The 144179-nt window shown below is 35.9% G+C and overlaps 6 protein-coding genes and 1 pseudogene across 8 annotated transcripts; 3 read left to right on the top strand and 4 right to left on the bottom strand.

The window, feature by feature from the left end:
• Positions 1-1640, bottom strand: part of LOC131984381 (uncharacterized) — an 8537-nt pseudogene extending 6897 nt beyond the window's left edge.
• A 59605-nt stretch (positions 1641-61245) lies between these two features.
• Positions 61246-70854, top strand: LOC131985063 (E3 ubiquitin-protein ligase RING2-A-like). Of its 2 annotated transcripts, XM_059350097.1 has the most exons (7): positions 61246-61546; positions 63639-63739; positions 64564-64724; positions 65735-65950; positions 67979-68299; positions 68962-69202; positions 70508-70854. In XM_059350097.1, the coding sequence occupies exons 2-7, from the start codon at positions 63662-63664 to the stop codon at positions 70667-70669; spliced, it is 1179 nt and encodes a 392-aa protein (XP_059206080.1). In that variant the 5' UTR covers positions 61246-61546; positions 63639-63661; the 3' UTR covers positions 70670-70854. The 2 variants fall into 2 exon arrangements, with proteins under 2 accessions (XP_059206080.1, XP_059206079.1); XM_059350096.1 differs by lacking the exon at positions 61246-61546 and having other exon boundaries at positions 63619-63739.
• Positions 70855-75900: 5046 nt separating this feature from the next.
• rps18 (ribosomal protein S18) lies at positions 75901-81103 on the bottom strand. The gene is made up of 6 exons (XM_059350108.1): positions 80942-81103; positions 79772-79870; positions 79041-79127; positions 77887-77988; positions 77256-77347; positions 75901-76021 (listed from the first exon to the last, which is right to left on the bottom strand). Exons 1-6 carry the CDS (start codon positions 81086-81088, stop codon positions 75946-75948), a joined length of 603 nt encoding a protein of 200 aa, XP_059206091.1. The 5' UTR covers positions 81089-81103; the 3' UTR covers positions 75901-75945.
• A 17-nt stretch (positions 81104-81120) lies between these two features.
• Positions 81121-106211, top strand: vps52 (VPS52 subunit of GARP complex). 2 transcript variants are annotated; one of them, XM_059350092.1, is made up of 20 exons: positions 81121-81372; positions 82523-82601; positions 83369-83421; positions 84315-84390; positions 85120-85187; positions 87520-87695; positions 88905-89055; positions 89933-90033; positions 90172-90304; positions 91835-91892; positions 94364-94497; positions 97118-97273; positions 97398-97516; positions 98785-98908; positions 98996-99091; positions 99693-99800; positions 101017-101082; positions 101905-102016; positions 103198-103316; positions 105955-106211. In XM_059350092.1, exons 1-20 carry the CDS (start codon positions 81277-81279, stop codon positions 106099-106101), a joined length of 2172 nt encoding a protein of 723 aa, XP_059206075.1. In that variant the 5' UTR covers positions 81121-81276; the 3' UTR covers positions 106102-106211. The 2 variants fall into 2 exon arrangements, with proteins under 2 accessions (XP_059206075.1, XP_059206074.1); XM_059350091.1 differs by having other exon boundaries at positions 82520-82601.
• A 6591-nt stretch (positions 106212-112802) lies between these two features.
• On the bottom strand, positions 112803-123048 carry lgals17 (galectin 17). Its single transcript, XM_059350103.1, is given in 8 exon segments — positions 112803-113368; positions 114187-114240; positions 116105-116283; positions 117404-117494; positions 118578-118779; positions 118781-118944; positions 121508-121554; positions 122935-123048. Coding segments are annotated over 8 exon segments (858 nt in total). The 5' UTR covers positions 122961-123048; the 3' UTR covers positions 112803-113273.
• A 967-nt stretch (positions 123049-124015) lies between these two features.
• Positions 124016-137759, top strand: LOC131985069 (uncharacterized). Its single transcript, XM_059350107.1, has 5 exons — positions 124016-124336; positions 125564-125980; positions 128989-129099; positions 135882-135937; positions 137131-137759. The coding sequence occupies exons 1-5, from the start codon at positions 124297-124299 to the stop codon at positions 137275-137277; spliced, it is 771 nt and encodes a 256-aa protein (XP_059206090.1). The 5' UTR covers positions 124016-124296; the 3' UTR covers positions 137278-137759.
• On the bottom strand, positions 130809-134424 carry LOC131985067 (uncharacterized). The gene is made up of 2 exons (XM_059350104.1): positions 133923-134424; positions 130809-132778 (listed from the first exon to the last, which is right to left on the bottom strand). The coding sequence occupies exons 1-2, from the start codon at positions 134259-134261 to the stop codon at positions 132269-132271; spliced, it is 849 nt and encodes a 282-aa protein (XP_059206087.1). The 5' UTR covers positions 134262-134424; the 3' UTR covers positions 130809-132268.
• Positions 137760-144179: the final 6420 nt, after the last annotated feature.

Below are 144179 nucleotides of genomic sequence, written 5' to 3'. Positions count from 1 at the left end.
CTGTGGTTGTTGCTGCTTCAGTTGTGGTTGTTGTTGCAGCAGCTGTGGTTGAAGCTGGGGATATTGTTGTTGCCGTAGCACGTGTGGTTGAAGCTGGGGATATTGTTGTTGCCGTCGAAGCTGTGGTTGAAGCTGGGGATATTGTTGTTGCAGTCGAAGCTGTGGTTGAAGCTGGGGATATTGTTGTTGCCGTAGCAGCTGTAGTTGAAGCTGGGGATACTGTTGTTGCCGTAGCAGCTGTAGTTGAAGCTGGGGATACTGTTGTTGCCGTAGCAGCTGTAGTTGAAGCTGGGGATATTGTTGTTGCCATCGAAGCTGTAGTTGAAGCTTGGGATATTGTTGTTGCCGTAGCAGCTGTGGTTGAAGCTGGGGATATTGTTGTTGCCGTAGCAGCTGTGGTTGAGGCTGGTGATATTGTTGTTGCTTCAGCGGTTGTGCTCCGCTGTGCGTTGCCTGAGGCTGCTCAGCAAAAATCATGGATTGATAGTTTAACATTCAGATTTTTATCACACATTTTCCAACTTTTTTCTACAGAATATTTCATTGTCAGATATGAACTCAAACTTACCGACAAACAGAAGCAGGATGACACAAATCTTCATCATCATTATAGAACGTTTCATTGCTGTTTCAAAAATAAAACAATTTATTTTTGCTAGAGTCAGTTAATTAAGAACAACTGAAAAGTTATTTCGTGAGGACAACTTGATCTGTATCAAATCTATTGCTGAGAATGTAGAGCATTTTCAGAGTGTCATGTAATTTATAGCATTTTTTTAGAATATTTAGCATTAATAGTGACAGGACAATCCTAAATTGTTAATCCTAACATGTATTTTTCCTCTGTTACTGAAAGGAAACAGAAGTTTCATTCATGCACAAAAGGTAAAATAATCTCTTTGACAGCAACATACTTCATAGTTTTAGCTATAGCCACACATAATAATGTGAGCGTTTCGAAATTAAACACTTTTATCTATTTTTTCCCCAATGTCCCCCCCAAAAAATCGACACATAAAGAACAAGGAGAACAGTGACTACACAAGAAAAACTTGCTAAAAATATTATTATTATTATTATTATTATTATTATTATTATTATTATTACAGTTATTGTGATGATGAACTTAATCTGTAATAAATGTATTACTTAAATTCATGCATCATTGCAAATTGCTGGATTATAAGAATGTCATGTAATTAATAGCATTTGTTTAGCATATTTAGCATTGATAAAGAGGAATAATACATGTTAGGATTAACAATTTAGCATTGTCCTGTCTCTGTTACTGAAAGAAAACAAGATTTTTTTAGTGCATTAATGAAACTTCTGTTACAAGATAGAACCTTCTGTCAAAAACAAGCATACTTAAAAAAATAAAAGATTTTCCCACATTTTTATCCGTAAAAATCAACACATAAAGAGCCCCAAACAGTAAAACCAATGATTGTTGCATGAGGAAAAAGTTGGAAATCATTATTATTAATAGTATTATAACTGTTATTGTGGTGACAACAAGTTACATTTTTAACAAACATGCCAATAAAATACTTAAAATAAATAAAATACTGACCGATTTCATCCGTCATGTCTCAGCTGTGACTCCACCTGTTACTGTCCTCTAATGTTTGGACGTTCATGTCTGCAGACAGACAGAAACCTTTAAAACCTTTAAAACCTTTAAAACCTTTATATTCACACAAAGCAGAGAGACGACATGCAGCTCAGAACAAAGACATAAATCATCTCTTTTTCTCATCCAGATCTGTATAAGGTGTGGTCTCGTATTTAATAGCGTACTCATATTGTTTTTGATCCTATGTTTACTGTATAAAGAAACCGGTCGAGTGGCATTTTATTGAGGTATGACGTTGTATTTTTATATTTGTGGTCAGGATATCTGGGATGTCACTGTCACCATTTGTCTATTTTTCAGACATTTGTCATTGTGCATATTTTATTTATTACTTATTTGTGTGATGTATAAAATATGATACACTGTAAGTAAGTTGGATCACTTTTATGTGTTTTGAAGCACCAGAATTGGACGAATTGTCACTGTAACGGCTCTTTTTTGACAGTTTTTTTACATTACAACATTTTCAGCCTGTATTGGTCTTTTCTAGTGCAAAGTCTGGGCTGTGACACATTCATTACCTATATTTATCATATTTCAGCAGCAACCTGAACCACATTGATTGATTTTGTAATAATGCATTTATATCAGGGGTCTGAAACTTACCAAAATTACCAAAGAAAGACACAAAATTACGAAAAAAACACACAAAATGACAGAAAAAAACTAAATTACTTTAAAAAGAAACAAAATGACCAAAAAAAGACTCAAAATGACCAAAAAAAGACACAAAATTACACAAAAAAACCCACAAAATGATCAAAAAGACACAAAATGATCAAAAAAAGACACAAAATTACAAAAAAAAGACACAAAATACAGAAAAAACCTAAATTACTTAAAAAAGACACAAAATGATCAAAAAGAGACACAGAATTACTAAAAAAAAAAGACACAAAATGACAGAAAAAAAACTAAATTATTTTAAAAAAGACACAAAATGACCAGCAAAATACACAAAATTAAAAAAAAAAAAAAAAAAAAGACAAAATGACAGAAAAAAACTAAATCACTTCCAGCGGCCCCCAGGTAATTTGAGTTTAAGACCCCCAGTGAACAATATTGGGGCATTCGTGCTGCATTCAGGTGGTGTCGGAATAATCAGAAATATTAGTTTCTGAAGTTGAAAGAATGGCGTCCCAACTTCAGGAATGGGTCGTGAATCATCATCATCTGTGTGTTTTGTTTCAGAAGTCTCTGTTCTGCTGCGTATCCCTAAATTTGGGGGTTTATGTATAAAAACAGTTATCATTCCTTCACTGTTGACGGGAGTAAAAGAAGAGTAGATTCAGTAGAAACGTGACAGTGAGGTGAGAACAGCTGGTTTGTTGCTGAACATGTTTCTGTGATTCTGCAGCATCAACATCCACCCAGAGCCTCTCACGCAGCTCCACGCCGTGTGTTCACCCAAAATACAACAGCTGAGTCTCCTTTTACATGCAGCATCAACATTAGAGAACAGGATCCACATCATCTCACTGATTCTAATGAGTTAAGGCAACACATTGTTTAAAGATCAGTGGATAACTTCAGGCAACAACCACATCGTGTTTCTCATGTAGTACAAATTTGCCTTTTCCACCTACTGTATGTGGATATTTGTGCATCCTGAGGTCCCTGAACAGGCTGAATGACATCAACTGGTCTCAGTGTAAAGCTGAGACTCTGGTGGATTCACTGAGTCCAGTTCTCTTCATGATGTTAGTCATCAGTAGGAGCCGGTTTATTTCTTCAGTCTGGACCTCAGAGTATAAAATGAGCTGCTGGGACCTCTAGGAGAATCACAGACTCATGAAACTTCACAACCACAAACTAGAGACTTAGAGCAGGGGTCTCAAACTCAGATTACCTGGAGGCCGCTGGAGGCAGTATCAAAATGACCAAAAAAAGACACAAAATTACTAAAAAAAATAAAAATAAAAAAGACACAAAATGACCAAAAAAGACACAAAATTACTAAAAAAAACAACACAAAATGACAGAAAAAAACTAAATTACTTACAAAAAGACACAAAATTACTAAAAAAGACACAAAATTACTAAAAAAAAAAGACACAAAATGTTAAAAAAAAAAAGACACAAAATGTAAAAAAAAAAGACACAAAATTACTAAAAAAAATAAAAAAGACACAAAATGACCAAAAAAGACACAAAATGACAAAAAAAAACACAAAATGACGAAAAAAAACTAAATTACTTACAAAAAGACACAAAATTACTAAAAAAGACACAAAATTACTAAAAAAAAAGACACAAAATGACCAAAAAAAGACACAAAATGACCAAAAAAATACACAAAATCACTAAAAAAGACACAAAATTACTTACAAAAAGACACAAAATGTCTAAAAAATACAAATAATTACTAAAAAAAACACTAAATTACTTTAAAAAAAAGACACAAAATGTAAAAAAAAATTTTTTAAAAAAGACACAAAATGTAAAAAAAAAAGACACAAAATTACTAAAAAAGGACACACAATTGACAAAAAAAAAAGACATTGACATTGACAATAAGAGGGTTTCTCAGCAGTTCGTAGAACAGAAGTGTTCGTCATCCAGTCGCTGAAAAAAAAATGCAGAAAAATCTCCAAAATGACCAAAGATTTTTATCCCAAATCTCAGCATGGATTCTTCTCTGTTGTTTTAAAGGTCTTTATATATGGATTTTATATTCTGGAGGGTTTTTCTGACCATTTTTATCCATTTTCTATATGAATAAAATTGCATTATTGAGCACTAAATGTGTGTAACAAATGGAATCAACACCACACTAATGTTATGACCCTTTATACGCCATAATAGGTTTCAGTAAATAAATAATTAGTCCATTAATAAACAGCTGATTCCAGAGAGTGAAGTCACAGTGAGACTGACAGTTATGACACAATATAATAATAATAATAAGAGACACGCCCGTCAGTTAACAAAACGCTGGCAGAGTTTCTGGGTGAAGTTACAGCGCAGCAGCAGATATATCAGGCCTCACCGGTCGCTTCTTCATTTCTGGTTATTTTAATAAGAAGTTTCCATTTCCAATTTAGTTGTTGTTTTTTATTTCTGATTTTTGTAATTTTGTGTGTATTTTGTTTTTTTTTACATATAAAATAAAAAAATAATAATAAATAAGTAAATAAAGATTAAAATAAAACAAAAAAAATAAAAAATTAAAAAATAAAATAAAATAAAATAAAATAAAATAAAATGAAATGAAATAAAATTAAATTAAATTAAATTAAATTAAATTAAATAAATAAATAAATAAATAAATAAATAAATAAATAAATAAATAAATAAATAAAATAAAATAAAAAATACAAATATCACAGTTGATCAGTGCTGTAATGCGTCCTGTTGTTAGATCTGTGTGTTTAGAAAGTGAGAAATGAAACATGTAGGAGGTGATTTAGTGAGTTTTGGAAGTGAGATGAACTGTTGGTATATAAATATAAATACTGACTCAAGATTTAACAACTGAAAAAGTTGTTTTTGTTTGGTCTGAAGTTACTAAAAGTTCATAATTGAAGCTTGATTGAGTTTTAGTGTTCTGCTGCACAGAGCAACAAGAACCAGACCAGACGATCGTTTCATACAGACGGAAGCAGAAAGTCTCAGTCAGAGAAACTCTCTGAGGTTTTCTACGAGCTGAAAGAAGTTAAAGTGCTTCAAGTGGATCAATCCCTGAGGCTGTAACAACAAGCAGAGCCTCATTCAGTCAGACGGATTAACGTCTTAGTGTCTGACGTTAGTTTATCAACACCAGAACAAACATAGAGTCACATTTACTTTCTGCTTCGCTATGTGACCAACAATAAGAGAAGACGTTACAACGAGCAGAGAAAGATATAAACTTTAACCCAGATATAAACATTCTGTCATATTTCATGCTGCAGTACTTAATAAATCTGCTGTTATTGATTTTCAAATTACCAATATAGGACAAATTATGTAAGACAGGGGTCTCAAACTCAAATTACCTGGGGGCCGCTGGAGGCAGAATCAAAATCACCAAAAAAAGACACAGAATTATTTTAAAAAGACACAAAATGATAAAAAAAAGACTCGAAATTATTTTAAAAAGACACAAAATTAGCAAAAAAAGACACAAAATGACAAAAAAAACCACAAAATTATTTTAAAAAGACACAAAATGACAAAAAAGACACAAAATTATTTTAAAAAGACACAAAATTATTTTAAAAAGACATAAAATTATTTTTTTTAAAAAGACACAAAATTACCAAAAAAAAGACACAAAATTATTTTTAAAAAATAAACAAAATTACCAAAAAAGTAATTTAGGGGATCTTAACAAATTTCCATTATTTAATTAGAAAATAAACTGCATGAAACTATCGAAAATGAAGGTTTACTCTCCTATTAGTAGGAATATATATTTTTCCAGACAGAAAAGGGCAGGAAATGACGTTTTGAGTGCTTTTTGTGTCGCACAATGGCAAAAGTCTGCAAAAAAGGGTTTCAATTTGTCCTCCTGGAGGTTTTCAGCTGCAGAAGCCTTGACGCTGATAACGACATGCAACTGTGTGATAATATTCACTGAGAGCTCCTCTGGTTTGTTTATTTATCTGTAATTCATATGAGGTACGCTGACTCAGCATGCTGGGAAATGAGCTGAAAGTAATCCAAAGTATTTAAAAACAACTTTATTTAACTAATCTATTGGAATATGCTGTAAAATACATAACATACCATTAATTAACTGATCATTTTAACACATGAAATACATCAAAACGATGCTTTAAAAGGCACAAAGTGACCGAAAAAAAGACCAAAAAAGCAAACACAAAATGACCAAAAAAAACTTTTTTAAAAAGCACAAAATTACTTGTATAACTTTTTGTGGCCACTTTGTGTTGTTTGTTTTTTTTTTCATAATTACGGTCTTTTTAATTTAATTATTTTGGTAATTTTGTGTCTTTTTTTTTTATTTATTTTGTGTGTCTTGTGGCTCTTTTATGACTTTTTTGGCAACTTTATAGGTTTTTTTGTTGTCATTTTATGTCTTTTTTTATTTTATTTTTTGGGTCATTTGCATCAGAGTTGCAGGTTAAACCCGTAATTAAGAAATGGAAGCAGTATGCCACTTTTCATTTTAAATAAATATTGCCCAAAAATCTATCAGAAATATTATCTCTGTGCTGCTGAATTTCTGAGACTTAAAGGTTAAAAACAGACACGAGGACGGTCTGAACATTTGCAGACACAGAAACATTTCCTGGGTGTGTGAAGGTGTGTCTCTGTCTGTGTGAATCACACACACACACACACACACACACACACACACACATCACCAGTCAGATAGACAGTTCAGTGTTTGGGTCTGAGGGTTAAAATAGCAGAACATATTTACATATTTACACTCTCATCTGTGTGTCTGTTCCGTGTTTCTATTCCTGAACACCGTCAGCTGCTGCGTCACAGCTGACGACAAACAAACAAACAAACAAACAAACGTCTCACTTCAGTGTTCAGACGTCTGGAAACATTTTCATCTAAAGCAAACTCTAATTACCTGGGGGCCGCTGGAGGCAGGATCAACATGACAAAAAAAAGACACAAAATTACAAAAAAGACACAAAATGACTGAAAAAACGAAATTACTTAAAACAACAAAATGAACAAAAAGGACACAGAATTACCAAAAAAGACACAAAATTATTAAAAAAGACTCACAATGTGTGTTTTTTAAATAATTTTGTGTCTTTTTAAAATAATTTTGTGTCTTTTTTGGTAATTTTGTGTCTTTTTAAAATAATTTGTGTCTTTTTTAAATAATTTTGGGTCCTTTTTGGTCATTTTGTGTCTTTTTAGTAATTTTGTGTCTTTTTGGTCATTTTGTGTCTTTTTTTGGTCATTTTGTGTCTTTTTTTGGTCATTTTGTGTCTTTTTTTGTAATTATGTGTCTTTTTTAAGGTATTTTTTTCTCAGTCATTTTGTGTCTTTTTGGTCATTTTGTGTCTTTTCTTGGTCATTTTGTGTCTTTTTTTAGTGAGTTTGTGTCTTTTTGGTCATTTTGTGTCTTTTTGGTCATTTTGTGTCTTTTTTTGGTCATTTTGTCTTTTTGGTCATTTTGTGTCTTTTTGGTCATTTTGTGTCTTTTTTTGGTCATTTTGTGTCTTTTTTTGGTCATTTTGTGTGTTTTTTTTTTCATTTTTTGGTCTTTTTGTGTCTTTTTTTGGTCATTTTGTGTCATTTAGTGTCTTTTTTTAGTCATTTTGTGTCTTTTTTTTCATTTTTTGGTCTTTTTGTGTCTTTTTTTGGTCATTTTGTGTCTTTTTGGTAATTTTGTGTCTTTTTGGTCATTTTGTGTCTTTTTGTTCATTTTGTGTCTTTTTTAAGGAATTTAGTTTTTTTTCTGTCATTTTGTGTCTTTTTTAGTAATTATGTGTCTTTTTTAAGGTATTTTTTTTCTCAGTCATTTTGTGTCTTTTTTTGCTCATTTTGATATTGCCTCCAGCAGCCCCAGGTAATTAGAGTTTGAGACCCCTGTCATAGAAGGTAGTTTAAAAAGTCAAATAAATGCATGTAAATGTTAGAAGTGGAGGTGTTACGAGGACAACATGAGTCAGCGGTTCATATTAAAACAACTAACACTGAGTGAACAACGTCTTCCAGCCTCAGGAACTATAAACGTTCATAACTTTTCTCTCTGTGACACTTTGATTGATGGAGTCTTTGTTGACTTCACCTGATAATTACAGGTTGACACGTTGTGCTGGCAGCGTCTGATAATATCTCACCGCAGCCAGCAGACACAGCATGAAATACAGCTTGAAACCTCCGTCACAGTTCAGGAAATACAAGAGACACCGGAGCACCAAGAACCAGTCAGACCATCACAACACAACAGCTCATACTGGGACACGCTGTTCCAACCAGCAGCTGAAACTATTCTGCTTCTTGTTGAATGAATCCTCCTGTTAGTGCTGGATCTCTGCCAGGAATGTTGTCACTCTTGTCTTATATTTATTATATATTTATTCAGAGTCGGAGGCTCGACTTGACGTCATCCAGACCAGATAATGTAAACAGTCTTGGCCCTGGTATCACCCTAAAAAGACACAAATGACAACAACAAAACATAAAGTGGCTAAAAAACTTTGTCATAAAAGAGCAAAAAAGACACAAATGACCAAAAAATACAAAAAAGACACAAATGACCATAAACTACAAAAACAGAGATAAAATGATCAAAAAAAGACACAACATGACAAAAAACAAACCCAAAAAAGACACAAAATGACCCAAAAAAATACAAAAATTACACACATGACCGAAAAATACAAAAAAAGAAACAAAATTACCAAAAAAATACAAAAATGACACACATGACCAAAAAATACAAAAAAAGAAGTGGCCCAAAAAAGTCATAAAAGAGCAAAAAAGACACAAAAATACAAAAAAGAAACAAATTAGCAAAAACTACAAACTACAAATAGACAAAATGATTAAAAAAAATAAAATAAAAAAGACACAAAATGACCAAAAAAAAGGCTGCAGGCTGTTTGGTCTCCAGCAGCATCATAACATTATTATTATTATTATTATTATTATTATTATTATTATTAATACACAAACATGTAACCATGCAACTGTGATGCAAATGACCAAAAAACCCAACACAAAATGACCAAAAAAGACACCCAAAATGACTAAAAAAAAATACAAAGAAAATACACAAATTGACCAAAAAAAAATTACAAAAAGACACAAAATTACAATAAAAAAATAAAAAGTGGCCAAAAAAGTCATAAAAGAGCAAAAAGGACACAAAATGAATGAAAAATACTAGAAAAAGACCCAAAATGAGATAAAAAATAAATAAATAAAGACACAAAATGACCAAAGAAATACAAAAAAAGACATAAAATTACAAAAAAACTAACACATACAAAAACACATACAAAACAATACTAGAAAAAAAAAATATATATATATAATACAAAATTACCCTAAAAAAACTACAACAAAAACAACAAAAAAAGACAAAGTGGCCACTGTGATAAAAGCTGTCAGCTAAATGTGGTGGAGGAGAAGTTAAAAGTAACACAAATTGGAAAGATGCCAGTAAAATAGCAGTGGTTGAAAGTGAAAGCAGCAGCAGTGGTGTATTTCCATACTGGGTCTATATTTAAACTGGTTCTCTGTGTCCTTTGTGCTGGTTCACCTGCAGCTCGTCACATGGAAATATTTCTATATTTGCATTTTCTTTCGCTGTTTTATCTGGAATTGTGGTTGCAAACTTTGAATTTCTGAATATCTATTTTCCTCAGAATCTTCTCTGTGACTGTTGTTCAGTTGTTGTGGAGCAGAAGTAATGTGACCTTTTATAACTCAGGTTACAGTGTGTACAATGTGTTTATTAATAACTGTGTTTATTAATAACTGATCCATGACGTGGAGCTCTCAGCATCACGTTGTTTCTGTTACTCTTCCTGTTTTTATTCTACGTCGTTTATTTTACTGTTTTTAAAAGAACACAAGATCTATTTTAGCTCATCGTGACTAAATAAAGTGATGAGATCTAATCAGCACTGAACAAACATCATCCACAGACACACTTTAACTTTTAGTTCAACATTTGTTCATGTAAAGCAATTTTGTTCAGCGTTGGGTAAAAGACTAAAAGACTAAAAGAGAAGCAGTCGCTGTTCACTTTCTCTGGTAAAAGATGAAAAAATTACAAAAGAAAAGACACTAAATGAACCAAAAATAAATACAAAAAAAGACACAAAGTGGCCAAAAAAGAGCAACAAAACTCATAAAATGACAAAAAAGACACAAAGAAATTCAAAAAGTCATAAAAGAGCAAAAAAAAGATATGCTAAATTACAAAAAAACATGTAAAAAAGACCAAAAAAGACACTAAATTACCAAAAAACACATAAAAAATGACCAAAAAACACACAAAATTATCAAAAAACACATAAAAAATGACCAAAAAAGACAGAATTACCAAAAAAAAATCACATGTAAAAGGACTAAAAAACACACACACAAAAAAAAACACATGTAAAATGATCAAATGAGACATACAAAATGACTAAAACGTTTTTCACATGTCAAATTTGTCAGGAGATACAAATGGTGCAAAAGTTGAAATATAAAATCATACAAACTCCTTCTTGACACTGTTTTTTTTTTTTTTTTTACTTTTTTTCCAACATTTGTTAATGTTAAAATGTTTTGTTCAGCGTTGGTTTGAACTAAAAGACTAAAAGAGAAGAAGTCGCTGTTCACTTTCTCTGGTAAAAAATGTACAAATTACAATGACAAAAAATCCAAAGTGGCCCAAAAAAGTCATAAAAGAACAAAAACGACATAAAAATAACCAAAAATATACAAACAAATATATACAAAATGACCAAAAAAATAATTTAAAAGACGAAAAATAACTAAAAAGACACAAAAGTGACAAAAAAAGACCATAAAAGAGCAACAACACGTATAAAATGACCAAAAAAGACAAAAGTAATTCCAAAAGAAGTCATAAAGGAGCAAAAAAATACACAAAAAATTAAAATTTAAATAAAAAAAGACAGAAAATGACCAAATAAGACACAAAGTTGCCAGAAAAAGTCATAAAAGAGCAAAACAATACACAAAATTACCAAAATAACTAATAAAAGACACGAAGTGGCCAAAAATAGTCATAAAAGAGCAACAAAACAAATAAAATGACAAAAAAGAAGGAAGAAAAATCCAAAAAAGTCATAAAAGAGCAGAAATAGACACATAATGACCAAAAATAATAATAAAATATTCCAAATATCATGAGTTTTTGAATATGATAAAGGCCCCAAAAAAGACAATTCATTTGGGAGATGAATAATGATAATAATAATAATAATAATAATAATAATAATAATCCTTTGAATTACAATAGGGTCCTTGCACTTCCAGTGCTCTGTCCCTAAAAAGACACAATATTACAAAAAAGACACTAAGTGGCAAAAATAGTCATTAAGAGCAACAAAACACATAAAATAACCAAAAAAGATTAAATATATATTTTTTTAAGTCATAAAAGAGCAAAAAAAGACACAAAATGACGAAAAAATAATAAAAAATAAAGACAAAAAGAATAATAAAAGACATAAAAATGACCAAGTAACCCACATTTAGTTGTTTTATTAAACATGTTACGTTCTGTTGGGATCAATGCTTATTATTAATAATAATAATAATAATAATAATAATAATAATAATAGTATTCACATTTAATTAAGGGAGAACTTTTAAAAATCCAGCCAACAAGTTCTTCACAAAAGCAGCAAAATCAAACAGACAAATCATAGAAAACATCATCATCATCATCATTATCCTAATGACTGTAATTATAGATTTATATGGTAGTTAAAGAACAATAACAGTTTGAGTCATTAGATGTAACTGACTTGTTGTCAGCAGCAGATTTCCCAGCATGCATTGTGTTCAGCTGGTCTCTCCTCTCTTCATGATGATGATGAAACATGATTTTATATCTATTATCGTCTGTTTATTTCTGTTCAGTGACTCGTTGAGTCTAGTTGGATAAAAATAGAAACATAATAATGATTAGTATCAGCTCCGTCGTCACGGTGACGAGGCTCATCGTCACGGTGACGAGGGCGTGTTCTCCATGACGTCAGTTATTATAATGGAGACACACTGACCTGACAGAGATATTACAACAAAAATACATAAATAAATAAAATATAAATAAATGTGAATAAATAAATAAAATGTAAGTAATTGTGAATAAATAAATAAAATGTAAATAAATATATGAATAAATAGATAAATAAAATAAATAATAATAATGATAATAATCTGCTACTTTAAGGTTAATTAAAATGATTTGTCTGCAGAAAAAAAATGTAAAATATTTTGAACACACATTTTTGTTTAAAAAAATGTACATCTATTTTGTGTGGTATATTTATATTCTCCATAAATACATATAACAATAAATATTATTATCTCATGTTTGTTCCTTTTTTTTTTCTATTTTTATTCTATTTATTTATTTATTGTTTGATTTATTTAACCACTCAATATTCTTAGAATAGCTTACTTTATTATTATTAAATAGAATGTCAATTACTTAGAAAATTAAAAATCAAAATAAATTATTTGGGGGGTAAATATGAAATATATTCTATTTTAAAAAATAAAAATAAAATGATATATATTTTTTTTATTTATTTAAAAATAGACACTGTTATTCGCTCATGTATTTCATTTTTTAAATATATGTTTATATTAAAATATATTATATTGTATTCATAGATGTAAACAGATGTAATATATATATACATATATATATATATTACATCTGTTTATATTTGTACTTTCCACCATAGCTATAGTAAGTTTATATGTCTATATAAATAGGTTTTTTAATTATTCCCAGTGAGTGTTTTTGTGAAGCTGCATCTTATTTGTTACATAACTTCAGTGACGTCATGTGTGATGTCATCAAACATAAACATAAACAAAGATCAGCTGTCGTCAGGTTTTAGTGACGTTGAGAGGAAACGATGAGTCACAGCAGACGAACATCAAAGCTTTTCATCACTGAAGAATGTTTTCACATGTCGGATCCTAAATGTGTCTTCTGAATTATATTATTATATATTATATTATTATTATTATTATTATTATAAATACATTTTTTGATCTCTTTGATCTAAAAGTTTCAAAGGAAAAAAGTCACAAGGAAATCAACATTGTGTTAAAAAAATGACACAAGAAATTACAGTAAAACCACAAAAAACAATTGAAACGGCTCAGAATTAAAGTAGAATTTAAACAAAAAGGGAAACCTTCTTAAAAATAAACCAAACTAGTCTAACTGATACATATCATATGGATTAAATATGCAATATGAATATTAAGTCAATTGTTTTTATATGTAATTTCTAAAATTGATTTAAATTATTTTCTCTTTTTTATTCACGATTTTATTTTATTTTGTTGTAGTCAGGCCGCCATTGTAAATAAGAATTTGTTCTTAATGACCTGCCTGGTTAAATAAAGGTGAATGAATGAATTGTTGTTGTTGTTGTTGTTGTTGTTGTTGTTGTTGTTGTTGTTGTTGGGTGAGAAAATGCTGGTAAAGTTCCCCCGAAAAGTTAAAATTTAAAATAAATAAATTTTAAAAGTGCCCATAGAAAAATATAATAATAATCAACATCAGCACCAACCAACAATAAAGTTATATTTTGAGAACAAAAAAAAAAACAGCCAAAATCATAAAAGAGCAACAAAACACAGAAAATGACCAAAAACGACAAAATAATTCCACTAAAAAGTCATAAAAGAGCAGAAAAAAGACAAAAAGAAAAGTAAAAGACATAAAAAAAAGATCAAGTAACCCACATGTAGTCAGCACTAACCAACAATAAAGTTAATTTGAGCAAACAAACAAAAAAAGATAAATAACAACATCCTGGTCTCAGCTGACTCAGTCTGTTTCCTGTGAGGTAAATCCTTAAAACGAGGCTTTTAGTGACGCCTGGTGGCCGCTGCAGGAACTACACCATCAGTAGTCACCTGTTACACCAGGGGGCTCAAGCTCACGGCCCACGGGCCAATTGTGGCCCTCGTGATGATATTTTGTGGCCCCCACCTTGATATGAAAGTTTAATGTGAGTTTTATATGAATGGCACTTTACCATGTTGTGTTAATCACTTTTTTTTTGTAATTGTGTCTTTTTATGGTCATTTTGTGTCTTTTTTTGTAAATAATTTTGTGTCTTTTTTAATAATTTTGTGTCTTTTTTGGTTGTTCTGTGTATTTTTTTGGATATTTTATTTCTTCTTGTAGTAATTTAGTTTTTTTCTGTCATTTTGTGTCTTTTTTTGGTCATTTTGATACTGCCTCCAGCGGCCCCCATGTAATTTGAGTTTCAGACCCCTGTGTTACATGTATGTGGACACATTTATTTTTATTTAACATTTTCTTTCAAACTGGAGGAGAGAAAACATCCAAACAGACATTTAGGTGTTTATTTTACTTCACTTTGTCTATTTCTCACTGTTGATTTCTACTTAATTCAACAAAAGTTAGCATTACATAATTACATTTGCATTCTTAAATTAATAAAATTTCAGAAAATCTATGACACAAAAAATTTAAATAATCAACTTTTCGTGGTTATATATTTTTATTTAATATTTTGGTGTAATTTAAGTGCTTCTGAAGGTTTTTACTAAAGGCTTTGTTCACCTGATTTATGCTATTTTTATTTTTAAAAGTTGTAAAAATAAAAAAATAAAAAAAATAGCTTTAAAAAGATAATAAATTCTGATTGATGGAGTGAATTAAGAAAATCCCTCTATAAAAATAATTCCAGTTCTCAGATTTCAATGATTTCCTCTAGAAATGTATGAAAATCAGCACATATTTAATAAGATAAGGCCTCATGGGTGTATTTAAATATCAAATATCAAAAAATTGGAAAACTTATCACAAAAAAAATATGGTCTTAATGTAAACAATCAACTGGAGAAGTTTTATGGTGATAAACTGTTTATTACATTAAATTAATTTGTTTTCACACACAATCCTGTTAACTGTACTTTCATTTTCATTGTGATATGTTTGGAAGAGATTGGTATAATTATACATATATAATATAGTTTTTATATCTGTAATTCAGGTGTCTGTGTATTTTATCCCTCTCTCCTCTTCATGTCGTTTCTACCTGTTGTTTATTATTATTATTATTATTATTATTATTCTTATTAGTTTGTTCAGTCAATATTACAGATGTCGTTACTACTTTTTGCCACTAGATGTCACTAAATACCAAACTTTAAACTTCTAATGTGATCATTTAATACTGGTCTTAGTCATAATGATAGTAAGTTAAATATATGTGTGTTTTCGAATTTGGAATTCCTCACAGTTTTTATTTTATTTTATAGTCTAAATTATTTCATTTAACCTTTATTTTAATTAGGAAATACAAGTTTATCACCACAAGACAAGAAACACACAGATTTAAAGCAGCACAATCAACTAAAACAAGAACTCATGGAAGTGAAAATGAATAAATAAACATCAAATAAAATAATCATTAAAATATTCCTAATTACAGTAAATAACAGTAATATTATATAATGATATTTTTTTATTGTTGTGTATTTGTTAAACGTCAGGATGTAATAACACCATCTGACCACCAGGAGTCACCAGAGTAACGGTTATTAACCTGCAGCTGACACACACACACACACACACACACACACTCTCTCACACACACACACACACACACACACACACACACACACACACAATGTCACTCACTCTCACACACACACACACACACACACACACACTCACATACACACACACAAACACACATACACACTCTCACACACAGACACATTCTCTCACTTGCACACACACACACACACACACACACACACACACACACACACACACACAAACAGTTTTTTGAAGGTTTTAAATAAAGTTTATTTCAAGTCTACAATAGAAAACGTGTTTAAAGGCATTCAAGTTTATTCCACAATTACAAACAAGTCAGAGAAAAAAAGTTTTCGCAAAAAAGACAAAAAGTTTTAATAATTAAGGTTTTTGTCTGTTTATTCAGAGGAAATGTTCTGTTCAATATGTCTCTGTGAAGTTTAGTTCAGTGGAAAATTTCACATTAAGCAGATTAATAGCAGAGAAGTGAGGCTGCTGTGACGTAGAAACGAGACGTCATGATTAAATCACAGTCATCGATTTAATTAACGGGTTATCCCGAGCAGACGAGTCATCGACTCCTCCCTCCCTGTCTGCTCCTCGGGTTCAGACGAGGACACGAGGAGAGACAGGAAGTCTTCAGCATGGGTTAATGGGACAAATCCTGCAAGCACAAAAACATTACTGATAAATAAAAAAATACAATACTGTAGATATAATACAACAAAAAAAAAACTTCTGAGTAAAAATAAAGACTTGCTCATATAATATCCATCAGTTCAATCCTGAAGGTCCATCAGTTCAACATACTGATCTTATAATCAGTTTTAAGTCCAACATCTTTATTTCTTGCTACGTTATTTTCCTGTTTATTCTCTGTTTTATCCCCTGGGAGGGCTGTCCATATTTTGTCCGTCTTTTGTCCATCTTTATTGTCTTCCGGAGACCGTAGCAGGCTCAGTTTTAGTAATAAACTGGAGATACTGGTACCATATGAAACTAGAAGATCTCAGGAATCCATCAGTACTAAACATGTCAGAATATATCATGTGTTGTTTGGGATGTTGCCGAAATATCGCTGCAGAGTTATTTTTCATGCTATTTTTTTGATGGTGCATGGGGATTTTCAAAGTGATCCTGTGACCTTTGACATCATGCTATCCCAATGAATATAGGCTCTACTTTATGCTGATGACATGCAATTTAAGGCAAAAACACAGTTTTTCTCATGCATTAACCAGCAATGAGCAAAAAAGACACAAAAAGAGAAGACAGAACAACAACAAAAACCCACAGAAGACACAAAATGACAAAAAAGACACAAAAAAACTAAAAAAAACACACAACAGACACAAAAAACACACAAAATGACTTGAAAAAAGACACAAAATGACAATAAAAGACAAAAGGATTTTGAAAAGGATTCAAAAATAGCCAAATAGATAAAATAGCCCTATAAGACTCCATAGAGTTAACCCCAGCAGGCATTGTGTCATGTTGTGTAAGTGACCAGCAGGGGGCGCTGCAGGCGAATGACAAACATCGTCTAGTTTAACGTGGCAGCAGAATCTAGTGGCTTTAATCTGAGTCCACTTCTCCCACTTCACTAAAAGTTGTCAGAAATCTTACAAATCCACGATACAAACACTGTCATGATGAGAAAAAACTCTCCATAGTTTGATCAATTTTGGTGAGGAGAAAAAGTAACATGCCCATTTTCACAGGGGTCCCTTGACCTCTGACCTCCAGATATCTGAATGAAAATGTGTTAAATGGGTACCCACCAGTCTCCACTTTGCAGACATGCCCACTTTATGCAGTTTAGGGCAAAAACTACACCGTTTTTCTCATGCATTGACCTATTGTATGTGAATATGTCTGCATACTGGGGTTCCAAACAGTCTGAATTGCACAAATTGGGTATGGCTATTGGTACCCACGAGTCTCCCCCTCAAAGACATGCCCACTTTACTCTGATCCCATGCTGTTGGGGGCAGAAAGCATGCAGTTTTTCTCATGCAGTACATTTTCGCCTATTTTATTTGAGCATTCCTGAATGCTGGGGTCCCTAAACAGTCTGTGAGCTGCATAAATTGGTCTGACTGGAAAGCTGAGACTCTTGTGGATTCAATGAGCCCAATGTTCTTCATGTGTGATGATGTTAGCGATCATTATTTGTTATTGGTAATGGGGTCAAATTAAACTCAAAAGTTGGGCTCAATATTCACAAAGGAAAAGCAGACATGCCCACTTAATGCTAGTATTTTGCATTCATGCATTTCAGCACCCTGGGGTCCCTAAATAATTTAATTGCATAAATTGGGAGAGACTGCAAGACAAAAATCTGTGTGTGAACCCTGGCTGCTTTTCTCTGTTTCATCTGATACTTTATTAAATATTTGGGCTGTTTTTAGATGTGACCTGCCCACTTTATGCACTTGATCAGAATCTGTTTGGGGCAGAACCCATGCAGTGTTTCTCCTGCAGTAAAATGAGTTATTGTTTCCTCTTGTATGTGATTATTTGTGCATAATGGGGTAGTAGTAAGAGCATTTGTTGATGCAGGATAATCACTGTTTACAGACATGCCCACTTTATGCTAATAACATGAAGTTTAAGGCAAAAACTACAGTTTTTGTCATGCATTGACTATTTTATTTGAATATTTCTGCATACTGGGGTCTCTAAACTGTCTGTGAGTTGCATAAATTGGGTATGGCTGTCCCTTACAGACATGCCCACTTTATGCCAGTCCCAGGCAGTGTTTCTCCTGCAGTAAAATGAGTTATTGTCTCCTCTTGTATGTGAATCTTTATGTGTCCTGGGGTCCGTAAACAGTCTGTGAGCTGCATAAATGGGGTCTGAGTGTAAAGCTGAGACTCTTGTGGATTCAATGAGCCCAATGTTCTTCATGTTTGATGATGTCAGTCCCCATAGTACCATTTAATTGCAGCAAGAGCATTTTTTGATCTAGGATAATCACTTCTATGGGCAATGACGAGTCTCCTCTTTACAGACATGCCCGCTTTATACTAACCTCATGCATTCTAAGACAGAAACAATTCAGGTTTTTTCATGCATTTAAATCTGCTACTTTGTCCTATTGTATATCATATATATGTGTGTATACTGGTGTCCCTAAACAGTCTGTGAGCTGCATAAATCGGGTCTGAGTGTAAAGCTGAGACTCTTGTGGATCCAATGAGCCCAATGTTCTTCATGTGTGATGATGTTAGTGAGTGAAACTTGAGCTCAGTGTATAAAATGAGCTGCTGTGACCCCTAGGATAATCACAGCCTCATGAAACTTTACAACCACAAACTAGAGACCTGGAGTATCCAGACTAGAAACCTGGAGCATCCAGACTAGAGACCTGGAGCATCCAGACTAGAGACCTGCAGCATTCAGACTAGAGACCTGGAGCATTCAGACTAGAGACCTGGAGCATCCAGACTAGAGACCTGGAGCATTCAGACTAGAGACCTGGAGCATCCAGACTAGAGACCTGGAGCATCCAGACTAGAGACCTGGAGCATTCAGACTAGAGACCTGGAGCATCCAGACTAGAGACCTGGAGTATTCAGACTAGAGACCTGGAGCATTCATTGGATGGATGGCTGACACACTAGATCCACTATAAGGGGCTTTCTCAGCAGGCAACACAACACAAGTGCTTCCATACAATCGCATAAAAAATTGTCAATCTCAAAACATGGATTTTCTAATGGTGTTCCTTAAGATTTCTTGGGAAGTCTTGGGAGTTTTGACCTTTTTAATCAATCACAGTAAAAAGAACAACTTCTAAATGTGTGTAACAAATTATTTAAACCGGTAAACACTCCAGACTTGCTGCAGACAATAGCAGAGAAGTCTCTTTGTCTCTCTGAATTGTCTCTTTTGAATCCGCTGAGTCATGCAGTCATTCATTAAGTCATCAAACGTCAGGCCTCGTATAAATTAAGGACATATTTGATCGTTGTACATTCAGTGCTGCTAAAAGTAGGTGGAGCCCATGATGCCTATAGTTACACCTGACCGCCTGCATTCCTTCTGAAATTAACCAGCGTGACCTTTGAGGTGAGCCGGCCTGCACACGAGCAGCTAAATGTGGAGGACATTCAATCACATGCAGGAGACTGGCAGCAGGAATAGTAGATGTTGTGATCTGGTGGCGGTCCAACCAGCCTGCAGACTCTCCACCCAAAGAGTTCACATGGGGACGAATAGATAGACAGACAGACAGACAGACAGACAGACAGACAGACAGACAGACAGACAGACAGACAGACAGACAGACAGACAGACAGACAGACAGACAGACAGACAGACAGACAGATAGATAGATAGATAGATAGATAGATAGATAGATAGATAGATAGATAGATAGATAGATAGATAGATAGATAGATAAGCTGTTACATAACTGGATGCCAGTGCATGACAGAGCAGCAACAGAAACTTTATTACGAAACAACTTTTATGACATATTAAATCAACTTCACTTGACATCTGACAGCTGTGAGAACAATGTGTCGAAGCGACCTCATATGACATTCATACCTCATATAAAAACATTGGATGATCAGTCAGGAGAAGCCGGTCTGCTCAGAGGTTTAATGTCAGTGTGAAAGAGGAGGACATGCAGATATTTTTTGTAAAAGCTGCATTAAACTAAAACTAAAACGTTTAAACTGTGCCTGAACCTTGTGGCTTCCCCACTGGGGTCCCTCAGGGTTCAGTACTGGGTCCCATATTATATATATTCTGTTTTTCTACTGATCTACGCAGATGAAATGAGCATGTTTGATGATCTGAAGAAACTAAAACGTTTAAAATGGCGCATGAACCTTGTGGCCTCACCGACGGGGTCCCCCAGGGTTCGGCACTGGGTCCCCTATTCTTTTCTCTGTTTTTCTATCGATCTACGCAGATGAAATGAGCATGTTTGATGATCTGAAGAAACTAAAACGTTTAAAATGGCACCTGAACCTTGTGGCCTCACCACCGGGGTCCATCAGGATTCAGTACTGGGTCCCCTATTCTTTTCTCTGTTTTTCTACCGATCGATGCAGATGAAATGAGCATGTTTGATGATCTGAAGTTGGTTTCTTCTGGAAAATGATTCCACTCATCAACTTTCAGTCACCCCTCAGTCAACTTGAAATCTTCAAGTAGAGCCAGCAGAGTTTTTATTTGTTTGGCAGTCAGTGTGCATTCGGCACCGTCGTATTTTGAGGTCTGTGTTTCAAGACAGGTTCAGGGATTGCCAAAAAAAATTAAATGCATTTGTAAATGGAAATGTTTTAAATGACATTTAAAAGAGAAACTATCACACAAACAAGTCGTATTTACAGAAAATGAAAAGCATGAAGCATGAAGCAAAAGCAAAAGCAAATGTTCATTCTGAAACTGAGAGGAGACACATTTAGATATGTTGCTAAAAAGGAATTAAAAGTAATTGAAAAAGGAATTAAAAGTTGAATTTTGAATCTGAAACACAGGAGACATGGAAAAAAAGATGTAAATGACCAAAAACAAATAAAACATACTTGCACAACTTAGAAGCACAAACCTGATGAACTGTGTTTTCACAAAAAAGATACAAAAGTACTCCAAAAAGAAATAAAATTAACAAGAAAAAATATGTAGAATTACCAATAAAGACACAAAATGACCCCCAAAATGACACAAAATTACTCCAAAAAGACATAAAATTAACAAGAAAAATTATGTAAAATTACCAAAAAAGACACTTTACATAATTTATTTCATCTTTTAACTGTCTTTTACGACCCAGAACCAGGAACTGTTTGACCCTTAGAACCTTAGAGAAGTGCAAGAACGCAACTACAAGCTTCTTTCTTTCTTTCTTTCTTTTTTCTTTTTACAGCAGTGAACCTTACGATGTCCTGCAGTCGGTAGTCACTGCTTTTAGAAACGCTCCTGTGTTTATCATATCATGTGCACGCTAAATTGAATTTTGCACGTCATTTAAAACAGTGTAACGTCGTGTTATTTGTATGCAGATTAAAAAAGAGCGAGTTATACATCAGTTACAGTGCAGTGTGCAGGAAGAAATCCATACTCATATTTAAAAACATTTAAAAGGTTTGCATGACAAACAATAGAATCAAAGATAGAAAACAGCCTTTTGTTGATAATGATCAGTGTTGGTGACATGATAATGCAACTGCAGGAAGTCGTGTTTAGAAGAAGTAGACTAATCTGATAATTGTCTCTGCTTTCAGTCACAACCTGACGCACTATGGGAGTAAACAGCGTGTCTAATTTCTTTATAATTTACTCATTTAAGTCAACAATAGTAGGGTGTGTCTGCAGAGGTGAGGAATGTGAAAGTTGAACACAGAGTACGGTGTCACAATCAGCTGCAGGACAGAGACGATCCTTCACGCATCATTTCTCACGTCGTCAGTTTTTTTAATTTTTTTTTAACTAAAACTTTAAATGGAAAAAAAGTATAAAAAATAATTTTTAAAAAACGGTTTAAAGTCTGGCAGCAAATGTTGATGAAATACTTATCGTCATATTACAGTAAAAAAAAAAAAAAAATTCTACATATATAATTGTTAAAATACAGATATTAACTGCTTATTATCCCTTTAAAAAAATTATATATATATATATATATATATACCCACAGACATATATATATATATATATATATATATATATATATATATACACACACACACATATATGTATATATGTGTATATATGTGTGTGTGTGTGTGTATATATATATACACACATATATATACACACACACACATATATATATATATATGCATATAAATATATACACATATATATATATATATATATATATATATATAAACACATATATATACATATACACACATACACATCTATATATATGTGTGAAAAAATACAACAATGTATGGTTGTTAACTGTCATTTGTAACAGTGTAGCTCTGTAATAAACTCATTTATGATATCTTCACAATATTAATAATTGTATTTTTCAGGCCGATTCAAACCTAATAACAAAAACACTGTTTCAAAAATCTCAACTCAGAACTGCACCATCAGCTCTCACAAACAGCCAAGAAACATTTAACAACAGGAACACGTTAGAATGAACACAAATGGCTAAAATAAAGCGGATACAGTGTCAGAAAGTGTTTGTTTTTTTGAACGTTTTCCATTGCAGCTTACTAAAGACATGCCCTGAAATGTTTACCCATGATTACTCAAAATAATTATAAAAACAAACACTTTGGATTATGTTTGGAATAGACTGAAAGCTCCTTTGTTCTGGCTGAAAACACGCTGCTGGCTGTTGCACAAGTCAATAAGAAAATCTGGTTCTGAAGAAGGCACGCCTCGTATTCATTTCAGAGCAAATAAAACTAAAACGCAAGGGGAAAAAAGGTGTGTGTGTAAGGTGTGTGTTTTATTACAGTTGAGATTTTGAAACTGTGTTTGTGTTTTTAAGTTTGACTTCAAAAGAAAAAATCTGCAAGAAAAAAAGCAATTCTTAACATTGTGAAGATATCATAAGTGATTTACTTATGTAACCAATAACCAACTAAGTAATGTTTATAGATGGTTTATAGACCAATTATTAACCATTTACAACATGCTATACATATTTAATCTTTAAATGTTTTAAACCAATTTCTTAAAGGTATATGAATCATTTCAAAATCAATAACATACTTAATATGGTGTTAAAAATGTTAAAATGAGTGCAAGTAAAACTAACTAATAAACTATTAATTCTAATTTATTGGTTTGTTAATGGTAAAGTTACTATAAACTTACATTAATACACCATCTATTTGCCATTTATAAATGATTTATTAAGTTAAACATTAATAAAAATATGTATTTACCATTCTAAATGGCCTATATGCAGTTTATAAATGCTGGTTATTGTAAAGTGTTACCCATACAGAGCAGGGGCAACTTACAGGATCTACAGACCTACACTGTAAAAAATGTAAAATCTGAAAAAACTATCAAAAAAATTATTGTCAAATAACTAATCAACATATATATATATATATATATATATATATATATATATAATTTTTAAAATACAGATATTTACTGCATATTATCCATTTTATAAAATATATGTAGAATTATAAGTTGTTTTTTTACTGTAATGTGATAATAAGTATTTAGCAAAATATATTTAAAGAAAAAAGTAATTTATATTTTTTAATGGCATTTGCATTTAATGTAGAAAAAAAGCAAGAAAAACCTTATTTAATAAAATACTACAATACATTTCTAAAAGAAAAAAAAATATTTTCATCTATTTTTGTGCAACAAAACCCCCGAAATCAAAGTTATCTTTATTTTAGTCCAAGCACTTCAAATAATTAAAAATTAAGGTTACACTTGAGTCTTTCAAAATAAAAGTGGACTGTATGTGCTGAATATGCACGTGCATTGTTTCTGTCTGTTAAACTTTCCTGTGCATGAGACTTAAAAACAAACAGTCGTGGTTATATAATTGCTATTTAATTATTCTTGCCATTGTTTCCAGATTTCATCAATAACATACAATTAGCATAGCTGCCCTTTGAGCGATTATATAACCACGGCTGTTTGTTTTTATAATTCTTGTCACTCTTTCCAGATTTCATCAATGGCATTCAATTAGCATAGCTGCCCTTTGTGCTGAAGGTATGGCACGTTTCTCTGCTCAACACATGCTGCAACACGAGCACAGAGACTGAAGTGTTTCAGTTAACAGAGCTGGTGAAAGAACGAGGCAAACATCTTCACACACCTGCTTATAAATTATAGTGAGATCTACTGATTATTATATGCCGAGTCTGTTTATTTTAATTACCATGCAGGCATGTTTTGAGCTTTTTTCTGACTTTTTCTGGCAGTGGTAGTGAAGTTTAGTCCGTTTCAGTTGAACTCTGGTGGTTAAATCCTTGATCCGGTTTGTTTGGTCTCTTGTGAACGCTCCAGGCGTACTCTGGTTTAGACCAAAACAACCGGTCCCAGACCTCCTATGAGAGGCTCTCCAGTGTGGTTTGATTCACTCAGTTTACATGCAGTTTAATTGAGCTAAGCTTAAAACTTGATATTGGCGTCTAATAGGACTTCTGTCCTTGTTCCAGTTTACATGCAACTGAAAAAATTGAATAACTGACAGGAATGTGTCCTCCTCCTCAACACTGGGTGGAGATATGCGTCGTTTCAGCGAGTTAATATGGCGCCCTTTCTGTTGACCTCAGTTCCACACTTTGTGCTGCTAATACGACCGGCTAATGTGCGACTGGCTAATGCGACCGACTAATGTGTGACCGGCTAATGAGACCGGCTAATGTGACCGACTAATGTGACGGGCTAATGAGACGGGCTAATGTGAACGACTAATGTGCGACAGCTAATGTGGCCGACTAATTTTACCGGCTAATGAGACGGGCAAATGTGACTGGCAAATGTGACCGACTAATGTGCGACCGGCTAATGTGACCGGCTAATGTGCAGCCGACTAATGTGACCAGCTAATGTGCGACCGGCTAATGAGACCTGCTAATGTGACCGACTAATGTGCGACCGACTAATATGCAACCGGCTAATGTGATCGGCTAATGTGCGACCGGCTAATGAGACCTGCTAATGTGACCGACTAATGTGCGACCGGCTAATGCGACCGACTAATGTGTGACCAGCTAATGTGACCGACTAATGCGACCCACTAATGTGCACCCGGCTAATGTGACCGGCTAATGTGACCGACTAATGTGACCAACTAATGCGACCGGCTAATGCGACCGACTAATGTGCGACCGGCTAATGTGACCGGCTAATGTGACCGACTAATGTGACCAACTAATGCGACCGGCTAATGCGACCGACTAATTTGCAACCGGCTAATGCGACCGACTAATGTGACCAACTAATACGACCAACTAATGCGACCGGCTAATGCGACCGGCTAATTTGCGACCGGCTAATGCGACCGACTAATGTGACCAACTAATACGACCAACTAATACGACCAACTAATGCGACCGGCTAATGCGACCGACTAATTTACGACCGGCTAATGTGACCGACTAGTGCGACCGGCTAATGTGACCGACTAATGTGTGACCGGCTAATGCGACCGACTAATGTGTGACCAGCTAATGTGACCGACTAATGCGACCCACTAATGTGCAACCGGCTAATGTGACCGGCTAATGTGACCGACTAATGTGACCAACTAATGCGACCGGCTAATGCGACCGACTAATGTGCGACCGGCTAATGTGACCGGCTAATGTGACCAACTAATACGACCAACTAATGCGACCGGCTAATGCGACCGGCTAATTTGCGACCGGCTAATGCGACCGACTAATGTGACCAACTAATACGACCAACTAATACGACCAACTAATGCGACCGGCTAATGCGACCGACTAATTTACGACCGGCTAATGTGACCGACTAGTGCGACCGACTAATGTGCGACCGGCTAATACGACCACCACAAGCCAACTACCATTTACACAATTATATTATATTCAAGAGAAGGCAGACATCTCCAATAATCTGCAATTTACACTCAAACGTCTAACTTTCTTTGTATAGAACTTCTTAAAAATGGTTAATCCCAGATGAGAATGAAGCCAAAAACAATTCTTACATAAAAAACAAATAAGACAGCGTAGGATCAATCACAAGACACTCAGAAACCAAGGAAAATTAATAAAGTAATACCCAATAATATACCCAATTACCCAATAAACTAATAAAAAAAAAGGTAAAAGGAAGACTATATAGAGAGTAGAAAAGACGAAGAAAAAGTAAGATGGAAAACATAAAAGCAAGTCTATAAAAGTACATTTTAGGAAGTGATTTAAAAGAATTTGAAAGGAAAATAATCTGTATTTTTAAGCCCAGTTCAGAGTAAAGATTTGCTACAATACGAGTTGGAACTTCTATCAACGATCAGTTCTTCTGGATTTAATCTGCGGCTTCCTTTATCTTATTGAGAACATTTCAGGGTTTGTGTCGTACAGACAGGCTGTTCCTCAAACAAATTGATGAGGTGGGGCTCCTTCTCTTTTTTCTCAGATGATAATTGCCAGTGTTGAGCTGATTGTGTCTTTCTGTCTCGCCCAGGTGAGCTGCTGCTGCGTTGCTCAACGAGCTGCACCTGAGTGCTGGTTGTGTGCCAGCAGGCTTGGCTGTCTCACACTGGGGAAGTGTATTGTTCTGTTTGCACGTCTTTTGTTAATTAAATCCATGATTTGGACAATTTAGACAGTGTTTTACTGTGTTTGATTTGGGTCAGTAAAGTGGAGTTAGGCTGCCACTTTGTCCAGGAAAACACCAATGATGTGATGGAAGCAGATATATATTGCCATGTAAAGTTGCTCGTTATTATTTTTATAATTGAATATTCCAAGTATACTTTCAATATCTTGTTTTTGATAACAACAGATCATTCTTTCCATTTTGCTTCTCATACTTTATGAAGAAGAAAAGTTTTTGTATTATTACATAGCTGCCTACTTGGCTAAGTAGCTTGCTAAGCTAACTACTCAGCCAAGCAGTTAGCTAAGTAGTTAGCTTAACAAGCAATTTAGCTGAGAAGTTAGCTAAGTAGTTAGCTTAGCAAGCAACTTAGCTAACTACTTAGCCAAGAAGTTAGTTAAGTAGTTAGCTTATCAAGCTACTTAGCCAAGAAGTTGGCTAAGTAGTTAGCTTAGCAAGCTACTTAGCTAAAAAAATGGATATGGGTCATTTTTAAACCATGTTGTGCATTAAAAGAGTAGTGACACAAAATGGGATTTTATTAAAAAATGAATAAAGGAAAACATAAAATTAGTATGTATGATGATCAAAAACAAACTAATTGCAGAAAACCACGGAAAATCACGGAAAGGTGTGCTGAACCTGGCGTAAGCACAGTTTGATAGTTTTGTGTGAGAAACTCTCTCTGCTTAAATTTGAAAATGTAAAGGCCTGTTTGCACGACCACGCTCTCGGGTGGAAACGACAAAATATTTCATCAGATGTGCCTTTTGTTTAGACGGCAACGGCGTTTTTGGGGCTTAAAAATGCAACCACTGTCCAGTTTGGAAACCTTAAAAATGCTCCACCGTTGTGTTGTCTAAAGGGTTGAAAACACAAAAGTGTCTCTGATCAGCTCACGATGGCTCTCGTCACATTTACGTAACATCCATGTGCAGTCCAGGCAAACGACAACAAACATGTCTAACTATTTCCATCAGTCAGACATTCAAGCTAAATCTCTGCAGCTGCAGACTCGCTGTCTTCACGTCCCCACGATGATAATCTTCCATCCATCCATCCATTCTCGTCCGCTTATCTTGGGCCGGGTCGCGGGAGCAGCAGGATAAGCAGGGCACTCCAGACGTCCCTCTCCCCAGCCACAACGTCCAGCTCCTCCTGGGGGACCCCGAGGCGTTCCCAGGCCAGGAGAGAGATATAATCCCTCCACCGTGTTCTGGGTCTTCCCCGGGGCCTCCTACCAGTTGGACGTACCCGGAACTCCTCTAACGGGAGGCGCCCGGGAGGATCCTTACCAGATGCCCAAACCACCTCAGCTGACTCCTTTAGAGGAGAAGGAGCAGCGACTCTACTCCGAGCTCCCTCCGGATGTCTGAGCTCCTCACCCTATCTCTAAGGCTGAGCCCAGCCACCCTACGGAGGAAGCTCATTTCAGCCGCTTGTATTCGTGATCTCGTTCTTTCGGTCACTACCCAAAGCTCATGACCATAGGTGAGGGTTGGAACGTAGATGGACCGATAAATCTAGAGCTTTACCTTCCAGCTCAGCTCCTTCTTCACCACGACGGTCCGGTACAACACCTGCATCACTGCTGACGCCGCACCAAACCGCCTGTCCATCTCACGCTCCGTTCTACCCTCACTGCTGAACAAGACCCCGAGATACTTGAACTCCTTCGCTTGAGAATAGAGTCCTTATTTTCATTGCACGGTAGTATAAAAAAAATACGCTGGCACAACGAAATTGAGGCACAGCTCTCCCGTCAGTGCAAAAAAAGATAAATATTAAATAACCAACCAAGGCATGCACCTTTCAAACAAACAAACAAACGAAAAAAAGGACATCACACACAAATCACAAAGTAAGGGACTGTAAACAGGACTGCAAAAGCACTAATAGAACAACATAATTAGTGTAACTGATTTGAAAACAATTTACTGTACGTAAAATTGCGTTGTTTTTAGACGACTTGTTGTTGGATTATAGTGTCCGAGTCTAAAAATAATACTCCATACACCCATTTATATAAGAGACCAATAAAAAGACTTTTGTCTCGTGTTGTGTGTCACAGGCATTAATCAGCGTCGCTCCTCTTTTCTGCAGACGCTGATTCTTTTAATTACAGAGGGCAGCTGAGGACAAAGAGTCATCGTGTTCAAGTGAACAGACACAAAGCCGGTCGCTCCCTGTGAACCTTCATATGGTCAACGAGGCACTTTTATTAATTATGACTGTAGCAGCTTCGTCATTCTAATAACACAAACACAACGCATAACGCAAACATTCTTTTATTATGATCACGTTAGAACAATGCAGACGGACATTTATAGACCTGGCAAAGTGTTTTAACCCTCTGAACCCCAACGAGCCGTTTTTACGCTTCCTCTCTGTGTCCTTGTGTTTCAGGTCAACATATAAAATCTCTATGAATCTAAAAGTCCTGCAGCTCTGTGGAATCAGCACAATCATGGCTAGAAGTAGGAACACCTCCAACATGTCTTTCTGCAGAGTAACACAGTTAGAATGACAGAAATCAGAAAACTTGAATTTCTCCAAAAAAAAATTAAAAATGTGAATTTATATATACACACTTTCTCAAAGTGCCCACAAGTGTCACAAATGTTGTAAAAAAACAGATTTCTCCAAATATTGTACATGTTGAAGTATTGTTTCCAGCCTCTCCTGTCCTCTCCTCTCTGCTCTGTGTAAACAGCCTCTCCTGTCCTTTTTAAATGGTAATAAAATTGATTTTATACATGAACATTTTTCCAAGTGCCCACAAGTGTCACAAATGTTACCTAAAAAAACACAAATGACCAAAAAAAATACGACAAATTCCCCAAAAAATAGCTAAAATGACCAAAAAAACATACAAAATTACCCAAAAAAGGAATATAAAATCATACAAAATGACACAAACAAAATTACATAAACTGTTTTCTCGCCTGTTTCCAGCCTCTCCTGTCCTCTCCTCTCTGCTCTGTGTAAACAGCCTCTCCTGTCCTCTCCTCTCTGCTCTGTGTAAACAGATTCTCAGTGAATATTTGTCACGTGACCGTTGGTCTCAGCAGAATCAATCATGTCTTCAGTGTCTCTGAAGAGAATTTAATGTTTTTAACAGGATCTGGTTTATTTTAAATGACACCTGGAGAATCAAGAGATTCTGACACAAATATCAACATTTTAACACAAGTTTTGGTCACTTTTTATAACGGAGGAATTTGTCACACATGATCCGTTCAAGGACCGTCAAAGTTTAAATTCTGACTGTAACCATAACGCCTGATTTTACAGTTTCTGTCTATGATAAATGGTGTATTTTTGGCGATCTTTCAAAGGAAACACACCTCAATGTCATCGGGATGGTGGGCTTCAGAGGGATGAACTGCTTCTGTGGTGGACAGTCAAAAACGTAAACATGGGATGTATTTTGCCGCCTGTCTGACGTTTAATGTCAGCCACTGTAGCCTCAAAACTTCAAAATTCACAAATGAGGGTATTTACTGACGTGTTTTTATGTCGTACAACAAAGTGCGAACATCTCTTCAGACCTTATTTCAACTTCTAACCTACAACACATACAAAGTAGAGAACCCAGGGAGCTAATATGCTAACACGCTAACTTACTTCCAGGTCTAAGAACTCATTCCAAGCTGTTAGAGAACATGGAGCCAGATAAACTGGGTTAAAAAGAAAAGAGACAGAAACAATGATTGAACTGTGACCTGATTAAGCTTATTGGCACCTATCTGTTGCTATAAAACTCAGTGGAAAGTTACAGTTTCTATAATAAGTACCCTGACACCTTTTTAAATGATGTGACCTTTTACAGTAGCCTGTAAAACCTCTACTTCCTTTTGTGGTTTCTTGTATAACAACTGCATTTTTTTAAAGTCAACTGATTACCTTTTTACGTCTTGTCATAATTTGTCCTAAGCAGCAAAATCACATTGTAAAAAAAAGTTCTGTTTTGCATTGGAAATACAAACAATTTACATTAAAAATATAATAAAATACTCTTCAATTGCAGGCGTTTGTTTCCGTGCAAAACCAAAAGTAAATGTTATTTTTATCTGCCTGTAAATTATCATGCGTCATGTTCTACATCATGGTTAAACCATCATTAGTCGATGAAGCCCCGCCCTTTTTTGTGCTAACCTAGCAACTTTATTGCTAAACAAAAGACCATGATGCATGTAACGAGTGGAAACTGACATGCCGATATAACGCCTAAAACACGTACACTACAGAAGAACCGAGTGCTGAAATGTCCTCAATTTGCAGGCATGTCTTCACTCTGTTGGATAAAAAAGTGTCATGGTCCCCACTTTGCTGGAAGTACAAGAACACGCACACACACACTAACACCCACACATAATTCTTTGTACTTCTGCCTTTTATGAGGACAGAGTCTGTTGTGGAAAATCACTAAGGAAACAATAGTTGATGAGAAGTCACATAAACACTGGAGAGGAAGTTTGTCTGTTTAACTCTATGGAGTTTGGGGCTATTTTGTTGGTTTATTTTGTTGGTTTTTGACTCTTTTTCATTCTTCCTGTACATGCAACTTAAATAATGATCACCATGCCGTGTGAAAAACACATAAACACACACACACACACAAAATACAAAAAACGCACATAAAAAACAAAAACACACAAAATAAAAAAATAAAAAAACACAAATAAACACAAAAAGCACAATTTTGTTTTTACAAAAAAGTTTTTTTAGTTTTTGTTTTACAAGAAACACACAAAAACAAACAACAAAAAACACACACAAAAATACTAAAAGCACACAAAAAATACCCTAAAATCACACAAAAAAACAGTGATTCCATTAAAAATGTTGAAACACACTGCGAAATTTGAAAAATCTAAGTAAAAGTAAAATTATGCTACACTTAGTCGAGGTGATTTTTACTTTTGCAGAAAAAAAACGCAGTGCGTTTCCTGCCGTTAGCTTCCCTCTAAAGTTCTGCTTCAAACTCCATGAGGACAGTTTGCGTTTGATGATATTCAGCCAAGTTAAAAAGAGATAAAGTCAAATATATTTAGGATGGAAATATAGAACTAGATGTTCCTCATTTTGTGTTATATTTGCAACCTGTGCCCACATTTTTCTTCATTTTGTGTTCCAAATGTTGCCAAGTCAAAGTGAAAAAGAAAAGACCAAAAAAAGATCAAAGCACCCAATGCAAAGAAGATAAAGAAAACAATAGGCAAGGTCTGAAAAAAGTCATAAAAAAGGATGCAAAAATGACCCTAAAACATGCAGGCCGATTAGTTGTAGCCATGCATGTTTTGCATATTTTGTCTTTTTGTGTTCACAATTTTGTGCTGTTAAACACAATATACACTGAACAAAAATATAAATGTACTTTTGTTTTTTCTCCCATTTCTCATGAGCTGAACTCAAAGATTTAAAACTTTTTCTATATCCTCAAAATACCCATTTCTGACCCAAAAAGACCCAAAATGACAAAAAAATACACAAAATTATTACAAAAAGACACAAAATTACCAAAAAAAACCACAAAATTACCAAAAAAAAGACACAAAATTACAAAAAGAAAACACAAAATTACCAAAAAAAAGACACAACATTCTAAGACACAAAATTATTAAAAAAGAAACAAAATTAAAAGACACAAAATTATTTTAAAAAAGACACAAAATTATTACATAACAGAAAAATGACCAAAAAAGACACAAAAAATTACAAAAAGACACAAAATTATTAAAAAAGAAACAAAATTAAAAAAGACACAATCATTTTAAAAAAGACACAAAATTTAGCCTGGCTAACACCAGACCAAATCTCATTGGAGATTAGGTCTGGACACCTTCAATGCTTTTCTCCGTAGAGGAGGTGTGGTTTACGATCCTCCGGAGCCGTTTATTGGACGCTTAGAATGTCTATCAAAGCGTCTGTAGGTAGCTCTTAGCCAATCAGATCAGTTATACCAGATGACGTAGTAGAGCAACAGAGATGGATGTTTGTTGTGTGTGTGTCTGTGAGAGAGTGTTGCTGCTGCTTTGCTTCTCCAGTTCTCGCTTTCTGCAAGATTATTTATTTTCACGCTTTATTCCCCCTCATGTCATTCTGACACACACATCCACTGATTTTATGGGCAATAAACAAGCTGCTGCGGGTCTCTGGGGGCTCCGCTGTCCCCCGATTCGGAGCGAGATCACCGGCGGTGACCGGCGGTCTCGCCGGCTCGGCGCAACGAGCCGCAGAAACCGGCCGTGCGGCGCTAATAGCCCCGCTACCGGTGATCTCGCTACCAGCCGGGGGACAGCGGAGCCCCCAGAGACCTTTCGCCTTTCAACTTTCGCTCTAAACTATTTAAAACACCATCTACAGCTAAAGAGAGTTTCGCGTCTGCAGCAGCCATGTTGGATCCGGAAAGCTTCCAAGTGCCGAGTAGTACGCGTCATCGTCTCACCGTCCCTCCCCGCTCTGTGATTGGATCCCTAAAACAGGGCTAGCAAAATCGCCTAGTTTCCAGACTGGCTGGAGGTTCAAAATCAAATTCGAGCGCGCAAGGCAGTCTGGGTATACCCAGGCTACACAAAATTACCAAAAAGACACAAATTACAAAAAGACACAAAATTAACAAAAAAAGACACAAAATTATTACAAAAAGACACAAAATTACCAAAAAATGATACAAAATTAACAAAAAAGACACAAAATTCTAACACACAAAATTATTAAAAAAGAAACAAAATTAAAAAAAGACACAGAATTATTAAAAAAAGACACAAACTTACCAAAAAACGACAGAAAATTATTACAAAAAGACACAAAATTACCAAAAAAGACACAAAATTCTAAGACACAAAATTATTAAAAAAAGACAAAATTATTTTTAAAAAAATACACAAAATTACCAAAAAAAGACACATAATAATAATGATTTCTCTCAAATATTGTTCACAAACCTGTGAAAGTGAGCAGAGATAATCCGTCCCACCTCACAGGTGTGGCATATCAAGATGCTGATTAATTAGACAGTTCAGTGTGTGTTTAACAGCAGAGGAAACCCTCTTAATGACCTTTTCTCAACTTGAAATTCAATGGACCCAAACGGAGAAAAAGTTCAACATTATCTTTGGTCTGAGGGGTATTAAAATAAACCAATGTTTGACAGGTGTGTTGTAAAAATGAGTGGATTCCACTGATTAAACAGTCTTTCTGCCGTCTGAAGAGGAAAAACCCTCAATATGCACAACGTTTGTAATGACTAACAGGTTGTTTCTTCATGCAAAACAGATTTGGGGATTAAAATGCAACCAAGCTGCTCTATTGTAGGGGTTTAGGTCATTTTTCACCCTTAGAACAAGAGGTACAGAAAGTTAAGACAACAGACTCAGGAGACATAAAGTACTGATAAGACAAAGAGCTGGGTTTGAGAACTACCAGGGTAAAGAACCAGCACACTTAAAGACAAGAGGAATAATCTCTAAATGAACCAAAGTTGAGATACTCTTACTGCCTCTGAAGGTGAGACAGTGAGTCAGCACAGAGATCTGAACCAGCTACATTTATATAGGCTTCACACACCTGGTCCACATCAAGGCAATCACACACACACACACACACACACACACACACACACACACACACACACACACACACCTGACTGACTGACTCAATGAGTGGCAGCTGTGAGAACTCCTCACAGCTACAGATGGAAATAACATTTGTAAGATTACAGCAATGTTTATCAATGAACACTGTCCCTATATATATATATATATATATATATATATATATATATATATATATATATATATACATATATATACAACTTTTATGTATTATGAATATGTATAACAATTCTGAATTAACAAAAACATGTATTTGTTTTATGGTGAAACATTTGATGTTACTGTGCATGTGTGCGGATAGTCAGGCTGTTGGATTTCCTGCAAAAAGTATGAATTCTCTCATAGAAATACTGTTTTTTTTAAGCCTTTTGGCTGATGGTAATTCATCCAGAAATACAGCGCTGAAAAAATACTGTAAATAAGAATGCTTTCAAATATAGAAATGTTAAAAGTTTGAGAACTGCATATAACTTTATATAATGTTATGTACAAAGATCCTTGTGGTCCCTGAGACATCGACATAACAAAATCATTTAAAAAAATGTTACTTTTTAACATGAATTTCTTTTTTTTGTGTGACAAACTGACAGTGTAACAGCTAAAACTTCCCTCCTCGAAGGAAAATTTGTTAGACATCTGAAAAAGCATTTTTTTTATTATTATTATAAGATTAAGTAACAGAATGTTATATTATTGCAAGTAATGTGATGTGTGCATTAACCTTCAGGCATTATTCTGGTACCAGAAGGTCAAATTTGTGTTTGCAATACTAATAATTTAAATAGTAAAAATTTTTCATCAGTTTTATTTTATTTGTTAAATTATCAAACATGGATTCAACACAATATACAAAAAGAAATGTACATTAAAAGTAAAGTTATTATTGTCAAAATAGTGTCTCAGCTTTCCAGTCAGACCCGATTTATGCAGCTCACAGACTGTTTAGAGACCGCAGTTTATAGAAATATTCAAATACAATAGGTCAATGCATGAGGAAAACTGTAGGTTTTTCCTTAACCCTTTGATGCAAAACATATTGACCCCTCTTCTAATGCACAACATGGGTCAATAATGACCTGCATTCATTTCACATGTTATTTAATGCTGCTGTGTGTTTCTGTGCTCTATCTTTAGATATCAACTTATTTATGATTGAATATTCCAAGTATTCTTTAAATATCTTGTTTTTGCTAACAACAGATCATTATTTCCATTTTGCTTCTCATACTTTACGAAGACAAAAAGTTTTTGTAACTACTTGGCTAAGAAGTTAGCTTAGCAAGCTACTTAGCCATGTAGTTAGCTAAGAAGTTAGCTAAGTAGTTAGCTTAGCAAGCTACTTAGCTGAAAAATGGATATGGGTCATTTTTGACCCATGTTGTGCATTGGAAGAGTAGTGACACAAAAAGGGATTTTATCAAAAATGAATAAAGGAAAACATAAAATTAGGATGTATGATGATCAAAAACAACTTTTTGGGGTCATTTTGTGTCTTTTTTTAATTATTTTGTGTCTTTTTTGGTAATTCAGTGTCTTTTTTTGGTCATTTTGTTTCTTTTTAAAGTATTTTTTTTCTGGCATTTTGTGTCTTTTTTTGTAATTTTGTGTCTTTTTGGTCATTTTGATACTGCCTCCAGCAGCCCCCAGGTAATTTGAGTTTGAGACCCCTGATATAAGTCCATTTTCCATTTAACCAACAGATTTATGTGCTGAGTGAGTGTGGAGGCGGAGGCCGTCATGCCTGACTGCGTGCTACAGGCGTGGTGCCACACATCAACAATGGCTGATATGTCGTTATAATTGACTAATTACTCAACAATATCAGCGACCAGCTTTGGAGTGGCACGGATAGATCTCTCTGCCAAAGGGCGTGTTTGTACTGAACGTCCTGAACAACCACAGGTGAACAAAAACAAACAAACAAACAAACTGAACCTGCTGCAAACCACTGGGCTCTGCAGCAGAGACAGCCAGTGCAGCAGCATGCGGCGTTCTCTACCCATTCATTCCCATGAAGAGGCAAAAGTCACTCAAGTTTAAACCATTTAAAAAAGGATTAAGAAGGCTGGTTTTCTTACCTAAACCTTAACCCTTAATAGGGCACTCATTGAAATACTTGCAAATTACAAATTTCAACCCTAGAGAATATTAGAATTTACAAGATTAAAGTGGCAAATCTCCGAGGAAAAAAATGTGCAGATTTATGAGATTTAAAGTGGTGAATCTGCGAGAAAAAAAGTTGGTTTTTTTTTCACTTTTTTCTCGTAAATCTGCGACTTTTTTGGCGCAGATTTGCCACTTTAATCTAGTAAATTTGCTTTGTTGCTCCTTTATGTTTTCTTCTGGCCACTTTGTGTCTTTTTTGTAATTCTGTGGGGGGGTTTTTGTAGTATTTTCTTCTGGTCAGTTTGTGTCTTTTTTTGCTCTTTTTTTACTTTTTAGTCCTTTTTGGTAATTTTATGTGTTTTTTTTGTTTTGCTCTATTTTGGCCACCTTGTGCCTTTAAAGCATTGTTTGGATGTATTTAATGTGTTAAAATGGTCAGTTAATTAATGGTATGTTATTTATTTTACAGCATATTCCAATAGATTACTTAAATAAAGTCATTTCTAAATACTTTGGATTACTTTCAGCTCATTTCCCAACATGCAAATTCCAAATTTCAACCCGAGAGAATATTGGAGGATATTTCATACGGCCAGAATGTGTAAAAAAATAAAAATAAAAATAAAAATTATACCAACCCGGGGGAGGGGGGGTGTATTTTGAGAAAAAAGTTTACGAGATTAAAGTGGCAAATCTACGAGGAAAAAAATGCGCAGATTTATGAGATTTAAAGTGGTGAATCTGCGAGAAAAAAGTTGCTTTTTTTTTCACTTTTTCACCTTAATCCTGTCTGAATGTCAGCATTAATGTTTTTTAAAGCTGTGTCCGGTCACCGTGGGGTTCTCTGTTGGTCCTGACCGCTCCTCCTGCAGCTGTGTAACACAAACCTTTCCCACAACTTGTCGTCCCCCATCACCAACAACCGGAAGCTCTGCCCCGTGATGTCAGATAGATATTATCTCAGGAATGCTTCATCACCTCAGATCGCCTGCCAAAAATCTCACACTGCACAAAATTTGCATACGCATGAGTGACACACATGACAGTTTGTTCTGTGCCAATTTTCTTTCTTTTCTTTCTTTTTTTTTGCTGTTGCTCTCATGTACCGTGTCTTTCATTCTTCCCAACAAAAGCCAGATATTAAAATAAATAAAATCCTTCAAATATCCTACAGATATATGTATTTTAAATACAGATATTTACTGTAAGTTATCCATATATTTATACAGATAACAAAAACAGTAAATTTCTGTATTTAATTTTTTTCTATTTTTTTCTCCTTTAGTTTAATATGATGGTTAGTTTTTGTTGCCATACAATTAAAACATTTTTATGTTTTTTTCAATTTACTTTAATATTTGTAATAAAACGAATTTATTTCCTTAACTAATTCTTTAGTGGTATTTCCACTTAATGTCAACATTAGCCGGTCGCACATTAGCTGGTCGCACATTAGCCGGTTGCATTAGCTGGTCGCAAATTAGCCTGTCGCATTAGCTGGTCGCACATTAGCCGGTCGCATTAGCCAGTCGCACATTAGCCGGTCGCATTAGCCAGTCGCACATTAGCCGGTCGCACGTTAGCCAGTCGCACATTAGCCGATTGCATTAGCTGGTCGCACATTAGTTGGTTGCACATTAGCCGGTTGCATTAGCCGGTTAATTAGCTGGTCGCACATTAGCCTGTCGCATTAGCTGGTCGCACATTAGCCGGTCACACATTAGCCAGTCACATTAGCAGGTCTTAGTAGCTGGTCGCACATTAGCCGGTCGCATTAGCCGGTCACACATTAGCCGGTTGCATTAGCCGGTAGCACATTAGCCGGTAGCACATTAGCCGGTCGCATTAGTCAGTCACACATTAGCCGGTCGCATTAGCCAGTCGCACATTAGCCGGTCACACGTTAGCCAGTCGCACATTAGCCGATTGCATTAGCTGGTCGCACATTAGTTGGTTGTGCATTAGCCGGTTGCATTAGCCAATTATATTAGCTGGTCGCACATTAGCCTGTCGCATTAGCTGGTCGCACATTAGCCGGTCACACATTAGCCAGTCACATTAGCAGGTCTTAGTAGCTGGTCGCACATTAGCCGGTTGCATTAGCCAGTAGCACATTAGCCGGTAGCACATTAGCCGGTCGCTGGTCAGTAGCGACGGCACAAAACTGGGACACAGACAGAAGTCCGATTAGATGCCAAGATCGATTTTTAAGCATGGCTCGATTAAACTGTGCATGTAAACGTCAAAGGATGCGAACAAGGAAGGGTCCTCCTCAGAACCCACTATGACACACACACACACGCACACACACCCTTACACACGCACTTTGAATTCCTTCCCCATGGAAAAATGCTCCAGTAACAACAGTAGGACTATTAAACTGGCGCACGGCCACTCCTTCAGCTGCAGGAGAAACTGCTTATTTGATGTCCTGTTCTGTTACAAACATTAGTAAACATAAAGTAAACAATGCACTTGTCAATTACAGGTGTAATGCCAAAATGGATGAAGAAATGTCACTCAACAAGTTCCAGCCACTCGGCCCCTAATTTCAGAGGGAACACCTTATAATTACTCATACGCATTGTATAAATAAGGCAGCAGAGGGAGAGAGTAAAGACAGACTCACCAAGAGGAGACAGAGTCACAGAGAGAGAGAGAGAGAGAGAGACACTGAGGACACATCACCGAACTTTACCCACTTCACCACAGCACACAGGTGAGAGCTTGTGGATTCTTATCTGATGTTTGGTTTTAACATTTAATTTAGATTGTTTGTGTATGCTGTACTGTATGTGATTAGCATCAAAGTACACTGAAAAAAAAATTAAATTGAGAAATTTACTGCATCATTTTTAAAGGTTTTTTCTACATTAACCCATTGACGCCTGGAAAGCGGATACGTCGTTTTTTAGTATTTGTATAAGCTCTCAAATACCTTTTTGAACTTCATTTCTATCTGCTACAGAGGCTGAAAAATCTATTATTTAGTAGAAGAGTTGACACTTTTTTTTCCAGAATTTTCCAGAATTTCCAGAAAATTAGAGGCTTATTTTAAAATCGCCCAGCGATTTTTCAGGCCTCAATGGGTTAAGTGCAAATTTTATTTAAAAAAAAGTAAATTAATTTTATTACAAATATTAACCATACAACAAACGTTTAAATATGTCAGTTGGCATAATGGGACATTACAGATTTTTTTTGTTTTGTTTGTTTTAAACATTTAATTTAGTTTGTGTTTCTCTGCAAATGTTTAAATATTTTAGCAAAGGTTTTAATGTTAATTCATATTCATCATAGGTTAATTGTTTGTAGGTTAGGTTTATTTTTAATGTATGTAAAGTGTATGTTTGAACGCTGCTGCTGTATATGGAAAAGCATCAAAGTACACTGTAAAAAAAAATCCAGAAATTTTATATAATCATTTTGTAGTGTTTTTTTTCTTCATTAAGTGCATAATCCATAATAAAAAAGTAAATTAATTTTATTACAAACATTAACCATCCCTCAAAAGTTTAAATCTGTAAATTAATATAATGGAACATTGTAAAAAATATATTTTTACAGTATCATTCAATTGCTTAATGATTATGAATCTGACATTACAGTGAATTATCAAGATACACTTTTATCATATTGCTAATTGTGAAATTAAGGAAACTGCTGGATTTTATCACAGTGAATCTAAAAAGAAATCATGAAAAAAAAAGTTGCTTATCATCATATTAGAGTTAATATTTATTTCCTGTATATTGTCCGTATTTTTAAAAGAAATGATCCGTGAACAACTTCAGTTGACTTCGTTATTTTTTACAGTGTAGGTGTCGAAATTTGCTCTTTTTCTGTCAGTTGTTTGTGAATGTGTCAGTGGCTTTATTATCCTTGAAACACACCTTGAAATTAGATTGATTTATTATTTTATTTATTAACATCACTTGTACGCTTTGAATTACACCAATCTGGATTTCCTTTTTTTATTTATTACTTTCTTATCTTAGTGAACAAATGTTCAGTATTAGTGTGGCCCTTTTATACTTTTGATGAAAGAATATTGTGACTGTATTGCTTGTTATTGTGTGTAAGAAAACTCTAGTTGTTTTGTCTGGCTTTAAGGTCTGGAGGTTGTCATTTGGGCCGCTCTTGCTTGGCCATTTTTGACAGAATTTGTGCAATGAGATTTGAGTCTTTCAGTCGTGTGTTTTGGCTTTGAGCTGCTGTTGAAGGATGAAGGTCCAATGAATTCATTCCAATGCTAATTTCAGGGAAGGTCGCTTTAATTGTCTCTTTTGTGTTGGGTGTAGCTGCATTTATAGTTTGAACTGTTACTCCCAAGTAAACCACAGATACTCAGTTAACCCTCTGAACCCCAAAGAGCAGCATCAGGGCGTTTTTTTTTATGAATGGCACTTTACCGTGTTGTGTGTGGAAGGTCCCTTTAATTACTTTTTTTTTTGTAATTTTGTTGTCTTTTTTGTTAATTTTGTGTCTTTTTTTTGTAATTTTGTGTCCTTTTTTGTAATTTTGTCTTTTTTAAATAATTTTTACATTTAAATTGTGTGTATTTTTTGGTCATTTTGTGTCTTTTTAAAGAAATTGTGTGTCTTTTTTGGTAATTCTGTGTCTTTTTTAAAAATATTTTTGTCTTTTTTGGTAATTCTGTGTATTTTATTGTCATTTTGTGTCTTTTTAAAGTAATTTAGTTTTTTTCTGTCATTTTAATACTGCCTCCAGCAGCCCCCAGGTAATTTGAGTTTGAGACCCCTGATCGATATAAATCTATAAGTCCTACAGCTCTATGGAATCAGCACAATCATGGCTAGAAGTGGGAACAACTCAAACAATGTCTTTGTGCAGAATAACACAGTTAGAATGAATGAAAAATTGGAATTGGTTGGAATAAAAAAACTTCCGTAACCTGTGATTCATTCAAGGATTGTCAGAAAGTTTATATTCTTTCTAGGAACAGTAGATTTTTGGAAATATTTCCAAAGGAAACAAACATTTCAGAGGGTTAGACAAGTAAGCAGCTTTTATATTGTTTCCATGGATGTTTATGTTGTTTTTTAACTGCTCAGTTGTTTTTGAAATGTTGTTTTTCCTCCAAGGAAGATTTTTTTGCTGATATTATTATTATTAGTAGTAGTAGTATTATTGTTACAACATATGAATAATTACAAGGACCAAAACACATTTCCAAATATAATACTTTTTCCAAGCATTCCTCCTGGATTTTAATTTTCTTTTTTAAAATTATGTGCCACATGCTTTCAACCTATGGATAATGAAGCCTCAGTGATGCTAATGCTAATGCTAATGCTAATGTTTTAAACTTGTCCTTTTTTCTTTTTTTCTCAGGAGATGATCATTCGTAGTTTTGGAGGAGAAAGCGGAGGAGAACAAAAGCAAATCACGATGATCTTCAAGATGTTTATCGTACTACTTGTCGGTAAGAAATTAAAGTTATATATTTAAATTGGAAACTACAACTAAAGGTGACAATGTAAGACTGAATTCTGACCGAACTCTTGATTTGACACAGCATCCATCAGCCAGCCTGCTGAGGGACTCCTGAAAACCAAGTGTCCGATAAAAGCATCAACAATGGCCCCAAATACAACGACGGCTGCCCAGACGATGATTCCAGATTCATCATCAACACCTCCACCAGAAGCAACACAAACAGGATCACCCCAAAGCACAATCCCATCAACTACACCAGCACCAACTCAAAGAAATGCAGCAAGTGCAGCAGCCGCAGCAACAGCAGCATCAATAGCAGCAGCAGCAGCTGCAACAGCAGCGACAGTAGCTGAAGCAACTGGTGATGCAGCAACAGCAGAAGCTGCAGAAAAAGCTGCTGATGCTGCTGAGGAAACAGCATCAGTGGCTGGGTTTGCACTCAGGGGAGATCTTCCACCAGAAACGGCAGTATCATTTGCTAAAACAGCAATAGAAGCAGCCAAAAAAGCATTAGATGCGGCGGAAAAAGCACTTGCATCCTCAACAGCATCAACAGCCGAACTAGAAGAAAAAATAGCAGAGGCATCAGCAAATGCATCACTTGCAGCAGATAAAGCAGTAGGGGCTGCAGAAAAGGCTGCATCTGCAACAACACCAGAAACTGCAGAGGAAGCCACAGCAGCTGCAACAAATGCAGCAGAAGATGCAGCAGAAGCTCTGGCACAAATACTAGCAGCAATAACAGCAACCCAAAACCAAACTGACACACCAATAATTCAAAAATCGATTGAAGCAGCAGAAGCAGCGGTGGCAGCCACAGCAGCTGCTGCAAACACAACAACTGCAGGAACAGCAGTCACAACCGTAAAGGAAGCAGCAAAGGCAGCTAAAGCTGCTGCAGACATGGCACTAGCATCTCTTTCAACAACAACGACTCAAATGCCTGGTGCAACAACTACAGTAACTGCAGCAACCACAGGACCATCACCATCAGAATCTGCAGCAAATGCGATAGCAGCAGCAACAGCAGCATCGATAGCAGCATCAGCAGCTGCAACAGCAGCAGCAGCAGCAGAAACCACTACTGGACCCGCAGCTGTGAAAGCAGCAGAAGCTGCACAAGCTGCTGCTGTGGCTGCGCAAGATGCAGCTACTGCCGCTACATTAGCAAGAAACGGAACGCTATCACCAACAGCCGCAGCACAACTTGCAAAAGAAGCAACAGCAGCAGCCAAGAAAGCATTAGATGCAGCAAAAGAAGCTCTTAAAACATCACCAGCATTAACCCCAGAACTAGAACAAAAGATAGCAGAGGCCTCATCAAATGCATCACTTGCAGCAGATGAAGCAGTAGGGGCTGCAGAAAAGGCTGCATCTGCAACAACACCAGAAACTGCAAAGGAGGCTACAGAGGCTGCAACAGATGCAGCAGAAGATGCAGCAGAAGCTCTGGCACAAATACTAGCAGCAATAAGAGCAATCCAAAACCAAACTGACACACCAATAATTCAAAAATCGATTGAAGCAGCAGAAGCAGCGGTGGCAGCCACAGCAGCTGCTGCAAACACAACAACTGCAGGAACAGCAGTCACAACCGTAAAGGAAGCAGCAAAGGCAGCTAAAGCTGCTGCAGACATGGCACTAGCATCTCTTTCAACAACAACGACTCAAATGCCTGGTGCAACAACTACAGTAACTGCAGCAACCACAGGACCATCACCATCAGAATCTGCAGCAAGTGTTATAGCAGCAGCAACAGCAGCATCGATAGCAGCATCAGCAGCTGCAACAGCAGCAGCAGCAGCAGAAACCACTACTGGACCCGCAGCTGTGAAAGCAGCAGAAGCTGCACAAGCTGCTGCTGTGGCTGCGCAAGATGCAGCTACTGCCGCTACATTAGCAAGAAACGGAACGCTATCACCAACAGCCGCAGCACAACTTGCAAAAGAAGCAACAGCAGCAGCCAAGAAAGCATTAGATGCAGCAAAAGAAGCTCTTAAAACATCACCAGCATTAACCCCAGAACTAGAACAAAAGATAGCAGAGGCCTCATCAAATGCATCACTTGCAGCAGATGAAGCAGTAGGGGCTGCAGAAAAGGCTGCATCTGCAACAACACCAGAAACTGCAAAGGAGGCTACAGAGGCTGCAACAGATGCAGCAGAAGATGCAGCAGAAGCTCTGGCACAAATACTAGCAGCAATAAGAGCAACCCAAAACCAAACTGACACACCAATAATTCAAAAATCGATTGAAGCAGCAGAAGCAGCGGTGGCAGCCACAGCAGCTGCTGCAAACACAACAACTGCAGGAACAGCAGCCACAACCGTAATGGAAGCAGCAAAGGCAGCTAAAGCTGCTGCAGACATGGCACTAGCATCTCTTTCAACAACAACGACTCAAATGCCTGGTGCAACAACTACAGTAACTGCAGCAACCACAGGACCATCACCATCAGAATCTGCAGCAAGTGTGATAGCAGCAGCAACAGCAGCATCGATAGCAGCATCAGCAGCTGCAACAGCAGCAGCAGCAGCAGAAACTACTAGTGGACCCGCAGCTGTGAAAGCAGCAGAAGCTGCACAAGCTGCTGCTGTGGCTGCGCAAGATGCAGCTACTGCAGCTACATTAGCAAGACAGGGAATTCTATCACCAACAGCCGCAGCACAACTTGCAAAAGAAGCAACAGCAGAAGCCAAGAAAGCATTAGATGCAGCAAAAGAAGCACTTAAAACATCACCAGCATTAACACCAGAACTAGAAGAAAAGATAGCAGAAGCATCATCAAATGCATCACTTGCAGCAGATGAAGCAGTAGGGGCTGCAGAAAAGGCTGCATCTGCAACAACACCAGAAACTGCAAAGGAGGCTACAGAGGCTGCAACAGATGCAGCAGACGATGCAGCAGAAGCTCTGGCACAAATACTAGCAGCAATAAGAGCAACCCAAAACCAAACTGAAACACCAATATTTCAACAATCAATTGATGCAGCAGAAGCAGCGGTGGCAGCCACAGTAGCTGGTGCAAACACAAACACTGAAGAAACAGCAGTCACAACAGCAATGGATGCAGCTGAGAAAGCAGCAAAGGCAGCTGCAGCTGCTAGAGAGAGGGCAGCAGCATCAGTTTCAGCAACAACGACTCAAATGCCTGGTGCAACAACTACAGTAACTGCAGCAACCACAGGACCATCACCATCAGAATCTGCAGCAAGTGCGATAGCAACAGCAACAGCAGCATCGATAGCAGCATCAGCAGCTGCAACAGCAGCAGCAGCAGCAGAAACTACTAGTGGACCCGCAGCTGTGAAAGCAGCAGAAGCTGCACAAGCTGCTGCTGTGGCTGCGCAAGATGCAGCTACTGCAGCTACATTAGCAAGACAGGGAATTCTATCACCAACAGCCGCAGCACAACTTGCAAAAGAAGCAACAGCAGCAGCCAAGAAAGCATTAGATGCAGCAAAAGAAGCACTTAAAACATCACCAGCATTGACACCAGAACTAGAAGAAAAGATAGCAGAAGCATCATCAAATGCATCACTTGCAGCAGATGAAGCAGTAGGGGCTGCAGAAAAGGCTGCATCTGCAACAACACCAGAAACTGCAAAGGAGGCTACAGAGGCTGCAACAAAGGCAGCAGATGATGCAGCAGAAGCTCTGGCACAAATACTAGCAGCAATAAGAGCAACCCAAAACCAAACTGACACACCAATATTTCAACAATCAATTGATGCAGCAGAAGCAGCGGTGGCAGCCACAGTAGCTGGTGCAAACACAAACGAAGGAACAGCAGTAAAAACAGCAATGGATGCAGCTGAGAAAGCAGCAATGGCAGCTGCAGCTGCTAGAGAGAGGGCAGCAGCATCAGTTTCAGCAACAACAACTCAAATGCCTGATGCAATTACTACAGTAACTGCAACGACAACACGACCATCACCAGCAGCAACTGCAGCAAGTGCAACAGCAGCAGCAACAGCAGCAGCAGTAGCTGCAACAGCAGCAGCAACAGCATCAGCAGCAGCAGCGACTACTACTGGGCCTGCTGCTATAGCAGCAGCAGAAGCTTCTGAAGATGCTGCAGTGGCTGCGCATGACGCAGCATTAGCTTCGGCAGCAGCAATAAATGGAACATTATCACCAAAAGAGGCAGCAGAATTCGCAAAAAAAGCAACAGCCGCAGCCAAAAAGGCATTAGATGCAGCCAAAAAAGCACTTGCAACAGCACCAGCATCAGTATCAGAAGTAGTAGAAAAAATAGCAGAGGCATCATCAGATGCATCGCTTGCAGCAGATAAAGTACAAGAGGCAGCAGAAAAAGCTGCATCCGCAAAGACACCAGAAGCTGCAGAGGAAGCCACAATGGCTGCAACAAAGGCAGCAGAAGATGCAGCAAAAGCTCTGGCAGCAATACAAGCAGCATTAAAAACAGCTCAAAACCAAACTGAAACACCAATAACGGAACTAGCAATTTTAGCAGCCGAGACAGCAGCAGAAATGGCAGCAGTAACAATAGACAAAGCAAAAACAACAGCAGAAACAGTAGCAGCTGCTGCAAATGCAACAACTCCAGAAACAGAAGCTGAGAAGACAACAGAGGCAGCTAACATAGCTAGGGAAGCAGCAGCAGCATCAAAGGCATCTGCAGTTGCAGCAAAAGCAGCAGCAACAGCAGCCGTTTGTGCTGTGAAAGAGCTCACAGCAGACACTGACGGAGAAACAAATGCATCACCACCACTGCCAACAGTCGTAGATTCAGCAACATCAGCAGCCACGGCAGCAACAGCTGCAGCTGCAGCAGTTGCATCAGCAGCAGCAACAATAACAGCAGCCAGTGCCGGAGAAAAGTCAGCAGCTGCAGAGGAGGCTTCAAAAGCCGCGATGGCAGCAGCTGCTGCTGCGGCAGCATTAACAGAAGGGAAAGTTTCACCACAAGTGGCAGCAGAGGCGGCAACAGATGCAGCGGATGCAGCTACATTAGCTGCAACAGCAGCAATAGATGCAGCAACAACAGCACCAGCAGAAACAGCACCACTGGCACAGAAAGCACTTGCCGTAGCAATAAAAGCAGCAACAGCAGCAAGATCAGCAGCAACAGCAGCACGCTTAGCAGCAAACATCGAAGGATCAGAAACAACACCACAAACTGCAGAAGCTGCCGTAAAAGCTGCAGAAACAGCAGCAAAAGAAGCAGAAAAAGCTGCAAAAGAACTGGAAGTATTACATCAAGCAGCGTCCATTGGACCAACACCAGCAGAAACAACAGCCGCTATTAAAGTAGCATTAGATGCAGCTGAGACAGCAGCAGCAATGGCAAAAGAAACCGCTGAGAAAGCTAAAGCTGTAGCAGAAAGAGCAGCACAAGTTGTTGCAGCACCAACAGGAGAGGCAGCAGCTGCATTGGCAGCAGAATCCACAGAAAAAGCAAGAGAGGCATCACATGCAGCAAAAACGGCAGCGGCTGCCTCAAAAGTAGCAGCTGCAGCTGCAGCAGCAGCAGCAACAGAGCAAGATATAACACAACCAGCAACAACAATACAGCCAAACACAGTGAGAGCAACGACAACAGCAGCAGCAACAATACGCATTGTCATTACACTGGCACCAACAACAATAGCCACAATGACAGCATCGGCAGTTTCTGCAACAGCAGCAGCAGCTTCAGTAGCAGCAGGAGCAGCAGGATCCACTTCAACAGCTGCTGGAGCAACAAGATCTCCACTTGCAGAAAAAACAATTGAGGCTGCAATGGAAGCAGCCATCGCTGCTTCATTAGTGGCAACGGGACAAGAATCACCGGCATTTGCAGCAAAGGCAGCAACGAAAGCTGCCGAAGCTGCCAAAGCAGCAGCAGCAAGAGCAAAGGAAGAAGCAGCATCAACCCCATCATCCAGATCACGAAGAAGTACACGTGTAGCATTAAACAGACTAGCAAATGCATCATTAATAGCAGCAGAGGCTGCTGAAGAATCAGCAGCAGCAGCAACATTGATCGCCTCGGGCCACTCAACAGCAGTTGCAGAAGCTACAGAGTCTGTAAAATCTGTGGTTAATGCCTCAATGGATGCAGGAGAAATATTAAAAACAGAACTTTCATTTGCCGATGGGCAAGCAGCAATATCAATATCAGCAGCCCAAGCAGTAGCAGAAATGTCAGAAGCAACAGCACTGACAGCATTAACAGCAATTGGAACAGCAACTACAGAGGACATTGCAGTAATAATGGAAGCAACTGCAAAGGCAACAGCAAGATCCTCACAGGCAGCAGCAAGAGCTGCAATAGCTACACTCCCACAAGGAGGCATCGTGTCAGCCACAGGGGCACCATCCACTGAACCAGCAACAGCATCTTCACCACTCACTCAAGCAACAACAGCAACACCACTCACAGAGGAAGAAATTGCAACAGCAGCAGTGGTGGCATCAAACACAGCAGCAGCGGCAGCAGCAACAGCACTTGTAGCGTCAGCAGCAGCAGCCACTGGAGCAACAATGCCTGAAATTGAAGCTGCACTGGATGCTGCAGAAGCAGCAGCTTTAGCTGCCACATTACTTGAGAGAGGACAAGCCACAGCATCATTCACTGCACGAGCAGCCAGAAGGGCAGCTGATGCAGCAGAAGAAGCAGCACTAGCAGCATTAAGAGCAGAATTGCCACGTCAATCAGAGCTAACAAAGGCTTCAAGAAAAACAGTAATTGCAGCAAGACTAGTGGCAGATGCAGCAACAAAGGCTGCTTCTGAAACTGCAACACCAGAAGTGATTTCCGCAACTGCAGATGCTGCAAAAGCAGTGGAAAAGGAAGCAAGGGGAGTATCAAAAGCATTGTCAGCAATGAACACAGAAGCAGGAGTGACCAACGGGATGCAAACAGCAAGAGTCATTTCAGACATAGTGGCAGACATTACAATAGCAACAGCAATTACAGCACAATCAGCAGCAGCAGCTGCTGCAGAAAACCACACAGTCTTATTCAGGTCTAATGCACGAGCAGCAGCAAGTAGTGCAACAGCATCAGTGAAAGCAGCAAGAGGAGTCCTGCCCAACGTATTCCCAGGGACAACTCCAAAGCCGAACACTATAAAATCAACAGTGGCCAAAACAACACGATCAGGTGGAAGTGGAGCAGGACCAGGTGGACCGGGAACTACGGCAGCAGCAGGGGCAGCTAAAGCCAAGAGAGGAGCAGTGGCACGGATGACGGCGGCAGCAGCAGCAGCAGCAGCAGCAGCATCAACAGCAGCTAAAGCTGCTGGACCAGAAGCAAGCGCAGCAGCAGAAAAAGCAGCAGAGGCTTCCAGATTGGCAGCAAGTGCTGCCACATTACTTCAGAAAGGGGTAATAACAGAGGAGGCGGCAGCCAGAGCAGCACAAAATGCAGCTAAAGCAGCAGAGGAAGCAACGCAAGCAGCAACACAAGCAGCTTTAGCAGCAACACCAGAATCAGCAGCAATACACACAGCCAAACTAGCAGCAGCAGCAGGGCAATCAGCAGCAGCGGCGAAAACAGCAGCAGACGCAGCAACAATGGCATCGTCTTCAAGTTCATTACCAGAAATACTTTCAGAAACCGCAAAGGCTGCCGAAGCAGTGACCACAAAGACAGCAGAAGCAGTAGCAGACTTGGAGGAAATGTTGGCAGATGACAGTTTATCAGCAGAGGAGAGCACAGCAATAAAAGAGGCGTTATCGGTGGCAGAGATAGCGCACGTCGCAGGAATGGCATCATCATCGTCAGCATCAACCACTGCGGCGGCGGCCGATGCTGCAGCATCGGCAGCAAGCGCAGCTTTGGATAGACTTTCTACAGCAACAGGAGCGGGAGCAGGAACTGGAACTGGAACTGGAACCGGAACTGGTACCGGAACCGGAACCGGAACTGGAACCGGAACTGGTACTGATACTAGTACTGACACTAGTACTGGTACTGGAACCGGAACCGGAACCGGATCCAACACTGGAACTGGAACCACAATATCAGCCGCAATCAACAACAAAGTCAGCCTCATTTCTGTGACAGTAGCACTCGCTGCTGTTGTGCTCCTGTAAGGAGATGGACTCAGTTTACCTGTTTATTATATGCATCATATGTATATGAATTTTAAATAATTTTGTCTTAAAAATCAGAGAAAGCAGATGAAAGAAAAAAAAGGATAGGAATGGTCAACACGTCTGTAAACACTGTAAACAAGTTCTCCAAATTTAAATATTTACTTTCACTAATCAGCAACAAATGTGGCAAATATGCCTGATATTTAATCTTTCAACAGGTGTAAATTATTCTATTTATTATCCTATTTATTGTGAGCTTGTGTGAGTTAGATTGTACATCAAGAGAACAACAACAAATGATCTTAAGATTAATTTAAAGTTATTTTACTTCTGATGTGTGTGTGCATGTGTGTGTGAAATATTATAATTATGTCCATCGTTTAAATGAAGTTCTTATTTTTGAAGGAAGCTTTGTGATTATATTTAAAAAAAAATAATGTAAATAGCACATACTGTATTTTGTTCCTATTATTGGTGTTTTAAATTGTGAATGTTTGTTGTGATTGTAAACCGCTGCACTTATTTACCTTATTTATGATTAAAAAAAACATGCTTCTTAATCAATAAATTAATTATAACTGAATTTTTGTCTCATTCTGTTTCATTCAAGCCCTCAACTTTTTTATTTAAATGATTGCACAGATTCTAAAACGTCCAAAAGACACCAATAGTAATAATAGTAATAATAATAATAATAATATATTTCCAATAATAAATATGATTACAATACAATATATGATTATTAGCATTTATTAAAATATTTCTATACTCTATGAATGCTGAATAAAGGGAAATAAAATAAATAAACATTTCACACACACCATAAACAATTCTTATTCATAAATAACTAAATAATAATAATAATAATAATAATAATAATAATAATAATAATAATAATAATAAATAGTCAAATAAAAACCAACAGTCAAATAATATCCAGTTGAGTCTTTGGCTCAGATGATGAAATCCTATAAATACAGTATGAAAGATAATATAAATAATATATATCAAATATATAAATAATATAATTCTAACATTTTTGCTTCACTCTGTTCCAGCCCTCGACTTTATTCAAAATTCTAGTTTCAAAGTTATTTAAGGACAAAACATCAAATAAATATTTAACATAAACATGATATACTCTTACAGATAACTATAAAAAAGATATATTAATAATAACAATAATAGTAATTATTATTATTATTATCATAATAATAAACAACCAAAAGTCAAATAATTACACTCATCTGTGCATATTTTTATGTTTAATTTTATTTTTTTGCACCCTCAACATCACTGAAAATGATGGTTTGTGCTTAATAATTCCTTAATAAATATTTTTGATTTAATGTAAACTTATACTTACACATATGGTAAATGAGTTCTTTATATTCAGGAGATCGTTTTTTGAAACACATTCAACGCTTAGAATATAAAAAGATTTACCCACCCACATAAGCTTTGTTGTATAAAATAATAATAATAATAATAATAACAATAATAATAATAATAATAATAATAATACACTCTACACTCTATATACAGTCATGGAAAAAATTATTAGACCACCCTTTTCTTCGAATTTCTTGTTCATCTTAATGTCTGGTACAACTAAAGGTATATTTGTTTGGATTAACATATAAATATAATGATGACAACAAAAATAGTTCATAAGAGTTTAATTTAAGAGCTGATATCTGGACATTTTCAATGGTTTTGTAGATAATGATTTTGGTTATTATCAAAAACCTTGAAAATGTCTAGATGGGTCAATGACGTGACGCCCAAATTTTTTGTCCGACTGTATTTTTTACAGTTAAAAAAAGGTTTAAACTCGTAAAAAGAAACCACAGGTATGTAGTATATCTCCCACATATAAACCTACTTTAACCTTTCAAAAACAGTTAGTTGTTGGCAATTTTTGTGCTCTTTAAAGTGTCAAAATATCATGTGGTGCGACTGTCCGGCCTTAATTTTTGTTTCGAAAACGTCTATAAAATTACCCTAAATCTGTTCAAATATATTTTCTTTCCCATTTGGCATGATTTTCAAAGTGTTTTTTCGTCCTGTACAAATTTTCAAGGCATTTGTAGTTATAGTTCCATTATAACATACAAGCAAACTTTGTCCGAGGATGTCCATTTTATGAAATATCATGTGGTGCGACCATCAAGAAATTACCACTTTGGGACGTTAACTTTGAAATCCAGACCAAGACAGGAAGTTGCATCATCCAACAGTTTGCCAAGAACCCTTGGAGACAGCAAGCAGGTTTGTTAATCTTCCTCCAATTTGATAAAACATATCGCTTTTAACGGTTGGTATGTAGTTGCCATATCTGGATGTCATGTGGTATGACCTCAAAAAAATTATGAATATTAAACTATTTCTACAATATATTTTGATTAGAAAATTTAAACTTGCCTTTTGTGTAAAGCTAGCTTGTTTTGTTAAGGATGCTAATTATTTGCCTGTAAATGTTGACTGAACATGAAAATATAATTTGGTGCGACCAGGTATCATGTGGTGCGACCATTGTAGAGTGTTTTTGATAATAGATATATGTCCTAGATAGGCAGTTATTGTGCTTTTATATTTAATTTAAGACTAACATACAAAAAATACTTTGTTAACATTTTTTGGAATAGTTTTTTGTACAATTTGAGTATTGTTTTCTCAGTATTTCAGAAATGAAATTTAACATTTAGTTTTTTGTACAATATCAATAATATCAATACAATAAGAGAAAAATGTAAATAAGGATGGAGCATGCAATTTCACTGTGGTAATTATGTATTCATTAGCAATTTGTCATTTATTTACTGTTTTAATCTATTTTACCAGATGCCACTGTCAAGCAAAACAAAAACCGCTCGCCATAGGCAGCGTGTTAATGCTGACCCAGTGGCAAGAGAGGAGTACCTTGCTAGAAGAAAAGAAAGCTATCAGAGAAGAAAACAACAGGGAAAGATTCTACATGTCAAGTCAGATGATCTGCCACAGAGAGAGAAAACTAAACAAAGAGAGAAATGGAGGGCTGCATCTTGTGCTTACAGAGAAAGGAATGAATGTCTGGGCTAAAAACTGCCTGCAGTTAACAATATATCCCCCACTTTGACATATGCATTAAAATACCCAGAAGTAATGTTATGATTTTCAAGTTTGATGAAATCATTATGCATCATCACAAACTGTTTTAATAGAAGCACACATTTGTGGCTTTGTGAATGATTACATGATTTACTATAATACAAGGTTCTGATGAAAATAGTATGATAAACATAATTGATTAATTATTTTGTCAAGTTACTGCAGTTACTGTATGTTTGATGGATTTATAAAAAAAATTAAAATGGTTATGAAGTCTTTGTTTAAAACAAATCAAACTTTTGTGCACTTGTGTTTGAGATTGTTTTACTTTTAAAAATGTTATTAAAAAACATTTCAGGACACCAAGGCAATGTGGTGCACATTCAGATCTTTATTGTAAAGTACGAAATGTTTGTTCAAAACAAAGTGCGTTTATGTTTGAGATTTTTCATGTTTCTGAAAATGTAATTAAATTGTTTTATTTGTATTGTTATTATTGTAATTTCATTATTATCGGATGTAATTCTATGTTTTGTATTAAAAGTATTGTTTATTGAGCTGTTTGACCTATATTTATTATATAATATCTTCATGTCATTTGGTGCGACCACTCATCATGTGGTGCGACCAATAAAAGCAGTAACTGTATTGAATTCAAAATATAATATCTAGTTTCTGTAGCTGGGATATTAATCACTGATACAGTATACTTAGGTGACTGGTAGATTTTATTTTTTTAAATCAGTGTAATGAAATTTAGAAGAAATATAGTTGTGTCAGCACAATGAAGAACGGGACTGTAACATTATGGAACAAAAATATGAAATCATTACTGACAAAATATCAAAAGAAATTTAAATACTTTGTTTCTAAACACTTTAAATAACTGAGAACTGAGAAAAAGTTAAGCACATTATGGAAAATAACTAATTTTAAGATAAATCACGGTCGCACCACATGACGTTTTTTAAGGCCATGGCCGATTCATATAGGTGAAAAAACACTAAAAACGCTTCATTTCATTTTTTTATTTTAATTTCTGTGTGCTCAACATTCAGAATGTTTGAACAATTGCAATAGATATGCTATTTTTTTGTGTTTTAAATTTGGCCTGTTGAAAATCCTTATACGTCATTGACCCAGATATCAACTCTTAAATTAAACTCTTATGCTATTTCTGTTGTTATCATTATATTTATCCAAACAAATGTACCTTTAGTTGTACCAGGCATTAAAATGAACAATAAATTGAAGAAAACAATGGTCTAATAATTTTCTCCATGACTGTATGTAGCACTGTACAGCCCCATATTAACGTCATGTTAGCAACATCGCTAGCTAGCTTAGCGTGCTAATTTTACACACGGTGTCATTAAGATTAGTTTGTTGGAATAGTTCTGCACTAGTAGTGGTAATAATACTCGTTGACAGGAACCATAGCTGTTAAACCCTGGTTGGGTTATCTCATCTAACAGCTAGACAATCGTTAGTTAGCTCATGGTAGCTAACGTTAGCTAGCAGCTTGCCTCAGAGCAGACAGATGTGTGTATGTTAGTCTTGGAGATATTAAGTTGGAGTTCAATCCACAGCCAGTAACGCTCCTCTTGCTTTTTGGGTTTTGTAAATAGTAAAAATCGACTCCTGCTAATCTCTGAGGGTACCTGGTGTCAGACCGTTTCACCTTGTTGCTCAGAGCTCAAAGCTTGTCGGACCTTCTTCTCTTAGTAACGGTTGCTAAGGTAAATAGGCTATTGTATTTTTTAACTCCACTATATTTAGCAGACAGCTTTAATTACTTTTCAGATGGAGATTTAACATAAAAACATGATAAAATGATTATATATATTTTAACTGAGCAAATAATTTGCATTCCTCATATTCATTCAAGAATGATTTTCATGAGCATTACAGTTGAAATCAAATATTGCAACAGGCACAAAGGTAACGTGATTAAATGAAAAGTAATTGTATACATTAAACCTAAATGAGCCCTATCTTGACAGTCAAATGCTGCTTACATGAATGCATCAAAAATAATAATAATCCAATAATATATCTCTATTGATTGTAAAAAAAACAATCTGCATCACGAGTACTTTTACTTTTTATACATTTTGGTACTTTAAGAAAGGTTTTGATACTTTAAATACATTTTGATACTTTAAGGAAGGTTTTGATACTTTAAGTACATTTTGATACTTTAAGTATATTTTGATACTTTAAGTAGGCTACATTTTGATACTTTAAGGAAGGTTTTGATACATTAAGTACATTTTGATACTTTAAGGAAAATTTTGATACTTTAAATACATTTTGATACTTTAAAGAAAGTTTTGATACTTTGAGTATATTTTGATACTTTAAGTACATTTTGATACTTTAAGGAAGGTTTTGATACTTTAAGTACATTTTAATACTTTAAGGAAAATTTTGATACTTTAAGTACATTTTGATACTTTAAGGAAGGTTTTGATACTTTAAGTACATTTTAATACTTTAAGGAAAATTTTGATACTTTAAATACATTTTGATACTTTAAGGAAGGTTTTGATACTTTAAGTACATTTTGATACTTTAAGTATATTTTAATACTTTAAGGAAGGTTTTGATACTTTAAATAAATTCTGATACTTTAAGGAAGGTTTTGATACTTTAAGTACATTTGTGATACTTTAAGTAAAGTTTTGATGCTTTAAGTACATTTTGATACTTTAAGGAAGGTTTTGATACTTTAGGTACATTTTGATACTTTGAATACATTTTGTTACTTTAAGTACGTATTTGATACTTTAAGTAAGAATTTGATACTTTAAGTACACTTTGATACTTTAAGGAAAGTTTTGATACTTTAAGTACATTTTGATACTTTAAGAACGGTTTTGAAACTTTAAGTACATTTTAATAATTTAAATACATTTTCATACTTTAAGGAAGGTTTTGATACTTTAAGTCCATTTTGATACTTTAAGTAAAGTTTTGATACTTTAAGTCCATTTTGATACTTTAAGTACATTTTGATACTTTAAGTACATTTTGATGCTTTAAGGAAGGTTTTGATACTTTAAGTCCATTTTGATACTTTAAGTACGTACTGAATGCAGGACTTTTACTTGTAGTGATCTCCCAGTGTGGTATTATTACCTCAGTGAAGTATGTGAACATCATGACTCCATCACATTCCTGAGTGCTGATTAAAGCGTGCAGCAGCTCCACTGTGAAGAAGGCGTGGCGTGTGTCACCTGCAGCAGCATTCCTGCACTAATCACCACTACACTCCCTGAAACCTCACTATGAAAATGATATGTCTTCTTCATAAATGATTAGTTGTATTGTTTCAAAATGTTCCACAGTTTGGGAGAAGAATGGAGGGCAGGAGGCGAGGAGCCGCCTTCCAACACAAAGGCTTCATTACAGTTAAAACACAATTATAACGTACAATGTGTGGAGCTGAGGGGGAGCAGCTCAACTGACGTTCCAGTCGCCCACGCTCAGTGAACGCCTCGTGTCACGCAGCGTTTATATAATCCAGCAGGAGCAGCACGCCCCAACATCACAAATATTATTAATTAAATTTAACTAAATGTAATTAAATTACTTTAACCCTGTGGAGTCCACCGGAGCACGACTTCCAAGCAGCATGGAGCTCTGCTGTCAGCTTCTCTCTGAAGTTCTGGCTTGTTTGTGTGTTTATTGTAATCTTTTGTTTGTTTTTGTGTTTTTATGTGGGGTTTTTTGTATTGTTTTTGTGGATTTTGTTTTTTTATGCATGTATTTTTTGTGTGTGTTTTGGGTTTATTTTTTGTTTGTTTTTGTTTTTATCCCTGTTTTTTGTCATTTTTTGTATTTTTTTTTGTTCTTTTGTGTGTTTTTATGTGTTTTTGTGTGTTGTTTTTGTCCAAAATGTTTCTTTGTATTGTTTGTGTGGATTTTGTTTTTTTATGCATGTTTTTTGTATTTTTTGTGTGTGTTTTGTGTTTATTTTTTGGTTGTTTTTGTTTTTATCCGTGTTTTTTGTCATCTTTTGTGCTTTTTGTGTTTTTATGTATGGTTTTTTGTATTTTTTTTTGTTCTTTTGTATGTTTTTATGTGTGTTTTTGTGTGTTGTTTTTGTCCAAAATGTTTCTTTGTATTGTTTGTGTGGATTTTGTTTTTTTATGCATGTTTTTTTGTATTTTTTGTGTTTATTTTTTGGTTGTTTTTGTTTTTATCCGTGTTTTTTTGTCATCTTTTGTGTTTTTTGTGTTTTTATGTATGTTTTTTTTGTTTGTTTTTTTGTTTGTTTTTTTGTTTGTTTTTTGTATATTTTTTGTTCTTTTGTGTGTTTTTATATGTGTTTTTGTGTGTTGTTTTTGTCCAAAATGTTTCTTTGTATTGTTTGTGTGGATTTTGTTTTTTTATGCATGTTTTTTGTATTTTTTGTGTGTGTTTTGTGTTTATTTGTTTTGGTTGTTTTTGTTTTTATCCATGTTTTTAGTCATTTTTTGTGTTTTTTGTATTTGTTTGTGTTTTTATGTATGTTTTTTGTATTTTTTTGTTCTTTTGTGGTTTTTTGTGCATTTTTTTGTATTTTTTTTTGGTTCTTTTGTGTGTTTTGATGTGTGTTTCTGTGTGTTGTTTTTGTCCAAAATGTTTCTTTGTATTGTTTGTGTGGATTTTGTTTTTTTATGCATGTTTTTTTGTATTTTTTGTGTTTATTTTTTGGTTGTTTTTGTTTTTATCCGTGTTTTTTTGTCATCTTTTGTGTTTTTTGTGTTTTTATGTATGTTTTTTTTGTTTGTTTTTTTGTTTGTTTTTTTGTTTGTTTTTTGTATATTTTTTGTTCTTTTGTGTGTTTTTATATGTGTTTTTGTGTGTTGTTTTTGTCCAAAATGTTTCTTTGTATTGTTTGTGTGGATTTTGTTTTTTTATGCATGTTTTTTGTATTTTTTGTGTGTGTTTTGTGTTTATTTGTTTTGGTTGTTTTTGTTTTTATCCATGTTTTTAGTCATTTTTTGTGTTTTTTGTATTTGTTTGTGTTTTTATGTATGTTTTTTGTATTTTTTTGTTCTTTTGTGGTTTTTTGTGCATTTTTTTGTATTTTTTTTTGGTTCTTTTGTGTGTTTTGATGTGTGTTTCTGTGTGTTGTTTTTGTCCAAAATGTTGATCCAGTAAGTCAAAATAAAATTTAAAAAGTAACCAGGTCGTATAGGTGAGGTTGTGCTGAAAAAACTTTTCCAACATGGCATGGTAAACATTTTTTAAGTGGTGTATACATTACTTTTATTACACATCATATAGCTGTGTGTAAAAAATAAAGGCAACTTTTTTTTCTATTTAATGTAAAAAGAAATCTTATAAATAATTAAAATATTATACTTTTTACTTTTTATTAAATGTTTTTAAAATACATATTTGTTTTTATACATTAAGTGCAAATGCCAAAAAAAAGGTAAACTATTTGTATTACAAATATGAACCATAAAAATAAATCTTATAAAATAATTAAAATATAATACTTTTTACTTTTTATTATATTTTTTTAAATATAGATATTTTTTTCTACATTAAGTGCAAATAACAAAAACAAAAAAATATTTGTATTACAAATATGAACCACACAAATAAAAGTTGAAGTTATTTTATTTTTACAATATTATAATGAATATCATAATATAAAATATGTTCAATTACAGTCAATTCTATGTAAAAACAAAAAAACCCAACAACATATAATTGATAAAGAATACAGCAAACCTTTAAATTTAATGTAAAAAAAATTAAAGAGAAAGTCAAAAATAAATATTATACTTTTTCCGTTTTAATATAGATATGTATTTTTTTTTTTAAATTAATACAGATATTTACTATTTATTATCTGTATTTTTAAGCAAATTATCATGTAAAATAATTGACATGTTAAGTGTTATTTGAAGTGTTTGGGAAGTCTTTTTTACAGGCTAGCAGACCCCACCACTTTTCTGTTTCCATTTTAACCTGTAATTTTTATTCATTCGCTCTTAAATGTTTTATTCATTCCCTTTTTTTTAATTCTTTAATTTTATTTTATTTTATTTTTTTTTTTTTCGCTTTTAAATGTCTTCTAATGTGTTTTATGTATTTTGATCTAGCCCCTGTAAAGCACTTTGAATGTCCCTGTGTCCGAATTGTGCTATATAAATAAACTTGCCTTGCCTTGCCTTGCCCACCAGTGGACAAAAAGAAACAGCAGTGCATTTTATTGAACATTTTCAATTAATTATTTTATGTAATATCTCAAACGTTGCACTGTAGTACAGTGGGTTGGATGAACTCAATCATTCTTTAATAAAATACTCCAAACAGGAACACAGGTCTCAAGTAAAAGTTGCAGAACCACAATGTAAAACTAGCCCAAACCACAAGAAACATCCGTCTGAGGAGCATCAACAGATGAACAGATCAGTTTTGGTTTTAATCGTCTCTCCTTTCACTTCAGGCCTCCTCTCCTCTGGCCTCATGACTCAGCAGGCAGAAACATTTCTTACATGGTTTGTCTGTTACACTGTTTCTGGATCAGTGAAACCACAATGTAATCAGATGAAGGTTTGGCCGCGAGGTCTATAATTTTAAACAGGTGTGGTTGACAAGACGTACCAGAGGAGGTATTTGCTCATTTGCATAATCCGCACAAAGTAGATTGACCTTTCAGATAAAGGCTGATGATGCATTTTGACCTCATCGTTCATCTGTTTTTAGACAACCTGCTTCCAAACTTGTTACACTGTGAAAGTGTCATCAGAGTTTAAGCTGCTGCAAGTTAAAAATAACCTGCATTCAAAACATAGTTATGGTGCCAAATAAAACACAAAGTAGTCATTATGCAAATCAGCAACAGAGGAATATATTGTATATTTTATATCTATCTATCTATCTATCTATCTATCTATCTATCTATCTATCTATCTATCTATCTATCTATCTATCTATCTATCTATCTATCTATCTATCTATCTATTCATCCATCCATCCATCATCCATCCATCCATCATCCATCCATCCATCCATCCATCCACCCACCCACCTATCCACCCTTCCACCCTTCCATCCTCCATCCATCCATCCATCCATCCACCACCCTATCTATCTATCTATCTATCTATCTATCTATCTATCTATCTATCTATCTATCTATCATCCATCCACCCACCCATCCATCCATCCATCCACCACCCCACCTATCTATCTATCTATCTATCTATCTATCTATCTATCTATTCATCCATCCATCCATCCATCCATCCATCCACCCACCCTCCTACCTATATATCCATCCATCCACCACCGCACCTATCTATCTATCTATCTATCTATCTATCTATCTATCTATCTATCTATCTATCTATCTATCTATCTATCTATCTATCTATCTATCTATCTATTCATCCATCCATCCATCCATCCATCCACCCATCCATCCATCCATCCATCCACCCACCCTCCTACCTATATATCATCCATCCACCACCCCACCTATCTATCTATCTATCTATCTATCTATCTATCTATCTATCTATCTATCTATCTATCTATCTATCTATCTATCTACCTACCTACCTACCTATCTATCTATCTATCTATCTATCTATCTATCTATCTATCTATCTATCTATCTATCTATCTATCTACCTACCTACCTACCTACCTACCTATCTATCTATCTATCTATCTATCTATCTATCTATCTATCTATCTATCTATCTATCTATCTATCTATCTATCTATCTATCTATTCTTATAGTTGTGCTAGTTGTGTGTTGTAATGCACCGAGCGGCCGCTGGGGGTCAGCACCGTCTCCGCTGAGCAGCAGCCGGGCAGAGCGCGACTTGTTCCGGGGAGAAGAAGAAGAAAGATGGCCACAGCTAACGTTAGCTAGCTTCTTGGGCTAAAAAATATGCTACGCTGGTCTTATTTCTGTCTTATTTTCTCTCCTAACGAGGCGCACAGAGAGACTAAAACCCGCCGTGTCGACTGTGTGAGCAGAGAAGCAGCGGACTTTTCTTTATTAGTGATTAATCGAGTAGTTTAGTGTTAGTGTCGGGGGGAGGGGGGGGGGTCTCCTCGGGTCAGCTGTCCGTCACTACCGCCAGGTGAGTTTACTCTCATTTCCTGCCTTTTATTCTCTTTTCTGTCACCTCCCCGTCGATTAATAACAATATTTACTTATTATTAAATCCTACCACACAAGTACAACTTTACAAACTTCTCTATTGATTAGAAACCGTGATGGAGAATCGGTGTTTTGTCCCGCGGGGAAGTTTTCCTGTCGGCGGGTCTCAGGAGTGTTTTTGTTTTTATTTTTATTACAAAACTGATCAATTCAACCTTTAAATAATCAATATTATGATCACCTGATGAGCTTATTGTGTTGACGTAATATTTGTGTAGTTTTCTTCTCAAGCTGTTTGTTGTTATTTATCATGATTTCGCTGTAGATCATTGAAATCTGCATTGTTTACATTTGAATAGTTTATTGTCCCTTCACACTCATTATTTTAATATAATAATAATAATAATAATATATTTTAAAATACTAAAAATACATTAAATGTGTTTTTATATATATATATATGTGTGTGTGTGTGTGTAAAATTATATATATATAAAAATATATATATATATTTCATATATATATATATATATGAAATATATATATATTTTGGTAAATGTTTTAAAACTTTATTTATTTATTTATTTTTACACTGTTATTGTCATGGTTTCGCTGTAGTTCATTGAAATCTGCTTTGTTTACATTTTAATAGTTTATTGTCCCTTCACACTCATTATTTTAATATAATAATAATAATAATATATTTTAAAATACTAAAAATACATGAAATGTGTTTTTTTATATATATATATATGTGTGTGTGTGTGTGTGTGTGTAAAATTATATATATATATATATATATGTTTTGGTAAATGTTTTAAAACTTTATTTATTTATTTTTCCACTGTTGTTGTCATGGTTTCGCTGTAGTTCATTGAAATCTGCATTGTTTACATTTTAATAGTTTATTGTCCCTTCACACTCATTATTTTAATATAATAATAATAATAATATATTTTAAAATACTAAAAATACATGAAATGTGTTTTATATATATATGTGTGTGTGTGTGTGTGTGTGTGTGTGTGTGTGTAAAATTATATATAAAATATATATCTGTAGAATAATATGTTTTGGTAAATGTTTTAAAACTGTATTTATTTATTTTTCCACTGTTATTGTCATGGTTTCGCTGTAGTTCATTGAAATCTGCTTTGTTTACATTTTACCCTTCAGTTTATTGTCCCTTCACATATTTCTCATGTTACATGGTCACATAAGGAAGAAGTAGCAGGCAGTTTCTACTGTCGGTAAAAATACTTTGTCACGAGTCAAACTCCTAAATTCAGAAGTATAAGCATCAAAATACTTTTAATAGTATCAACAAACTAAAGTACTCATTGTGCAGAATGGTATATTATTGGACTATAATTTCAGAGTTGGTAAAGGGAATATTTGCCACCTTTTTAAATGTATTTCCAATCAGAGTTTAATAAAAATATACACTGTAAAAATCTTCTTATGCACTTATATTTTGAGATGCCATTTTTCCAATTGGAAACATATTTAGTTCTCAATACAAGTGAAGACTAAAACAAAGGTTTGAGCTGCAAAATCGCCCAAAATATTTCAATCAGAACTGCAGACATTCTTTGCTCTATATACCTAATTCAGACAAAAATATGGTTCAAAATCTGCAAAGATTTTTCAGCTAATTTAATGGTGCATTTATATATATTTTTTAATTTTTAGCCAGAATAATGCTTTTTAACTTCCATTCTGTGTCTCTCAGCCCTTTTGTTCCTACTTAACCTTTACAAACATCACATAAATATATAGTTTCATGTTTAAAAAAAGTCTCAGTAAATTCCTAAAACAGCTGCTCGCTGTGGTTTTTATAAAACAACAGAAAGGAGGAAGTCTTGCATGTAGTTGGACTATTTTGCGGTGGATTAATCCACATTTGGTGCTGTGATGAGGCTTTGTGGCTGCAAGAGAGATAGTCAAAATAAACTGTACACACACACACACACACACACACACACACACAAACAAACATATATGCACTGTAGTTCCAGGTGTACACGTTTCACATGTTTGTGTGTGTGTGTTCTCTCTCTCTGTTGGTCCAGTGGGGATTGTGGGGACCGTCATCATGGCAGCTCCAGTAAACATCCAGACTCCCAGTAAGACCTGGGAGCTGAGCCTGTACGAGCTGCACAGGAGCCCTCAGGTAAACCTGCATGTGTCCCTAGACTGTGAACTGTGTGTGTGTGTGTGTGTGTGTGTGTGTGTGTGTGTGTGTGTGTGTGCGCGCGCGCGCGTACTTCCTACATAGTGAGGACCAGAACACGTTTTTAACCAACAGAGTGAGGACATTTTTGCAAAGTGAGGACATTTCGGCCGGTCCTCACTTCTTAAAAGGCTTTTTTGAGATTTCAGACTTTGTTTTAAGGGTTAAAGGTTACATGATGATGATAATTAACTGAAACTGTATTTTGTGGTTACAAAACTAACTGAAATTATAGTGAAAATGTCCTTCGTTTTCGTCTTTGTCAACTTTTTTCATGCATAATGAAGATGGATCAGACAAAGGAAATAAAGGCAAAATTGACTGTGACCTCTTTTAATCTCCCACCCAACAAATACCCCATTACAAAAAACTAAAACTAATAAAAACTAAACTAAAACTAGCAAACTCACTCTAAAAACGAATTAAAACTAACTGAATTTGAAAACAAAATTCACAAAGAAACTAAAACTATTATAACCTTGCAAGGGAATTCACTATTCCTATGCGGGCCCTCACAAAGATAGGTGTGTGTGTGTGTCTGTGTGTGTGTGTGTGTGTGTGTGTCTGTCTGTATGTGTGTCTGTGTGTGTGTGTGACTGCTTCTATACACTTCTGTATTTCTGAAACATCTTCGGTAAATAAGAAATGGAATGCATCAAATCCGAATCATCAGAATTCCTCTTTAAGTGCAATTTGTTCAATTAAATTAAAATTGTGTGTGTGTGTGTGTGTGTGTGTGTGTGTGTGTGTGTGTGTGTGTGTAGGAGGCGATCATCGACGGGACGGAGGTGGCCGTGTCTCCTCGCTCTCTGCACAGCGAGCTCATGTGTCCCATCTGTCTGGACATGCTGAAGAACACCATGACAACCAAAGAGTGTCTGCACCGCTTCTGCTCCGACTGCATCGTCACCGCGCTGCGATCAGGGTCAGCACCGTTAACACTCGTTAACATTCATTAACATTCATTAACATTCATTAACATTCATTACAAAAGGTTTCATACCAGATAACTTGTGCTACTTGGTTTTTACATGTGATATTATGTGGTGAAAAATGCCTCGATAAAAGATCGCCACAAAATACACCGTTTTACAGAAAAATAAACTGTAAAAACAGGCATTATCATCCAAATTTGAACTAAATATATATTGAAAAAGTGACCAAAACTTGTGTTAAATGTTGATATTAGTGTCAGAATCTCTTTATTCTCCGTGTGTCATTTAAAATAAACCAGGTCCTGTTAAAAACATTAAATTCTGCTCCTCAGAGGCTGTTTACACAGAGCAGAGAGGAGAGGACAGGAGAGGCTGTTTACACAGAGCAGAGAGGAGAGGACAGGAGAGGCTTGAAACATGACAATACTTCAATATGTACAATAATTGGAGAAAACTTGTGTCTTTTGGTCATTTTACGTCTTTTTTTGGTTGTTTTACGTAGTTTTTTGGTCGTTTAGTGTCTTTTTTATTGTAATTTAACATCTTTTTTGGTTATTTTGTGTCTTGTTTTAGTCATTTTTTGTCTTTTTTATGGTCATTTGTGTTGTTTTTGTAACATTTGTGACACCTGTGGGCACTTCAAATTCATACATAAACACTTCTCTATTTTATTCACATTTAAAAACAGACTTTCTGATTTCGGTCATTCTAACTGTGTTACTCTGCACAAAGAAATGTTTGAGTTGTTCCCACATCTCGCCATGATTCCATAGAGCTGCAGAACGTATAGATTTTTATAGATTATATATATTGTGAGGAAACACAAAAACACAAAATCCACCCTGAAACGGCTTGTTAGACTTCAAAGGGTTCTGCTATTTTGAATAGATGATTTTTTTTCTGGTTTATTGTACTTTCAGTGCATTTAAAACTCATTCTGTCAGAAATACTGTGCAGAAACTCCAACCTGAGCCTGATGTGATCTCCTCCTCCCTCCCAGGAACAAAGAGTGTCCGACCTGCAGGAAGAAGCTGGTCTCCAGGCGCTCGCTGCGCCGAGACTCCAACTTCGACGCACTGATCCAGAAGATCTACCCGAGCCGCGACGAGTACGAGGCGCACCAGCGGCGCGTCATCGAGCGACTCAACCGGCTGCACAACAAGGAGGCGCTGAGCTCCAGCATCGAGGAGGGGCTCCGGCAGCAGGCCCGCTACAGGTCCGAGAGGTGGGGGAGGATGGGGGGGGGTCTGGTTATCGTCACGGTTACAGCAGAGGGAGACCTGCTGCAGTTATTCCTCATGTTTGTTCTCTGGGTGTATGTTAATGTGCAGAAAGCTTTGATCCATCAGCAAGTTACTTGAGTAGAAATGAGACTCTTATTATGTTCCTTTTATCGACACTGAACAAAAATATAAATGCAACACTTTTGTTTTTGCTCCCATTTTTCATGAGCTGAACCCAAAGATCTCAAACTTTTCCTTTATACTCAAAATAACCATTTCTCTCAAATATTGTTCACTAATCTGTCTAAGGCCACGTTTATACATAGCAGGGTATTTAGAGGAGCTAATATTTCCCCTCCTCCGTTTGAAAAAAATAACATCGTGCACACAACATCGTTTTCAAAAAAGTTGTCATTTACATCAACCCGCATAAATACCATTATAACTATAACAAACCTATATATGGGCGGCAATGTAGGGAGAAGGAAAAGATATGCGAGCCAATCAGAATCCTCAGAATCAACAACAACCAATAACACCAGCGACTTCCTGTTGCTTTCAAAACAACTAGATAGAATGAACGTGAGAACCTAAAACCCATTTGTTTCTCCCAGTTGACACGACAACACATAACCAGAGTTTTCCAAATTCTCCACTTTGCCCGGAGTTTTTAGAAATAATCGTTTTCTGTGATAAAAACAGGGTTTTCGTGTAAATGAGAGGCCAAACCACATGAAAATATCTGTGTTTTCCCTTTGTGTAAACGGGGCCTAAATCTGTGATAGTGAGCCGAGATAATCCACCTCACAGGTGAAACGTATCAAGATGCTGACAGACAGCATGATTATTGCAGTCGTGCCTAACCCCTGGATTCCACTGGATGCGTAACGGCTGCAGATCCGTCGTCGGAGCCGTTACGCATCCATTATAATCAATGTGTGAGATTCCACCGACTGCAGATCCGCTGCGTAATGAGTCCGACGACGCAGGGCCATCCGACAGCCCTCGCAACACTGGAGCAGAGCTTCTATTTTTGTAGACGACGGAGCACGGCGCATAAATTCAGCACAGAACAGATCGTTCGTGCACAGACACAAAATAAAACATCGGGTATATTTTCAAAATAAAATACCTCGGGTTCGCGGTGAATCGTTTTTCACAACTTGAAGACGTCATGATGGGCGGGGACAGACCTGAAGTCAACAGGTTAGAGGTTTTCACTCGTCTTTTCACGCCCCTGACACCGCTCACTCCGGTTCTTTGTAGTAAACAAACAGAGATCGCTAAGTGAACACCTCCTGCAGCAGCAGCACATACACACTGCACTGCTACAGAGCTAACTGTAGCTAACTGCCGCTAACGAGGTCGGCCGGCTTGTTAACAAGAGGCTCTTGTTAACAAGCCGGCCGACCTCGTTAGCGCTCGTTAAGACGGAGTCGCTGGATTTGTCTCCAGTCATTAACGAGGAGATGTTGATTATCTTCGTTATATCACTTGATTAAGCATGAATTTGCGAGATCTTGTGCGTCCTCGGGACTACGCTGTCCGCAACAGCTTGACGCAGACAGATCCGGTGTGTGTTGATGGACTGCGGAGATACGCAGTCGTTGGGGACGGACCCGTTACGGAGTCGTAACGCATCCAGTGGAATCCCGGTGTTAGGCTGGCTACAATAAAAGGCCAAACTGAGCAGTTTTGCTTTATTGGGTGTGTCTGAAACCAGCCAGTCTCTGGTGTGACCACCATTTGCCTCACAGAGTGCAACACATCTCCTCCACATAGAATTGTTAATAATATTGGTCCACTCCTCTTCAATGGCTTTGCCAAGTTCCTGGATATTGGCAGGAACTGGAACATGTAATGGTTATTTTGAGTGTATAGAAAAAGTTTGAGATCTTTGAGTTCAGCTATTGAAAAATGGGAGCAAAAACAAAAGTGTTGTTTTATGAATTTGTTCAGTGTATAAATGGTGATCCGTGTCCCCTCTATAAATGGTGACCCGTGTGCCCTCCGCCCTGCAGGAACCACCGGGTGAAGAAGCCGGCTCAGGAGAGTGACAACACCACCTTCAGCGGCGGGGAGGACAACGGGGACGCCCGCTCCCACCTCTCCCATGACTCGGCGCCCTCCCACACCCCCCACCCCCCCGGGCAGACCCCCTCCGAGGCCGGGCCGAGCCGCAAGAGGCCGCGGGCGTCCGACGACGGCTCGGGGCCCGAGGCGGACAGCGGCAGCCCCACGCCGCCGCTCAGACGCCACAAAGACGGACCCACCTCGGAGATCGAGCTGGTGTTCAGACCGCACCCGGAGCTGGTCCAGGCCGAGGACTACAACCAGACCAGGTGAGACACACCTGGCCCCCCTCTGAACTCCTCTAAACCAGTAGTTCTCAACCTTTTTGAGTCGCGACCCCCAATTTAATGAATAATAATAATAATAATGAAGCAGACAACAACTAAAACATCTCTCTGTCTGTGCAGTTATATATTTTATTGTTACTTTTAATCGAAGTCCTTTGCTATCAGTTTAAAGGTCCATTCTGACCTCCTGAGTGTGTAAAAAAGAGTCAAATTGAACAAAAAATTACATAAAATTAAGCCAAAAAGGACTCAAAATGACCACAAAAAGACACAAATTAACCAAAAAAGACACAAAATTACAAAAAAAGACACAAAATTACATTCCATAACATTTCCACTTCTTGCGGTAACAACAACACGGCAGATAATAAACGCTCCGGTAGCAGCTGCCTTTCGTTTTGTTAACGTCGTCATAGAAACAAGTGAAACGAAGCTCCAGCTGGAGCAATAAAGGGACCTTCCACACACAACACGGTAAAGAGACATTCATATAAAACTCACATTAAACTTTCATATCAAGGTGAGGGCCACAAAATATCGTCACGAGGGCCACAATTGGCCCGCGAGCCGCGAGTTTGAGACCCATGAGCTACAGTAAATTTGCTTTAATTCATCGTTTCCCATCGATTCTTGTTCCTCTGCAGGTTTGTGAAGACGACGGCCAACGCCACGGTGGACCACCTGTCCAAGTACCTGGCTCTACGCATCGCTCTGGAGGACCGACAGGCCAACGGAGACACGGAGGAGCGAGGGAAGGAGGACGGAGGAGGAGACGCTGCAGGGAGAGGAGCAGCAGCAGGAGGAGGAGGAGAGGGCTCCACTCTGACCAACATCAGTGAGAAACAGTACACCATCTACATCATGACCAGAGGAGGACAGTTCTCTGTGAGTCAACATTCATCAGACTGTCTGACTCTCAGCAGGGATGTGGATCAATGTGATCAACTGTTTCTTTAATGGACCACAGGCAAATATACAAAACAATTAAACATTAATATTTGCAGATAACTTGGCAGATTCTAAACTTAGTATCAAGTAGCTCATTTTCATTCTCAATTTATCTACAGAATTATCTTTAAAATGTTGTAAAATTGTGAAAAATCACAGCAATCCTGCTTTTAACTTTCAGACCTGCAGTGAAAAAGACAGTTTTTGCACTTTGTTAAACTATAAGTTGATTATCAAAATAATTGCCGATTAACTTTTTCCCCAATCAGTTGTTATGTTCGCATTAGCCCGTCGCATTAGCCCGTCGCATTATCCGGTCGCATTAGCCCGTCACATTAGCCGGTCGCACATTAGCCGGTCGCACATTAGCCGGTGACATTAGCCGGTCGCACATTAGCCGGTCGCACATTAGCCGGTGACATTAGCCGGTCGCATTAGCCGGTCGCATTAGCCTGTGACATTAGCTGGTCGCACATTAGCCGGTGACATTAGCCGGTGACATGAGCCGGTGACATTAGCCGGTCGCACATTAGCCGGTGACATTAGCCGGTGACATGAGCCGGTCGCATTAGCTCGTCACATTAGCCGGTCGCATTAGCCTGTGACATTAGCTGGTCGCACATTAGCCGGTCGCATTAGCCCGTCGCATTAGCCAGTCGCATTAGCCAGTCGCATTAGCCCGTCGCATTAGCCTGTTGCACATTAGCCGGCCGCACATTAGCTTGTCGCACATTAGCTTGTCGCACATTAGCCGGTCACATTAGCCCGTCGCATTAGCCCGTCGCATTAGCTGGTCACATTAGCCGGTCGCATTAGCCCGTCGCATTAGCTGGTCACATTAGTCGGTCGCCGGTCAGTACTGACGGCACAAAAGTGTCAAACTGAGCTCAACAGAAAGGGCGCGATATCTCCACCCAGTGGTGAGGAGGAGGACACGTCCCCTAACACCAGTATGAATGTGTGTGTGAACGGATGAATCAGCGTAATCTAACTCCAGTTAATGAATGAAGTGGTGAATCTACTGAAGAAATATTTCAGATGAAAACAGTTTTGTGGATTTTATAGTAATATTTCAATTCCTCTGGTTTCCCTTTTCATTATTCTCCTTCTCTATTAACCTCCTCCTCCTCCTCTCTCTCCTTCTCTATTAACCTCCTCCTCCTCTCTCCTCTATTAACCTCCTCCTCCTCCTCTCTCTCCTCCTCTATTAATCTCCTCCTCCTCTCTGTGCCTCCCTGTCAGACGCTGAACGGCTCCTTGACTCTGGAGTTGGTCAATGAGAAGTACTGGAAGGTGAGGAAACCTCTGGAGCTTTACTACGCTCCCACCAAGGAGACGCAGCAGCAGCAACCGCAGCAGCAGTCCTCTCCTCCTGCTCCTCCTCCTCCTCAGAAGGAGGCCTGAACGTCTCCTCCTCCTCAGCGGGAGGCCTGAACGTCTCCTCCTCCTCCTCAGAGGGAGGCCTGAACGTCTCCTCCTCCTCCTCAGAGGGAGGCCTGAACGTCTCCTCCTCCTCAGAGGGAGGCCTGAACGTCTCCTCCTCCTCCTCCTCAGAGGGAGGCCTGAACGTCTCCTCCTCCTCAGAGGGAGGCCTGAACGTCTCCTCCTCCTCCTCCTCAGAGGGAGGCCTGAACGTCTCCTCCTCCTCCTCCTCAGAGGGAGGCCTGAACGTCTCCTCCTCCTCCTCAGAGGGAGGCCTAAACGTCTCCTCCTCTTCCTCAGAGGAAGGGGTGAACATCTCCTCCTCCTCTTCAGAGGGAGGCCTGAACGTCTCCTCCCCCTCTGAGGAAGGGGTGAACGTCTCCTCCTCCTCCGAGGAAGAGGTGAACGTCTCCTCCTCCGAGGAAGAGGTGAATGTCTTCTCCTCAGAGGGAGGCCTGAACGTCTCCTCCTCCTCCTGAGAGGGAGGCCTGAACGTCTCCTCCTCCTCCTGAGAGGGAGGCCTGAACGTCTCCTCCTCCTCCTGAGAGGGAGGCCTGAACGTCTCCTCCTCCTCAGAGGGAGGCCTGAACGTCTCTTGCTCCTCCTTCTCCTTCAACATGTACTGGCATTAAAGCAGCTCTCCTGACCTCCTCTGACTCCTGAAATCTGACCTGATGTGACTCCTGGAGGAGGAACACAAGTAGTTTGGACTGATTTTGTGTTTTTTTTCTCCTGATATGAAGCTGTTTTTTTGTTTTCCATCTGTTTTGAATATTTTACTGGAGATTTGAAATGATTTTTAGTGCGAATGCTCAAAGTTTCAGCAGGTCACATTGTTTTTCTTACACTTATAAATAAACATTATATTTATTTCTCCTGAAATCTGGAAAATAAAAAATAGAAATTAAATTCTAAAAACTGGCAAATTTATGTGGCAGCCAAGAAAAAGTAAAATAAAAGTAAATATCATACTAACTGTAACTTAACTTGATATTCTGAGTCAAAATAAAGAGCTTGTATCTTAATTATCTGATCAATTTTTTGTCATAATTATGGAAAACCGAGTTATACATTAGAGATAAGTTAAAGTTATATTTCTATTTAAGTCAGAAGTATAAAAATAAGTTCCTATTTTATCATTTTGATCTGTGTAATTGTTTTTATTTCCCATAATTTGTCTTATTTTTGTCATTCCTAAAGTAACATTTTTTCCTCTTTCTCCTGATAGAAAAATATCAAACATGAATATGTGAAGAGAATCTGACTGACTGTTTCTCTGACCGACTGTTAAACGTTTGTTACTGATCTTTTTTCAGCTTTAAGACTTTTTTTTTTAAGTTTCCTGTCTATGAGAGAACAATCAATCAAAAAAAAGATGAATTTGTTTTGTGTTAGTTTATTTTCCTCCAGTGATTCTATCAGACTTTAGTGTCTGAATCATTGAAAAACATTTCCACCAGTTATAAAAATAAAAATTAAAACTCGGCTCTGCTAAAAAATGTTTTTGCTCATATTAAGTCGAAATTATGAGATAAAGTCATGACTTTTTTAATTCTAATAATTGACTTTTCATCTCCTCTTTTACTTTTTTCCATCTAATAATTTTGATTTTATAATCTAATAATTATGGCTTTAGCTCATTTGTTTTTAAATTCAATAATCATGACTCATAATTTTGACTTATCTAATAATAATGCCTTTTTCTCATTACTTTTTCAAATCTAATAATTATGACTTTTTATCTCATAAATTTGACTTTTTTTATGTCATAATTTTGACTTTTTTTTAACTAATAATTTTGACACTTTATTTCATAATTTTAATTTTTTTAAATCATAATTTTGACTTTTTATCTCATAATTTTGACTTTCTAATTTAATTATGGCTTTATCGCTTTAAAAAAAAATCTAATAATCATGACTCATAATTTTGACTTTTCCCCAAATTTTTGACTTTTTTAATCTAATAATTGACTTTATCTCATTTAGATTTTTTTTCATCTAATAATTGACTCAAAATTTTGACTTTCTAAATCTCATAATTATTACTTTTTCCATTTAATAATCATGACTCTCATAATTGTGACCCCCCCCCCCCCCGTCATAATTATTATATTTAAAAAAAAGTCATAATTATAAGAAGTCAATTAGATGGGGATCTAATTGACTTCTTATAATTATGACTTTTTTTTAAAATATAATAATTATGACTGATAATTTCAACCTTATATTTAATCTCATAATAATTGACTTTTTATCTCATAATTATGACTTTAAATATGAGCAAACAAAGCCAAGTTTCCTTTTTTATTGCTCCAACTGTGAGAACTGTGTTTCCATAGCGATGAATCTGTTTGTGTGTAAATGTTTGTGTGTATTTACGGTGTCAGAAGTGGACTGAAGCTTGTTTGTGTTTGTCTCCTCGCTGCCTTACAGCCAAACAAACAAACAACCAAACTAAACCAGTCATTCCTGTTTATGGTTCATATTCTGCTGCTTTTATTCCTTCAACGTGTAACTTAAACTGTGTTTTCTCATATTTCACCTTTCAACACGTAGCTGTTCAGTTTATCAGGTTTAAAGCCATAATATTAATATTAATAATCCTCAGTTCACTTCTTCACCATTAAAGACTTTACGTTCTGTCTTTATGCACTTTAATATTTCCTGCAGCCATATAAGTTCCTCTTAGCTTACCTCAGTTTTTATGGAATATTTGTATATTAAGAATAATGCAATATTTCCCTGTTTCTCCATTGTATAATGACTCTTTCCTTCTGTCAGCGATGCAGCATATTAAACTGAAGAAAACAACGTTTGCTGTGACGAGTGATTGTTTTAATGCAGGAGTCTCAAACTCTAATTACCTGGAGGCCACTGGAGGCAGCATCAACATGACCAGAAAAAGACACTAAATTACTTAAAAAAGACCAAAAAAAGACACAAAGTTACCAAAAAAGACACTGAATGATTGAAAAAAACACTAAATTACTTAAAAAAAGACACAAAATTACAAAAAAACAACAATACGGAATAACCAAAAAAGACACAAAATTATTTTAAAGATTTTAGTCATTTTGTGTCTTTTTTTAGTCATTTTGTGTCTTTTTCTGGTCATTATTAAAAAAAGACACAAAATTACCCAAAAAAAAGACAAAATTATTTTAAAAATTTTAGTCATTTTGTGTCTTTTTCTGGTCATTATTAAAAAAAGACACAAAATTATTTTAAAAATTTTAGTCATTTTCTATCTTTTTTTTAGTCATTTTGTATCTTTTTTTAGTCATTTTGTGTCTTTTTCTGGTCATTATTAAAAAAAGACACAAAATTACCAAAAAAAAGACAAAATTATTTTAAAAATTTTAGTCATTTTGTGTCTTTTTCTGGTCATTATTAAAAAAAGACAAAATTACCAAAAAAAGACAAAATTATTTAAAAAATTTTAGTCATTTTGTGTCTTTTTCTGGTCATTATTAAAAAAAGACAAAATTACCAAAAAAAGACAAAATTATTTAAAAAATGTTAGTCATTTTGTGTCTTTTTCTGGTCATTATTAAAAAAAGACACAAAATGACCAAAAAAAAAGTAATTAAAGGGACCTTCCACACACAACACGGTAAAGTGCCATTCATATAAAACTCACATTAAACTTTCATATCAAGGTGAGGGCCACAAAATATCATCACGAGGGCCACAATAGGCCCGCGGGCCACGAGTTTGAGACCCCTGTTTAAATGGATTCTATTCAACTACACACCAGAATAAGCATAAAGGTGGATTTAGTCACTAACCTTCAAATAACAGTAAAGTTATTTAAAAATGTGGATAATAGTCTAACATGCATTGTTCATTTAAAAATATAAACTTCAGTTTTTTTGTTGTGCTGAACTGTGAAAAAAAACAAAGAAATTGTTTTTAAAAAACCTGATTCAGTCTGGCTGCCAAAGTTTACTTACCCTAAAATAACAGAACAGCCATTTACTGTTCATTTCTTTAAAAATACAGATAATGTACACTAATATAAAATCTGTATTTAAAATATATTTTTTACTTTAAGATGGTGAGTAGCAGCCTTTACTGCATGTTTCTGTAATTCTTTACATTTAAGTTTTACTGCAAGAACAAATTTGCCATATTTTACATTCAGATGTGTTTTTCAAAGTAGAATTCAATGTCATTTAACATCCAATACCATTAAGAAATACTTTAAAAAAATGTTCCATTATATTTACAGATTTCAACTTTCGTTTTATGGGTAATATTTGCAATAGAAGTTATTTACCTTTTTTTTCTTAAGGCATTTGCAATAAACAAGAAAAATAAATAAAATGAAATACATATTTTTTAGATTGGGACACTGGAGCTGAGCTCATTAACAAAAAATTGTCTGCTGCAAAATATTCATCAGGTAGCAGAGCATCATTATATATTAATCCATACCATCGGTCATATTTTAGTTTGACATTAAGCAGCTTTATCAGCTGGATTTCTATCTAGAACAGGGGTCTCAAACTCGCGGCCCGCGGGCCAATTGTGGCCCTCATGATGATATTTTGTGGCCCCCACCTTGATATGAAAGTTTAATGTGAGTTTTATATGAATGGCACTTTACTGTGTTGTGTGTGGAAGGTCCCTTTAATTACTTTTTTGGTAATTTTGTGTCTTTTATGGGTCATTTTGTGTCTTTAAGTTATTGTGTGTCCTTTTAATATAATTCTGTCTTTTTAAAATAATTGTGTCTTTTTTGTCATTTTGTTTCTTTTTTAAGTAATTTAGTTTCTCCGTCATTTGTGTCTTTTTTGGGTAATTCTGTGTATTTTTGTGTCTTTTTGATCCTGCCTCCAGCGGCCCCCAGGTAATTTGAGTTTGAGACCCCTGCTCTAGAATGTCCAAGTTTTATATATTTTGTTCAGTGCAGGAGGAAATAATGAGGTGATTTTTTTTTCTCCTTAGTGAAGTCGACTGCAGCCGTGAGCAGCTTCTCCGCCACCAGCTGATCCACTCGTTCTAAACTCCTGAAGCAGCTCGATAACCGTCTGAATCAGTCTGTTGGAGTCATCAGGACTGAGAAACGCAAATTTAAAAGTTCTAGTTTCTATCTCATGAACCACATTTAACCAATAAATCATTAAAGAACTGATTAAACAAGACTGTATGAAAGTAAAATCCAAGAGCTTCACCCCAAACTAAAATCAGCAGACGAGGCCAGGAAGCTTTTTTACAACGTGGTGTTTTATTGAAAGAAGGGGAAGTGGGAGTTTACTTCTTCTTGGACACACCGACGGTGCGACCACGACGACCGGTGGTCTTGGTGTGCTGACCGCGCACACGCAGACTGAAAGAGAAGAAGAAGAAGAGTTAATGAGACGAGGAGAAGATCAGAGAACAGAAACATCTAACAGCAGCAAATCCACCACATGCATCTTTAAATTCACTGTCATGTATCATGATTTATGAGAGGAATTCAGTTTGTAGTTGTGCATTAAGAAAAGCTGCAGCAGCGTTCTGAGTTCTCCCTCAGATTTCTGTCCAGGACCGACTCTCTGCACCAAACCTCCATTAATGACCCAGGACACACAGACTGAGCTGCTGGACTACAGGTTCACATTTACTGATAAAAACTCTTCGGCTCAGCTGACGTTTGTCTTTGGATCCAACAATAAGTGTCTGAACCAAGATTATAGTTAACCAAAACTGACGAAATAACGAAAACTAGAATTGAAAAAACATTTTTGTTAACTGAAATAAAAATAGGTTTGTCTTTTTTAAATCGATAACTAACTGAAACTTACAAAACCAAGTAAAACTAAAATTATAGTGAAAATGTTCAACTTTTTTCATCCGTAAACCTTTTTGGTTGATATGAAATCTATTTCATCTATCTGGTTTTATGACTTAATAAACTTATTGGGGCTGAGATGGATAATAAAAGGAAATAAAGGCAACATTTGTGACTTTTTTTTTTAATCTGGCACCCAACAAATTAATAAAAACTTAACTAAAACATTAAAACTAATGAAAAATCCAAAACTATCTATAGCACATTTTTTAGGACGATATATTTTCCCAGACAGTTACAGTAACTATGGCGACAGGACTAGTGTGAAGTGGATACAGTAACTATGGCGACAGGACTAGTGTGAAGTGGATACAGTAACTATGGCGACAGGACTAGTGTGAAGTGGATACAGTAACTATGGCGACAGGACTAGTGTGAAGTGGATACAGTAACTATGGCGACAGGACTAGTGTGAAGTGGATACAGTAACTATGGCGACAGGACTAGTGTGAAGTGGATACAGTAACTATGGCGACAGGACTAGTGTGAAGTGGATACAGTAACTATGGCGACAGGACTAGTGTGAAGTGGATACAGTAACTATGGCGACAGGACCAGTGTGAAGTAGATACAATAACCATGGTAACAGGACCAGTGTGGAGTGGATACAGTAACTATGGTAACAGGACCAGTGTGAAGTGGATATAGTAACCATGGTAACAGGACCAGTGTGGAGTGGCTACAGTAACCATGGTAACAGGACCAGTGTGAGCTGGAGCAGGTCTCTTACCCCCAGAAGTGTCGGAGCCCTCTGTGAGCTCTGATCTTCTTCAGCCTCTCCAGATCTTCTCTCAGCTTGTTGTCCAGACCGTTAGCTAGAACCTGAGACACAAACAGTCAGTCAGTTCAGAGTCAGGAACATGAGGAGCAGAACGTTTCCTCTGGAGCTAGAACCCTGCAGCGTCTACAACCACAGCTGACTCGTCTCCAAACCATCAGACAGCCAGTATACCAGTATGTTATAAAAATAATATCCTACAGCTGCATGACTGTGATATGATTATCATTGTGCTAAGGCCTGGCTCAGGTTAAACCCTTTGTAAAACATGAATACAGCAGGTTCAAGCCATTTATTTTTAAATAAAACAGTTTACAAAACAGCAGTGCAACAGCAACTCAAATAAATAAATCTAGGAGTATATTTAAATTAAAGTGCAGCCACAATACAAGTTTAACAGAGCGAACCAGTAAATAGATAACTAGACTAACTCAATAAATGAGGTGGTATCTGATCGGTGCCTGGACTCCAGTACACAACGATACCGATGCAGCATTTTCGACACTACCAGAGCCATTTCCCATCCTGGTATCTGAATCAGAACAACTCTACTGTGAGTCAGTCTCAGTTATCAGGGACCTACCTGGCTGTACTTTCCGTCCTTGACGTCCTTCTGCCTGTTGAGGAACCAGTCGGGGATTTTGTACTGGCGAGGGTTCTGCATGATGGTCACCACACGCTCCACCTGAACACACACACACACGTTTAGTCACACAGGAAACCAATCAAACGTGACAAAATAGAAACTACAAGGAAAAAAACAACTAATTTAATTACAAAAACATCACCAAGTTCTGCAGATGTTGTGCTCACACCACTTCTGGGTGAACAACCTGCTCTTGATTTGAATTTCAGAGATACATGAAAGCGGCAATTTGATCATTTCCAGTTTCAGCTCGTTATATTTGGATAATTATAATGTTGTGTGTAAATGTGACTTTCCACCTTGCTGGTGATTTTGTAATATTTTTCTCATAGATGTTCTATGGCACAGTTTGGGTTCTCAGCTGTCATGTTTAGACTTGGAACCAGTGTGGATCGGTCCAGTCCTGTACGGAGGCCGGCTCAGACCAAGACTAATAACATGTTAACTTTTATAGTGATCATGGCCGACTCTAACTGACTTCCTGCCATAATGATGTTATTATTCTGAGACCAGATCTGCATCATTTTACCTGTGACCAGAAATAAAGGCAGATATTATTGAGACCTTACTTTATCTACAGTGTGTTTGCTTTTGGGCCTCGAAACTACAAACCAGAGTGATTTTTTACAAGCAGTAACTAATATATTGTAGCTAAACAGAGCTCAAACTCAAACTAGGTCTCAAACGTACATTAGTAAAAGTAGTTTTTACAAGATATGAGAGCATTAAACATGCATTTCGGATTAATTTGGTGCATCTCTTCAAAATAGCAAATTGTAAAATAACTTCGCCAAAGGGCTGTTAAATCTATTGGGGAGTTATTATAAACACACAGTGAGACTGGTTCTAGGTTTCAAGCTGATGGAAATGTTCCCCAACGCCAAAGAACCAGGAAACATTCAACACTTTGCACCATTAAAGTGAAGTCATGAGAACAGACAGAAGTGTTCAGTCTGGAAGCTTTAAAAGGTTTCTACACGACATTGAGATCATTAATGAAACAGTAAAGATAAAGTGGAGCCTCCTGAGCAGAGACTAAAGCTAAACTAATCACTGTGTAATCCCAACGAGAGAGTCAGAGTGTTCCTCACCTCGTCGTCAGTCAGCTCTCCGGCCCTCTTGTTCAGGTCGATGTCGGCTTTCCTCAGGACGACATGAGCGTAACGTCTGCCAACACCCTGACACCAGACACACACACACACACACACAGGACGTTAGATAATGTTTATCACACGGACAAAGTGGAAAATAACTTTTTCACAAATAAATTTCACAAATAAGCTGCGAAAATACATTCATTCATATTACTCAAGGAGGACATTGGGCAAGAGGCGGACAGGTCTACAGACCATCACAGGGCTGACCATTCACGCTCTCATTCACTCCTACGGGGCAATTTAGAGTCACCAGTTAACCCATTGACGCCTAAAACTTCCTGTAAAACCTCTGGGCGATTAAAATAACCCCTAAAACCTGAAGTTTTTCTGGAAATTCAACAGAAGTGTCAACTCTTCTACTAAATAATAGATTTTTCAGCCTCTGTAGCAGATAGAAACGAAATTCAAAAAGTATTTGAGAGCTTATACAAATACTACAAAACAACGTATCCGCTTTCCAGGCTTCAATGGGTTAAACTAAGTGCATGTTTTTGGACTACGGGAGGAAGCTGGAGGACAAGCAGACTCCACACAGAAGAGCCACAACATGGATTGAAACCTTAAGTTAATGTGCAGGTAAAACCATCACACACACACACACACACACACACACACACACACACACACACACAGACAGCAGGTTTACTCCCGCGTTAGGATGGTACCTTAATGGCAGTGATGGCGAAGGCGATCTTCCTCCGACCATCGATGTTCGTGTTGAGAACACGAAGAATGTGCTGGAACTTCTCAGGGATGACCAGAGACTGAAATAAAACAACAGAAGCAGTCAATCATGGGTAAATATCACAATCAGCTGTTTATCAATATTAGATACGAGCCTGAAACACTTTAAATATAATTTACTAGATATGTATACCGACTGTGGTTATGGAAGAGTGTTGATACTGTGAAAACTGTGCTCTTGGTGCCTTTAAGTCTGTTTGAAAGACTTATCACTCATCACTCCTCTTTAGAGGTCTAAGTCAAACAGTATGCACCTTTTTAGATTTTTAACATATTCAACAATGTGTTTACCTTCAGACAGAAGCAACTTTACAACTCAAAATACCTTTAGGAGCTAGACACAAACCTGCTGCTGCTGCTGTTAAATCACTCTGGAGCCCAAATAACAGCTCCAACATGAAAACCTCACTAAGGTATAATTTAAAGCTAATTTCTAACAGGTTTTGAGGGTCTGATCAGAAGTTAATGTGGCCCAAACACTGAATGTGTCTCTGCATGCAGCATTTTTGGCTCCAGTTAGCCACTTAGCTTCAGCTACAAGGTGCTGCTGTTTAAACCAACAACTTCAGCACACTTTAAAGCATCCAAACCAGCCAGTGGAGCTTATTTAACCACAAAATAGAGCAAATCAGCCCTTAATCTGCCCCTGCTGCTGGTGAAACAAGCACTTTGTCTCACATGCTAACCCTGCCATAGGAAGGTATGGAGCTGTTAGCATCTTCAGCTAGCCGCCTTTAGTTTTTAATGTTTGTGAACTTTAACAACTCCGATATCATAAGAGGCACAATTTGGTTACTTTTCTGCTTCGAACCGCGTATAAAAAAGTACATTTAATATTTAAATAGTAGCCACAAAGATAAAAACAGTCAAATATTCGTGCTACTCCCGCTCCATACTGCTCAGCTCAGCGGCGACAGCAAACAGCGTTAAAATGTGTATTTCTGGGACAAATATGACAATAATTCAACATCACACCGCTAGAATATAATATATAAGATCCATTTAATATCTACGTGTTATAATCGGGTGATAATAAAGCTAGATGATTACGGATTTCAAAACTAGTCCCGGTTGACAGAAAATGTTCTCACCATCTTGGAAGCAGGTTCCGTGCGAAGAGGAAGTCGCTCTGTTCTCGCGAGAGGTTGACGATGCCCGAGAACGGAAGTCAGTTCATCACTTTTAAACCGTCCGACAATAAAGTTACACACCCGTTTAACAAAACCGATAAATAACATTTATTTGTGAACATAGCTACGGCAAATAAATAGTATATTTTTTGTTGATGTTTATTTAACCCACATAGTATATTCTTATATTGATATTCGTTCTTAAACGCTAAAACGCCTTTTCTTATTTCGGGGACGGACCAGGCGGAACTTTAAATTTGTAGTTTTTTTCTTTACGTTAGCGTAAATTCGCCGCAATGGCGGAGGTGTCAGCTGCAGCAGTTGGTGCTGGTTCGGATGTAAACACAGCTGGAAACCCGACAGAAGTCGCCATGGCGTATTTACAAGACGAGGTGATATTTGAGAAATTATGTTTAAATGCGAAAAAGTGAAACATTTGTTTGTTTACACGCTGTTTGTGTGCTGCAGCCTGTTAGCATCACAACAAGGTTTTATCAATGAAATGTAGCGTCACGTTTAGCTGACTGGAGTTTATCACGTTTATATGAACAGCTGGTTAAATAAACAACTAGTGACAGTGTACTTTGTGTTTATATTTAATATAATTGTGTGTTTTTCAAAGTGTATTCATGTTGTTTGAAGCTAATTTAGCTGTTAGCATCCAGTCAAAACACTGACAGCTCAGTGTTTCCTGGTTGTATCACGTGGCAACAACGTCACGCGTTGAATCGATTAGTCGATTGACAGAAAATTTGATCGAAAGCATCTTTATTAATTAATCATTAAGTCATTCATAAAGAAAAGTCTCTGAGAACTTGTGATGCATATTTTCTCCGACATTTTATTGGCTAAATGATGATTATTAATATCTTGTATTTGTTTTATTTATTTATTTATTGATTTATTGATTTATTGATTTATTGATTTAAATCTCATCAGCACAACTTGCTTTTTCTGTTGTGTTTTATTGTGCAAAAATAAAAAGTACATAACAAATTTATTTGCAACTCATGCTGCAAAATTCCAGATATATTCAAGGTGGAAACTTAATTAAAAAGTTGATGAAAATTAATGGGAATAAACTGAAAATAACAGACGTGAAATGTAAATATATATACATATATTATTTTCTCAGGCTGAATTTACCATTTCATATGTAGATAGAAAGTAGACACTTTTATAAACTCACCCAATACAAATGGAAGAAATATGCTGAATTTTCATTGAACAACTGTTCCTTTATGAGCCCCCTTTCAAAATAAAAGACTTCTCAGTCCTCCATATCCAGTTGTAGGAGATCCTTCACTCCTCCAGACATCAGACTGTCTTAATTCTTCAGTAATCTACAGAAGAACTAACAGACTAACTGAATTTCCCCTCGGGGGTAAATGAAGTAATTTTGATTAGATTTATTTTGATATCCATGCAGTTGACTTCCTTTTGACTTCCTCTCCCCCAGCTTTACTCGACACTCCCACCTCAAACATATTAGTTCTGAAATGATCATTTCTGTCTAATTATGTCTGTGTTTTTTTCTAGAAGACTGATGGAGAAATGGCGAACCTGAACCTGGGAGAGCTGGACCTCACCACGGACGAGTTCATCTTGGATGAAGTGGACAGTAAGGAAACATTTATTATTAATATGTCTCATATATTGATCAGGATGTAAAAAAAGGATAAAAGACGAATGGAGCTACCTTGTTGGCCTCACATAGTCTCGGTTAATATTAAAAAATATATAATTTTAGTGTCTTTTTGGGTTTTAAACAGGTCAATATTGCAAAATACCACAACTATGATATAACCTCAGTAAAAGCAGCAGATCCTTGCATGTTTTTACTGTCACGTGTTGTGTGTGGAAGGTCCCTTTAATTACTTTTTTGGTAATTTTGTGTCTTTTTTTTGGTAATTTTGTGTCTTTTTTAATAATTTTGTGTCTTTTTTAAATACTTTTTTGTCTTTTTTGGTAATTCTGTGTCTTTTTTGGTAAATTTGTCTCTTTTATGGTAATTTTGTGTCTCTTTGTTGGTAAACTTGTCTCTTTTTCAGTAATTTTGTGTATTTTTAAAAAAAATTGTGTCTTTTTGGGTCATTTTGTGTCTTTTTAAAATATTTTTGCGTCTTTTTGATCATTTTGTGTCTTTTTTTAGTCATTTTGTGTCTTTTTTGGTCATTTTGATACTGCCTCCAGCAGCCCCCAGGTAATTTGAGTTTGAGACCCCTGTTATAGAGCCTCCTTCATGAAACTACAAGTTTAAATTCATAACAATGCTTCTCAATCAGGGTTTTCCCAGAAAGAGAAGCTGCAGCCTGGTGAAGCTCCTGTTGAGTTTCTGTCTGATGTTTTATTTGTCGTGAGCGTTTCTTCCCTCTGTGTCTCCTTCAGTTCACATCCAGGCCAACCTGGAGGACGACCTCGTCAAGGAGGCGCTCAAAACGGTGAGAATATTAACACGCTGATGTTTGAGTCCACTGTGAGCTCTGAGAGAGAAACAGACATCAGCTGTCCTGGCTCACAGTGACACAAAGAAAATAGTGTGCATGCTCAGAAACTGTTGCTGAAATTTATCTTTGGTCACTATTATGTCACTTGGTAGCTAGAAACTTAATAAGACACGTTTTTGTCAGATTACGTGTGGAAATAATCCACTCTCTTGGCTTTAAGAAACCAAATAAAATGTATTATATATAAACACATGGGTAATACGTGGGTAAAAACTGTTATTAACTATTATCATTATCCAGTGATGAGTGTGTGATGGCGGTGCTCTCTCCTCGTGTCTGTGTGCAGGGCGTTGACCTGCACACAGTCTTTTGACTGATGTAGAAAAGCCAAAAATACAGAAGAATATATTTATTTATTTTAATTTAGACTACACACTCCTTTAGTTTTTAATGTTTGTTGAACTTTAACAACTCCGATATCATAAGAGGCACAATTTGGTTACTTTTCTGCTTCGAACCGGGTAGAAAAAAGTTCATTTAATATTTAAATATTAGCCACAAACATAAAAACAGTCAAATATTCGTGCTACTCCCGGTCCATACTGCTCAGCTCAGCGGCAACAGCAAACATTGTTAAAATTTCTATTTCTGGGACAAATATGACAATAATTCAACATCACCCCACTAGAATATAATATATAAGATCCATTTAATATCTACATGTTATAATAGGGTGATAATAAAGCTAGATGATTACGGATTTCAAAACTAGTCCCAAATAAAATGTATTATGTATAAATACGTGGGTAATACGTGGGTAAACTGTATTATGATTATCCAGTGATGAGTGTGTGATGGCGGTGCTCTCTCCTCGTGTCTGTGTGCAGGGCGTTGACCTCCGTCAGTACTCCAAACAGGTGGAGTCGGAGCTGCAGAGGATCGAACAGGCCTCCATCAAAGACTGTATCCTTCAGATGTCAACATGTTTTACATCATATTCAGCTTTAACTGCAGATATCTTCAAGCACAAAGAGTTTTATTTTACTCCAGGAGACTCAAAATAGATTTTGCATCAGACCTTGTTTTTGTTTATCTGCAGGTTTTATTTTTTTGCTTGAAAAGAACAGATCCGTCTCATCACCAGTGGGACAATCTGTTTGTATACAGTCATGGAAAAAATGATTAGACCACACTTTTTTCTTCAATTTCTTGTTCATTTTAATGCCTAAAGGTTCGTTTGTTTGGACAAATATAATGATAACAACAAAAATATCTGATAAGAGTTTAATTTAAGATCTGATATCTAGACATTTAACATGGTTTTATTGATAATAACCAAAATCATTATCAAGAAAACCGTATTTCTCTCCTTTTATTCTATTTATTTAGTCTTTTGACTGATGTAGAAAAGCCAAAAATACAGAAGAAATGTATTTATTTATTTTTATTTAAACCACACACTCACACACTGTGTAAATAATGTTTACATGTTGTTTACTTGCATATCTCAACACATACAAACATGCTTACATTTCTCAGCTGATAAATAATATGAAGGTGTAAAACTGCTGGATATTTATGAGTTTTACAATAAAAAAAACCATATTGGATCCGTCCCATTGAAGTCTTAAAAATACATATTTGTACTAATTTCCGGTCCATTGTTTATTTTCCTGACTGTTTGTGCGTCAGACATCAAGGAGAGTCAGAACATCGCTCTGCTGCACAACCAGATCACCGCCTGTGACTCCATCCTGGAGGTAACAACTCCACCTCAGCACCGTCCCACAATGCACTGCAGGATGAGGTCACTCTGCTTTTGATTTGACTTTGCCGGCTCAGTTTTCTCTCCACAAGTTTTAGACCTGCCGTTATAAACTACTAGATGTTTTAGAGCAGGGGTCTCAAACTCTAATTACCTGGGGGCCGCTGGAGGCAGGATCAAAATGACCAAAAAAGACACAAAATTATTTTTAAAAGACACAAAATTATTAAAAAAGACACAAAGTGACCCAAAAAAGACACAAAATGACCAAAAAAGACACAAAATTATTTAAAAAAGACACAAAATTATTAAAAAAAAGACACAAAATTACCAAAAAGAGACACAGAATTACCAAAAAAAAGACAGAATTACAAAAAAAGACACAGAATTACCAAAAAAGACACAAAATTATTTAAAAAAGACACAAAATGACAAAAAAAGACACAAAATTATTAAAAAAGACACAAAGTGACCCAAAAAAGACACAAAATGACCAAAAAAGACACAAAATTATTTAAAAAGACACAAAATTATTTAAAAAAAGACACAAAATTATTAAAAAAGACACAAAATTACCAAAAAGAGACACAGAATTACCAAAAAAGACACAGAATTACCAAAAAAAGACACAGAATTACCAAAAAAAGACACAGAATTACCAAAAAAAGACACAAAATTATTTTAAAAAGACACAAAATTACCAAAAAAAGACACAAAATTACCAAAAAAGTAATTAAAGGGACCTTCCACCACAACACAGTAAAGTGCCATTCATATAAAACTCACATTAAACTTTCATATCAAGGTGGGGGCCACAAAATATCATCACGAGGGCCACAATCGCCCTTCATGTCACAGCTCTCTTTTTCCGTCTGTCTTCTTGCTGTTTCCCACAAAATGATCTCCTGTAGTTAAATGAACTCTTTACAGAGACAGCTCTGTCTCTGTCTCTTCCTCCAGTCATGGCCAGTCCACAAACTGGACAGGAAGTCAAATCTGTTCCTGCCTCCATGTTTGTTAGCATCTTTTACCATCAGCCGGTTATTGTAGTGTGATAATGACAGAACTAGTGATAAATACGTCTGCTGGTTGTTGAGGAGCTGCCAGACCTGCAGGAGCTGATTATTATCTGAACATTTACTGAACACCTTCAACTCTCCTCCTGCACCATTAAGAAATAACCATCACACGTCTTTGTGCAGCTGAGTGAAGCGGTTCTAAGAGGAACTTGTGGAGCTGTTTACAGGTCCTCCTGTCTGTGTTTGCTCCTTTATCTTCTGCTCCTCCTGCTATTTATCTTCCTCCTTGTTGTTTCCCACAATAACATAATAACGGCTGTTCAGTTAATCTGTTGCACATAAAACCAAGAACAGAAGCAGAGAACAAACAGCTGTGTCTCTTCCTCCCATGTGACCAGCAGCGATTCTTCTTTTATAGCAAGACACAATAGAACATAAACACTAACACTTTAAAGTTTGACATCACTTAGAATTCTCCTTATTTTGAAAGAAAAGCACAATATTTATAAAATTAAAATAATTTTGTGTCTTTTTTTAGTAAATTTGTGTCTTTTTTGGGTAATTTTGTGTCTTTTTGTGATAATTATGTGTCTTCTTTTGTAATTTTTTGTCTTTTTTTAGTAGTTTTGTGTATTTTTTGGTCATTTTGTGTCTTTTTTTTTTAGTAATGTGTCTTTTTTGGTCATTTTGTCGTTTAAATAAATGATTTTGTGTCTTTTTTTAATAATTTTGTGTCTTTTTTTTGTAGTTTTGTGTATTTTTTGGTCATTTTGTGTCTTTTTTTTTAGTAATTTTGTGTCTTTTTTGGTCATTTTGTCTTTTATATCAATAATTTTGTGTCTTTTTTTAATAATTTTGTGTCTTTTTTTTTTAATTTTGTGTCTTTTTTGGTCATTTTGTGTCTTTTTTTTAGTAATTTTGTGTATTTTTTTGGTCATTTTGTGTCCTTTTTTTTTTTTAGTAATTTTGTGTCTTTTTTGGTCATTTTGTCTTTTAAATAAATAATTTTGTGTCTCTTTTTAAATAATTTTGTGTCTTTTTTGTAATTTTGTGTCTTTATGTAATAATTTTGTGTCTTTTTTGTAATTTTGTGTCTTTTTTTTGTAATTTTGTGTCTTTTTTTAGTAATTTTGTGTCTTTTTTTGGTCATGTTGATACTGCCTCCAGCGGCCCACAGGTATTTAGAGTGTGAGAGCCCTGTTGTAGAGGTTTGTTTCCATTGGAACCAACAGAGACGTTCCCTGTGTGACCCCTCACCTTTGAGTGTTCTGAATGTATCTGAATGATGTTGTTATTATTCCCTGTCAGCGTATGGAGGGCATGCTGAGCGGCTTCCAGAGCGACCTGTCGTCCATCAGCAGTGAGATCCAGACGCTGCAGCAGCAGTCGGTCAGCATGAACGTCCGTCTGAAGAACAGGCAGGCGGTCCGCAGCCACCTCAGCCAGCTGGTGGACGAGCTGGTGGTCCCCGGGGCCATGATCTCGTGAGTGGACACACAGGAGACAAACACTGGAGAAAATACAGATAGTTCATTCAAAAATACACATAATAACATGTAAATGTCTGTGTATATATATATATATATATATATATATATATATATATATATAGTTTTTTATAGTTTCTTTTTACATTTTTTTTTACATTAAATTGCACTGTAAGAAAACAAAAGTTGCCTTTATTTTAACATTCAGCAATATGATGTATTTTTTTTTTGTTTTTTTTCATAGAATTCACTGTATTTAACATTCGTTATCATGACATTATCTATAAGGTCCCATTATATTTATTTTAATGTTTTGTTGGTTTTTTTTACAGATTTAGCGTAGATTTTATGGTTAAATATTTTTGACTTTATTCTCATAATTAATTAAATATTTTCAACTTTTTTATACAGTTTCTTTTTACTTTTTTTTTTAACATTAAATCCAAAGTTGCACTGTAAGGAAACAAAAGTTGCCTTTTTTTGTTTGTTTTTTCATAGAATTCACTGTATTTAACAATCTATAAGGTCCCATTATATTAATTTTCATGTTAATAATTTTTTTATTTACAGATTTAAAGTAGATTTTATGGTTGAATATTTTTGACTTCATTCTCTTAATTTATTTAATATTTTCAACTTTTTTATACAGTTTCTTTTTACTTTTTTTTTTTTTTTTACATTAAATCCAAAATAAAAGTTGCCTTTATTTTGTAATATGATGTATTTTTTTCATAGAATTCACTGTATTTAACATTCGATTTTATGGTTAATATTTGTCAAATAAGTAATTTACTTTTTATTTTTTATAGCATAAAAAAAAACAAGAAAAAACAAATACAGTAAAGTTGTTTTTTTAAAGTACCATCTAACAGAGAAGTGTTAAATAAAAATAAAGGTGCTATAAATATAAAAACAGATTATTTGTTCGTCCAGCAGGGATTTTATATCAGAAGAATCTGTCTGAGTTCTGCAGGAGTTTAAGAAATAAAAGAGCCGAGTGTTGTTCTGACGTGTCCCTGTGTCCCCGTGTCTCTGTGTCCCCGTGTCTCTGTGTCCCCGTGTCTCTGTGTCCCCGTGTCCCTGTGTCCCCGTGTCTCTGTGTCCCCGTGTCTCTGTGTCCCCGTGTCTCTGTGTCCCCGTGTCCCTGTGTCCCTGTGTCCCTGTGTCCCCGTGTCCCCGTGTCCCTGTGTCTCCGTGTCCCCTTAGCACCATCCTGGACTCCCCGGTAACGGAGCAGGAGTTTCTGGAGCAGCTGCATGAACTGAACAACAAGATCAACTTTGCCAAAGAGCTGAGCTTCAGAGAGACGCTGGCCTGCTCCGACATCCAGGACATCGTGGACCGCCTCAAGCTCAAGGTGACACACAGAGATCAAATATATATTAATGTATAGAAACAGAAGAACTGAGGCTTTAATCACACAATACAGTCATTTCACATTGTTTCCTCCAACCAACAGGACAAATACAGTCATGGAAAAAATGATTAGACCATCATTGTTTTCTTCAGTTTATTATTCATTTTAATGTCTGGTACAACTAAAGGTTCATTTGTTTGGACAAATATAATGATAACAACAAAAACAGCTGATAAGAGTTTAATTTAAGAGCTGATATCTGGACATTTAAAATGGTTTTATAGATCGTGATTTTGGTTATTATCAAGAATGTTTCCATGACTGTAGATATAAAAATGACAAAAAAAAGACACAAAATGACCAAAAATAGATGCGAAAATTACAAAAAAATGACACAAAATTATCGAAATAGAAACAAATTGACCAAAAATAGATGTAAAAATGATCAAAAAAAGACACAAAATGACAAAAAAATATAGTCATGGAAAAATTATTATACTATTGATATCTTCAATTTCTCGTTCATTTTAATACCTGATACAACTAAAGGTTCATTTGTTTGGACAAATATAATGATAATAACCAAAATAACTGATAAGAGTTTAATTTAAGAGCAGATATCTGGACAGTTAACATGGTTTTGTTGATGATGATTTTGGTTATTATCAAACCAAAAAAAACAGCCTGGAAAACAACCAGGATTGGACCCCAGAGGGCAAAAATAAGATAATGGCTTCATGTAGAAAATAAAATAAAAAACTAGTTTTAAGTCCAGATTTAAAGCTTAATGTGATAAAATGCATGATTTGATGCTGTGGGATGAAAAATATTAGTGTTAATGGGTTTCTATGGAACTAAATGTTTCTCGTGATTCCAGGCGGTGTCAAAGATCAGAGAGTTCATCCTGCAGAAGATTTACTCGTTCAGGAAGCCGATGACCAACTACCAGATCCCTCAGAACACGCTGCTGAAGTACCGGTGAGCACAGCGCCCCCTGCTGGTAGTCCAGGGCTAAAACATCTCTCAGTCATGTTATATTACTGTCTGTGAGCTGCAATAATATAGTATTTATTGAACTGAACTCCCTCCTGACTCTGCTCTGTTTCCTCTCTGTAGGTTTTTCTATCAGTTCCTGTTGGCCAACGAGCGATCGGTTGCCAAGGAGATCAGAGACGAGTACGTGGACACCATGAGCAAGATCTACTACAGCTACTTCAAGTCGTACAGCGGACGGCTGCTCAAAGTCCAGGTCAGTCCATTCACCTTCAAAATAAAATAAGATCAGGTCAGTCCATTCACCTTCAAAATAAAATAAGATCAGGTCAGTCCATTCACCTTCAAAATAAAATAAGATCAGGTCAGTCCATTCACCTTCAAAATAAGTCCAGGTCAGTCCATTCACCTTCAAAATAAGTCCAGGTCAGTCCATTCACCTTCAAAATAAGTCCAGGTCAGTCCATTCACCTTCAAAATAAGATCAGGTCAGTCCATTCACCTTCAAAATAAGATCAGGTCAGTCCATTCGCCTTCAAAATAAGATCAGGTCAGTCCATTCACCTTCAAAATAAGATCAGGTCAGTCCATTCACCTTTCAAAATAAGATCAGGTCAGTCCATTCACCTTTCAAAATAAGATCAGGTCAGTCCATTCACCTTCAAAATAAGATCAGGTCAGTCCATTCACCTTCAAAATAAGATCAGGTCAGTCCATTCACCTTTCAAAATAAGATCAGGTCAGTCCATTCACCTTTCAAAATAAGATCAGGTCAGTCCATTCACTTTCAAAATAAGATCAGGTCAGTCCATTCACCTTTCAAAATAAGATCAGGTCAGTCCATTCACCTTTCAAAATAAGATCAGGTCAGTCCATTCACCTTTCAAAATAAGACCAGGTCAGTCCATTCACCTTTCAAAATAAGATCAGGTCAGTCCATTCACCTTTCAAAATAAGTTCAGGTCAGTCCATTCACCTTTCAAAATAAGATCAGGTCAGTCCACGATTCACCTTTCAAAATAAGATCAGGTCAGTCCATTCACCTTTCAAAATCAGATCAGATCAGGTCAGTCCATTCACCTTTCAAAATAAGACCAGGTCAGTCCATTCACCTTTCAAAATAAGATCAGGTCAGTCCATTCACCTTTCAAAATAAGATCAGGTCAGTCCATTCACCTTTCAAAATAAGATCAGGTCAGTCCATTCACCTTTCAAAATAAGACCAGGTCAGTCCATTCACCTTCCAAAATAAGATCAGGTCAGTCCATTCACCTTTCAAAATAAGATCAGGTCAGTCCATTCACCTTTCAAAATAAGATCAGGTCAGTCCATTCACCTTTCAAAATAAGATCAGGTCAGTCCATTCACCAGGAAACCACCAGGATTTCATCAGGACTCCTGGGCGTTTTAGAAAAGGCTTCAATCAGCAATTAACCACAAAATAAGATCAGATCAGACTTTATTTATCCTGCAGTCGTTACAGCAGCTCAACATACAGACACAGAGATATAAAGGACACAATAAGATTATAAACATATGCATACATTCCTGCTATTTGTCATTATTATTAATATAAATACATTTTTTGAACGTTGAATGAAAACAAATAAAGCTGATGTAAATATAAAAAGATATTTTTAGGTTTGTCTGTTGGGGTTTTATATCAGCAGCGTTGCCAGGTGATCAGACTGAAGCTGTCTGAGCTCTACAGCTGTTTCAGTTGTTATTATTATTATTATTTATTATTATTTGTTTCTCTCTCATGTGTGGTGATGTTTCTCTGCAGTACGAGGAGGTGGCGGACAAAGACGACCTGATGGGAGTCGAAGACACCGCCAAGAAAGATATCCTTTACACTGTGTGTGTGTGTGTGTGTGTGTGTGTGTGTGTGTGTGTGTCTGTGTCTGTGTAAACAGCCTCTCCTCTCCTCTCCTGTCCCCTCCTCTCAGCTCTGTGTAAACAGATTTTCAGTGAATATTTGTCACGTGACCAATTACCAAAACAAGATGTAAAATTACCAATAAAGACAAAATGATCTCAAAAATATGTAAAATTGACCAGAAAACCAGTAAAAGGACCAGAGAAGACACAAAACTACCAAAATAAGACACGAAAAGAGCAAAAAAGCCACAAAAGACCAAAAAAAGACACAAAGGACCAGAAAAGACACAAAACTACCAAAATAAGAGACACAAAAGACCAAATAAAGACTAAAAAAGACACAACTTTGACAAAAAAGACCCCAAAAAGTTCACATATTCTACATATTTTCAGTATTGTCATGTTTCCAGCCTCTCCTGTCCTCTCCTCTCAGCTCTGTGTAAACAGCCTCTCCTGTCCTCTCCTCTCAGCTCTGTGTAAACAGCCTCTCCCTGTGTTTTCGTGCTAAAGGCTCCTGAATCTATGAGAAGTCAGTCAGTCACAAGTTGGACAGGAAGTAAATCTGTTGCTGACTCCATGTTTGTTTTGACCTTTTACTGTCAGCTTGTTATTGTCGTCTGATAATTATAAAGCGTCTTATTTAGATTCCTGCTAATTGTAAACAAGCTGTCAGGCCTGTAGGAGGCTGATAATTATCTGTACTTAGCTACTTTATTTGGATCTGTAAACACGCCTCGTACAGTATTTATATCATTAATTAACCCAGAAGTATCCATCACAGCTTCTTCCAGAGAAACGGGGTCAGCTCCGCCCGAATACCTCAGTAAAAGATGGTTTCAGCAGCTCAGTGAGCAGGTTTTTACTGTCACTGGACACTTTATCAAGAAGGTTTTGTCAAACGATTACCCTCAGGATGAAAGATAAACTCTAAACATCTGAACCCAACATGTGGAAAACATGTTTTCTTTGTGAGATGGTCAGAAAATATACAGTTTATCCTAGAAAGAAACTGTAAAAACAGCATTTTCAAGGTTCTTTCCAACAGTCCTTGAACTGATCATCAGTTACAAAAGTTATAAAAAGTGACCAAAACTTGTGTTAAATGTTGATATTTGTGTCAGAATGTCTTTATTCTCCATGTGTCATTTAAAATAAACCAGATCCTGTTAAAAACATTAAATTCTGCTTCTCAGGGGCAGAGGCTGTTTACACAGAGCAGAGAGGAGAGGACAGGAGAGGCTGAAAACATGATAATACTGAAAATATGTGCAATATGTAGACTCATGTTTTGGTAATTTTTTACATCTTTTTTGGTAGTTTTATGACCTTTTTGTAATGTGAGGTCCTTTTTTGGTAGTTTTGTGTCTTTTGTGGTCATTTTACTTATTTTTTGGCCATTTGTGGTGGTTTTGGTTTTTGGAATTTTGGAAATTTTGTCTTTATTTGGTAATTTTTGGGGAAATTTGTTTGTTTTTTTTGTGGTAATTTTACATATTTTTTCGATAATTTTGTCTTTATTGGTAATTTTACATCTCTTTTTTGGTCATTTTGTGTCTTTTGGGGAAATTTTGTTGGTCACCCGTGACAAATATTCACTGAGGACAGGAGAGGCTGTTTACACAGAGCTGAGAGGAGAGGACAGGAGAGGCTGGAAACATGACAATACTTCAATATGTGGAATATGTGGAGGAAACCGGTTTAGGTTTGTGTGCGTGTGTGTGTGTGAAAGAGTTTTCTAAAGGTGTTAATGAGGTGTCGAGTTCTCAGAGTGTCAGAGAAACATCTGGCTCGTCTCCATGTGACACTGATAAACGGATCATTAAAGTCATTATGTCAAACTGGGTTAAAACAACAAACCTCAGTCCAATCAACACATTCTCACCTGGTTCTCCAGGTGTGTCTCTGTGTCACACACACACACACAGAAGGAAGATACAATATGGCCAAAAAAATAAGTAAAATGACCAGAAAGGACACAAAACTACCAAAATAAGACACAAAATTACCAAAATAAGACACAAAATTACCAAAAAAAGACAAAATTACCTAAACACGAGCCCAGCCTCTCCTGTCCTCTCTGATCTGTGCAAACAGATTTTCGGTGAATATTTGTCACGTGACCAACAAAATTTCCCAAAAAGACACAAAATTACCAAAAAAGATGTATTACAAATAAATAAATTACAAATAAAGACAAAATGATCCAAAAAAAGACACAAAATTTCAAAAAAAGATGTAAAATTACAAAAAAGCCCCACAAAACTTCCAAAAAGTACAGAATAAAGATAAAATATGGCCAAAAAAGGAAAAATATGACCAAAAAAAAAAGTAAAATGACCACAAAAGACACACACACACATACACTCACATAGAGAAGATGAGAAGACTCAGGTCAGACGTGTTCCTGTTGAGGCTCCTTGACTTCCTGCTGCAGGTTTCTTCTCCAAACCGTCCCTGAAGAGCAGGAACACCATCTTCACCGTGGGCCAGCGGGGGGCCATCCTGAGTCCTGCTGAGCTGGAGGGACCCATCCTGGTCCCCCATACGGCCCAGAGGGGGGACAGCAGGGTGAGACAGGCATAAACACCATAACAGATACACGTTTTAATGATTGAATCATCACGTGACGTCTGAATACTAAATCAAGGTTCAAATGCTGCAGAGGCTGAATTTATTTTGTCTTTTCAGTCAGTTTGAAGCTGATATTTCTGCACAGTTGCAGACTAGGCTACACTATTATTATTATTATTATTATTATTATTATTATTATTATTATTATTATTATTATTATTATTATTATTATAGTATTATTAAACCAACAAAGACAGGTTTAATCATTTCCAAAATTCACAGCATGTTATCTCACCAAATAATCAGCTTCAATCCATATTTTTTGGTGTTTAACCATCAAAAACCAAAGAACAAAGTGCTGTAAAGTTATTAAAATACTATAAAATAATACACAAATATAGTAATGAATATAAAAAATCCCAATGAAGACAATATAATAATCAAATAATACTAACACAATAAAATAATAATAAAAAAACAGAGTTAAAGTTAAAAAAGGAAATAAATAAAAAGTAAAAAAAACCGCAATAAAAAACAATATATTTTAGCGTATATGACACAAAAAAGACACAAAATTATTTTAAAAAAGACACAAAATGACACAAAATTATTTTTAAAAAGACACAAAATGACCCAAAAAAAGACGGAAATGACCACAAAATTACAAAAAAAGACACAAAATTACCAAAAAAAGACACAAAATTACTAAAAATGAAACAAAATTATTAAAAAAAGACACAAAATTACCAAAAAAGTAATTAAAGGGACCTTCCACACACAACACGGTAAAGTGCCATTCATATAAAACTCACATTAAACTTTCATATCAAGGTGGGGGCCACAAAATATCATCACGAGGGCCACAATTGGCCCGCGGGCCGCGAGTTTGAGACCCCTGCTTTAAGGGGTTTGGCTGCACAGTTCAGTTTTTTGTTGTTTTGTAGCTTAAAGTTCTTGCTGGAACCTAAAATTCTAAAAGTAATTGCAGATGTTGGAACGTACCTGCAGAGAAAGTGAATAAATGAAGAATATAAATGTATAAAGTGCAGAATGTGACGTGATCTCTCTTCTTATTAAACTCTGATTCCTGCTGCAGCTTTTTGAATTAAATAAATTCAGTTTTAGTGCGTAAATACAGAAGCTTATGGTTTGTAAAATAAAATGTGTTTTCTCACGTGGAGCTGCAGAAGAAGCACGTGTTTACTGAGGAAACAGACCAACGTGTTTCTAACATTCAGGTCAAACTTTAATTACTCTCAGCTAAAAGGTGTCAACTCCTCAAGGTGGAAATTAATTATAGTAGCAGTTCTGAGCCAAGTCCTTCTAGTCATTAGTCTGTAATAACTGGCTGTGTGATTAAATGCCAAAAGTTCAAAGTGAATCAGGAGCAGAGTTGAGTGTTGGTATGTAGGTCAATAGGGTCAATAGGTTGATGTGTGTGTGAATATATGAAAGGAAACATCTCCAGCTCCAGAAAAAACAACGTGTTTAATCATTTTTCACCACTTTTTTGCCCTATTTGTAAATTGAGTTATTTAACCCGATGTGTCATTTAACTCAATAAGGACTCAATCCTTATTGTTGAGTCCTCATAAGGGCTTAGAGCAGTACTGGAGGGTACTGATACTGCAGTACTGGAGGCAGTATCAGAATGACCGAAAAAAGACACAAAATTACTAAAAAAAGGAACAAAATTACTGGGAAAAAAGGGACAAAATGACAGAAAAAAACTAAATTATTTAAAAACGACACAGAATAACCAAAAAAGACACAAAAGTACTAAAAAAAACAGACACAAAATTAAGAAAAAAAGATACAAAATTGACAGAAAATATACAGAATTTCCAAAAAGGACACGAAATAATTTTTTTAAAAGACACAAAATGACCAAAAAAGACTCAAAATGACAGGAAAAAAACTAAATTACTTTAAAAAAAAATAAAAAAAAGACCAATAAAATACACAAAATTACAAAAAAAGACACAAATTTACCAAAAAAAGACACAAAATTACTAAAAAAGACACAAAATACCAAAAAACACGAAATTACCAAAAAAGACACAAAATTATTTTAAAATGACACAAAATTAATCAAAAAAGACACAAAATTACCAAAAAAGACAAAAACATTTTTTAAAAAGACACAAAATTACCAAAAACAGTAATTAAAGGGACCTTCCACACACAACACGGTAAAGTGCCATTCATATAAAACTCACATTAAACTTTCATATCAAGGTGGGGGCCACAAAATATCGTCACGAGGGCCACAATTGGCCCGTGGGCCACAAGTTTGAGACCTATGAGTTAGAACATTATAATCTAAGTATCTGAAGTCCATCCCAGACTCAGTGATGTCTCTTATTTTATACTCTGAGCTAGAGGTTCAGAACAGCTTGTGACTGCAGTGTGAGAGGTTATAACTGTTGATCAGCTCTGACCTCTTGTGGCAGCTCGTAGAGCCACAATAAAGCTGTGATAGTTGATGATAGAACAGTTTGTGTTCCTCCTGCAGTATTAATAGAACAGTTTGTGTTCCTCCTCCTGCAGTATTAATAGAACAGTTTGTGTTCCTCCTCCTGCAGTATTAATAGAACAGTTTGTGTTCCTCCTCTAGTATCCCTATGAGACTCTGTTCCGCAGCCAGCACTACGCTCTGCTGGACAACGGCTGCAGGGAGTTCCTCTTCCTGTCCGACTTCTTCATGGTGGCAGGAAACTCTGGCCTGGACCTCTTCAACAGCATCATGGGGAAGACCCTCAGCATGTTCCTGGTACCAGCAGCCACCACTTCTACATGGTTATTATAACTCTCTACTGGAGATAACTCCACTCAGTCCTTCTGTGTGTGTGTGTGTGTGTGTGTGTGTGTGTGTGTGTGTGTGTGTGTGTGTGTAGAAGAGCATGTCGACCTACGTGTCCGACTGCTACGACAGCATCGCCGTCTTCCTCTGCATCCACATCATCCTCCGCTTCAGAGCCATCACGGCCAAGAGGACCATCCCCGCCCTCGACAAGTCAGTGGTCCCTGAATGCATCACGCTTCTTTTACCCCTCCTGGGCTCCTGTTTGACTCCAAATCATTTTCAACAAACAATTAATATAGGTTAACCCTTAATAGGACACTCATTGAAATACTTGCAAATTCCAAATTTCAATCCTAGAGAATATTGGAGGATATTACATACAGCCAGAATGTGTAAAAAACATCCGGACCCAGGGGAGGGGAGTAATATTTTGAGGAATACATTTACGTTATTAAAGTGGCAAATCCACGAGAAAAAAATTTGCAGATTTGAGATTTAAAGTGGTGAATCTGCGAAAAAAAAAAAGTTCCTTTTTTTCCACTTTTTTCTTGTAAATCTGAGACTTTTTTCTCACAGATTTGCCACTTTCATCTAGTAAATTTGCAATGTTTTTCTCGAAATATTACTGAAATATCCCCCATTTGACTGTTTTTAGAACATGTAGAAAAAAAATATTACCAACTTTTTTCTCCTTTTAAGGCAACTCATGGCCAATAAATTAATATTTAGTTTTGTAATGAAAAAAATATGAAAATGAAATATCAATGTGTTGGTCATGAGTTGCCTTAAAAGGAGAAAAAAAAGTTGGTAATAACTTTTTTCTACATGTCCTAAAACCAGTCTAATGTCATGGGGTCCTTTTTAATAATACATTTTAATTATAGAGAGCTTTTCAGGGTACACAAAGACACTTTACAGTTAAAACAGTTAAAATGCAGTTAAAGATAAAACAAACAATTAAAATCAAACCCTGAGGACCAGGGTGTATAGTCGACAGGAGGACTAACAAGGTTAAAAACTGTTTTAATCTCTCTTCTTATTAAACACTGATCTCAGCTGCAGCGCGTTCCGCGGTGCAAAAATAAGTGCCATTAAAATGTGTCAATTTTTTTAACGCGTTAATTTTTGTGTAATTAATTAATCTTAATTAACGCGTTAAAGTCCCGGCCCTCGTAAAAAGCAAAGAATGCATAGTGATAATGGAATAATAACTTGTGTTATACCAGGCTAACAGTGCAACATTTATTGTAGAAAGAAAATGCAAAAAACAGCCATTATTGTTCAAATTTGAAATTTCCAATAGTCCTAGAATGCATCATAAGTTCCGAAAGTTTCTGTGTGTGTGTGTGTGTGTGTGTGTGTGTGTGTGTGTGTGTGTGTGTGTGTGTGTGTGTGTGTGTGTGTGTGTGTGTGTGTGTGTGTGTGTGTGTGTGTGTGTGTGTGTGTGTGTGTGTGTGTGTGTGTGTGTGTGTGTGTAGGTACTGGGAGGCGGTGTTGGAGCTGCTGTGGCCGAGGTTTGAGATGATCCTGGAGATGAACATCCACAGCATCAGGAACACAGACCCTCAGAGACTGGGAGTCCTGGACACCAGGCCTCACTACGTAGGGACACACACACACACACACACACACACACACACAGGTCCACAGCAGTGTGACAGGGTGTTTGATTGTATTTGTCGTCTTCAGATCACTCGACGTTACGCTGAGTTCTCGTCAGCGATCGTCAGCATCAACCAGACGTTCCCCAACGAGAGAACCAACACACTGCTGGGACAGCTGCAGGTACACACACACACACACACACACACACACACACAGTCACACACACAGGTACACACACACATACACACACACAGGTACACACACACAGTCACACACACACACACACACACACACACACACACACAGGTACACACACACACAGTCACACACACACACACACACACACACACACACACACACACACAGGTACACACACACACACACACAGGTACACACACACACACACACAGTCACACACACACACTCTCACACACACACACACACACACAGGTACACAAAGAAACACACACACACACAGGTACACAAAGAAACACACACACACACACACAGAAACACACACGCGGACGCATAAACACACGCACACACACACACACACACAGTCACACAGAAACACACACACACACACAGAAACACAGACACACACAGAAACACGCACAAACACACACACACACACACACACACACACACACACACACAGACAGAAGAAAGTGTGTGAGGAGACAGGTCGTGGTGTGTTTACAGTCTAAGTCAGACATGTTTACTTGCTGTAAATTGTCCCAAACTGAACTTGTTATTGATGATGTAACATGTTGTTCTCCAGGTGGAGGTGGAGAACTTTGTTCTGAAGATGGCGGCAGAGTTTCCCTCCAGAAGAGATCAGCTGATCTTCCTCATCAACAACTACGACATGATGCTCAGCGTCCTCATGGTGAGACTTAATATTATAATATTATAACGTCCTGATAAACGGCCTCATTAGGGCCTCGGGGCAATCGCACCGAGCACTACTGTTATACTGTGGATTTCTTCTTCTTCCTCCTCCGGACACAATTTCGTCCCGCTACTAGTCTTACAAATACAAATTATATATCAAAACGACGTAAGTTGCGAAAAACTGCCCAAAATTTTGCATTGAAATGAATGGGACAGCCGAAAGAAAATTAGCGAAAAAGAACAATAATTGGAGATTTTTAAACGTCTACTCCTCCGGCATAATTTCACCTAGAGACTCCATTTAAACTTTAAACAGTAGACACAAGTCTTGTGTATTGGTGTATTAATCCACGTTTCGATAGGTCATATAGTTTTTTATCAATCCCTGTTCAATGACCATGATCATTTTTGGAGAAATTCTGAGATTATAATGGGTGTGTATTGCACGGAATGTTCATGTCAGAGTGTGTGATGTCATCGCCAGAGTGAAGAGGGAGAGAAAAAATTGTCAAAAAATAAATTTTAAAACTGCGCTCCAGGCCGCAAATTCCACTCTACAGAATGTATACATAGAAACGTAGGAAAATTAGTCTTCTCCCTCACAATCCTCTGGTAAAGCTGTCAGAGTTATAGTTTGGGCGTACGACGCACAGATGATCCACCAACACCACCAACAGCCTCATTGGCTCCCATATTAATACGCAGGAAGATTTCTGAAAAAAAGCATATTTTACAGTTTCTTTAGATCGTTCTTACAAAGCTATTTCTTAACTTTTCTTCACAAAAAACATATATAGACGTTCAGGAAGAACTCAGGACGCTCAAAGCAAGGGATAGTGAAATATTTGAAAAGGAATGTTTGTTGTAGGTGTGCTCCTTGTATATTATATACTATCATAACACTAGTATTAATTGTTATAAATCTCTGAAGAATCTCATCATAGTGTACACACACCGGCAGTAGCCCCCGTGGCCCTTTCAGAATTTACCCAGAGGAAATTTTCCAGTTCCATCTGTTTCTATCTAAACCAACGTGTGTGTGTGTGTGTGTGTGTGTGTGTGTGTGTGTGTGTGTGTGTGTGTGTGTGTGTGTGTGTGTGTGTGTGTGTGTGTGTGTGTGTGTGTGTGTGTGTGTGTGTGTGTGTGTGTGTGTGTGTGTGTGTGTGTGTGTGTGTGTGTGTCTGTGTGTGTGTCTGTGTGTGTGTGTCCAGGAGAGGGCAGCAGATGACAGTAAGGAGGTGGAGGGTTTCCAGCAGCTGCTGCTGGCCAGAACACAGGTAAACACACACACACACACACACACACACCTCTCAGCTCCATGCTTTTATTCTGACACACTGCAAGTAGATTAGACACAATACAGTTTAATACTTTTTACTGCTTTCCAGTATATTTATAACTGTAGTTCTGAAACAGAGAAGCAGCACTGAAGTATTCTCAGTACTTTCACATAAATGTTTATTTAAATACACACACATATATATATATATATTTATTGTTTTATTTTTTTATTTTAAGACGTATATACTCATTACCATATTTATTTATTTATTTTAAAATATATATACTCATTACCATATTTATTTTTTCATTAATTTATTTATTTATTTTAAGATATATATATATATACTCATTGCCATATTTATTTATTTATTTTAATATATATATATATATATATATATATATATAAAAACTCATTGCCATATTTATTTATTTTAAGATGTATATACTCATTGCCATATGTTCTTTTAATTTATTTATTTATTTAAATATATATATATATATATATATATAATGTATTCATTTAAGATGTATATACTCATTGCCATACTTTTTTTATTTATTTATTTTAATATATATATATATATATATATATATATATATAAATAAAAACTCATTGCCATATTTATTTATTTATTCATTTTTCTGTAATATTGAGTTGAATGGCCTTTCCTAACATTTTTTTTGGAGATAAATTAATTAGTAATGAAATTAAGTTGATTTAAATCCTGTCGTTGATGTTTACACATGTTAATAAAACTCTGTTTTATGTTTTTCACCTCCTCCTCCTCCTGCTGCTGCTGCTCCTCGTCCTGCAGGAGTTCATCGAGGAGATCCTGTCTCCTCCGTTCGGAGGGATGATCTCCTTCGTGAAGGAGGCCGAGGCTCTGATGGAGAAAGGGCAGCTGGAGCGACTGAAGAACGAGGAAGGTGAGACGAGACGAAGAGTTTAGTTTTACTGTTAAAGTAGAAATAAGATAAAGTTCCTGACCACAACAACAGTAGAAACAGACTGGAATCATAACAGTAGAAACAGACAGGACAGACAGGATCCTCCTCCAGCAGCAGCCTGACTTTCATTTCATGCTTCAGTTCTGTTTTACGGCGTAACGAGCAGCTTCCCTTCATCAGTTGTGTTTCTCTGTCAGGGTGAAGCTGCATTTCTCAGCTTCCCACATCCTTTGTTCTTCTCTTCTCTGTTTCCTGTCAACAGCACAGAGTCATGTTACTGATCACACTGAGACACGTGGAGCACACACACACACACACACACACACACACACACACACACACACACACACACACACACACAACCTGAGAACAAACACACAACACACAACACACAACCTGAGAACAAACACACAACACACAACACACAACACACAACCTGAGAACAAACACACACACACACACACACAACCTGAGAACAAACACACACACACACACAACACACAACCTGAGAACAAACACACAACACACAACCTGAGAACAAACACACAACCTGAGAACAAACACACACAACACACAACATACAACCTGAGAACAAACAAACAAACACACACACAACACACAACCTGAGAACAAACACACACAACACACAACCTGAGGACAAACACACACACACACAACACACAACCTGAGAACAAACACACACACACACAACACACAACCTGAGAACAAACACACACAACACACAACCTGAGAACAAACACACACACACACAACACACAACCTGAGAACAAACACACACAACACACAACCTGAGAACAAACACACACACACACAACACACAACCTGAGAACAAACACACACAACACACAACCTGAGAACAAACACACACACACACAACACACAACCTGAGAACAAACACACACACACACAACAAACAACCTGAGAACAAACACACACACACACACACACACACACACACACACAATAAACAACCTGAGAACAAACACACACACACACACACACACACACACACACACACACAACCTGAGAACAAACACACACACACACACAACTGAGAGTTTAAACCATTTAAACTGTTTACCTTTAACTGTGTGTGTGTGTGTGTGTGTGTGTGTGTGTGTGTGTGTGTGTGTCTGCAGCTCGTATCACTCAGCTGGTTCGAGGTTTTTCTGCTACGTGGAAACAGTCGGTGGAGTCGATGAGTCAAGACGTCATGAGGTCATTCACCAACTTCAAGAACGGGACCAGCATCATACAGGTGAGACAGACAGACAGACAGGTGAGACAGACAGACAGACAGGTGAGACAGACAGGTGAGACAGACAGACAGGTGAGACAGACAGACAGACAGACAGACAGACAGCAGACAGGTGAGACAGCAGACAGGTGAGACAGACAGGTGAGATAGACAGACAGCAGACAGGTGAGACAGACAGACAGGTGAGACAGACAGCAGACAGGTGTGAGTGGTGATTCAGCTGCAGGAGGCTCCGCCCCTTTTTTTGTGTCTGGGAGAAAAAGGAAACGCCATAAATGTGACTCTCATGTGGTTATTTTCATAAACTATTTACTTCTGTTTTCTTGCAGACGAGATGGAATATGATGACCCTGCATTTTTGGTTGGATTTGATAATAATACATAACAATAAATATATTTAAAAAAATAATTAAATAAATTAACAAGAAAAAACTGTAAATAATGATAAAAAAAAATATATATATATTATTAATAAATTCAAATGATAAAATAACAATAATAAAAATTAATTAATAATAATAAAAATAAAATGTGACTCTCGTGTTTATTTTCATAAACTATGTACTTCTGTTTTCTTGCACACAGGACAGAATATGGTTACCTTGTATTTTTGGTTGGGATTAATAATAATACATAAAAATAATATATAGAAAATAATAATTAATAATAAAATAAATAAATTAATGAATACTTTAGTAATAGAATAAAATCAATTAAATAATAATGCAAATAAATTAAATGACAAGAATACAAATAAATTAGATAATAATACCACTTACAAATTAAATAATAATAAAAATAAATTAAATAACAATGATACAAATAAAGTAAATAATAATGGAAATAAATTAGATAATAGTAACACAAATAAATTAAATAAAAAATAATACAAATACATTAAATAAAAAATAATACAAATACATTAAATAAAAAATAATACAAATACATTAAATAATAATACTAATAATACAAATAATAAATTAAATTACAAAAATACAAATAATTTAAATACCAATAATAAAAATGAATAATATAAGAAAAAAAAGCAAGAACCTAATCAGACTGAGAATGCAAACAATTTTTTTTTAAAATAAATAAGGACATCTCTTTACATACTCTTTCATTCTGTGACTTCTGCACATTTTAAACACTCGTATTGTAGATATTTTGTCAATATGAATTAAAAAGATATATTTTGATTGTAATTTTTGCTATTCTTTATTTCTGTTTCTTGTTTATGCACCAACACACCAAACCAGATTTCCTTCTGATTCGAACCTTTCTCTGTTTATGCTTCACTGTAAAGAGTCACTGTTTATAACAGCAGCAGCTGCTGGATACAAATCTACAGTTATATTACGTTACGACACTTCCTGTTTCTGTTGGAGAGGAGAAGTTGGTCATACACTGTGTAAAATGCTGCTAGTGATGCCAACTGTTGGAGTTCTGCATTTTAGCCGTTGCTATATTAGTTACCTGCAACATCCTCCCTGCTCTGTGTAAACAGCCTCTCCTGTCCTCTCCTTTCTGCTCGAAAAAGACAGTAAAATTACCAAAAAAAAGATGTAAAAATATCAACAAGTTAAAAAAAAAAGTCCACATATTGTACATTTTTAAGTATTGTCATGTTTCCAGCCTCTCCTGTCCTCTCCTCTCTGCTCTGTGTAAACAGCCTCTCCTGTCATGACCAACAAATTTTCGGCAAAAGACACAAAATGACAAAAAAAAGACGTTAAATTACCAAAAAAGGATACAAAAAAGATGCAAAATGACCATAAAAGACACAAAATTACCAAAAAAAAGACAAAATTTAAAAAAAAAAGACAAAAAATAAAATAAAATTTCCAAAAAAGCAGCCTCTCCTCTCCTCTCTGCTCTGTGTAAACAGCCTCTCCTGTCCTCTCCCCTCATAAATAAACTTTTCTATGATATTCTAATTTTTGGAGATGCATAAACTAAGGATAAGGATAAACTAAAATTAATAAGTGAGAAACAGGCTTATTTTCCCATTGACTTGCATGCAAACTGTCTTTGTTTTTTGTGCAGCCAGTTATCAGCTAGTTTTGTTTTCTACAAAAAAGATGCGAAATTACCATAAAAGACACAAAATTACCCAAAAAAAGACATAAAATTACAAAAAATTCAGAAAAAAGACATGAAAAAAGACCAAAAAAACCTCCAAAATTTCCAAAAAAGCAGCCTCTCCTGTCCTCTCCTCTCTGCTCTGTGTAAACAGCCTGTCCTCTCCCCTCATAAATAAACTTTTCTATGATATTCCAATTTTTGGAGATGCATAAACTAAAATAAATCAAGTGAGAAACAGGCTAATTTTCCCATTGACTTGCATGCAAACTGTTTGTTTGTTTGTTTTTGTGCAGCCAGTTTTCAGTTAGTTTTGTTTCTGATAAAATGATATTAAAATGATATTAGTTCCATATTTCTGATGATGTGTGTGAGGAAGTGAGTGTTGAAGTCAAACTTCCTGTTGTGTGTGTGTGTGTGTGTGTGTGTGTGTGTGTGTGTGTGTGTGTGTGTGTGTGTGTGTGTGTGTGTGTGTGTGTGTGTGTGTGTGTGTGTGTGTGTGTGTGTGTGTGTGTGTGTGTGTGTGTGTGTGTGTGTGTGTGTGTGTGTGTGTCAGGGCGCTCTGACCCAGCTGATCCAGTACTACCACGGGTTCCACAAGGTTCTCAACCAGCCCACGTTCCGCAGCCTGGCGGTCCGCTCCGAGCTCATCAACCTGCACCACCTGATGGTGGAGGTGAAGAAGCACAAGCCCAACTTCTGACCTCAGCGGGAAAAAGAGGAGGAGCTGCTTCATTAACCCTTTATCAGGCACAGAACTATATTTGGTAATTTCAGGTGATATTTCAAGAAAAAAGTTGCAAATTTACTAGATTAAAGTGGCAAATCTCCGCGAAAAAAGTCGCAGATTTACGAGAAAAAAGCAACTTTTTTCTCCCACATTCTCCACTTTAAATCTCATAAATCTGCGCATTTTTTTCTCGTAGATTTGCCACTTTAATCTCATAAACTTTTTTCTCTAAATATTATTTCCGTATGTTTTTTATACACATTCTGGCTGTATGTAATATCCTCAAATATTCTCTAGGGTTGAAATTTGGAATTTGGAAGTATTTCAATGAGGTAAATGGGTTAAAGTGGCAAAAAAAAAAGCGTAGATTTATGAGATTTAAAGTGGTGAATCTGGGAGAAAAAAGTTGCTTTTTTTTCCACTTTTTTTCTCGTATTCTCATTTTTTTATTGTTATGGCATTAAAATGATCCCTGGTTATTGGTTGAAATCTACAATAAACAGCACTTTGATAGTTTATCATGTGAATCTTTCTAGTGAAAGAAGTGAAGAAAGATTTCATTTGCTTTTTTTCCCACTTTTTTTCTCGTAAATCTGCGACTTTTTTTCTTGTAGATTTGCAACTTTTTCTCGAAATATTACCTGAAGTTACCAAATATAGTTCTTTGCCTGATAAAGGGTTAACAAAAACCAGACTGGCTGATTGTGGAACACCTGGAGGTTCTCCAGGCTCCGCCTCCTCGTTCTCCGTCCCACCTGGAGAACGTGAGTCATTCTTTACTGTGGAACCATCAACACCAGAGCCGACCCGTTCTGTATTTTCCCTCCAGCTGAAAAAAACAAGTCGTATCACAGATCAGTGAGCTGGTTTCATCACTGGACACCAACCAAGTCGCTGAATGTTTCCATTTTGTTTCCTTTCATGTGCTGTGGAAATCGTTATTTTTTAATTTAATTCCAGAAGAAGAAATCATTTACTGATAAGCTTTGATTTATAACATTTATAACATTTATAATGCTGCACTAGTGGGAGAAGCTAATGCAAACACATTACTTGAAAAGGTGTTTTTTTTGTTGTTTTTTGTGAATTTTTCAGTTGTTTATCTGTATTTTTCTTATTGTCTCTCAATACTAACTGACTTCCTGTCTGCATTTGTTGCTACTGAAGACATAAATCTTTAAAACATTAATATATCTACTCAGTAAATTCCCTCTGAACCCCAATGAGCCGTTTCAGGCGTTTTTTGCTCTTTTTTTTAAATGTTTTACTCACTTTGGATTTCACTGCAATATCTGAAATAAACATATAAATCTCTATAAATCAATAAGTCCTGCAGCAAAGAATGATATTTCTTTTTTTAAATATGAATAAAATAGAAAAGTGTTTATATATAAATTCCAAATGCCCACAGGTGTCACAAACGTTACCAAAACACAACACGAATGACCAAACAAAAGATGAAAAATGACTTAAAAATGACATAAAATGAATGAAACAAGACACAAAATGACCAAAAAATCAACATGAAAATTACCGGAAAACAATGAAAAATGACCAAAAAAAAAGATGTTGAATGGCCAACAAACCCATAGAATGACAGAAATCAGAATTTAAAAAAATTTGAATAAAATGGAATTTATATATAAACACTTTTTTCCAAGTGCCCTCAAGTTTCACAAATATTAGAAAAATGTATTGGCTCTCCACATATTGTCCATATTGAAGTGTTGTCGTGTTTCCAGCCTCTCCTGTCCTCTCCTCTCTGCTCTGTGTAAACACATTTTCAGTGAATATTTGTCACGTGACCGACAAAATTTCCCCAAAAAGACACAAAATGACCCCCCGAAAAACTCGAAAGTTACAAAAAATGACCAAAAAAAGACACAAAATGACCACATAAAGATGTAAAATTATTTTTAAAAATCCACAATATTGTACAAATTGAAGTATTGTCATGTTTCTCTGCTCTATGTAAACAACCTCTCCTCTCAAAATTACCAATATAGACACAAAATGCCAAAAAAAGACAAAAAAATTACCAAAAAAAATACATAAAATTACCAACCAGACACAAAATTACCAGAAAGTCCACATATTCTACATATTGAAGTGTTGTCATGTTTCCAGCCTCTCTTGTCCTCTCCTCTCGGCTCTGTGTAAACAGCCTCTCAAGCAGAATTTAATGTTTTTAACAGGATCTGGTTTATTTTAAATGACACATGTAGAATAAAGACATTCTGACACTAATATCAACATTTAACACAAGTTTTGGTCACTTTTTATAACAGAAACTAAACGGTGGTTTGGGGTTCAGAGGGTTAAACTGCTGTTTGTGTGTTTATGGTAATGGAGGATTTATGTATTTGAGCAACAATAAGAAACAGAACCAGAACCTGTGCAGCGGACTGATGCTGTAAAGATTCTCTGATGATCCTGAAGTCGTTTTGTGCCTTTTTGCTTCGTATCTTCGTGTTCGTGAAGTCGTTCCAACTGTCTGTGGAGCTTAAAACAAAGAATCCTGGAAATATGACACAATGTTTGTTGTTTTATTTCATCTCTTTATTAAATCACACGTTGAATTAAATACTGAACAAACAGAGGGGCTAATACAGCAAGCTAAATACACAACAAAGCTTAATTAGATAAATATTTTACACAATGTTTTGATTGTTATGGTAATAAAATGATCCCTGGTTATTGGTTGAAATCTACAAAATACAGCACTTTGATAGTTTATCATGTAAATCTTTCTACAAGTGAAGAAAACTTTCATTTGAACAACATTAATAAACACAGAATGCATCAAAAATCAGCTCAGAATAGGTCAATACATTTAAAAACATTTTAAAAAAGACGAGATATTTTCTTTGTTTTGTTTTCAATAGCTGTAAAATTATTATACAAAGTCAAAGTACAGACAGACATCATTATCTGTATCATCTATAAGGTGCACTGTTTTATTTTGAAATGACCACTTTTATTATTTTTATTATAAGGAAGTAATTGTTCCTTATTATAATGTCTGGACACGGCCAGTAATCATATTTTTGTGGCTTTTTTATGAGTTGATATAAATGAAACTAAATGTGTTTAATGAGTTTAATTATATAATCTCTTACTGATCACAGTATCATATCAGGACAAAATATCGTACATAACAGTTAAACTTGTGATTTAAACCGCCAGAGTTTAACTCAACCTGGTTCACAAGAATTTAAAAATCACTGCAATCTGTTTTTATGTCATTTTTCACAGCATCCCAACCTTTTTGGGAATCTGGGTCGTACTTATGTGTGTGTGTGTGTTCATCAAAATCTGACCCCGTTGTTGTTCTGTGTTCTCATGAAATTCTCATATCATTTTTAATTTCCCAGTCCAGAAACAAAAAGAAAAGAAGGAGAAATGTTTTCTGGATTTCACAGATAACGTTAAGAACTTTAATTAATAATTATTGTCTGTGCTGGTTGGTGTGTTCAGATGTGTTTGAAGGGCTGCAGTAAAGTTGGAAACTTTCCATGGGAATAAACAGGAATTTATGGGAATAAAACAGGGAATTTACAAAATTGAAGGTTGGCCCTTAAAGTTCACCGTTAAGGATCAACCTTTAAATATTATATAATAGTATTTTTTTGATGTATTTTAGCATAATCTTGACTGAAACAACCAGATTTCATGCTTGCCGCAGGGCTGCTGAGGCCACGCCCACCTTGAGGCCACACCCCTTTAGAGACCACACCCCCGACGTAAGCCACGCCCCCTACATGCACCATGCACTCCTCCATGCATGTCTTTTTTCAGTCATTTTGTGTCTTTCTCTGGTCATTTTTATGTCTTTTTCTGGTAATTTTGTGTCTTTTTTTTGTCATTTTGTGTCTTTTTCTGGTCATTTTTGTCTTTTTTTTGTCATTTTGTGTCTTTTTCTGGTGATGATTTCAAAGTTCTGGAAAAGTCCCATGTTGCATTGCGACACTCCAGCATGTATTCTCATTTTGTGTCTTTTTTGTGGCATAATCTTGACTGAAGCAACCAGATTTCATGCAAGTACACTCATTCACATGCACACAGCTCACTGCTCACTGCAGGGCTGCTGAGGCCACGCCCCTCTCGAGGCCACACCCCTACATAGGCCACGCCCCCTGCATGCACCGTGCACTCCTCCATCACATGCTCAGAAGATTTCTCGAAACACACGTTTCTGATGCTCACATGGTTTGTTCAGCAGGAAAATCTTCATGACTGAAAACCAGTTTTATGATGTTTGAAGCGTTGAAGGTTGGCCTTTAACAGGGAACTTACAAATAGTTCAGGAAATATATATATTTTAGCATAATCTTGACTGAAACAACCAGATTTCATGCACACAACACACTGCTGACTGCAGGGCTGATTAGGCCACGCCCCCTCCAGAAGCCACGCCCCCTACAAGCACCGTGCACTCCTCCATCACGTGCACAGATGATTTCTAAACCCTGGAGACACTTTTGAGCCCAGACGGTGTTGCCAACTCATATAATAGCGTTATATTACTTAACTTGATTATTTTACATTTTAATTTCAGGTTCTCCAACTAATTATATTTCTATTCTGTAGGATTTTGTTGGTAAAGAAATGAAAGATACAATTTTAAGCACTTTATCCAAAATTCAAGCACTTTTCAAACCTTGAAAACGCAACATTAAAATTCAAGCATTTTCAAGGGTTTCAAGCACCTGTAAGAACCCTGATATATGTTTAAGTTAATATAACTTATATTTAGAGACTTTTCAGACCCCTCTAGAGACTCTTTTTCTAAAAAGCGACGAGCGACAAATCTAGCGACATTTTCTGGTGTTTTTGGAGACTTTTGGAGACTCGTTCCTACTCTCCTTAACGAGTAGCACCGTCCCAAAGCACTCACAAGCGGCCCAGTCCTCCTGCTGCAGTCTCTCCCAGCTGCAGTCAGAGCAGGAGACGTTAACTCCTTCACGTCGAGACTTCAAATGAATCGGTCATGCGTGAAGTCGCTGCTGGCTGGTTTACATTCAGAGTCTCTTCTGGGTCACTTTTGCACACATTTGCAGTTCTAAACATATTTAGGGTGTTTTTTTACGCACATTTTGTCTCTTCTTCTCTCCAACAGCATCCATTACAATTACATGCACATGGTCAATTATGCAAATCTAACAACCTTTAGGACAGCCAATAGCTGCTCTCCTTACTGAGGAGTTGGCAGCACTGAGCCCAGAGCTCAAAGACTAAAATAATCTCTGTGGCAAACACGTTTCTGATGCCGACGCGTTCTGTTCAGCAGGATAATCTTCATAAATGAACTCCACTTCTATTAAACGTTAATGCAGACGACAGAAGTGAAATGCACATCGTCCTTTACATCTCGGTTGCATGACAACATCACGACCGTCATGCTTCAGATCGTCTCCGACAAGTTAACTGATGTTTTTGAGAATCTAGAGCATCCATAGCATTATAAATTGTTTATTAACATAATTTACAATCTGCTGAAAAGTCCAACTAGAGTCTGAGAGGACAACAGACAGAGTTCCTGTCTCGTTCAGCCTCTTGTTAGCAGCCTTTTTAAAGTCATTTTACTTCATTTTTGACTGGTTGGGGTCGTTGATATTTGTGTTTGTTGTTCAGTGAAAAGGAAGATTTCCAAACATTCCCAAGATTGATTCCCATGGAAAGTTCCAACCCTTTGCAGCCCTCTGTGTGTGTGTGTGTGTGTGTGTGTGTGTGTGTGTGTGTGTGTGAGTGGTATTTATTCTGCCCTACAAAGTCTAACCGCAGTAACTACATTTTTGGTTGAAATGGAGTTATAACTAAAAATGAACTCCTTGATGTCTGTTTTATCATGTGACAATTTCAATTTTGCTTTATTTCTGATAAATAATGATATAACAATTGCAGTAACTACAAAATCCAGAAAAAAAGTGAGATAAAATTATAGTTTATATAATTAATAAGTTATAAAATGACAAATATAACATTACTTTATAATATTAAGTCTAAAATACACTTTGAATAAGAGTTGTTAAACTCTAAAGATATTTATTTACTAAAAACTAAATATAAAAGCTGAAAGAAGACAACAACATTGTAGTTACTGCTCTCTGTTTTTACATTAATATCAGAACCTTTAACAGCAGGGGTCTCAAACTCTAATTACCTTGGGGACCGCTGGAGGCGGTATCATAATGACCAGAAAAAGACACAAAATTACAAAAAAAAAAGACAAAAAATGAAAAAAAAAAAAAACGAAATTACTTAAAAAAAGACACAAAATGACCAAAAAAAGACACAAAGTTACGAAAAAAGACACTAAATGACTGAAAAAAACACTAAATTACTTAAAAAAAGACACAAAATTACAAAAAAACCCAAAAATACGGAATTACCAAAAAAGACACACATTTTTTTTTAAATGTTAGTCATTTTGTGGGTTTTTTTAGTCATTTTTTGACTTTTTTTTGTCATTTTGTGTCTTTTTCTGGTCATTATTAAAAACAGACACAAAATTACCAAAAAAAACAACAATACGGAATTACCAAAAAAGACACAAAATTATTTTTAAAATGTTAGTCATTTTGTGTCTTTTTTTTAGTAATTTTGTGTCTTTTTTTTAGTAATTTTGTGACTTTTTTGGTCATTTTGTGTCTTTTTCTGGTCATTATTAAAAAAAGACACAAAATGGCCAAAAAAAGTAATTAAAGGGACCTTCCAGACACAACACAGTAAAGTGCCATTCATATAAAACTCACATTAAACTTTCATATCAAGGTGGGGGCCACAAAATATCATCACGAGGGCCACAATTGGCCCGCGGGCCGCCAGTTTGAGACCCCTGCTTTAACCCATTTGGCTGGCCAGTTAAAAACACTTTAAATGAGTTTTTCTCAGTTTTCTCCTGTGTATTTGCTGCAGTTTGACTCTGTGGGGCAGTTCAGACTTATCACATTAAATCACATTCTGCTCGACAACACAACATTTTATCAAACACAAACACAAACTTCACTTCAATCACATCTCACACACATGAATCTGTCTCTCTGACGCTCAGCTTCCCTGGTTTATTACTAAATATCACAAAGTTCAGCTCACAGTGCTGCTATAGTGTGGAGAGAGTTATAAATATGTGCAGAGACATTTTCTCACATGAGATGAAGAATTTGGAGCCTGGTGACCAGAGCAGACAGGAGGAGGAGCAGAGCTGAGCTGCTGCAGGAGGAGGAGGAGGAGGAGGCGCCTGGAGGAGTCACAGGGTGAGTTATTATTATTATTAAACTACAGTTAAATCTCTGTTTCACTGCAAAAAAAAGGGTCTAAAAACAAGATAAAACAGTAAATCTGAGGGAAATGATCTTTTAATTTCACTTGACAAGATTTCTTTCATTCTGAAATTCTGAAAATGATTTCATGTTTGCTAGTTTTCAACAAGTCTGAAGTATTTTAACCCATTTATGGGGAAAAAAATCTGAAAAAAATATTAATGTATGGTGATTTAATATCAGTTTTAGTGTGTTTAACTACAGAAAAAATATAAATGCAATCAAATCAGTTTTGTTGCTAATCTTTAACACATCCAAGACTCTGATCACCACCAAAACCCTCAGCTCCCTATTATTTATTATATGGGGGAAAAATCATTTTTTGTGTGTTTTTTTGGAAGAAATTATGGGAAAATTATAACAAAAATATATAATAAAATATATAAACTGGCATATAAAGGGTTAAACTTCTGAAAATGATTTAATGTTTGGTAGTTTTGAACAAGTCTGAAGTTGTTTAAGAGATTTATGGAAAAAAATCTGAAAAAAATATTAATGTCTGGTGATTTTACAGCAGTTTTGGTGTGTTTTGGGTCACCAGAGGGTCGAACATTTGAGGAGGGTTAAGATTGTTAAATCTAGAAATGAGCATGTTGAAGACTTAAAATAAGAAATAAACTCTTAAAACAAGATAAATGATCTAACACTAGTAAATCTAAGTTTTTTTATCTTGGTAAGAACCAGATAATATGCAGTGTAGATCTGTTTCTCTCCATAAATACAAACGTTTTCTCACCTCGAAGTTCTGTATTTTCCTCCTCAGAAAGACGTTTCAGAGCAGTTGATTTTTCTGTCAAACAGTCAAAAGTTGATGTGAGAAAATGATGCAGAAAAACACAGCTGAGCTTCATTTCACTGACATTTTGAATCCTTTTCATTCTGACCTACTTTAACGCAAATTTGTCTTTTTTGGGTGATATTTTAAAATAGACACAGAAAGCTATATCAAAATGACCAGAAAAAGACACAAAATTACTTAAAAAAGACACAAAAAGACCAAAAAAAGACACAAAATGACCAAAAAAAGACACAAAGTTACCAAAAAAGACACTAAATGACTGAAAAAAACACTAAATTACTTTAAAAAAAGACACAAAATTACAAAAAAATTTAAGTCATTTTGTGCCTTTTTTTAGTCATTTTGTATCTTTTTTTAGTCATTTTGTGTTTGTGTGTACTTTAATGCAAATTTGTCTTTCTTTGAGTGATATTTTAAAATAGAGACACAGGAAGCTGCAGTTTCTTATTTAGCTTCTTCCCCTTTTGTCTCAAGACTCCCTGACACGTCTCGTACTTCTACTATTTATGTCATTGTAGTATCTTAATATTTGCACTTTACATAATTTCACCAGCAACATGTTCTAATAAAGGCCCTCTGAGAGTTAGTGGTTCTCGTTATCAGCTCACAGGAAGTAGAACATCCTGAGGGCAGAACCCTTGTTGCTTTTCCTGCTGTGATAAAAAAACAATAAATGTCTAAATGTGCTGTGAGAAAAGGCCCAATGGTTCTGCAGGTAAAGTTCTGCAGGTAAAGTTCTGCAGGTAATGTTCTGCAGGTAAAGTTCTACAAGTAAAGTTCTACAAGTAAAGTTCTGCAGGTAAAGTTCTGCAGGTAAAGTTCTGCAGGTAAAGTTCTAGTTCTGCAGATAAAGTTCTGCAGGTAAAGTTCTGCAGGTAAAGTTCTGCAGGTAAAGTTCTGCAGGTAAAGTTCTGCAGGTAAAGTTCTAGTTCTGCAGATAAAGTTCTGCAGGTAAAGTTCTGCAGGTAAAGTTCTGCAGGTAAAGTTCTGCAGGTAAAGTTCTAGTTCTGCAGATAAAGTTCTGCAAGTAAAGTTCTGCAGGTAAAGTTCTGCAGGTAAAGTTCTGCAGGTAAAGTTCTAGTTCTGCAGATAAAGTTCTGCAGGTAAAGTTCTGCAGGTAAAGTTCTACAAGTAAAGTTCTACAAGTAAAGTTCTGCAGGTAAAGTTCTAGTTCTGCAGATAAAGTTCTGCAGGTAAAGTTCTAGTTCTGCAGATAAAGTTCTGCAGGTAAAGTTCTAGTTCTGCAGATAAAGTTCTGCAGATAAGTTCTGCAGATAAAGTTCTGCAGGTAAAGTTCTGCAGGTAAAGTTCTGCAGGTAAAGTTCTGCAGGTAAAGTTCTAGTTCTGCAGATAAAGTTCTGCAGGTAAAGTTCTAGTTCTGCAGATAAAGTTCTGCAGATAAAGTTCTGCATGTAAAGTTCTGCAGATAAAGTTCTGCAGGTAAAGTTCTGCAGGTAAAGTTCTGCAGGTAAAGTTCTAGTTCTGCAGATAAAGTTCTGCAGGTAAAGTTCTAGTTCTGCAGATAAAGTTCTGCAGATAAAGTTCTGCAGGTAAAGTTCTGCAGGTAAAGTTCTGCAGGTAAAGTTCTACAGGTAAAGTTCTGCAGGTAAAGTTCTGCAGGTAAAGTTCTAGTTCTGCAGATTAAGTTCTGCAAGTAAAGTTCTAGTTCTGCAAATAAAGTTCTGCAGGTAAAGTTCTGCAAGTAAAGTTCTAGTTCTGCAGATTAAGTTCTGCAAGTAAAGTTCTAGTTCTGCAAATAAAGTTCTGCAGGTAAAGTTCTGCAGGTAAAGTTCTGCAGGTAAGACAGATTTTAGAACCTGCAGCGTTCTCTCTAAATGTGTTGTGGTTCTCTGACCTGTGACGGAGAGCTGCACGGTGCTGACTGTGAGTCCGTACTCGTCTAGAACTTTGTACGTTCCTTCATCAGAGTTCTGTAACTTCTTGACGGTGAGTTTCTCCTCCAGCAGGTCTTTCTCCAGACGATCCGTGTTGTTGTCGCCTCTCATCCACAGAACCGACCACTCAGAGCTGTTCCTGCACAACAAAGGGAGAACCAAAGGAGAACAGGTCAGAGAACGTCAGCCAGTTTCTGCTGCTCAGAGAGTTATTTTACAGAAATTAACTGCATTAAATTACACATTAATTTATCACAAATATTAACCATAAAATAAGCTGGGAAGCTGACGGCTTTAATTAAGTCATTAATTAATAATTTCATTTATTAAAATATATAATTTTAATATTATTAAATTGCTTAATTGTCTAGAATGCTAAATTACAGTGAATTATATGTAAAAAAAAATACAAATATTATTATTGCTGGATTAAAAATGAAGGCAAGTTTTCAGTTTTATTACATTAAACTTTAAATTTAAGGTAAAAAATAAAGTAAAATATTAATTAGAATATTTAATTATCCTACAAAAAAAGATGTATTCATATATATTTTAAATACAGGTATTAATGTATATTATTTGTAGTATGTAATATGTCATAATATGTAAATTATCTGTAAAATAACTTTTCTGCCAGTTTTTATTTTTTAAAGATTTTTTTAACAGTATAAAGCAACATAACGGCATAAAAACGGTCTGAAGTGCCTCGTTAATGTTTGGTTTCCTCTGTTCCTCAGTTAGATGAGTTCATAATAAAACGTCTTGTTGTTTCTGATGTGGCGCTAAAACCAGAACGTAGTTTCATGTTCCAGCAACGAGTCACGACGAGAACACAAAGACCAAACATCAAACTAATGAAGCGTTTGATTCCATAAACAGATCGACCGACTGGAAAGTTTCCTTCATCAACTTTTGTCTTCTTTCCAAACCCACATGCTTCTTTATTTAGACTTTTATTGTGAAGGCAGACTTCACCAGATGACTCAGAACCTTTAATCCGAGTCTCCGTGACGCAAACAGACGTTTCCTTGGTTCGTTTTAGGGGAAAATCAAAGAATCAGAGTCGGCGTGATGAGGGGGCCGAGACCAGACCAGACAGAAGAGAAGAAGAAGAAGAAGAAGAAGAAGAAGAAGAAGAAGAAGGAGAAGAAGAAGAAGAAGAAGAAGAAGAAGAAGAAGAAGAAGAAGAAGAAGAAGGAGGAGAAGAAGAAGAAGAAGAAGAAGAAGAAGAAGAAGAAGAAGAAGAAGCAGCAGCTGACCTGCCGTAGAACACGACCCTCATGGAGTGAGTCGTGTACAGGTCCAGGACCAGGTCCTCACCTGGACCTCCAGTCTTAAAGGACTTGTGGTCTACAGGGGAGAAGAAACAAACTCAGCATTAATAAATAAAATAAAAATAAAAATAAAAAAATTAGTCCATATCATCTTTCATAACATCCTGTGAAATAATAATAATTAAAAAAATAAATAAATAAAAATAAATAAATAATAATAATAATAATAATAATAATAATAATAATAATAATAATAATAATAATAATTAGAATTTAATTTATTTAGAAAAAAAAAATTATTCACACACATTATTTTATTTTTTTTAATTTATTCAATATTTGCTGAGAAGGTTTTTAGTGTGATGTCTTTTTTTCCTTCATAGGATTGCATAGGTCATAATGATTCAGAAAAACGACTTTATTGTTTTATTTATTTAATTTCAATGAAAAATGGTGTTTTATTAATTAATTAATTATTTTTTATAATGCATTTTTTTGTGTGTTTTTTAATGAAAAATGTTGTGTGAAATATTTTTGTTTACATTTTTTTAATTTAAATTCTGTTGTTTTCCATAATTTTATCTTGAAGATACAAAAAATGAACAGACATAATTTAATTTTTAAAATTTTATTTCATTTCGGGGTTTTTTTTTATGAAAAATGTGTAAAATTATGAAATATGAAAAAAAAACTAAATTAATAATTTAAATAATATTTCACGCAACATTTTTCATTTTAAAAAAACTGAAATTAAATTAAATAAAAAAAATTAAATAATGTCTGTTAATTTTCTGTATAATCAAGATAAAATTGTGGGGGAAAAAACAGAATTTTAATTTGAAAACAATTTAAATAAAATATTTCACACAACATTTTTCATTAAAAAACAACAACCCTGAAATGAAATAAAATTAAAAAAATTAAATTATGTCTGTGAAATCCTATATTTAATATATAAATATTTTATTTAAATGAATAATTTAGTTTTCTTTTTCATAATTCCTAATGAATCCCTATAGATGAAGCTGTAAATCCTCCCCAGTATGTGAGAGCTGGTGTAAAAACCTGATAACTAAATAAATCTAATAACTAAATGAGGACCTGATAAATAAATAAATCTAATAACTAAACCAGGACCTATATATATACCGGGACTGACCGTTGACGGAGAGCCTGACGCTCTGGATGAAGACCCTGGTCTTGGCGGCCCTCTGGCCCTCCACCACCATGAAGCTCTCGTACCTCCCGGTGTCCCCCACCTGGACGTCGGTGATGATGAGGGAGCAGTCCCCGGAGCCCAGGCGGTCCCGGGGGACCTCGGCGCGGCCCTCGAACTCCTCCGCCTGCCACTCCTGGTCCCCCCCGCAGCTCGAACACCGTGTCGGAGGGCGTGGCCCACTGCACGTGGCAGGAGGGCGGAGCCTCGCGGCCCAGACGCTGCAACCAGCTGCAGGGCAGCACCGCCTGGTTCCCCACCTTGTAGCTGACGCTCAGCAGGTGGGAGGAGGAGGAGAGGGAGGAGGACTCTGCAGGAGGAGAGCAGGAGGTCAACATTAACACACTGAGGTCTAAAACTCCTGGAAATACTCCTGTAAAACCTCTGGGAGATTTTAAAATAAGCCCCTAAAACCTGAAGTTTTCCTGTAAATCCAACAGAAGTGTCTCTCTTCTAGTAAATAATAGATTTTATATATATATTTATTCATTTATTATATTTTTAATAGATTTTCAGCCTCTGTAGCAGATAGAAAGGAAATTCATAAAGTATCTGAGAGCTTATAGCTGTTATATCTGAGCTCCAATATAGTCGTCTTCACCATGATTTCAGTTCTGGAAAAGTCCCATGATGCATTGCGACACTCCCACATGTATTCTCATTTTGTGTCTTTTTGTGTGTTTTTTTAGTCATTTTGTGTCTTTTTGGTCATTTTGTGTCTTTTTGTGTGTTTTTTTAGTCATTTTGTGTCTTTTTTGGTCATTTTGTGTCTTTTTGTGTGTTTTTTTTAGTCATTTTGTGTCTTTTTTGGTCATTTTGTGTCTTTTTTTGGTCATTTTGTGTCTTTTTTGGTCATTTTGTCTTTTTTTGGTCATTTTGTGTCTTTTTTGGTCATTTTGTGTCTTCTTTTTTTTGTCTTTTTGTTTTTTAGTCATTTTGTGTCTTTTTTTTTATGAGAGCTCTGAAATATAAATGCCCCAGCCAAAAATAGTTTATTTATATGGAAAATAACTACATTTTGTTGTGTTTTTTCTTTGAAAAACCGTGACATCATGTAATTTAACCGGCATTTAAAGGGTTAAAATCCTCAAACTAACAGGTTTATGCAGGAAAAAGTAAAAAGAAATATGAATCTGTAAAGTTTTTATAGCATTTTCAGGGTCTGAAAGGGTAGTAAATGTGTACACAGTGTATTATTATTATTATTATTATTATTATTATTATTATAGACCCATTAGAAACATTGAAATTTGAATTTCAAAATATATCAAGAAAAAAAAAACATCTTACAAAAATCATGTCATTTGCAGCATCACCGCCAAAATTATTACCCAAATAAAAGTGAAAAATGATTCTCCTAAAGACACTCGTCTAAACGTGGAATTAAAACAAGTGAAAATGAAACGCCACTTTTGTGTTTTCTGTCCAGATCGTCTCTGAACAGAGACATTTGGGGTCCTACCCTAAGAACATGTGATGTTTTTTAATTAAAATATGCAATTTAACATCAATTTTGAACCATTTTTATTAACATATATGTGTTTAAAAGAAGCTAGAGCAAATTATAAACAAACAAGCTGAGTTTTGAGCTTCTTGTTTGCTACATTAGCTGCTGTGTCAGAGCCTTATAATATAATATAATATAATATAATATAATATAATATAATATAATATAATATAATATAACATATCCAGCATCCATCCATTCTCGTCCGGTTATCCGGGGCCGGGTCGCGGGGGGCAGCAGGCTAAGCAGGCTCCTCTCCCCAATATAATATAATATAATATAATATAATATAATATAATATAAATGATAGTCCCAGTCAGTGTGAACATTGTGTTGTTTGTCCTGTTTTAGTTGTCGACAGCTCAGCCACAGAAACCAGAGTTTCCTGAACCGTCACATATTTCATCTTAATGATTGTTTGAGGCAAAAGGTCAAATAATAATAATAATATTTTCCTCTTTAGTTTCTCATTAATCATGTGATAACCTCCTGAACTGATCCGGGTCACTAACCGCTGAGGAGGCCAGTTACAAAACCAGACGGGGAGATTTATCTGTTTACAGACTGTTAGAGCTGAGAAAACAATCCTGAAATTAACTGTATCTGTGTTTTTAACAGGGTTTTTTTTTCTTTTACTTTTTAGTGAAAAAAAAAAAAAACTTTTATTACATTATTAAGCATAAAATGGGAGTTGAAATCTGTAAATAGTTTTTTTTTAATGAATTTAAGTAATTATTAATTAAGAAATTAATTTAATCATTTCATTTATCAAAATAAATATATATATATATATATATATAATTCAATTTCTTAATTGTCTTGAATGTTTAATTACAGTGAATTATATGTTAAATATAAATATTTGCTGTTTTATCACAGTAAAACTTTAAATCTAATGTTAAAAAATAAAAATAAAGTAAAAAGTTTGGTGGCAAAAGCAAAATAAAAAAAAATAAAAAATAATAATAATAATATATATATATATATATATATATATATATATATATATATATATATTTTTTTTTTTTTTTAAATACAGATGTTTACTGTATATTATCCATATTTTAAAGGGTTGTTTTTGTTTTTGTTTAGAAGAATGTAATTGAACATTTTGTCCCTGCAGTAATAACTCCGTCTCCTGCAGTCGATGCAGCATCAATAATGTGTTTTAATGTGATTTAGACTAAATGTTTTTAATCTCAGTTACACTTCGGCCTTGATGTGTTTCAGCTGATGTTTAGACTAAACAAAAGTCAGCAAGTGTATCTGTTAATCAGCAGCTTTGCTGACTCGGTGATTTCTGAACAAGTTTCAGCCTGTTTTAAACCTTGAAGCTGATCTGCAGACAGAAACAGACTGAACTCACCAACTAAAGCACCAAACAGCAGCAAGAGCTGAAGATTCACCAGAAACCTGAAACACAGAAACAGATTCATGAGAAACACTAAACCTGCTTCATCTTTTTATAATAATCACCTGGATGAACCTTTAAAATCTGGTAAACTACAAAACACCACATCAACATTAAACTGACTCCCTAGTCTGAAATTATTTTGTTTAATAAGATATAAAACAGAGAAAAGCGGGAAGTTTCTATATTTTAGAGGCTGGAAATATGATTTTGTAGAATAATTTAATAAAAAGGATTTATATATATATATATATATATATATATATATATATATATATTATTATTATTATTATTATTACAAATGTATTGAATAAGATTTGTGTTTAAGGTGAAAACATTTTTTCCACAGGTGTGAAAATTTTTTCGGACATTATTTATTTATCAATTTCATTTCAATGTTTTTTTTAATTTTAATTTATTTTATTTTATTTTAATGTTTGTTTGTTTTTTTATTAAGAACTTTGTTTTCTTTTGTCATTATTCTTAATTTTATTTTCATGATACAGAAAAACTAACCAACATTTTTTTATTTCATGTCAATATTTTTTTTGTTTTTTTTAATGAAAAATGTTGAAAAACATTTATTATTATTATTATTATTATTATTATTATATTATAATAATAATTATTATTATTATATTATAATAATAATAATAATAATAATTTAATTTAAATCTTTATTTTTTATTTATTTTTTTCCTGAAAATGTGTGAAATCTATTTTAAAAAGTTAAAATTTGTTTTTTTTCATATATTTTTTTATTAATAATACATTAAAAAAACAGAAATTATTGAATTTTGCACATTTATTCAACAAATGTTCCACTTCTAATGCAGGGCGGGGTCACACATGATGATAGTGTATATATATATAATTATATATATAATTATGGTGTGATGGCAGTTTGCTCTAACATGTTATTAACTCAGTGAGTCAGTGAAGATAAATCATCTTCACATGTTTATTCTTCATATTTTCAGCAGCTGAACTCAGTTATCTCTGATTATTCTCATGTGGTTTGAATATTCTCCGCCTCTCTGATCTCATCTGATCACAAAGTTTCGTTTCTGGACATTTGATGATTTCTGAATAATCGAAACGGCTGCAGGGCGTCACTGCGCTCTGCAGCCGTTTCAGTTTCACAATAAAAGCATGCTCAGTGAGCTGCTCGTGCTTTTATTCTGTAAATATTCATATTTACTCCTGCAGCATGCAATCCTATTTTCTGTATTTAAATCAAGAAATACATTTGTGATTATTCTGCAGAGAAATACATATGGAAATAATAATAACTGTAAAATAAAAATAATAATAAAAAGGATAAACTCGCTGTAAAGGAAGGTTTTGGTTATTTTTCAGAATAAAGTGCTCGTGTGTCTCACCGCTGTGTCTTGTTGACGGCCGTCATGATGTCCGCTGGTTGGAGACTTAGTCCAGTCCTCCTCTTCGGCTCTGCTGGAGTCTGATGCGGTTCTGAGTCTGTTTACTATCAGGTCTCACTTCTCTTCATCAGCTGGGAGACTTAGGTTTCGACTTCCGGTAGGCGGAGTACAAAATAAAAGCACCTTTTGATTGACAGCTTTCATTTATTTAGTGTTTTTTGACTGTAATTTGTTTTATCAATGTTATTGTAGTCCACGTCTTGAAATATATATATATATAGGGGAAAAATAGGATTTTATTTTATTAATAAACAGTCTTAATGATGCAGAAAAACTAACATTATTTTATTTTTTAAATAAAAAAAAACAAAAGCACCGTTACATTGACAGCTTTTATTTATTTAGTGTTTTTTGACTGTAATTTGTTTTACCAATGTTATTGTAGTCCAGGATTTTAAAGATATATATATATAAGTGTGTGTGTGTGTGTGTGTGTGTGTGTGTGTGTGTGTGTGTGAAAAATTAAGATTTTATTTTATTAATAAACAGTCTTAATGATGCAGAAAAACTAACATTATTTTATTTTTTAAATAAAAAGATAAAAGCACCGTTAGATCGAGAGCTTTCATTTATTTAGTGCTTTTTGACTGTTACTATATTAATGTAATATTGTTGAAGAGATATCTTTATTCAATTTTAACATCAATTTAGTGGTTTAAGGTAATTTTCTATTAAGCTGCTGAAATGTAAGTAAGTAAATAAATAAATAATTATTATATTAGTAATAATAATAAATAATAACAATAGTAATAATAATAATAGTAATTATAATTATATAATAACAATAATAATAATGGAAGGATGTTTACATGTTTACTGTCACGTAATGTCGAACAACAACATATTTTGTTCTCAAGAAATTAAGAAGAAAATAAAAGGGGATTCACAGCCCACAAACCATTGTGGGTTTCCGTGCTTTTATTTTGAAGGACTCCCACAGCCTGGCTTTCATTCACAACCTCCGGAGAAACGAAACTTAAACTTAAAGTCTGCTGCAGAGTCAGCGCTGCGAGGAGTGTGTGTGTGTGTGTGTGTGTGTGTGTGTGTGTGTGTGTGTGTGTGTGTGTGTGTGTGTGTGTGTGTGCCATAGACAGTCTATGGGGAGTGTGCAGTGAGAAGTGTGAATGTGCTTCGTGGAAAATGTTCCGTTTCTTGCCCCTGCAGAGGTTTTGGTGGTCTCAGAGTGTCTGATAGTTAATAAAGTCCCCTCTCTGTCTCTGTGACCAGTCTGTCTGTGTGTGAACGAGCTGCTGCAGCACTGAAACACCTGGAGAACATTTATATATATTCATATTTTAGTGGATGATGGCAGTCTGTGTCTCGTGGATCCTCACCTTCATCTGTAAGTCAAACACTCATTTGTGTGTATTTTTATGATTTAAAGCAGGCAGGGCAGCAGGTTATATAAGGTTTGATTTATTAGATGTGTTGCTTTATTATCAGGTATGAGGTTTGTTTATGGTTATGGTTGTGATTATGAGTCATGAATGGGGCGGTTGTGTTGGATCACAGCTGATCAAAGTGAATCTAAAGTGAAAGAGATGTTCCAGGTAGCAGCTGTGACCTGGTTGTGTGTCTGTGGTGCAGCTCGGGGTCATTCAGGAGGTTTAGAGGATTCTGGTCTCATGTTCCAGATTTAGATCTAAACCAGTTCTGAGAGCGCTGCAGGTGTTTCTAGAGTCGTGATGCTCTGCAGGTGTTTCAGTTGGGGTTAACCCTCCATCGAGCTCTGCTGTCAGCTCAACTCGTTAGACACGTTTCCGTGTTCAGTTTAATGCATCAAATCTTTTCAGCAAAGGTTAAAAAAATAAAAAAAAACACCTCGACCAAGTGTAGTAACGTGATTTAACTTTTTTTGCAGAGATTTGTCTAGTGCTGGAGTGTGCATTCAGCATTTTTAATGCAATCTTTTGGTTTTTTGTCATTTCTTTGTGTGTATTTTTGTGTGTTTTTGCAAATCTTTTGTGTTTTTTGTAAAAAAAAAAAAAAAAAGTATGTTTTTGTGTGTTTTGAGTGTATTTTTGGTGTTTTTTTTAATATGTTTTTATGTGTAATTTTTGTGTTTTTATGTGTGTTTTTTTAATATGTTTTCATGTGTGTTTTTGCAATTTTTTGTGTTTTTTGTAAAAATAAAAAAAAAAAGTATGTTTTTGTGTGTTTTGAGTGTATTTTTATAAGTGTTTTTGGTGTGTTTTTATGTGTGTTTTTTGTATTTTTTGTGTTTTTTTAATATGTTTTTATGTGTATTTTTTGCGTTTTTATGTGTGTTTTTATCTGTGTTTTTGTATTTTTTTTATGTTTTTTAATATGTTTTTATCTATATTTTTGTGTGTTTTTGTGTAAATTTGTTGTGTTTTTTGTAATTTTTTAAAATGTTTTTGGTGTGTTTCTGTGTGTTTTGAGTGTGTTTTGTGTGTTTTTTTGTCATTTTTTGTGTTTTTTAATATGTTTCTATCAGTATGTTTTATGTTTTGTGTGTGTTTTTATGAGTGTGTAAAACAACTTGATGTAGTTGCATGTTCTCTGCAGCCTCCTGACCTCTCCCCTCATGTCTGTGTGCTCTCCTCAGGCCTGGCAGGTTGTCCCCTGTCTTCAGCCTCACCTGTCCTCCGCTCGGCCCTGGTGGTCCCGGCGGGTCACAACGTCTCTCTGTCCTGTAACCTGACGTCCAGCGGGGACGTCACCTGGTACCTGCTGCACCAGCAGCAGCTGCTGCCGCTGCTCAGCGTCACGGCAACCACGCTGAGGAAGAGGAAACAGAAAGACCCAAAGACTCAACAGAGAGACGAGATCAAGGACCGAGTGGAAGACGTTACTAACATCCACACGGAGGACGCCCGGTTCTCCAGCGAGGGCGACCTGGAGGACGGGACGGTCCGGCTCAAAATCCTGCAGGTGGAGCAGAAGGACGCCGGGCTCTACTTCTGCACCGGACGCTGTGAGGGAAAAGTCTGCGTCAACAGAGGGATTCACCTGGTGGTCGATGGTGAGAATGCATCGAGATACAGCCTGGAAACAGATGAATTTATGTTGTTAAATATGACCAAAAAAGACACAAAATGACATAAAAAGACACAAAATGACCAAAAAAGACACAAAATGACTAAAACAAGACACAAAATGACCAAAAAAGGACACAAAATGACAAAAAAAGACACAAAATGACTAAAAGAAGACACAAAATGACAAAAAAGACACAAAATGACCAAAAAAGACACAAAATGACTAAAAAAAGACACAAAATGACACAAAATGACAAAAAAAGACACAAAATGACTAAAAGAAGACACAAAATGACACAAAATGACAAAAAAAGACACAAAATGACTAAAAGAAGACACAAAATGACAAAAAAGACACAAAATGACCAAAAAAGACACAAAATGACTAAAAAAAGACACAAAATGACACAAAATGACAAAAAAAGACACAAAATGACTAAAAGAAGACACAAAATGACAAAAAAGACACAAAATTACCAAAAAAGACACAAAAAGACATAAAATGACTAAAAAAAGACACAAAATGACTAAAAAAAGTCACAAAAGGACTAAAAATGGTATGAGGAGGAAAAAAAATGGTATGAGGAGGAAATAATCGAAAAGGACTTGTAAACTATACAAACAAAAGTCAAAGAAAATGTGTTTGAATGTCCTTTGAAATAAAAAGATTTAACAAAAAAAACAAAAAAAAAACAAAAACAAACAAAAAACAGACAAAAAAGACACAAAATGACCAAAAAAGACACAAAATGACTAAAAAAAGACACAAAATGACTAAAAAAAGACACAAAATGACAAAAAAAGACATAAAATTACTAAAAAAAAGACACAAAATGAAAAAATAAATAATTTTGTGTTATTTTATTGTCATTTTTTGATGGAAATGATTTTTTTCTGCTAAATTAACTGATAAACTCTTGACTGCATTGAGCAGCAGCTGGTGTCGACATCACTGAAACCAACTAAATGAAATGTTTCTGGAGTGAAACTAAATCACTACGTTTCATCTGGACTGAAAACGATGATATGAAAATGAGATTAACAGAAACATTTCCAGATGTCTCGTTTAAACATTCCCCTAAAATTTCAGTCCGACACATGTTGAGATGTTGAGACGCTCCAGTTTATAAAGATGGAAACATTTTATTTAAAGTGAATTAATCTCTTTTATGTTAACTAGAAGCCCTAGACCAGGGGTCTCAAACTGGCGGCCCGCGGGCCGATTGTGGCCCTCGTGATGATATTTTGTGGCCCCCACCTTGATATGAAAGTTTAATGTGAGTTTTATATGAATGGCACTTTACCGTGTTGTGTGTGGAAGGTCCCTTTAATTACTTTTTTGGGTAATTTTGAGTCTTTTTTAATAATTTTGTGTATTTTTAATAATTTTGTGTCTTTTTTGGTAAGTTTGTGTCTTTTTCTTAGTAATTCTCTGTCTTTGTTTGGTCGTTTTGTTTTTTCTTTAAGTAATTTAGGGTTTTTTTAGGGGTCATTGTGTGTCTTTTTTGGTCATTTTGTGTCTTTTTTTGTAATTTAGGGTTTTTTCTGTCATTTGGTGTCTTTTTAAAAAAAAATATTTTGTGTTTTTTTGGTAATTCTGTGTATTTTTTTGTCATTTTGTGTCTTTTTCTTAGAAATTTTGTGTCTTTTTTAATAATTTAGTTTTTTTCTGACATTTTGCATCTTTTTTAGTGATTTTGTGTCGTTTTTATTATTTTTATTATTATTATTATTATTATTATTATATTTTGTGGCCTTTTTTTTTAGGTAAGTTCGTTTTTTTTCTGTCATTTTGTGTCTTTTTTTGGTCATTTTGATCCTGCCTCCAGTGGCCTCCAGGTAATTTGAGTTTGAGACCCCTGTCCTAGAATAAAGAAACCTAATAAGCTATTTGAAATAGTAATAAACAGTAATAAGTTCTGCTCAGGGTGAATAAAGGTCGCAGTGACATTTCTGAGGAAAGCGGCAGTTTCAGTTTGTCGGTTTTTTGAGGAAATTGAGGGTTTTTTCACATGTTGTTGAGTCATCAGCGGTTAGTTTGATGTTGTTACACTGTGATCAGCACTTCATCTCTTCATCAGGCTGTTAGCTGCTTTTTATTGTGGAAAGTTAATTTTTTATCTCGTTATTTTCTTTACAGATGATACAAATGTATTTATAAAGATTGAGATGAGCAGCTTTTGGAATTAAAAACATTTAAGTTTGATATGAATAAAAGTTATCAATTAGTTTAAATAAACTAAATTAAAGTGTTTAATGTGATACAGTACAAATCATGATGTACAATGTTGGAATAGAAAACATAGTTTTAGGAGTCGTTATAGACTGTAAATAATGCTGGAAATGTAAAGACAAATTCTCTCAAATGTAAAGATTCAAAACAAACAAAACAAGATGTTTCAAGACTGAATCCAGAATTTATTTCAAAATAAACTGGAATTTATGTGTTTACAAAACAAAGATTTGAACAAATGTAAAACAAAAATGTTAAATGGACAAAGGAGTTCATTATTGGAAAAGTTCGGATGAATACTATATTTAAATATATTTAAAAAACAGTTTAATAAGATGATGAACAAATATGAAACTGAGGCTTGAACTTTAGTTTATATTGTTTTTTGAGTGCATGAATAAAGAGTGAATTGATGATGAAAAAATTCATTAAAACTTCCTAAACTACTAAGAAAAATAACTCATAATATCTATTTATAAGCCAGCTTTTCCTGAGGGCGTAAACCAGACATGAAGCTCTGTTTTGGACTGTTTTTTTAATAAATATAGAGGGAAATGTTCAAGATAAATAATGTGAAAAATGAAATAAACTATGAATTTACAGGCAGCTTAAACTTGCTTTGGTTTTGGCCACGAACGTGTGGATTATCTGTATTTTTCTATTTTTTTATTTAAGTTTATTAGTTGAAAACGACTGAAATAACAAAGTTAAACACAGAAAAGTAGATAAAGTCAGTTAACTGTTTCTTTTTTCTGTCAGGAGCTGACGGGGAGTCGAGCCGGCAGCCGTGTCTCAGTCTGGGGATCTGTGTCCTCCCGCCTTTACTCCTCCTCTGCCTCGTCTTCATCGTGGGATTCTGCCTGTGCACAGGTGAGTTTGTGTGTGTGTGTGTGTGTGTGTGTGTGTGTGTCCTGTGTGTGTCTCCATCTAGTGGTGGAAAGTAGCATAACATTTAATCAAAGTTTTTCTCTAGTATTGTAGTACATATTGAAGTATTGTCATGTTTCCAGCCTCTCCTGTCCTCTCCTCTCGGCTCTGTGTAAACAGATTTTCAGTGAATATTTGTCGCATGACCAATAATATTTCTGAAAAAGACACAAAATGACCAAAAAATGGCATAAAATGACCAAAAAAACTCCACATATTGTACATATTGAAGTATTGTCATGTTTCCAGTCTCTCCTGTCCTCTCAGCTCTTTGTAAAAAGATTTTCAGTGAATATTTGTCGCATGACTGATAATATTTCTGAAAAAGACACAAAATGACCAAAAAAGGACAGAAAAGTACCAAAAAAAGAAACAAAATGACAAAACAATGACATAAAATGACCAAAAAAGCTCCACATATTGTACATATTGAAGTATTGTCATGGTTCCAGCCTCTCCTCTCCTCTCTGCTCTGTGTAAACAGTGAATATTTGTCACATGATATTAATATTTCTGAAAAAGACACAAAATGACCCAAAAAAAAGACATAAAATGACCAAAAAAAGACGTAAAAAGGCCAAAAAAAGAAGCAAAATGACCAAAAATTACAAAAAAGTTATTTAAATCACCCAAAAAGACATAAAACTTCCGAAAAGTACCAAAAAAAAAAGAAACAAAACGACCAAAAAAGTCCACATATTGTACATATTGAAGTATTGTCATGTTTCCAGCCTCTCCTGTCCTCTCCTCTCGGCTCTGTGTAAACAGATTTTCAGTGAATATACAAAGTGACCAAAAAAAGACACAAAATGACCAAAAAATATGCAAAATGACCAAAAATTACAAAAAAAGTTATTAAAATCACCCAAAAAGACACAAAACTTCCGAAAAGTACCCAAAAAAAGGAACATAATGACAAAGCAATGACAAAAAAATGACCAAAAAAGCTCCACATATTGTCCATATTGAAGTATTATCATGGTTCCAGCCTCTCCTGTCCTCTCCCCTCTGCTCTGTGTAAACAGATTCTCAGTGAATATTTGTCATATGACCAACAATATTTCTGAAAGAGACAAAATTACCAAAAAAGACGTAAAATTACCAAAAAAGACATAAAATTAACAAAAATCACAAAAATACACAATTTGAAAAAAAAACAACATAAAATGAACAAAAAAGACACACATTTTAAAAAAGTACAAAAAAGAGACACAAAATGACCAGAAAATGATGTAAAATTACCAATAAAGTCTGAATATTGTCCATATTGAAGTATTGTCATGTTTCCAGCCTCTCCTGTCCTCTCCTCTCTGCTCTGTGTAAACAGATTGTGTGTGTGTTTTTCCCCATACCTCTATCTTTCTGAGGACCAACAGTTTAGACAGTTAGAGAGGACAGGTTTGTAAAGTGAGGACAATGTCTCCATCTAGTGGTGGAAATTATTCATTACATGTACATAATAATGTTCTTAAAATCATCAATATTAACACATTAATTATTATGTAAATATTATTCTCATAGTGTAGTGTTTCATTGTGTTAATTTGTGCTTTTCACAATAAAACAATCTAGTGAAGAGATTATATTTCACCCTATTAAATGCCAGAATAATATATATAAAAAAAGGCTTCTTCACATCAGGATCTTTGCACATTATTTAATAACAGACTCAAGAAAAAACAAAAAGATTCCAGAGGAAAACATCTGTTTGTCCTTCACACTCATTTGGATCTACAGGCTACAGAAAAGAGACATTAAAGATACAGTGTATGAGAAAATTACTCTCTAAAATTACAGTAAGTTCAATAAATTCACAATGATGCTACTAAATATCATCATATCTCATAACATCATAATTAATGCAGAGTGAAATCACCAAACTTTCTCCTCAGATCTGCTCATCCTGTGAAATCTGTGATGTTAGAATAATAAAACCAGTTTTCACAAAAAAAAATACAGTTCATCAGCTCGGATCAATCATGTTTATAATGTGCAACAATCAAAATCCTCCAAAGAGAAAGTTAAAACTAAAATAATTCAAGAAAGAAAGAAACTGTCCCATAAGTCCCCACTAAATGGCAGTGTACATTCTTCCCACATTGTTTTCTTACACTTGAACACACCATGTAAAGAGTTCTGATTCTGATATTTATTTATCTTCAATGTGCATCTCCATTTTTACTTATTATTACACGTATCATTTGTGATTCGGTTGATTTCAACAGATTATTTGTGTAAAACTCAAAATAAGGCAGCATAAACGGAGATTTTAAAGTGGGGTTGACTGAGGTATCTGTCCATAGTCTGTGTTTTACTGTAACCTTTTCCTTTGGAAACTTTCCTCACCCGTGATACGTTCAAGGAGCGTCAGAAAGTGCAATTTTTTTAAAAAATGGCTGTTTTTACAGTGTATTACAGTGTTGGTTGGTTGGTTGGATGGTTGGTTGGTTGGTTGGTTGGTTGGTTGGTTGGTTGGTTGGTTGGATGGGTGAGTGGTTGGTTGGGTGGTTGGTTGGTTGGGTGGGTGGATGGATGGATGGTTGGTTGGTTGGTTGGTTGGTTGGTTGGTTGGGTGGTTGGTTGGGTGGGTGGTTGGTTGGTTGGGTGGGTGGGTGGATGGATGGATGGATGGTTGGTTGGTTGGTTGGTTGGTTGGTTGGGTGGTTGGTTGGTTGGTTGGTTGGTTGGTTGGTTGGTTGGTTGGTTGGTTGGTTGGGTGATTGGTTGGATGGATGAGGGGTTGGTTGGTTGGTTGGTTGGTTTGATGGTTGGTTGGTTGGTTGGTTGGTTGGTTGGTTGGTTGGTTGGGTGAATGGTTGGTTGGTTGGGTGAATGGTTGGTTGGATGGATGGATGGATGGATGGATGGATGGGTGGATGGATGGATGGATGGATGGGTGGGTGGATGGATGGTTGGATGGATGGGTGGGTGGATGGATGGTTGGTTGAATGAATGAATGAATGAATGGTTGGTTGGTTTGTTGCTAACCCTAACCCTAACCCTGTGTGAGTCTTAATAGAGACCCATCAATGATTTTCTCGAGGTTTTACTGTTGATAATCAAGAACACGTGCGGTGGACTTGGTGTCCCTGATAACTCGAGGCGAGGCGTCCTCAGACCGTCTTCAGCAGCAGCCCGTAGGGTCGGATGGACTCCTGCACGGTGGCCCTGGTCAGGATTTCTGTGGAGTTTTCGGGGATGTAAACGAGCCACATGTCCTCTCTCTGGCACTTGGTCCTCTTCCCCGGGTTGATGCGGTTCTGGAGGACCACTTTGTACGTCTTCCCGTCCACTTTGGACTTGAACTGCCTGCAGTACTTCTCCGCCACCTTGATGTCTGGCGTGGAGTACACCCCTCTGCCTCGAATCTCGGGGTTGACGATCGAGGCGGCGGCGGCCTCCAGGAACTGCGGCTCGCTGTCGGGGCTCCCGCCGTGCGCCACGATGATGCCGAGGGAGCCGTCCATGTTGCGTCCCTGGTAGGAGACGGGCCAGGCGTCCTTGCCCGTCCCCAGCCACTTGTCCCCGCCGTCGTACTTCTGCACCACGCGCAGGGCGGCGCGGGTCCAACCGCAGGGCCGGATGTACGGCTCGTCACCGCGCAGGAACTTTTTGTCGCCGTCCTGGGGGTCAGAGGTCAGAGGTCAGATCTACTGCATCTCCCCCATCCTTCCTCACCTCCTCTCCCTCCCTCACCCTCTCCTTCCCTTCAAACCTCCTCTCTTTCCTTGTTACTCTCTCCCTTCCTCACCCTCTTACTTCCTTGTCTCTCCTTCTCCCATTCTCCCTCCCTCCTTCTTTCCCTCCCTCCTTTTCTCCTTCTCTCCTTCTCTCCTCCCTCCCTTATTCTCTCCTCCTTCCCTCCTTACCTTCCAACCCTACTCTCTCCCTTCCCCCTCTCTCCTTCTCTCCCTCCCTCCCTTCTATCCTTCCCTCCTCTCTTCCCTCTCTCTCTCTTTACTCTCTACTCACCTCTCTCACCCACAGTCTCCCCTTTTTTCTTCACCCCTCCCTTCCTTACTCCTCCCTCCTTCCCTCCCTTATTCTCTCATTCTCTTCCTCCCCCTCCCTCTCGCTTTTCCTCCTTACTCACTTCCTCTTTCACTCCCTTTCTCCCTCCTTTCCTCTCTCCTTCTTTCCCTCCCACCTTCTCCCTTACTGCCTCACTTCCTTCCTCTTTTTCTTCCTCCCTCCCCCTTTCCCTCCCATTCTCTCTTACACCCAGTATCCTTCCCTTCCTCCCCTCTCTCCTTCTCTCCTTCCCTCTCTTTCTCTCTCTCCCTCCTTCACTACGCTCCTCTTCCTCTCCTTCTCTTCCTCCAACCTTTTCTCACCCCCTTCCCCTCTTCCTCCCTCCTTCCCTCCCTTATTCTCTAATTCTCTCGCCTTACTCACTTCCTGTTTCACTGCTTCTCTCCCTACTTCACACTCTCCCTAACTTCCTCCCTCCTTCCCTCCCGCTCTTCCTCCCATCTTTTCTTTTTACACTCTCTCACTCTCTCTCTCTCTCTCTCTCTCTCTCATTCTCTCTCTCTTTCTCTCTCTCTTTCCCTAACTTCCTCATTCCCTCAATCTCTCCTTCTTTCCCTCCCACCTTCTCTTTATTTCTCCCTCCCTCCCTTACTGCCTTTCTCCCTCCCTCCCTTCCTCCCTCCCTCTTCAGTTCATTGTTTCCTAGCACCAAAACAAAAGAGAGAACCTCCCTAATACTGATCTATAACTCTATATCTGTGTGTGAGTCAGACCCAGAGACTGGTTTCCTCTCACCTTGACGTTGGTGAAGTCGTAGTTGAACTCCGGGTGGAAGAAGTCCTGCAGGTTGATCTTCACCGTGGTCCGGAGGCTCTGCTCGGGCCCCGCGGTGCTCGGGCCTTCAGCCAGAGCCTGCGGGGCCGAGTACAGGTCCTGGTCGTCCGTGTCCTGCAGGGACAAAGTCCCCAGACTGGGATACTCCAGCGTCTTAAAGCCCTCCTGCTTGTAAAACTCCTTCAGGGCCACGATGTTGACAAAGTCCTGCGGGGTGAGCTGGGAGGCTCCGCTGGTCGCCTCCACGTTACAGCCGGAGAGCGCCGACAAGGCCTCCAGGCTGAGCTGGGTGTCTGGCATGCTGCTGGCAGGAAACAGGCTTTACTCTCCTCTAACAGAGACGAGTGAGAGGGGGAAGCCTTTTTTTCTCTTCTCTGAGTTTGAAGAGCTGCTGCTTCTTAAAGAAAAGGTAGAACGTGAAGAAGCACGAGTCTCTTTCTGTCTGCTGCTCCGACAAAAACAACTCGCCCCAGTTTCCCTCTCATGCTTTCACTTTCACTTACCGGCTGTGAATCACTTTACTGAAAGTCAGCTGGCTCTGAGGGCCGGGCCTCTCTCACACACACACACACACACACACACACACACACACACACACACAGTTCAGGTTTCACAATCCTTCATATAATTAGATCCAGTGAAATGCTGTTGGACCCCTGTCCTCTTTAGACCAGATTAGCTGTCTGTAAGGTGTGCTAGCCCTGCTAGCTGAGTGTCTGTCTCCTCTAATCCTGTTTTACTTTAGCCGTGTTTCCACTACAGTCCAATAAGGCAGATCTGGTGCCACCTGCCACCACTGGGAATTCATTCACACACCGATGAACGCAGCATCAGGAGACATTTGGGGTTCAGTATCTTGCCCGAGGATACTTTGACATGTAGCTGCCATGGTCAGGGATCGAACCACCAACCTTCTGATCAGTGGGCGACCGCTCTAGCAACTGAGCCTTTTTACAACAAGCACCGGACACTCTGTACACAGTTAGCGATGCGTTTAATTCATGATCAGCAGCTGACACTTTGTGTACAGTTAGCATGCCGGTTTGTTTATGATCAGCGGAGACGCTGTGCATAATTAGCCATGCTGGATTGTTTATGAGGAGATGCCGCAAATTGATGTTTGATTGTTTGGATGTCTTTCGAGCATTTAAAAATTATTATGGGAAGTACATCAGCTACCTGAGAGAGAGAGAAAGAGAGAGAGAGAGAGAAACTATAACATTTTTACACTTTTACTTTGCTTTTTCGTCCCTACTACGCTCACACAAACTCTTTAATTAACAGAGTGGGAGTGCAAATACCACTACAAAGTAATCCTACACTTTTAGTGACAAAAATGCTAAATTAAACAACACATAACAGACTAAATGTTGGAGATAAAGTGACTGTTTTCCACGTATTTCCGACCTACTCGAGCTGCTTGGATCCTACCCGAATTCCCGAGTCGGAATCCTGTGTTCAAGGGCCGTTCTAATGCACTTTTTCAACTCGGAGGTCGGATCTCTCCGAGTTCCAAGTGCAATCGAACGCAGCATAAGGTGTCAGCTGGAGCAGTCTGATCTGGATCACCTGGGCCCGGTGCTCCACAGGAAGTAAAAGGCGTCCTGGATCTCTCTGTTCTGCTGACACCAGAAGCCCTGTTGCTGTTTTGTTGCAGTTTTATTTGCTGTTTATTTGTGCATCACAACACCACATACACGTTTTACACACATTCACATACACACTACTGATGTTACTGATTTTCACACCTCATACTTATATTTATATATACATATATATATATACTTTATATATATACTTTTGGCAATAAACCACGTAAGTTATTAGCATTTTGTGTCTCTTCCTGGTATTTGTCATGACCTGGAGAGGTTTCTGACAGTGGTAACCACCTGACTCAGCCCCTCCTCTCTCTGTCTGCAGGTAAAGCGTCTGTTTGCTGCTGTAATCGGGTGAAAAAGAGAACAAACCAGCCAGAGGTCAGTACACAGTGACTTATTAACAGCCCTCCTCTAACTCCTGGTCGCTTTTTTTTCACTTCTTTTTCACTTCACATGCTGTAATAATTAAACCCTCTGAGGCCCACATAGAGATATTTTTGTGTTTTGTTGGGGGGTTGCAGTATATTTTTAGGGGGAGACAGCAGTTAAACGAGCTTTTTGCAGCTCACAGACTGTTTAGGGACCCCAGGATGCACAAATATACAAAATACAATATGTGAAAGTGGGAAAAACTGCATGCTTTCTTCACCAAACAGCATGGGAACAGCATAAAGTGGGCATATCTGTAAAGAGGAGACTCGTGGGTACCCATAGAACCCATTTTTAGTTTTCCAGTCATACCTGATTTATGCAGCTCACAGTATGCAGAAATATTGACATAAACAGGAGAAAATAACACATTTTACTGCAGGAGAAACACTGCATGGGTTCTGCCCCAAACAGCTTCTGATAAAGTGCATAAAGTGGGCGTTTCACGTCTAAAACAGCCTAAATATTTAATAAAGGATCATATGAAACAGAGAAAAGAAGCCAGAGTTCTCTTGTTGTTTCTCCCGATTTATGCAGCTCACAGACTGTTTAGAGCCCTCAGGATGCTGAAATATAACACAATAAATATCACATTTAGCTAAATTTAAACTAAATGTAAAGAACCAGCATTAAGTGGGCATGTCTGCTTTTCCTTTGTTTGAATTTAGTCCAACTTTTGAGTGTTATTTAATCCCATTCCTAACAAGATATACAGATTGAATCCTCATTGAATCCACAAGAGTCTCAGCTTTCCAGTCAGACCCAATTTATGCAGCTCAAAGACTGTTTATATGTATAAATATTCATAAACAAGAGGACAAAATAACAAACTTTAATGCATGAAAGAAAACATGATGTTATTTCCCTTATTCGGCATGTTATCAGCATAAAGTGGGCATGTCTTTTTTGCTTTATAATGACTAATAAAGAGCAAATATGCTACAAATTTTCATATAATCAACTGTATTTTTTAATGAAGTGTTACCCAAAAAGATGCTTTTTATTATATTATGCATCATATTCGGGTCATATGTTTATAAACCCAATCAGACTTCAGAAAATACTGAATGTCCTAGTTTGAAGTTTTATTAAGTTGAAATGAATTAAAACTTAATTAAAATCAGAGTTTTCTGTCTCTGCAGGAAATCTCTCTGCACTACTCCAGTCTGAAGCACGCAGGGAAGCCCCGCCCCTCCGGCCGAGGAGACACGGGATTGGTCGAAAAGGACGTCACGTACTCTGCAGTGATGACTCGTAAGAACCCGACCAGATCACATGACCACAAATAGAAAAACGTTCTGCGTTTAAAAGCAAAAAAAAAAAAAAAATCTGATTATGAATGTAGTTCATTTTAAATTTTATAAACTTTTCTAAGCCAATAATCACTTTTTAAACAGACGTTTCTATAAATCTGTGAGTCAGTTTCGGCTCTATTTTTCCACAATTTTGTAAATAATAAGGGGAAATTCTTTATATGCTGGAAACAGAATCTGTGTGATCTTTCTTTAAACTGTGATTTTATATTTTAAGCTATTTCACCGACATGTTTAACTGTGAATCGTAGAAATGTTGCTGTACTTTGCTTTTAGATTCTGAGTGATTCTCTTTTGCTTCCTCACAATCATAAATGCTAAAATGTTACTGTGAAGCTGTTACTGACAGAAAAAAGCAGATTTTTGTACAAACCACGAGCACAGAGTGAAATGTAGAAGTAGGAATAAGTAGCGTAAACTGTTAGTTTTTTTATGTTTTAATAAATGTGATAAAAAAATTGCTCCTGTCATATTTCATTTTTACTGGCTTCCTTTCAAAATGAGTGAAATGAGACACTTTCAAAACATTTGACTGAGTGATTTGATAAAGTCTGCAGAGCTACAGATCTAAAATTTAAAAGCAGTGGGTTTGTTTTTGATCTCAGGATCAAAGTTTCAAATCAAGTTTCAATCAAACAGTTGCAAAATGTTTTTAACAGGATCTGGTTTGTGCAAACACTTTGTTTTTGGACAAGTTTTAAATGACACATGTAGAAACTGTCAAATGACTATAAAAAGACACAAAACGACCAAAAAACCCCCACATAATATGACAGAAAAACAATGTTAAATGTCTAAAAAAGACGTAAAATTACCAAAAAAAATCTAAAATTGCTAAAAAAAAGGGCCAAAAAAGACGTAAATGACTCTAAAAAGACACCAAAAGACCATAAAACTACATAAAATAACCAAAAAAGTCACAAAGATTTAAAATGACCAGAAAAGTGATCTAAAATTGTTTAAAAATGCCCAAAAATGACCAAAAAAAGACGTAAATGACTATAAAAAACTCGTAAAATGACCAAAAAAAGACACAAGATAACAGTTTTCTCTACATATTGTACATATTCTAAGTGTTTGTCATGTTTCCAGACACGTTTTGAATGACACATGTAGAAACTATCCACAGTGAGATCACACAGTAAATTAGAGTATATTTACAATAAACAACTAAATTTAGCAGTTTGAAATTGAGTTTTTAATTAAATTTATGTTAATATGGTAAGCAAATAATTTCACTCAGTTTTGATTAACATTTCAGACCTTGTACATTATATATGTATTTTTATGTTTTATTAAAAATTGGCAGAAAAATATTTCAGTGTCTGTTATCAGATTAAATATCTTGGACATATTAAGAATGACAGACGATGAAATTTATAGAAAATGCTGCAAGATGCACAAGCAAACATTCTCTCAAAGGTTTAATATTTATTGCATATATAGATAGAGTGATTATAACTCTACAGAGCAGATTGAACACAAAACCAGAAAAACCAGAAAAACCAGCTCAGAGACTCTAACAGCGTATAAAGATTAACAGGAGGTGCATGTGGAATGTTTGTGGCTGCAGAGAAAATACTTTATACAGTTGTTTTCCTGGTTTATAAATCTAAAAAACGTAGCTTATTAAATATGTTTTAAGGTTTAATATCAAACACAACCAGTCCCAAATATTACACCTGACAGCTCCCAGCTGTTTACAGGACACTCAGTTATTTTTATACTGGAATATTTTTGTCTTGTTTGGTTTTGGTTGATTTCGTATAGAAAAAGATGAATTTTCCCGTGTCGTAAGGATAAAAACGTTGTCTCAGGGCGTGTTGTGTGTGTGGTGTGTGTGGTGTCGGGGCGGGCGGGTGATGACGGAGGAGTAGATGACATCATGGCGCTCCGGGTCCTCGAGGCTCCGGGAGGGTCGGTCCCTCCACGTCTGACGGCCCAGAGACGCGTAGTGGATCGTCTCCTCCTCCAGCTGAGACACACACTCTGAGACACACACACACACACACACATAGACACACACACACAAACACACACACAGTAACATACACACACACACACACACACACAGTAACATACACACACACGTTGGTTTAGATAGAAACAGATGGAACTAGAACATTTCCTCTGGGTAAATTGTGAAAGGGCCACGGGGGCTACTGCCGGTGTGTGTACACTATGATGAGACTCTTCAGAGATTTCAAACAGTTAATATGTGTGTGAGATGAATGTCTATCAAAAGCGTCTGTAGGTAGCTCTTAGCCAATCGTATCAGTTATATCAGATGACGTATGTAGAGCGACAGAAATTGATGTTTACATAGCCAGACTAGCCCTCTAGCATCTCTACTTTGAGACTAAAATGCTCAATTCTGTTTCTGCAGCATGTTCTGACTCTGGCTGCTCACAGTCTACTGTTGGTGTGTGTGTGTGTGTGTGTGTGTGTGTATGTGTGTGTGTGTGTGTGTGTGTGTGTGTGTTTGTACCTGTCAGTGTGTCTGTTGTTGTCCAGGGCTGCAGCTCTGTGTCTTCATGTATTTTTGCTGCAGACAAACATAAACTCTATTATTATAATGAAACTGATAAAAAAAAAACTTTTTATATGACTGTATATATTTTAATGCATCAAGAAAGTTTTTTACTCCTTTCAGTAAACTTAAGACAGGAGATACACTGTAAAATAAAATTAAATAAAATAGAAAAAAAGACAGAGTTCACATGTGCATATGCCATAAAAAGGTTAATTGTGTGGGTTTGTTTTTTTGTGTTTTTTTTTACAAATATTTGCCAAAAAATAAGAAATGTAAATATATATATATATATATATATATATATACATACATATTGTTTAACTATGTCAATTAATAAAATGGGACATTATAGTTTTTTACAATTTTATTTACAGTATTATTTAAGTTCTTAATGATCTTAAATTTTAAATGACAGTGAAAATTATAAGTGAACAATATATATATATATATATTTTAATATGCATAGTGGTGAATGTAAAATTAAGGCAATTTTATGTTGTTGTTGTTTTTTTACAGTTAAACTTCAAATCCAATGGGAAAAATTACAAAAGAAATAGTAAAAAAAAAAAACCCTGTTACACTTTTCAGATATTCAGATATTTAATATATATTATCTGTATTTTTAAAGAAATTATCTATAAAATAACTAACTGTTCTTTACTTCTATTTGACAGTGAGTTTGGTAGTTCAGTAAGAATTTTTTTTACTTAAAAAAAAAAAAAAATACAATAAAATTTTTTACCACAAAGAAATATCTCAAAATGTTTTCACACATATGGAATGGAGTATGTCCGACAGGGCAGCAAATTAATATTTATTTATTCCTGAATAAGTCAAGCAGCAAATCATTTAAATTTAAATAAAAATGCACACTTGGAATTGAGAAACAAAGCTGTAGAAAAAACAGGAGAAAACTGAGATAAAAATGTGTGTTATATTCAGACTTTTTTCCCTTTCCTCTCATCCTGTTAAACAGTAAACTGAGTTCTCAGGTGCGTCTCGTTTCTCCTGCTGGTCTCTGACTGGATCCACCTGGAGACAATCAGCTGACTGGTCTCAGACCAGTTTATTAAAGGTTTCTGTCTCCTACCTGCTCGTCTCAGTTTGTTCCTCCTGCACCTTATATTTATAGATTTTTTATTCCATTTACAGTATTATTTAATTGCTTAATGGTCTTTAATGTTAAATTAAAGTGAATTTTATGTGAAAAATATATTTTTTTAACATATTGCTGAATGTAAAATTGAGGCAATTTTTTCCTCTTTTTTACAGTAAAACTTTAAGTTTAATGGAAAAAAAGAAATAGTATGAATAAAATATCTACTAATACTACTAATACATAATAATAATATATAATGATAATAATAATAATAATAATAAATGTGTTTTTTAATACAGATATTTTATGTATATTATCTGTATTTTGAAAGAAATGATTGATGAAATAACTCATTAACTTATTTCATGGTGAGTATCTGACGGTGTTTTGACTTTTTACAGTCTTTTTAAGATTTAGTTTCATTTTCTAAATCATTTTAACCCAAATAAATATCTCAATATGTTTTCACTCATACGGAAGAGTGTATATATAAGTATATATATTATATATATAATTTCAAATGTAAATAAAAATGCAAAAAATTAAAGTTTATAGATGTCTTCATAATTCTAATTTTGTTTAAGTTTGAGGCAACCAGAACTCAGAGACTCTCTGTCCAGCTCTCCTACCTGCTCGTCTCAGTTTGTTCCTCCTGCTGCACCTGATGCTGGTCAGCAGCAGACAGACGGCGAGCAGCAGCAGGATCATGAAGGCTAACCCGACCACGGCTACCAGCAGCAGAGCTGAGATATAGAAAAACACCTCGTCAGCAAATATTCACACAGAAAAACGGGTTAAAACTTTGTGTCTGAAGGTTTTGACTGACTGGTCTCAGGTTTCCTCTTCTTCTTCTTCATGTCGACCACGTCTGAAACACACAAACTCACTCAAATCATGTTTCATCCTCTGAATTTCAGGCTTTTTTTTCTTTTTTTTTTGCATGTTCCTCTCTGTGTCCTTGTGTTTCACTGTAATATATAAAATCTATATGAATCTATAAGTCCTGCAGCTCTGTGAAGTCAGAACAATCAGAACAACTCAATCAGTCTTTGTGCAGAAAAACACAGAATGACATAAATCTTTTTTTTTTTTTTTTAAATGTGAATAAAATAGAAAAGTGTTTATATATAAATGCCAAGTGCCAACAGGTGTCACAAATGCTACAAAAAAACAATGACCCAAAAAAAGGTGAAAAAATACTTAAAACCGACATAAAAAGACACAAAATGATCAAAGAACTATGTAAAATTGCCAACACAAAGATGTGAAATTACCAAAAAAGATGTAAAACAACCAAAAAATGACGTAGAATTAGAAAAAGATTACAAAAGATATGTCAAATGACTATTAAAAACATGGAAAATGACCAAAAAAAACGGAAAATGACCAAAAGAAACAAAATGACCATCATATTTTTTTTCTCCACATATTCTACATATTGAAGTATTTGTCATGTTTCCAGCCTCTCCTGTCCTCTCCTCTCTGCTCTGTGTAAACAGAATCAATCGTGTCTTCAGTGTCTCTGAGGAGAATTTAATGTTTTTAACAGGATCTGGTTTATTTTAGTGACACATGGAGAATAAAGAGATTCTGACACTAATATCAACATTTAACACAAGTTTTGGTCACTTTTTTTTTTTTTTAGAGAAACGTTCGTAACTGAGGATTTGTTGCAAACTCAACAATAAAAAAAAACAATAATTCCTGTTTGTACAGTTTCTTTCTATGATAAATGGTGGATTTTTGCCGATCGAAAACATAGATTTGAAACCGTCGGGATGGTTCAGAGGGTTAATAAAGTTCATTTCCTAAAAGTTTTCACTTTCAGTTTGAGTTCTGGGAATACAAACAATGACTCAGAAATGATAATAAGTGCACATCTCCAGCAGGGGGCGTCCTCTCCCTTACAAACAAAACGTTTCTGTCCAACAGAAACAGACATTTATTCATCTCTTATCTCTTAAATTTAGAGTTATTTTGAAAGTTATCTTCATAAATTATGAATCACTGCAACCACGATTGGTCTGTGAGTGAACAATGATTAATGAGCACAGAAGAAAAGTCTGCAGGTTCAGTAGAAGAGAGATTTGCTGCAGAAAAAAATATGCAACACAGGACTGAAATGCAGGATTCTTCTGGGTTTAAATTCAGTTAAATTCATTAAATAAAACCATAATTCTTCTACAAATCATGCATCCATCAGAGAATAAAATGGTTAAATATATATAGAGAAAACATTTGGGAGAGAAAAAATAAATCATGCAAAGTTATTTTAATTTTTGATGAATAATTACACATTCAGAACTTTAATCCTGTCATGTTGATCTTATTTGATGTTTTATTCCAATAACAGAACAAAGACTCTCACCTGTGACTGTCTGTGTTGCCGTGGTGACTGAGCTGCTGCTCGGCAGGCTGCTGGTCACCTCCAGCTGCTCTGAGGGTCAAAGGTCATTGGACACCATTAAAAGTATAAACAGCTACTGATAATAGAGTCATTACGATGCTGTATAATGTTTATATTAACATGTAATTTATATAATCTTTCTGCAGCTGCTCCTCTAAAACTATATATACTTTTTTATATATACTTTTTTCCTCTATTGCATGTACACAGAAATATATATGGAATACTTTTTTTTCTTAAAAAAAGAAAATAAATTATGATTAAATATAATTATAATTCAAAATATTTATATTTTTCTTTTTTAAATAAAATATATTATTTTAAATAAATATATTAATACATCATTTGAAATATATATATATATATATATATATATATATATAAAATAAATAATTTATATTAATATATGTTTATTTTTATTTTTTCTTCTTCTTTTTTTTCTTAAAAAAAGAAAATAAATTATGATTAAATATAAATATAAATTCAAAATATTTATATTTTTCTTTTTTAAATAAAATATATTATTTTAAATAAAATATATTAATACATAATTTGAAATATATATTTATAAAAATAAAGAATTTATATTGATATATGTATATATTTAAAAAAAATTCTTAAAAAAATAAAATAAATTTTGATTAAATATAAATATAAATTCAAAATATTTTTTCTTTTTTTAAAATAAAATATATTATTTAAAATAAAATATATTATTTAAAAAAAATAAAAATATATATATATATATATACACACATTTTTAAATAAAATAAAATATTATATATATATATATATATATATATATGTTAGTGTGTGTGTGTGTGTATATATATAAACAA

The sequence above is a fragment of the Centropristis striata genome, chromosome 14 (assembly GCF_030273125.1).
Source record: "Centropristis striata isolate RG_2023a ecotype Rhode Island chromosome 14, C.striata_1.0, whole genome shotgun sequence".
NCBI classification, from domain to species: domain Eukaryota; kingdom Metazoa; phylum Chordata; class Actinopteri; order Perciformes; family Serranidae; genus Centropristis; species Centropristis striata.
This window is presented reverse-complemented; position numbering and strand designations above follow the sequence as displayed.

Excerpts from the sequence above, each read along its gene's own strand:
- vps52 (XM_059350091.1), top strand. The coding sequence starts at position 81,277 with ATGGCGGAGGTGTCAGCTGCAGCAGTTGGTGCTGGTTCGGATGTAAAC. Across the intron at positions 84,391-85,119 it reads ACAGGCCTCCATCAAAGACT|ACATCAAGGAGAGTCAGAAC; the intron begins GTATCCTTCAGA and ends TTTGTGCGTCAG. Across the intron at positions 90,305-91,834 it reads GACGGCTGCTCAAAGTCCAG|TACGAGGAGGTGGCGGACAA; the intron begins GTCAGTCCATTC and ends GTTTCTCTGCAG.
- rps18 (XM_059350108.1), bottom strand. The coding sequence starts at position 81,088 with ATGTTATTTATCGGTTTTGTTAAACGGGTGTGTAACTTTATTGTCGGA. Across the intron at positions 79,871-80,941 it reads CGGAACCTGCTTCCAAGATG|TCTCTGGTCATCCCTGAGAA; the intron begins GTGAGAACATTT and ends GTTTTATTTCAG. Across the intron at positions 77,348-77,886 it reads AGGACGGAAAGTACAGCCAG|GTTCTAGCTAACGGTCTGGA; the intron begins GTAGGTCCCTGA and ends TTTGTGTCTCAG.
- LOC131985069 (XM_059350107.1), top strand. The coding sequence starts at position 124,297 with ATGATGGCAGTCTGTGTCTCGTGGATCCTCACCTTCATCT. Across the intron at positions 124,337-125,563 it reads GTGGATCCTCACCTTCATCT|GCCTGGCAGGTTGTCCCCTG; the intron begins GTAAGTCAAACA and ends TGCTCTCCTCAG. Across the intron at positions 129,100-135,881 it reads GGGATTCTGCCTGTGCACAG|GTAAAGCGTCTGTTTGCTGC; the intron begins GTGAGTTTGTGT and ends CTCTGTCTGCAG.
- LOC131985063 (XM_059350097.1), top strand. The coding sequence starts at position 63,662 with ATGGCAGCTCCAGTAAACATCCAGACTCCCAGTAAGACCTGGGAGCTG. Across the intron at positions 63,740-64,563 it reads AGCTGCACAGGAGCCCTCAG|GAGGCGATCATCGACGGGAC; the intron begins GTAAACCTGCAT and ends GTGTGTGTGTAG. Across the intron at positions 65,951-67,978 it reads CGGCAGCAGGCCCGCTACAG|GAACCACCGGGTGAAGAAGC; the intron begins GTCCGAGAGGTG and ends TCCGCCCTGCAG.
- LOC131985067 (XM_059350104.1), bottom strand. The coding sequence starts at position 134,261 with ATGCCAGACACCCAGCTCAGCCTGGAGGCCTTGTCGGCGCTCTCCGGC. Across the intron at positions 132,779-133,922 it reads ACGACTTCACCAACGTCAAG|GACGGCGACAAAAAGTTCCT; the intron begins GTGAGAGGAAAC and ends TCTGACCCCCAG.